Source organism: Vulpes vulpes, chromosome 1 (genome assembly GCF_048418805.1).
Source record: "Vulpes vulpes isolate BD-2025 chromosome 1, VulVul3, whole genome shotgun sequence".
Taxonomy (NCBI): Eukaryota; Metazoa; Chordata; class Mammalia; order Carnivora; family Canidae; genus Vulpes; species Vulpes vulpes.
The window spans coordinates 59457366-59601544 of NC_132780.1; the positions used below are offsets into that span (position 1 = coordinate 59457366).

General features: G+C 37.6%; 1 protein-coding gene across 1 annotated transcript; it reads right to left on the reverse strand.

Annotated features, from left to right (window-relative positions):
• Nucleotides 1-2852: 2852 nt before the first annotated feature.
• CLVS2 (clavesin 2) lies at nucleotides 2853-69135 on the reverse strand. Its single transcript, XM_026013393.2, has 6 exons — nucleotides 68678-69135; nucleotides 66300-67264; nucleotides 55411-55585; nucleotides 16638-16748; nucleotides 10246-10466; nucleotides 2853-3653 (listed from the first exon to the last, which is right to left on the reverse strand). The coding sequence occupies exons 2-6, from the start codon at nucleotides 66686-66688 to the stop codon at nucleotides 3566-3568; spliced, it is 984 nt and encodes a 327-aa protein (XP_025869178.1). The 5' UTR covers nucleotides 66689-67264; nucleotides 68678-69135; the 3' UTR covers nucleotides 2853-3565.
• Nucleotides 69136-144179: the final 75044 nt, after the last annotated feature.

Genomic DNA, 144179 nt, shown 5'->3' on the forward strand with positions numbered 1-144179 from the left:
ATTTTCTTGATGCATTAGAGGGACCTCTGCTCCCTCAGGAATATTCCAGAAACTTCAAATGTTTAATTTAACAATGTGACCTAGTTAACAATATGAAAGAGAACCTAGCTGCTTGGCTTTCCTGCTTATGAATGTATGAATTTTTCAGGCCTGTAAAGTAGACCAGCATTTTCTGTGAAAAGACTTAAGGAATATCTGCCTACACTATGCAAACTATCCTCGAAATAAAAGAAATCATGCATGCCCACTTTAAACACTTCCTTGTAAAGACTCATGTATTGTTTTAGCCTAATGCCAGATTTGTAAATAACGTGCTCCAGTTACGGTATTGAACTGACACAATAAAGACTTAATACTGTAGGAGAATGTTCCAGGCAAGGCCTCAACGATCCTTCTTCGAATGGTACTCATTTTTCACCCTTTTGATTTAGATGCATTGATTTACTTTCCAGAAGAGACTACCAATAGAATCCACATTCTGGTATCACTGCTTTATCTCATTTTTAAAGAGGCACTTCTTCACATTTCTTAGAGTGTATTTTCACGACAATCTCTTCCTTTGAAGATATCAGGCAAATATCACTGACAATAAGAGTAAAGGTATTTATTTTTACGCCAGCTTTGGAAGCAGCTGCCCCTGAAACAATGGAAGTAAGAAAGGATGTAAGAAGGAGCTGGCAAAACAGGCAGGGTGAGAGAAGCAGTGACTACTAGCTTGTTCCAAATCAAATGTGGTAATTCTTTGATGTCTACATATTTTCAGTGACAAGACAGCTACAAATGGAAAATGTAGATCTCAAAATAGGCATGTTCGTTATGGCCAACAGCTGTGTGTGTGCGCATGCGTGCGCACGAGAGAGAGAGAGAGAGAGAGAGGGGGGACTCCATCACAATTAAACTGACATACAGGAGTGCTTATTTACTAAGTTATGTAACAATAGACATAACTACAGAACACAGGAAATTAAATTAGGGGGGGAAATCCCTAAATGGTGCTAATTAGCTGAGACGGAAGGGAAAATCTATAAAGTTGACCAAATATCCCTTGACTAAGCAGCTCCAAAAACATTTCTGGCCAATGAGTTTACTCACAGATTGAACTCGATAAAGCAATTTCAAAAGGCATCATCGTCATAATTTGTTCATTCGTTTAAAAATATTTTACACAATGCAGCCAACTCTCAACTGCTCGTTTGAAGAGGAGCAGACGCACAGCCACAGGATGCAAAGTCTCCAAATGTTGGGTAAGGGAGATAGTGGGAATCATATTTATAATTGAATAGTTATTCATACAATATGCCTTTCTGGTTATTTTTAGATATGACACTAGCCTTACGAGAGAGAAAAGAAGCTGGCTCTGCTGCTTGACATCTGAAACTGGTCTAAAAATTGGCAATAAACAGTGTGTATCAAGAGAAACATGGGAGAATGAAAAGTTGACCATCATCCTGCACCTTGTTTCTAGTTTATACTAATGCATTGTTTTGCTGAACACTTTCTTCCATTGTATATAAAGTCCAAGACTATAAAATGTATATCAGCTGGGCAAAAATATAAGAATCCTGTGGTTAGGGTCCTTACAGAGATAAGAGTTGCCGGGCCTTTTTATCCCCAATTCACTCCAATCTCAATAATATTTATGGGTAGAGCAGAGGACCTGACAGTTGTTATTCTTCCAGACTTAACTTGAGGTTGGCATTTTCAAGGTATATTTCAATCATATTATTTATGCATATTTATGCATTTTTACAAACACCAAACAGTCCATTTGCGATACTTATGCAGATTGGTGTACTGATCTTGATTTTAAGATTTTGGTATAGAATTATAACTGGAATTTTTGAAGCTTTTGGCTAAAAAGCATATAAAGGCTGTTACATTTATTTCTATCGGTTTCCAAGAGCTCCTTGAGATATTTTTCTTTCAAAAGAATATTTTAGTGGTAAATTTTCAATCTCAAAAATTACCACTCTGAAAAGGTGGCAAAAATCTTGCCTTTTCACACTGGAATTTGAAATTTAAAGTAATATTTTTAAAATGTGCTATAATTGCAGGATTTTTATGAAATAAAAACTAAATAACATAAGGATTCCACATCTAGATTTAAGCTATAATATGCTGTCTCAGATGCCCTCAGATGCTTTCATTATGTCTTATGAATACAATATGTTCTTTCAATCTTTTCTGGAAAGAAAATCTGTACTTATAGGTTCATTAGGATAATTAACTTGAATTTGAGAGAAATTATATTATTCTTGGTCACCTGATACTACCTACATTATGTTGAGACCTGTTGTTTTCTGAAGGAAAAATGTATTCACTAAAATGGCACAAATTCAAGATTTCATTACAAATTAAATTAGAATTCCCTTAAAATAGGTTCACTGAAAGTCTATTTCACTATACTTCATTTTCATTAACTTTAGTGGAAATAGTTTTCCAGAGTTAGCATCTCATGTAATTATTTAAACATCTGTAAGATCATTGAATATGTATTATTTATTTTATAAGCCTGTCACATCAAGGATTTATTAGAGCTCAATAAAAATATATATATGTGCATGTGAATATATATACATATATATATTCACATATATATATGTATATATATGTGTGTGTGTATATATATATACATATATGTATGTATATATATTTCCAACCAGAGCACAAGAATTAGAAATTAGCCCCTTATACATGGCAACTTTTATGTCCAAAATTAGTTGTCAGAACACTATTCACGTATGAGTTCTCTTTCTCTTGGTCAAAGGATTTTAGGGGGGAAATGTTCTTAAAGTACATCAGACAAGGATACAATGGGGTCTCAAATAAAAGACACACTGTGAAGACAGTAGTTTAAAAAAAAATCCACTCTCTTTCAGAATTCCACATCTTAATCTGGGGAACATATCTCTTCACAAAACTCCAGGAATTAAACAACATAGAAGAGTTCAAGTGTTTAGTTTTCCAGCTCCTCTGCCATTCCTTTTCTCCAAAATTCAAGGCCAGTGATAACTGGACACATTTTCTGTGAAATGAAAATCACTAGACAGGATTTACATTTATCATCCTAATTTCCTAGAATCATCTAGTCACCTGTGTCCATTAAAAGTACATTGGAATATGACAGTTTCAGAGAAAAACATTGAAACGATCACTATGATAGCTGAAATATGGCTTCATAGGAAACAGGGCTACATTTAATTAGCTTCCATTGAGTACGTGTCTTTTCTGTTTTTTGTTATAGTTCATACCACTGGCATGGACTCATGAGCCAATCTTTTCCAATTTCAGTTACTACCAAAGTTTACAAACTTGATGTGAAGATTACATTATATTTACAAAGAACTTGGCACTTACAGAATAAATTATTGACTTTTTTTTTCTTTAACTCCAGACCAGGACACCCATGGTTCAAGCGAATGGGAAAGCCCAATGTCTTATTTTATATTATGCTACATTAACATGAATAAATAAGTTTCCAGCTGGTCATTCCTCCACAGTGCTGTCCCTGTTGCTGAAAACAAGTACCTTCCATTTCTAATCCATGGGGAGTGCAGAGAAGTTATCAGTCCAGAGAGAGCAAAGGTTGCATGTTTTCTTCTTCATTTTTATCCATGCGTTTTAATACTGTAGGATCCACTACCGATTGGGATCTGGAAATGATAAGGCCTATGTCAGTGAGTAATTATCAAATAATCACATTCCCTTCCCTGTCTTTTCTCCATTATTACCTGTCTCAGAGATGTGGATTATCTTCCCTACATCAAGGAATTTATGAACTGAGAATGCTGAAAAATTAGAGTGGGGCATACTTACGTTGGGTTTTGCATCAGAGGAAGAAAAAAAAATCCCCTCTGAATTCTAAATAGAATAATGAACAGCAAAGGCTTCTGAATGTACCATAATAGGCTTACATTCTCCTCTTCACAGAGAATTTATAGAATAGGACAGATCTGTGATAATAGAACATTTCCAAGTAGGAAATTATTACAGTGAAACTACTGTTATGAGAAATGAAAGAGAAACAATAAGAACCTTGATTCCTCTCCTAAAGAGCATTATGAGGGGTGCCTGCGTGACTCAGTTAAGCCAAGACTCTCCTTGATTTCATGTCAGGTCATGATCTCAGGGTGGTGAGATTGAGCTCTGCATTGGGGTCCAATCTGGGGGTGGAGCCTGCTTGAGATTCTCTCTCCCCCCCTCTCCCTCCACCCCTCCCCCAGTTCTCTTGCAACCTCTATCTCTCTCAAATAAATAAGTCTTTAAAGAAAAGGAGGTCTGTGAAACAAATTCAACATGAATGTGCATTTTTTGACCATCATTTTTTATTTCTAATGACCCCATTAGAAAAAAAGAATCAAAATTTGAATGTGAGACTGTCAGATTCCCCACTAGAACATCCAAATAAAATCAGTCTTACTCTGGAAAGTTTTGTGAACCGACTTAAGATTTTTTAAAAAAGCAAAGCAAAACAAAACAAAAAAAAAAAGAAAAAACAAAACCTCTTTTGTCTAGGCAGGGGCACTTTCTGATTAGGAGAGCAAGTATCTGAACTCCTTACACATGCTTTTGATAGTAGGTGGGAATTATATCTCAATTCATCATTAGGAAACAACATGAAACTGAGAAGGAGGAAAGTCAATGAAACATGCTACTGTTATGGCAGGAAACTGCATTCTTAATAGCTATGGCATTAAAGAAGCAGCTGCCCTTTTAAAATTCTCCTCGGTAATGAATTTTCCCCCTGCTGCTGCATTCCAGCCAATTGGCTATTGCTGTGGCAATATGCCTCTTAGCAAACCTCATTAACTCTCAAGAAGAAAGACTATAAGCTAAAATACAACTGCACATGCTAATGAAAAAGAACAGCAATGGAACTAATTATCAAAGCAAAAATAATTATAGGATTAACTGATTAATTGACGCATTCATTTAAATAAACTTAAATTCATTTCTAAAGAGGGAACAAAAAGAAAGGCGAGGACATTAAAACAAGAATGTTTTATTTCCTAAGTCATTTTCACTGTTTTATCTCAATAATACATTATAGGTCAATATATGTCTGTATCAGACAGGAGATCAACTAAAGTTGAATTAGCAGATGAGAAAGAGAGAGAGAGATAAGGAGAGGGAGAAGGAAAAGAAGAGGAAGCAGAAGAAGGGATTTTGCATCACTTTTAAGTCCAATAATAATTTATCTTAGGAAAAATGTTTTATCTCAAGAATAAAATACATTCTAACACAGTGGACAACGGCACAAAACACTTAGGAATTAGACCTTTAATATTGTTTTACTTAGACTAAAATTTAAAAAAAATTTCCCAAGAAAAATCCATGCTAAAATACAAAAAAAAAAAATGTTCATTTAATGTCCTATACTGAAGTATTAACTTGACAACTGGTCCCCACTAAACCACAAGTTCCATGAGCAGAGATTTCATCAGTTTCTTTCCTTATGGTGAACACAACGTGTATCATAGAGGCTATTACACAACACTGTCTCCATATCTTCAATTCTATCCAAGAAATAGTTTGCAGACTGAAAGAACTTTGGGATTAAGCATTTAAAACAAAGAGTAATAAAGATAAAGCAATTCACCTATTAAAAAAAAAGAAATTCTTAACAGAAAATATGTTTCAAAATTCTCACAAAGTTAGATTTAGTCTATAAATGTTGATGCCTATCTTAATGACATCAATTAATCCACACCAAAGCTCTTCAGACAGCACAAAGTACACAATTTAAGCATTTGCTGTGAGGTTCTATTAAAACACATATCATGTACACACATGGGCACGCACACCCACATACAATCTTTTAAATCCTTATGTTCCTTGACTATTTAAAAAAATGATTAGAGGATATGGTGACTTTAATGAAATATTTTAAATTACAGTGCACTATCAACCTGGAATTAAATTTCTAGTTTGCTTTCATCATGCACAACTGGTATCAGGATTGTTGGATGATGAATGCTGGCTCCATATATAGAACAATTCCTCAATAAAACAAGTCAGGCAGAAATGATTTCTGATTAAGAATTTTTTTTTTTTGGTATTTAATTGTCCCAAATGTACCATTATTCTAGTCCAGATTTTTCTCTGTCTTATCCAAAACAACAGGGCTGTTTGCGCAGGACCACAACCTATTAGTGCATCAGTCTGTTTCTGCTGCAATAGAAGGTGTTGTTTATCATTAACTCATAGCATATCTCAGTGGACTCCAGATAGCCTCTGCTGTCTTTGCAATAAATAACTTTTCTTTTTTTCACAAAACCCAAGAATTTAATTATTCAGGTATCATGTATCCATTTGCCATGAGCCCACAATATTGTGCTATACCTTAATGTAGGAGGATAGATTTTGGACAGAAAGGGATTCTGATTCTAGTTCTGCTAATTTACTAGCTCTTAGGACCAGGAGGAAACTATTTAAACTTCCTAGATTTTGTTCTTTTAACTAGAAGATGGAGAAAAATAACACCTACATCATATAGATGTACTAAGGATCAAGTTCAATGATGTGTACGTAAACCACAGCACAAATTCTGGCAAAAAAGCAAATGGTAGCAGTTAGGGAGATGACTTTTGGAGTTGCATAGCCTGTTTTTCAATATTAGCAGTGCTACTTTGTGGCTATGTGACATGTGGAAGTTACTTACCTTCTCTGTATCTGGGTCTCCTCACCAAAGAAAGGGAAATAGCACTATCTAATTAACTGTTTACAGAAGCAAAGGAGTCAATATATACAAAGCATTATTAGATGGAGTCTGACAAGTAGTAACAGTAGATGTTGAATATTATTCAATAAAATCAGAGCTCGTATCACAATGGCAATAGTTCACTGCACTGTTACGTGCCTATCCTAGGCACTATCCTAAGTACTAGAGATATAAGGTGAAAGACTTTCCCCTAGTATAAGGCCCCCACAATCCACCGAACTTTGTATTTTTCATGTGACTATCTATGTTATCCCTCCACAAACTAACACAGGGGCACAAAGTCATCTTCCTACACATCTAGCTAAATTCCCCTGATGGGGGAAATATCTACAAGTCTTTGGTGAAGAAATGATTCTTTTTCCCTCTCAATCTAATGATATTCCAAAACTGGGGAAAAAATGGAGGAGGGGAGACCAGGGGGAAACCTAGGAACAATTCTCTCCCATCCTTGATGGGGAACTGGCACTCCCTGACACACAGAAGGTGAGAATCAAATACAGTAATTTTCTTAAGCTCATTCTTCATAAGATTTCAGATAAAACCCTAAAAGCTTCGTATTATATAAAACCTACACCAAACAAAGCATGTCTGAAATTCTAATCAATCCACGTCAGAAGCAAGAAACTCAGGGTTGGGGAGGTCAACGTGCTATGAGCCAAGTCTGCAAGAGGACAGAATGGCCTAATTAATTGGAAAGGAAAATCAGGATCCAAAAAGACTTCAAAAGGTAGACAGACTGAGCCAAATCTAACAAGATGGTGTTAATCAATTAAAATGATCTGCTTGGAAAAAAAAAAAAAGCTAAACACAGAAAGAGAGAATTATGAAGACATGGATCTATAAGTGAAGAGCCTCTTCTAGTGCTAGGGAGTTCAATATGAGTCAGCAATGTGCTCTGGCTGCCTGAACTGCAGCAACAGTCAACAACAGACACCAAAGGAAGCCAATGAGGGCAAATGCTAGGCAAAGCATTCTGGTACTGAAGCACAAGTAGTAATAGCATCAGAAGTCTCCTATTCAGACAAAGCCACTGAAGTCTTCATGAAGCCTAATTTGGGGATGGGGCATAACACTAAATAAAATGAGTCAACTGACAGGCAGAAAATAAATGAGGTGACTGACAGGGAGAGACCAGCATGAGGAGAAAATAGAGTTGATTAAGACCTAGGGCCTGATAAAGACCTAATGGCTCTTTTAGCGAGATGACTTTGGATTGGGAGATGCAGGAAAAGAGCATCCCATGCAGCCACGACAAGTGGCCATTAGAGAGTATTGAGCCAGAGAAGGAGGCTACAGGAGCAGAAAGAAGGATATTGGGGCTGAAAGATGGGGAAGAGAGAGAAGGTGGGAGACACATAGAGGAGTGAGGGGGGCAGGATCAGATCACATAGCACTTTGTAGGCCATGCTACAGAATTTATTTTATTCACTGTATCATCAGCAGCCACTAAAAAGAAATTAGAGAAATAAAATCTGACTTATATTTAAAAAGATCTTTTAGATTGCCACATGGATGATAAATGGGAGCCAGGGGAGCAGGATCAGGTGAGAGGCAAAGACACCAGGTAGGAAGTCTGGGAGGAATGCAGGCACGCAGACTGTAGGTGATAGGATACACACAGATTGTATAGGATATGGAGAGAGATGTGCTCAGAGGAGGGGACCATGTTGGTGAACAAGTCACAGAAGAAGTGGGTAAAGGAAATGAGCATTATTAGCTGGTAAGGAGAAAAACCAAGGATCACAGATGACAGCTGTTTCCAAATCCTTATATAGCTCAGTTCCAGAGTTGAGAGCACTACGTCATACTATCTGGAAGGATAGACGAGGAAGATTTACATCAACAACATGGAAGGCTCTATACCTCATGGATTAGAATCCCAGTCCACTACATGCAGACTGTGTGATTTTGAGGAAACAGTATCTGTTTAACAGGGTGGCTGTGAGGATTATATAAATTAATGTTACAAAAAAGACATCTCAAAAGAGCCCGACTCATGATAAGTACATAGTAAATGGCAGATTGTAACAACAATTAGGATCATTATTTTTATCAGAAGGAAGTTATTCTTAGGAAACTGGGTTTTAAATTTTTGTTTTAGAAAAACTGTTTTGAGAATTTGATGAAATATATGCCATTTCCTCTAGAAAAACACACAAATATATATATATATATATATATGGCTGGAAATACCTACACATGCAATTTTAAATATAATGTTTAGCACTTAACAGATGCCTCTAAGAGCCCGTCCATGGATCAGCTTGATAGGAGAGCATAGAACTCACAGTAAGAAGCCCTGTTTTAAGAGAAAGGAGTTGAGAAGCCCAGACTTGGCTTATACATAAGGTTGTTTATTGGTGAAGAAATGAAAGCTGGAGATGTCTCCAGTCATTCCTTTCTCTCCAACACATCGCTGAGCAGCCTGGGGAGAGGAAGACACCACACACACAACAGTAGCAACAACAGCAGCAGCTGTACAAAAAGGGCCACCTCTGGGAACAAAGGTGCCTCTGCGTGAGCAGAACTATGACCAAGGGACCATAGGTTTTTATCAAAGAGGCAAGTGTGAGGGGTGACAGGGGCAATGCCTTGGTCTTCCCTGAGCTAGGTGAAGAGAGACTTGCAGAAGCTGTGGTTCTTAAATTTCTGTAGTGGGAAATAAGCTGAGAAATAATACTCGTTACTATCGTCCAGGTGAACTCTGGGGTGCTGCGGCCTGGGGGAAGCTGAAAATTAGGTATCTTCTGGTTTGCTACAGAACGCAAGCTCAGAGGTAGTTATGCATTTGGGTATGTTCAGCAACTCCCCCACCCTCCATCACCGCTAGGCCATGGATGTGTGTGTGTATCCACCATGAATCCAAAACACCAAGGGAGGTGCGTATTATAGAGCATGGGTTCAACAAATCTGTCCTGATGGAAAGAAAACAGGCATAAAAGTACCTTGAGAATCAAAGCAGGGAATCAGCATCTCACTCAAGAATGAACTTTATAAAGAGTAAAGCTATAGGAAAATAGAATGTTTTGCCCCAGGAACGGCTAGAGTTTTAAATCAGAAACATGGCTGAGATACTAAAGGGAGCATATAAGGTTTTAAATATATTGTTTGAAATGTGTGCGCATGTGTGTTTGCCATGGATCTCTTTCTTCCAATGAAATCTTATACTAGAGTCTAGTAAATTGCCTGGATAGAGGAGAGTTGTTCTCACTGTGGTCACGGGCACTGTCCCCACCCCACCTGCTTGGCCTAAGACACTCCCCCCAGAACTTTAAGAGTACAGTTTGAAAACCACTAGATTTAGTGACCCCTAACAGCCTTATTAGATTGTCTGTGAATATAAAACAAAACTGAGTTGACATAGCCTTGAAGGACTTTGTCTTTGACTCAAAATTCCTAGATGTCTAATCATGGGGATGAAAAAGGATTTAAGATCCCACAAAATACATATTCCCCCAAATTATAAACCCTGGAATTAAACCCTATCCTGGCTGCTGCCCACTTCCCAGCCACCTCCAGCATACCTCTTCATGGACTTGGGGGAGAGTTCCTTTTCCACCTCCTTCACAGGCATGCTGTAGGAGTCTACATTGTATTCACTGTCATCATCATATTCGTGGTCTAGCAGTGTTCTCGCCCACGTTCCCATGTCATAAGGGGGCAGCATTCCTCCAAACTCAGAAGGCAGGATCTCGGGATGAATTAGTTGGTGTAGACTGTTCAGGTTGTTACCATGCAAAAATATCTACAAATGCAAGAAGAAGGGTGAGGAGAAGAAACACGCATGGGAGGATTCATACCATCCAAATGCTAGGAGGAAGGAGTGAGGATAGGAAAGCAAAAACAAGAGTTTTCCATGTCTGTTAAAATATTTAAGTCCTTTATTCACTCTGTGACACAAACAGGGCTGGTACTATTATCCTACTATTTCCTATAAAAATTCCAAGGCGTTGGAATTGTAAGCAGTTTCTCGAAAGTCAGACAGTGGTTAGGTTAAAGAGCTGGAACCTGATACTTGGTTTCCTACTTTATAGTTGAGGACATGAGCAGAATCCAACGTGCATGCTGATCTGTACATCATCTTGATGTTAGTTGTGCAAAGCTAATGATGTGCATAATGCATGCTGTTAAAATAGAGCCTTCTCATGAGGGACTCATCAACTATAGAGCCCATCCAAGTTATTAAGCCCAAAAGCTGTTACCAGTATGGCTTTCTTTTTTATCATCAATAAAAATAAGAACACTGTAACCACTAAATTACAGCTTTGTAATGCAAAGTGTGTGATGTAAATAAAAGTGGATTAGCATCATCATAATAAAAGGTTGAGTGAAGGTTCACATCCCAAAGGACTTGTGTTCTATAATGTTGCCAGCATCTTCTCTACAAGAGGTTTCCACCACGCTTATTATTCAAATAAAAATGGAATAATGGAGTGAAAATGTAAAGCTGTATATATACATCAATTATTGGTATGATTGTCTCCTAGAGCTTTTAAAAAAAAAACTGAAAAATTATCGAGGCACCTGGTGGTTCACTCAGCTGAGCTTCCAACTCTTGGTTTAGGCTCAGGTCATGCCCTCGGGTGGTGGGATCAAGCCCTGCATCAAACTCCATGTTCAGTGTGGAGTCTGCTTGAGATTCTCTCTCTCTCTCCATCTCCCTCTGTCCCTGCCCTGCTCTCTCTCTCATAAATAAATAAACCATTACACGGAAAAATTATTCAAGGTACATACTCAGGATTCGTTTTCCCATAAGTTGCTATCTCTTTTCTCTTCCTTCATTTCCATCTCAAAACTATAGATCAGCTTTCTCTGAAAAAGCATTCGTGTCCTCTCATATAATTTATGTCATATTTTTTAATGATTATAGCTTGTAAGTAACTTAGAAATCGTCACTTATGGCATATAAGGGACTTGTACTTCAGGTTCATGATGAATAGACTAACATAATTATCTTTGCTTTCCGTAATTTTTGAGTTGACTAACGTCAACGTATAGAAAAACAAGGAAAAACCAGTCTACAACATACAGCAAAATGATAGGGATGGGAATTATCAACTAACAAGTAATTTCAACAGATTTCAGACCAGGAAAAGCAGATGAGAGCAGGTCACTGGCCAAAATAGGCAGAGCAAATGGCTGCCTGAAATACTTGACGTGGAGCCTACAGAGGTGGAAGATGCCATCTGCTCCAATGTACATTAGGTTAATTGCAAAGTTTATACCTTCCCACTCCTCTTTGCAGAGCACAATAGCACCCCCTACACACACATACATACACACACACACACAGGGTTAGATTCTTCTCATAAAAAATCAAAATAATTTGGGGGGATAGTTAAGTTCTAACACTTGAAACTCTTGTTTTATTAATTATGCAACCTTATTTCATTAGATGCGTTTCTTCACGTAAGAAACATCTTTCAAGTTATGCGCGAGTTCTCATAATAAATCCTTAGAGAAGTAAATGAAATCCTAGCACACTACTTCCTCTCTCTTTGCTAACATCCTGCTACCTCCTCCCTCAATATCACTTTCAGCTTTGGCCTTGTTTTCTCTTTCACTGAAAAAATAGGGCAACCAGATGCGACCCACCCACCAGCATCTGTTTCCATATGCTGCGCCTCCGCTCCTAGTACAATGGAAAGATAAACTCTACAAAGGCCACCCTCTCCACCTGTGCACTAGAAGCCATCCCCTCTCCTCTACTCAGTTAGATTGCTCAAGCAATTCTCTTCTGTCTCTCTCAACATCATCAAATTTCCTCCGTCTGCTGGATCTTTTCCATCAGAGGACAAACTTGCCAACTCTTCTCTTCCCATTTCCCCCTCAGACACACAAAACCTCTCTTGGCCAGACTTCTACTTCCAGTTATTATCTTATTTCTCTCCTTCTCTTTATTACAAAACTCATCAAAGGAGTTGTTTATTTTCACCTTCCAAATACACTAGTCCCATTTTTCCTGAATCCAGTCCAGACAGGCCTTGCCTCCCACTCTACAGCATGAAGACAGCTCTTGTCGGGCTTTTTCTCATTGCTAAATCAGTGTCCAATTCTCAGCCCTTATTTTTCTTGAACTCTCAGCAGCATTGGACATAAATGACTCTCGTCATTGAAACATTTATTCCCAGCATCTCTTGATTTCCTCCTACTTTGACAGATGCTTCTTTTCAGTCTCTTTTACCAATTATTCCTCATCAGCCCAACATCTTAGTGTCACAGAGCTCCAGACTTCACTTCTTAGATTTATCCTTTTCTCTAAGTATACTTACTACTCCCTGGTGATCTCATTCAGTCTACTGGCCCTAAATATTGTTCACACGGTGAACATTTATATATCGAATCCAGACCATTCCTTTGAACTTCAGATTGCTCTTTCCACTCTCTACTTGACATTTCCACTTAAAAGGTCAATGGGCACACACACAAAAAAAGGTCAGTGGGCACCTCCAACTTAATATGTCCAAAACTGAACTTACAACTTTTTTCCTGAAATCAGTTCCTCTCTCTTTTCAACATCAGTTACTGGTATGACTGCTTCTAGTTTCTCAGGCTAAGACCTTCAACTCATCCTTATTTGCTTTCTAAGTTGTCAGTAAGTCTTTTTGGTTCTTCATTCAAAATATATCATGATTCTGAACATCTGACCAATTCCGCCCCTACAACCTTTAATCAAACTACAATCATCCTTCAAATTATATTACTGTGCTAACCTTCTAACTGTTCTCCCCACTTCCACTCTGACCACCTACGCTTTATTCTCAACACAGCAGCCAGAATGACCATATCACAAGGTTAGTTAGATAATGTGTCCCTGCTCACAATTCTCCATCGGCTTTTCCTTTCCCTTAGAGTAAATCTTCTAAGGCTCTCTATAAACTCTTTCACTGAACACATCTCATACCTCCTCCCTGCTGAAACACACGATGCACACATTTGTCTCAAGACTGAAGAGTCTTGCCTTTAGATATCTCCATGGCTTCTCCTCTCATATCCTGCAAGCCTTTCATTTATTCAAGTTTTCCTGTTATTTTTCTCCTTACATTTTTTCTCTTCCACCATTTCATGCAAGAATGTCTTGTTCTTGTGGGCTCCCTTGCCTCTGATTACCTTACTATTCTAAGAATTAGCCTAGATAATACTTTTATTTTACTTCCCTATACTGTGTCATTAAGATTATGGTAGGTGACCTGAGTGGAAGGGAGGGAAGTAAAATGTGTTTGGGAATCAGCAAAGAATAGAAGAGAGAGTCCATCATATTGAGGAACAGGTAGAAAGTTGCACCAATCAGTGGGGAGGCCTGTTATCCTGTCAGCTCTTGCAGAGTGGCGAGACCATAACCCTAGAATAGCTGAAGAGTGCCTGGGGTTGAAGACTAGCCATTTGGGTTCTAGCTTTAGTGGAGATGCTATTTTTTTTCACAGACAACTTGGGGGCAAAAGGAGATCTTAATTCAAGGAAATAATACTGGCTTGAAGAGTAAGGATGTCCAAAGAGGCCATATTGGATGGGAAATTTGGTTCCATGTAAAAGATTCCCGATATTAATGAGATTTTGAGAAGAAAGGATTCTATACCACCTAGGGTTGATATTCCCATCAGTCCAGTATGTTGGTGACTCAAAGTCAGATTTCATTTAATCAGAAAAAAAGAAAGAAAGAACCATTTGTCTTTGGTGACAAAAGATTCACAACTATTCCTTAGTTTTCTTTTACCAGTTTTTCAGAGCACAGATTTATAGCATCTGCAGTATAAAGCGTTTGAGTAATATTATGATGCTGGATCACTTGGAATACCAGTAAATATAATAGCTTTGTGCTTTATATTGATTCTATAGGTAGAAACCAAAAAGTGTTTTAACCTATAACTATTTTCTCATATGAAGATTTACAAGTCATATAGTTTTAATCAAAATGGTAAGGTTCAGATACCTCCCTTCCATCTAGAATAATTCTAGTAGCAGTGAATTTTTCTAAGCATTGTCAAAATTACTCAATTCAATCAAATAGCCCCAGCCCTGGAGGTTTCCTCATTTTCTTAGACTTGATCCTCTTTAGTCGTTTTCCACAGAGCAGAACACCCTGCTTGATCCTCTTTAGTCTTTTTCCACAGAACACCCTTCAGAACAAGTCACCCTGTCCTAAAGTCTTTCAAACTTTTTCCCCATCATTCTGACTGAAAGCCCAGACCCTTCAGGTGAATACAAGCCCCCACATGATTTGGCACACCGTATTCCCTTCTATCCCATCGTGTATCACCCTCCTCAGTAGCTCATTCTGCTCTAGCTTTCTGAGTCTTCTTGCTGTTTGCCTAGTATATCAGGCAAGTTTCTACCTCAGGGCCTTTGTCTTTCTGGAACGATCTTCTTAATAAATCCACATGGTCAGCTCCACTATCTCCCAGGTGTGATTTAGAGCAATTTGCTTAGCCTTCTGTGCCTCATTTTCTCATCCCTAGAAGGAGAAAAACAACAGTGCTTCCCCTAGAGCTGTCCTTGTAAGGATTAACGGAATTAACATATGTAAAGTCCTTAGAACAGCATGTGGCATAGAGTGAATACTACAGAAGCATTCACTAGTGCAATATGTACTAAAAGCCCCAGCAGGTGTTTTGGATCCTGATCATCTCTTCATAAAACAAAGTTTGGAAGCGTTATTTGTGAAGCACATCAATACACTTTTCTGAACTCTAACATGTAAATTAATTTCATTCTCACTGGTAGAAACAATTCCTGATATAAATTACAATTTTTTACAGAGTCTTCCCCCTTTACTGCCGGAACATTTTCAACAAATTCATATACAGAAGACCTTCTGTTCAATAACGGTTAATACAAACACATATTTAGCAATTATTTCCCCTTTATGCTCAGAATGAGGCCTCTATAACATGGCTCAGAGATACCTGAAGTGCCTTCTCATTCACTGAGAAACATGGAAAATTACTTTCAATACACATTTAGAAGTGAAGTATATTTTACTTTGGAACTAATCATTTGAAAATTGGTCACAGCACGGAGGCAAAAATAGCTCTAAATCTGGAATATTTGGATTCATATATTAGCTCTACAACTCTACAGCTGTGTAAATGAGTAAGCAAGTTACTTAACCATCTTAAGACTTACTTTTCTCAGCTGTGAAATAGGAGATAAGGCTTACTAAATTTATGCTTCAGAGGCTTTTGGAGGATAAAATGAAATAATGGACATTAAAATGCATTTTGCAATCTATATTATTAATAATAACGATAAATGTGTTCAGCCCTTACCATGTACCGTGCACTGTGCCAAATGCTTTATACAAACTATCTTATTTGCAGAAAACAACGATTATTATGTTGTAGATGCTTTGAATGATCCACATTGTTAGATGAAACCGAGTCTTTGAACGCAAGTAACTTGTCATTTAAAGAAATACTAATATCTCTACACATCAGCATTCTTTCTGAAAAGCATGATTGAACATGACAATCACTACAAAATTATGTTAGACACTACAAAACTCTCTATATTCAATGTGATACATATTATGAAATGACTAATATTCATATGTCAGCTTATAAAATTATAACTTTGATCTAGATTTTACTTGAAATTAAGTGTACTAATAAAAATCTAGTAACATGGCATAATTATTTATTTTTTTTACTTTTAAACTGAGGCTTTATATAATGATGTACTGCGATGTTCTCCCAATTTGTGGGAAGGCCAATGAGCAGGCTTTTAAATATTTCTTTCATACACACACTGATCAGAATTAATCATAGGGTCTTGAAGAATTTTTAAATGTCTTAAAAGTATACTTATATGCACTACAGGGGTAGATTTTACCACAGCCAGTACTACATACACATTTTGCAGCGTAATTTGTTGAACATGGGAAGAAAAAGAATACAAAAACAAAGAAACAAGCAAATACCCTTTTCCGAGTCTTCTCCTTGAGGAAAGGCCGGATCACGGTGTACAGGGCATGGATATACCATGGCTGATTGACAAAGTGAATTCCTCCAAACCTCGCTGGGAAGCTATCCTAGAGGAACACAGAGTGGGGAGAAAAACCAACACGTGCTTTAATATACTGAGACGGCTTGAGGAAGGTCATATGGTGTATAAATTTGTTATTCCGCACACTTAGCTGAGATTATTTGTAGAGTTAAGATGACTAAGAAAGAAGGAAGAAACTTACCACACTAAATATTGCAACTTTCAGACCTAAACTGAAGCAATACGTAATAAAGCAAATCCTTCTCAAGAACAGTTTGTTGATAAGAGCTTCAGCATTTTTAGGAACGCTGTATTTTAAGCCTACAAACTGTTAACAGTCACTATTGGCCAAGAAACAGAAATAAAAGACACGAGGGATTTGTCAAATACTGAATCTATGTTAGATAAGCATTTTATTTAAATTGTTTAAAGTATATCTAAATTAAAGTATTTTCTTAAATTTCACTATACTTATCTACAACGTGAGCACTACCATGTATCAAAACTCACTTTATTCTATGTTGTCAACTTCATTATAAACATTCTCCTTCCCTTATTTCAGCTGTAAAAAACAGGGGGCAAACAGGCTTAAGCAAAATAAAAACTTTGTGTTGTAGTGTGGGAAATTTGGGGATGCATTATTGCAAGGTGAAGTCAAAACCCTCTGAACTCACCCCTTTTCAGGAAGAAAACAGGCCTATCCTAAAGCCAGTCTCCTCTTCAGCAGGAACTCACTTGTGTAAGGCTTGAATCTGAAGTGATGTAAAGATGTCTTTTCTTCCTATCTGTGACTAAACAGGTGCGTCCCACTTCACTCCATAATATGAAGGAAATCCTTCAGCTGAATAGATTGCAACATCTGACCTCACTTGAGTGTGCTATGGATTCCACATAAATGAATGGATCCTTGCTACTAGTTCGAAATCCCACACTCAACTATGAAAGTCTTGTTAAGAAAAAAAGCAACAAAAACTATACCACTAAAAGTGTCTCTCGGGAAGTATCATAATAACTGACATTCTTCTGGATTCTTTTTAGAGCATGAATGGGAACAAAGAAAAACTAAAGGAACTGAAATAATCATAGGTGCATTTAAAAAAAATTTTTTAAACAAGATTGTCTAGTCAAAAACCCTATTATGTTATGCTGTGCATGTTTTACCTTTGGGGAGACACTTAGGAGCATTAATAATTAATTCATGGTTTTCTATGTTGATTTTCAGAGCCAATAGCACTTTTTTTTTTTTTTTTTTGCAAAGCCATTTCTATCTCTGGCAGCAATGCACTATAAAAAAACAATACTTAAAAAATAAATAAATTGGAATAACTAAAAGTAAAATACATCTCCTTTTATGTAAGCACCTTACTTCTTTTATAAACATGTAGTTTTCATTCCTCAAGAATTTATTATGATAATAGAAATGAATTACATAGAAATGTAGACATCGTATGTTTTTAAGTTATGATATTTTTATACATAAAAAGAAAATAATCTATGTACAATAAAGAGAATGCTAAGATAAACATCCATGTGCCCTCCACTCAGCTTAAGAAATAGAACGTGGTTGGTAACCTTAGAGTTGACTTTATTCATATTCTCTGTTCCTCTACCACATTTTAAAATTTTGTATTATAAATGTTTTTCTTATATTTTATAAGCGTTATAAATATATAAATATCTTACTCCTTATTTATTTTATAATTTTGTATATTTTATTTATTTCTATATTTTATATTTCTTGCTATGGATATACCTACAACCCCTAAAAGATACTGTTAGGTTTTCTAAGTACTTAAACTTTCTAAATATATGAATGTATTCTTCTAGCATCATATTATATTGTTTTTGAAGTTCCTCGTATTTGAGTTTTACACATGTGCAACTGTAGTTGTCACTATTGTATGGTATACTATTGTATGGTAGGTCATAATTTATTTTCTCTTGTCAATGCACATTGTTTTCCAAATATTTTGTCTGGTGTGCATCACCAGGCATCACCAGCACCTCTGCTCTGTAGACTTCGTTTATGGACATGCGTCTTGGGCATGTTCAAGTGTATATGTGGGGTATATATCTGAAGTCTTAAGTCATAGAGTGTACATACTTTACACAATTGGTAACAGCAACTACATCAATTTATACCTCTCCATCCCCCAGCAATCAGGAACGTTGCAGCTCTTCCACATACAGCACTTGGTATCGTCAATCTGTTTAATTTTTGCCAATTTATAGGTTATGAGATAGATTTTCATGTAACTTTAATTCCCTAGTCACTTGGACTTTGTTTATTTTAATTCTGTCATTAATAACATTACTTAATAACATAATCACTTAATACATAGGTATTTTGTGTCTTAGTCCTTGGGACCCTGAATTTGGTTACTCTCTCTGCTGATCTTATTTATGGTGAACTTATATTTGGTTAATATTAATCATTGGGAATCCCGAAAGAGCTAGTTTGAGGATGCCTTTCTCCGGATAAGGTCTGTATCAGTTCCTACTAGGTGCTATCAACATGATTTGGCTTTAATTTAATTTCCTTTTGGGGGGGATTTCTCTGATTATACAATGTGCATTCAAATCTCAGACTCAGGGCAGCCCTGGTGGCTCAGCGGTTTAGCGCCACCTTCAGCCCAGGGTGTGATCCTGGAGACCTGGGATCGAGTCCCACATCGGGTTCCCTGCGTGGAGCCTGCTTCTCCCTCTGCCTGTGTCTCTGCCTCTATCTCTCTCTCTGTGTGTCTCTCATGAATAAATAAATAAAATCTTAAAAAAAAAATCTCAGATTCAGAGGAGACAATTATGGTCTCAGATTATCAGAGAAGACATTATCATTATTATTAATACCAATATTATTATCGTTACTATTATTTTTCCACCTGCTTATGAGAGAGGCAGAGAGGTTTTCTTAAAGATTTCCTAGCCAGCAGAGATTCTCCTTGCACAAACCTTCCCTAAGGATATAGCACCTGGACGAATGCAGTCTCACAGCTAGTCCCCCTTTGCCCACATTGTATGCAAACCCAGTCTTTGCTTCTATCCAGCCCATACCCTAGGCATTCATTACCCTCTAAAGCTGTAGGTTCCTGCAGTCAACATTTGCCTCCAGAACCACCTAGGCTTCACTTATTCTCCTGTTTTTTGTTTTGTTTCGTTTTTCCAGTAGACTTTGTGCTCTTGCTTTAGGGTTCAAGGGGCAGTTGAGGGGTGATGACTTCTTTCCTGCTCTCTAGAGTTCTGCAAAGAATATGAAGATATTTTTTTGTGATTTATCTAACACTCTGTGTTTCATGGCGGGAAGATCTTCAGGAATTTTTAACCTGCTGCACTACCTGAAGCAGAACTACTTAGAATGCTTTTAAAATCCACTCCTGAAAAGGCATTTAATCTCTAAAACAAAAGTGAATAAACATCAGCTATCAAGTTGTTAAACCAAATGTCTTGGCTCAGTGATTTTTTTAAACTACAATCCCGTGGAGGTCATGCTTCTTCTATTGAAAAATAAATATGCACACGTATACACAAAACATACACATGAGTTCATGGGTTTTCTTGGATGTATCTTTACATAAAGAAGGACTTGATCAGTGCCAAATCACAGTTGAGACAGGGTGCACAGGAAGGGAAAGCAATGACTTTGCAATCAAATTAATCTAGGTTAAAATTCTGATTCAGTGCCACCTCTCAGGCATCAAAGTCCAACACAATGACAACATAATCCTTGATTCCTCTCTTCTCCTCACTGTGATGCCTTGTTTCCTTTCTTTCTCTTCTCCTTGTGGTATTACAATTACACATATGTTATACCTTCTGTATCTGGCTTCCAGTTCTTGGTTACTCTGTTCCTTTTTTGTTCCAACGTTCTTTCTCTTTGCTTTCCATTTTGGAGGTTTCTATTGACATAGTCTCCAAGCTCAGAGACTGTTTCTTTAGCCATGTCCAGTCCACTAATAAGTCCATTCTTCATTGGCATTCTTCATTTCTGTTAGGGTGTTTTTTATCTCCAGATATCTTTTTTTTTTCTTTCATACACTTTCCATTTCTCTGCTTATACAGTCCATCTGCTTTTGCATATTGTCTACTTTATCCATTAGAGCACTTAGTATATAAATCAAAATTGTTTAAAATGCCCAGTCTGATAATTCTGACTTCCTTGACCTGTCTGGTTCTGATGCTTGCTCTGTCTCTTCAAGTTGTGTTTTTTTTTTTTATTTTTTTTTAGTACCCCTTTTAATTTCTTTTCCTGATAGCCAGACATGATGTACCAGATAAAAGAAGGGCTGTAAATCAGCCAACTGTAATGCAGTGGTAGGTGTGGTAGGAGGGAAGTGTTCTACAGTTTTATGATTAGGTCTTGGTCTTCTAATGAGTCTGTCTCTGGACTGTGAACTCCCAAGTGTTTCTCAGTCTTTTTCTCTTCCCTGAGGTGGGACAGGTAGCCTAGAGTTGGGTATTTCCCTTCCCCATGTGGATGCCTAGAGTTGGGTATCTTTCTACCCCCCAGGCCAGTTAGGTTCTAAAAATACCCCAGCAGAAAGAGAAAAACAGTAACAACAACAACAACAACAACAACAATAACAACAACAACAGAGTGCTCTGGCATATTTCAAAATGGTTTCTTCTCCTTTTCCTCTGACAGAAACACAAGGGGATTTTCCTCTAATATTTACTAAAAACCTGATCCAACCCATGAAGTAAATCTCACAAAAGTGTGGGGAGCCCTTAGGATGGGGCCCCTTGGAATTTTTAACTCTTAGCCTCATTCCCAGTGAGCTTCCAGCAATTTGTCACTTAAAGTTCATGATATCCTGCCCCAACATTGGTTCCCACCATGGCTTGTTTCCCCTTCTGGATCTCTGCTCCAGTAAGCCAAGACTCCCTGTGTTCACCTGCCTGTCCCTCCAGTCTTGGCGACAATGGTTTTCCCTGTTACCTCACCTCATTTTCCAGTCTGGTTGTTTATTTGTTGTCAGGACAAGGTGGAGTCTTCCAACCTTCTTCCAAGCAGAACTAGAAACCAGAAGTATAAGCCACTTGCTTCCAATCATGCCCCCAAGCCCTCCAATATTTATAGCCTCAGCTGTGTGTAGCTTCATATTTTCGTATTCACTCTCATGGCCATAGTAAAACCCAAAATCCACTGTGTCCACTCCCAGTTTGGCACGACATCACTTCCCTGCATCATCTTCATGTCTGTTGCAGTCCACTTGCAGTTTTAAAGCTTGTTGACTTTGTTCTCTCCCATGTGCCTGGCATAGCCTCCCCTCCCTTTTTGCATTGTCCTCTCATGTTGAACTTTTAAGGCCTAGCTCAGGCAACATCATCTCCAGGAAGTTCTTTTTGATCCTTTCTCTCACTTTTCCATGCCCTGTTCTCTCTTAAAAGCCCAGTCTCTGCCATCAGGAGCACAGTGCCTAAGTCTCTCATTGCACTTGCCTGTATAACCTTGAAATTGTCTCTTCATTTGTCTGCTTCCACTATTAAAATGTGAGCTCTTTGAGGCTTGATTTTGTGTTTTATATGGTCTGTTGGAGATGGGCCTGCATCCATTTCCACTCACTTGGTGCCCCACCCAATAGGGCAGGGGATAGAAGGCTAAGACATAATTATAATCCTACAGCTGGGATTATAAATAAGAGTTCTGTCAGTGAGAGACACTTGAACAAGATTTAAAGGACCAACCGGAGGCCACAGTCACATTTTTGTTGCAGTTGCAGCTGCTAGGAAAACTCTAGGGGAGCAACTGTTTATGGCAGTGTCTGGATACTACCTTCCACTTTCTAGGTATCACTAGGTGAGAGGCTGCTGGGATGGCAGTAGTGAGAGGGTGAAGACAGCAGTTTCTTGATCTCTGGATCACATCTGCAGGGTTGGGACCTCAAAACCAAGAAAGCAGACATAGCTCCCTAATGACATTGTAATTCCTCCCATTTTTCCAATGAAATTTTAAAGCTCCCTGTATTTTAATTCATCTGTCCTTGAACCATCCAGAGAGATTTCTATTTTGCACATTAACTCAGATCCAGACTGTGTATGATTTCATCTTTACATTCCCAATATTTTAAAAGAGAGAGAGAGTGTGTGTGTGTCCTAGAGCAGAGCTAGATGAATGTTTCTTGAATAGAATAGATTCTGGTACTTACTACATATGTAAACTGAGCCTCAATCTCCTTATCTGCAAAATTGAAACATTTAATAGGACTGTTAATGGCCAACCATAGCCATTAAGCACACCTCCTAAGTCCTGGACTACCATATTAAATATCAATTTTTACTTCATACATATGGAAATTACCATGAAGGAATTTTATAATGTGGTTTAATGGGAAGTTGTTTGGTCCTAAAACACTACATAGTATAACATAATATTTAAAATAACAGCATACAGGGATAACTGGGTGTCTCAGTCAGTTAAATGTCTGCCTTCAGCTCAGGTCATGATCTCAGGATCCTGGGATCAAGCCTCACTTTGGCTTGATCACTTTGCTCAGCAAGGAGTCTGCTTCTCCCTCTCCCTCTGCCTCTCTCCTCTATTCATGCTCTCTCTCTTTCTTTCTCTCCTATAAATAAATAAAATCTAAAGTAAAATAAAATAAAATAAATAAAATAAAATAAAATAAAATAAATAAAATAAAATAAAATAAAATAATAAAATAAAATAAAATAGCAACATACAATATGCTGACCGTTGACTCTGCTGGCCACAATGCTCTTCACTGAAGATGATGAAATAAGAGGTACCTTGCAGTCAGTGAAAGTACAATCAAGATTGGTTGAAGAAAGTTAACAGAATTTCTGCCTTCTAAAAACTTCTGGCAATTTACCTGCTCCCATTCATTTTATTCTTGAGTGGTACACTTTGTGCTGGATGTACAAAGTGTGCTGGATTATTATCTTGACTGAGCACTTGAGTTAATGGAAACTTGTCTGCCAAAGCTCTAGTGGAATTCAACATCTCTCCAAGCCTCTGTTGACTATATACTCAAGTAAATATCTTTCTTTGGGAGAAGATGACTTTGGAAATATTCACCTCATGCAATATATGAGTTTCCCTATAAGTTGATTGCTATTGCCAACAATTACAAAATAATATCAATCAAAGCAAAGCCTCTACCTTTTCCTCATTGGCATATAAGCGATATAGACACTATAAATATTGGCACTATGGGTATTCTGGAGAGAGGTAAATATATGTACTTACTTATGTATGAAATATACATAAGTAAGTTATGCGCACATTTCTAGCAAAAATTTGTTTGCCTCAGATGTTTGGCCATTCAAAAAGAAAACTTGGAAAATGAACAATTAATATATTATTCAGTTCTTTAATTGATATTGGTGAAATAAAAAAATTATGTGTTAGGATAATACTATCACAAGGAGTCAGTCTTGAGAACAACATAAATCAATGTAATTTCTGGTACAATCAAGGTACAGTTTTGTTCATAAACATGAACAAAATAGACTCTTTTATGAGAATTAAATCTACAACTTTGGTCCTGTTTCACAAGACTCTCTAGGATTCGAAAAATGATCAAGTGTGTTAAGAAGTGACCTCATGTAAACATAGGCAAAAACTGTATGTAAAACTCACTCATTCAAAACTAAATTCATTAGCTTTTTTAAAAAAGATTTATTATTAATTAATTAATTTATTTATTTATTTATTTATATTTATTTTAGAGGGAGAGAGAGAGCATGTGGAGTGGGGAAGAGGGGCAAAGGGAGAGAGAGAGGGAGATTGAGTCCCAAGCAGACTCCACACTGAGCACAGAGTCCAATGCAGGCCTCAATCTCACAACCTTGAGATCACAATCTGAGCTGAAACCAAGACACACTTAAGTGACTGTGCTACTCTGGCACCCCCATTAGTCTTTTTTTAACGTTTGTTTTTCTTTTCTACCTTTACTGCACTTTTGAAGCACATAATTTCAACTGTTATATGCACTATGGCAAAGTGCATATGATAAGTCATAGTATGCAACACCTAGAAGTTATAATTTTAATTCAAAACTCTATCCCTAGAATTATATTAAGATTAAAAATATTGTACTATTATGATGATTTCAGTAAAATTATTGAGCATGATTATTGTAGAAATTCTAAACATCAAATAAAGCACAATAAAAAAAGTGCTCATCACCTTATCAACCAGAGACAAAAGGAATACTTTAAGCATCTTAGGGGATGCCTCTAATTCTTTTCAGTTAAGTTTTATACAGATGACATAAAATTATATGTAAAAGTCTAGAATTATGAGAATAATTTTTACAAAGCCTTAATATGTATACAACATATATAATAATATCACCCTCTCTCTTAAAGTCTGCCTAGGTATAGAAAGTAGAAGGTAACTATTACAGCAGTTAGTACTACTAGTTCCTTAGACTGCATCAATATTAATTTCCTTCAGATATGTTTAAATTTAAGATTTGGCTGCTTTACAAAGATGTCTTAGGAAGAAGGTAGGATGGGGAAGGCATCCCCCAGAAGGACAGATCTAAAATGCAGCCCAGAATATTGAAGATAATGGAGTGGAAATGCAAAAGTGCCTGTGAAAGGTGCCAATGTGGAAAATACATAACTAACATTCTGAATGGTTGTAGGAAGGCCTCAATTAGGAGTTCTGTTAATAGAGAATTCAGAGAATTTTATTAATCTGTTCTCTTAGCCGATCTAATAAAGAAAATCAGGACATGGGGCAGGGGGGAACTGATGTGCCTGGATATACTAACCACACCATATTTTCCTAAATATGTCTTTTGGAGATATTCTTTCTAGCTGGTGTAGTAGCATTTGTATACTCATACCTATCTTTTAGAATGTTGAATAAGCTATTTGTATGCAGACCCTACACATCTTCTAAAAGATTAAGATTCCAAAAAAAAAAAAAAAAGATTAATATTCCTGAAAGAAATCAGGTTTGTCCTAGTTCCAAAGCCCTGCTTCCATTCCCACCTCTAGTATTCTGTGCAGTGTCTGGAACTAAAGAGAATGGAGCTACAGCTGGGATATATAATCCCATATATGTAGTCTCATTAATACCAGACAGGCACATCTAGGTAAGTCATTCCATTGCTTTCATGAGGGAAACAAGGATTTTTACCAAAATATTCTAACTCGTGTGTTTTGCCAAATTGAGAGAAAACAGCCAGGAAACTATTTAATGACCAGCTAATTGAAATGTCTTTTTCTATGCCTGCCTCATAACTGGTAATGAGCCATGTGTAAATGGATGCAAATAACAGATTGAAAACAAAGGCTCTTGACCTGGTGCAGAGATAAGCATTTAAGCTGGGGTTGTACAAATGCAGGAGGATGCTTCACCTCCAACCTCTTAACTTCTAACTGCCCATTAAACCCTCATGCTATCCAGGTAAGCAGACAATAAAGGAACTGGGTTACACGGAAAGAACCGCGTAGAAACAAACTTCACCAAAACAGGTAATTGCTCTGACATGTATGGAAACAATAATTACTAACATTTTCTAAAGTTTACTTAACACTTTGGAATTTGAGAAAAGAGAAAAAATAATTAAATGGTTAAAAATGAATAGTCAATTCTTGTTAGAGGAAACAAGTCAGCCTTCAAAGATACATCACATTTTATTTCAAAATAAGCACTTAGCAAGGTTTTCTATTTGATGAGCAATCTCTGAAACAAAATGCACATAAATTACAGACTTGAATTTTAATGATTCCTCAGAAAACAATGTCATAATTTTAATAAGTGTTTTAAGAAACATTGATTAACCATAATGGATCATTTAAAAGAGTAATTAATAGTATACATTAATTTCCCATTAATATATGGCATCGTAGGTAAACATTTTTTTAGAATTAAAAAGTTTTAAGATTTTAAGATATGAATATATTTTGAAATAATTTTGCCCTCCCAAGTGCTAAAATCCTAATCTACATATGCACTAAAATACAGATAATTTTTTAGATTTTTTAATTTAAAAATTAATGTACCTAGATTTGCATTTACATATTTTACAATATCTATTTGTTCTAAGACCTTTGGCAAAATGTCAGCTATTGTTTAAACTATCATGAATACAAGTGTGTCAACATGTATTTCTCTTAAGGGTGGTCAACAGAATGTGCTCTACCCAAAGGCAAATACATGTCATTTCTGACATTTCTATTTAAAAAGTAGCCATTCCTCCCCCCATTCTATATACATCAATATTTAGCTAATGAATACTTCATGACACTGTGACTCTTAATAATTCTCTTTTGCTCTGTCGCTCTCCTTTTATGAAATTCAGTTCTCATTATAGATATGGACTAGATTTTTGTTCTTTTTCAGTTTCATCCGAGGGTGTCCTCTGGTTTAATTTTTAAGTTAATTAGAAATGATGCCCATGTACAATGATGTTGCCTGAAGTTCTCCTTTATAGGGTGCATAAAAGAAAGCATAGAAGGATTTTCTGAAGGGCTGTATGTTCTCAAGGCAAATTACTAGGAAACCTGCCACAGGGATTCTAAGGTGTAGAATAATCATCACCTTTAATTGTGAATGGACATATGCTGTAGGCAGCTCAGGTCTCACACCAACATGTTGAATGCAGAGGGATTTTATTGCATGGCTTTCGTGATTCTACAATCAGAATTTATTATTTGGACTAAGAGAGTCTTTTAACTTCCACTCAAGAACACTGAGAGGAATCTTCTCAGGTCACTCCGAGCACAGTGGTGGTCAAGGGCTTCTCCAGTTTATAAAGCTACAGGCCCAGAGAAAAGCAAGGAATTGTGCTTTCCTCATCCAAGATAACACATGATTATCATCTGCTCAAGTAAAAATGAGTGTTTTGTGGTGCTCTTAACACTGCTACAATCTTAACATAGACCATCAGTTCTAAATTTTTAATTTTGTTTTAAAAATCTTAAATAACAGCATAGCTGACTTGTTTAAATCTACAAGGAATAACCCCAGTTCCTTTTTTGCCGGTAAATTATCATTTGTAAATAACAAGTACACATAACAAGCACTTGTAAATACCATGTCAATAAATATATTAAAATAACGATATAATAACTTGCTATATACTGATTCAACAGAAAAAAATGCAATGTTATTCCATTTTTTTTCTTTTCCTACTCGTTTTGAACACGTGTATTGAAATCACCCATACATTCTTGGCTTCTAGGTTCCAGTGATAAATCTACTTACCCATGAGACAAATGTGTCTCTGTCAGCAAAAGTATCCCTGCCACATATACAGAATTACTAAATAGAACAGAGGACTATTGTGGAATGTCTCCTAGAGTACACTATGACTGTATGATCAGGGCCTCTGAAATTTGTGGGCTAGAACCGCCTAATCTATCTCAAAATCTCAAGGATACTCTAATTCTAGACAAATCATTATTTTGTCATTTTTTTCCTGTGCCCACCATTAATCAGTTGGTGCTGGCTCACCTGGCTTCAAACACAGCCCTCCTCACCCAGCAAGGGTCCCTGGAACACAAATGCTGGTTTATTAGTTTAGAGAAATCCCTCCACTTGGATAAAACTCTCAAATTACACTGGTGACTCAGTAGCATCAACTTTGCATGGAGAGGGGAATGTCTGAGTCTTGAGGCAACTTAGTGGGATATTACATAAAATATTCCTCCTCGAAAGAGCTCTTCTGAGCTAAAACTATTTCTTAATGCAAAACCAACATGGAAAACTCCTTAGAATATGTTTGGTCATCCTATAACTGAATGGGCAGGAAGATCTTTCTTTTGTGAGCAACCTACGTGTTGCTCCCAGCTACTTTTTTTTCTGTCAGAGATGGTGATAACAGATGGAAGCAAATCACAGCCACAGAGCCTTAACATGAAGACACAAGGCTGGTGTGTGCCTGGTACATGCAGGAGGCAAGGCAGCCTGGAGAACGTGACACAAAGCCATTCTCACACCTCTTCACAATTCATGAAATATCAATTCCAATCAAGTATAACAGCAGGAGAGAACCCACAGTAAAAACCACCAACTTATGAAATTGTTACATCATCATGTTCCAAGTCAGGCTCTTCTATTAAAAGTGAATGCATAGCAAGGGTAACAAATAGTTGTGTCATTTCTCATCAAAATAGAATACGTAGTAATTTTCCGTGACCTGTGTCTTGAGGCCTGTAGCTCCAATCTAGAAGTCAAATGCAGTAGACCTTACTACTACCCCAGCCAGTATATCAATAATGATTAGGTCCTCACTAAACTTTTAAACTACTTTAGTAACACACATTCAGAAGTGCTGACATTCTCATATTCAAAATTGCCAAAGGGGAGTTAAGCTGAAGAACTTCAGCTAGAGAATTGAGAAGAGCAAATTATAAAAAGAATTAGGCAGAAGTCCTTAAGTGGATATTTCAGGACACTCCTGCCTACATCAGGCATGCAAAACTAGACCAGATTGTTTTTTATGATGAAACTCAATGCTGCAAGGGTTTGGCAAGACAGGAGCCGTCAGATTCTGTTGAGGGAATATAAACTGGTAAAACATTCCTGAGAGAAACCTCAAAATATACTCCTTTTGTACCCTAATATCAGTTCTAGAAACCAATTATAAAGAAATCATTGTTAGAGTAAGATTTTATGTACAAAAGTGTTTTATACATATTTTGTAACGAGGAAAACATTGGGATCAATTTAAAGTTACTTTAACAAAACAGTGAATAAAAGAATAATATATTTGCTCATGTTCAAGAGCAATTAAAATGGCATTTCCAAAGAATTTTTAATGACAGAAAATAATCAAATATTATAATAGGTTAAGAAATTAGGAAAAACATTAATTTACTTTAAAAAGGAATATAAAATATTTAGAAACATACATCAAAATGTTAGCTGAGTTAATTCTGTGTAACTGGATAATAGATGGCTTTTCTTTTTATGCTTTGCATATTTTATATTTTTCAAATGTTTTTATATGACCATGTACTACACACAAACACACACACACACTTGTAAATATATATAGTGGTAAAAACGTCAAATACTTTAAAAATATCAACATAAAGACAGCTATATGCCTGTCTATGCATCTATTAAATTTAGCAAATATTTACTGAACCCTACTCAAGCCTGGGAAATGTAAGGGGAATGTGAATGAAGCAGAGGCCTTACCTTGAAGGAAATTATAGACTACTGCTAAAGGGAATAACAGAGAATAACATAAATCAAGAAAAAATAATTTCTACAAGGTGTGTTTAAGTTTGAAGGAAAGGAACGATGCCAGATTGAAGAGAAATTTAGAATAATGATGAAAGTACTCCCAAAAGAGGTAGTCCATGGCACAGACCTTGGGGTGTCCATGAGAATCTGGTAGTTGTGGATGAGGCAATGGAGAGAGTGGAAGGGTGTCCTGGGGTGAAGGAGCAGTAGGACCAAAGATGTGAAGACTGAGCCACCTTTAAGATAATGGTTGCTCAAAGTATTTATCAGGAATTGAGGGTATGTGAGAAAATGTTGGCAGCATGGCTGAGAAGATCATTATGGAGTCTATGTGGACCATCCTGGTTGTCTTGCCCGAGGGGGCTTGTACTGGGCATTCTTGAGAACAGAGCAGTATGTTACAGTCATGTTGTAGGAACATTAGCCCAGCAGGGGTGTGTAGTTTGTTCCGGAAATCTGACATTGTAATATTTATGTTTTAGTGCAACCACTTTGATATGGAGACATTCTATCTCAGGTTAAAAATTTTAAAAACAGCTAGAGTTTTAGTCTAATTATTTTTTTAAATGATCAAGTAATGTGTGACCCACCATCTACCAGGCTCTTTATCATGACCACCCATCATGGAGCAGCAGGGATGAGGTGATGAGGGTTAGAGATGGGATAGGGATGGAATAGGGCTGTAGTTAGAACTGTTAGAGATAAGGATAGAATAAGGGTTATGGGTGCATTTTTTTAATTTTATTTTATTTGTATTCAATTTGCCAGAATACAGGATAACACCCAGTGCTCATCACATCATGTGTCCTTCTTAATGCCTGTCATCCAGTTACCCCACCCACCCACCCCTTCTGTAACCCTTTATTTGTTTCCCAGAGTTTGGGGGCTTTCATGGTTTGTCTTTCTCTATTTTTTCCCCACTCAATTTCCCCCCGTCCCTTATAGTCCCTTTCACTATTTCTTATATTCTGCAAATGAGTGAAAGCATATGATAATAGTCTTCTTCTGACTAACTTATTTCACTCAGCATAATATCATCCTGGGTGCACATTTCTTGAAATAGAAAATGGTGATTTGATCCTTTGACTTGCCCAATTTGTTCAATGAATGCCTACAAAATACCCTACTTTACTTGATTTCAAGAAGATGGAGACATGCATTCAAATCTATTAGCACGATACAGGCACTAGAGCCCGAATTTGAGTCCTATTAAGGCCTAAAAGCATAAAAGGAAAGCAAGTTACACATGTTAAAAATATGGAGAATATACAGCTTAACAAATGACCGGATGCACAGGGGACCTACCACAGAATGGCTGAAAGTAGGCTGCTGTTTTTTAACCTGGGTTTATTCACCACTCATTGTACCAGAAACTGACATAAGGAAAAGATCAGATTAAGAGGAGGCCTGATATGTTGAGATTTCAGTGCTGTAGGCCATACAAGTGAAGATATCCCTAAGCTTGGAGAGCTCACACAGAATTAGAAAGCAGAAATGGAGCAAAAAAAAAAATTAAGATTTGTGAATATACCAAAAAGCTACGGTAATCTGTGTACTATTAACATAATCATAATATACAGTTTTTATCCCTCATTTAAGTTCTTGACCAATGTCAAGGACTGGCTTGAGTGAGGAGTTGGAGAGAAGAGGTCACTGAAGCTAGAATGATGTTTTCCAACCATTTGCCAGAACACTTTTAGCTTTACCACCGCCTTCCAAGACTGTGTGATGTCCATATGGGTTGTGAGGCAGTGGATTATAGAGACAGCTTGAGAGAGTCTAAAGATGCTTCAGGCACGTGTCCTTCAAAGAAGCACGCATGAAAAACAGCACGACTAGGGCTCACGGTGTAGGCAGTCCCCCTCTGCCTGCCTGCTAGTGAGGAATTCCCATTCAGTCTCTGAACACCTCCCTGCAAGGCTGGGGGTAAGCAAGATGATGCCTCAGGTTAGCTAATCTAGGAATATATGCTTTCTCTTATTTGCTGGTTTTACGACAGGAAGGAAGCGAGGGTCCAAATTCGGATCATCATCCCCTCCCCAAAATTCAAAGATAGTTAATGAGTGTACCTCTAACTTCAAAAAGAACTTTTAAGTCAGTGCTTCAAAGATTTCACTGTGCTTTTCTTGTGTGTATCCCAAAATTTTACAGATACTTATCAATTTTGGTTAATTTGAGAATATTCTGATTAACCACCAGGAAATCTATGTGGCCTCAGTTTCTTTTGCCTTTTGCTTGACCCTCTGTTACTTCATTGACAAGTAATCATCATCCAGAGCTATTCCTTAGACATCTTCCATCCCACTGCTGCAAAGCCCTCCTCCAAATAAAATTCTTTAGGAAGGAATACTCAACAAGTTTTTGACCCATGGTGCACTTCACTGGAATGGCAAAGTCAACAATTAGCCTTAACCATCTCCCCGTAGCAGTATTATACACTTAAGGTCTCCATTTATTCTGGAATCTTGCAATGCAATTTGAGAGTTCATGTTAGTCTTTGGTCTGCCAATTTGTATAAACAAGATACACAAGCATCTCCATCTGATCAATCATTCACATCAGGACAACCACACACATTTGCAATTTTTCTTTCCATAATCTCAGTAATGGCATGTAAATAAAAACACAAAATTTCCATTCCAGCCCCATTAAGTTACACAAGCTCTCAAGGACACACAGATTCTCCTGAATAAAGAAATGTTTCCAACTGTGGCTGTGTGTGTGGATGTATGCTTGTGTTGTTAAGAGAGCTGCCTGGCTTTGACCTCTTCCTTGCAATTCGCGAGTATAAGCAAGAGATTATATTCCTTGCCTTCACTCATCCTTGAAACCTAAGTGCACACAACGATTCTGAATTAGTGACAAAACTGGTAAAGATCTGTTTTATGTAACATGTGAATCTGGCTAGGCCAATGCATGTCATTTTAGACATTGAAGTATGTGACATATTTAGGCTGCTATTTTGATTTATAGATTTTTTAAAAATTCACTCTACTTTTTAAAATAGACCATGGTTCAACTGTGAGTTACAGTTTAGGTGGACTCTAGAAATTCTGTAGATAAAACACAGTTACATCTTTTCTCCAACATCTATATCTTCAATAGTCACCCAACCCCATCCATATAGTTTGCCGTTAGATCAGATCTTGATGATAATCCCTTTCTCTTACCATCTGCTTCCCATTCCTTCAATATGGGTCTTATCTGTATTCATGCTCGTGTGTGTGTGTGTGTGTGTGTGTGTGTGTGTGTGTGTAGCCAAAGGAAAGTTCTTTTTGAAGGTTTATGTATTAACTCTGAAAAAACAATCCCCACATTTAGGTAAAGTCATCAAAACATTCCTTTACATAAAATGTTAACAAAGAGGATTTTACTTTGAAGACTTCTGCTTTTATCTCTAATATTCTTCCTATCATATAATGGAAACCAAAATGAAACACTAAAAACAAAATCCAACTTCTTTTAATGATTCAAAATAAAAATACTTTTTAAAATACTATCCTATGGTGTTCTTCAAAAGAGATAACAGACATCATCTCTTCATTCTCATTCAACAGTTATTTACTATTTCTACTATATATTGCCACAATGCTGGCGGTAGGATCTAGACTTTGTGATATCTCACTTTTTTCACCACTCAGAAGGTATCCGTATCTATCTATTGAGTAACTGTTTTTAAATTTTGAAATATTTATAGACCCCCAGGAAATTATAAAATGAATAGGGAGATCCCATCCCCCGCCTCCAGATCCCAGTGGGATACTTCACTAGAATAAACCATCAAAACCAGGAATTTGATATTGGTACAATCCACAGAGCCTATTTAGATGTGAGTGCATATGTGTGTACTTCTATGCAATTTTATCACCTGTATGGCTGTGTGTAACCATTACCACATTTAATATTATTGCTGTTATATAGATTTAACACACACACACAAAGGGACAATCTATTTCTTTTAAGGATGTAAATTTAAAATATTTTCTAAATATAACACTATGTTGTTCTCTGAATGTTAAATAAAAGTGGATTTTTAAGAAAACCGTGCCTTACCCAGAAAAGCTAAAATTAGCTTGTCACTTTGAATCTTTTAATTTCATAAGCCAAATAATATTAGTTTGAAATGTTTCCCTCTGAACAAAACAAGCGGGGAACCTGGATGGCTCCATCAGTTAAGCATCCAACTCTTGATATCAGCTTAGGTCATGATCCTAGGGACCTAGGATCCAGCCCTGCATTGGGGCTCCATGCTCAGTGGGCAGTCTGCTTGAGGATTCTCTTCCTCTCCCCCCCTTTGCCTCTCCCTCAATTCATGTGCACATGCTCTCTCTCTCTCTCAAATAAAAATAAATCTTAAAAAAAAATTTTAAAGATTAATATGCCAACATGAAAAAGATAAATCACAATCTTGAGTCAAAGTTATACATCTGAAGACTGAGAAAATTTACTAGGAAAAAACACAAATCTAAGGAATAGTTTTTAAAAATCTCACATAGATAAAACAACAGAGAACAACTAAACTTTCAGTGTTCATGATTTACAGAACGCCCATAATCTCTTGGACCAGCCTGTTATTGTGCCATCTTAATTTTATAAATGAGAAAAACGAGGCACAGAAAGCTTAAAAATTCAAAAGAGTAAACCTCTAATCAAGCTGTTATTACTCAAGGAAAGCATGGACTTAACCATAGTTTCAAATTTTCTTTTTAGTTCATTGGCTCTAAGTTTGTATTCATTAAAGAGATGAAAATTTGCATATTAAATAAGCACTATCATCCTAAGAAAATATGGCACATACTCCCACAGCAGTGACACTGCTTTGATCACTCTATAACCAACATATACTATCATTTTCTTAGTTTAGGAAAAGAAGAAAACCAAATTTTATTGATTATATATATATATATATATATACACACCACACACACACACACACACACACACACACACAGATATATGAGATATTTAATGAACATGTGTTAAGCCCCATTTTTTGCCATCCCCTTAGTGATAGTAAGACACCATCCCTGCCACCTATGGATTTTGCCCCTCAGTTGAAATAAAGTTTTACTCTCTGTTTCATCCTGGAGGATTTCAGTGGCTTACAATGATACATAAAATTATTTAAAAGTAGATGAGCATTGGAGCACCCAGCTGACTAAGTCAGAGCATGTGATTTTGATCTTGGGATTGTTGATTTAAGCCCCATGCCATGTTGGGTGCAGAGTTTGCATAAAAATAAAATCTTTCTGGATTCCTGGGTGGCTCAGCAGTTTAGTGTCTCAGGGAATGATCCTGGGGTCTGGGACTGAGTCCCACATTGGGCTTCTTGCAGGGACCCTGCTTCTCCATCAGTCTATGTCTCTGCCTCTCTGTGTGTCTCCCATGAAAAAATAAACAAAAAATAAATTAAAAATAAAATCTTTAAAAAATGGTAGATGAGTATTTTCTGATTTAAAACAACTGAGCACATGTATTTATCTCCCTTACTCTTGAGACTTCATTTAAAGTGATGGAAGATGAATATTTTTTAAAGGAAATGAAAACCGTTAATAGTGAGAGAAGTGGAGAAAAATAATCATTGCATAAATTATTTCAAAGCACTTTTAAAATAGGAGAAGGAGATAAAAGTCTAATGAATAAAACAAAAGCAATACAGGTGTGAAAAGCAGGGGTGGCAGGATAAAGATATTCAACTAGAAATGACAGATTTAAACCAGGAGTCCAGTGAAAAATGATCCAGAGTGATAGCCATCCAGCAAAACTAGAAAGCAATTAGACAAATCAGAAGAGAAAGTCACTAGCCTAAAAGAAGAAGGATTTTTGAAAGAATAGAAGAAATTTCATGAGTAAATACTATGAAAAGCTAACCATAAAGTTTTGGCAGTGAATAGTGGGAAAAGGCCTTTTCCTTTTCATTGTAAACTCCTCTCTTTAATTTTTTTATAAAGAAGTAAATATCTTACCTGATACAGTTGTTTCATGGGGCTCGAACTCACAACCCTGAGATCAAGACCTGAACTGAAATCAAGAGCCAGACACTTAACCAACTGAGCCACCCAGACGCCCCACCAATATAATATTTTTAAATGGAGTTAAGTATAAAAGAAGGCAGAATCAGGAGACTAATGCAAGAAAAAATGTGCAAACATATCCCTGAGTGTTTTAGCAGCAGAATCGGGAGGTGTACTCCCTGACAATATTCTGAAAATGGTCACTTAAAAGTTCATCAGATTCTTTAGCAGGTATATGAGCTGGACTTAGAACTGGCATTTGCTTGAGAACACAGATGTCACCTAATAGCGACGATGCCTACTGACAGAAATATATCCTTCCTCTGCTCTGTCATGTACTAAATGATAACCTTTCAGACAGGATTAAGATGCTCCTTACAAAATTATTTCCACCTCATCCCAGCACATATCCAATAAAGCAGCATGGAAGGCCCTGGGATTTACTCCAGGGGGTTTGGCAAAAGTAGTCGGAGTCTCAGATACTAATGGGAAGGAGGAAGTATGCACTGTCGTGTGGATCTGCACTGCTTGGTTCCCCTCCAATATTACCTGGACAGCAAAGTCCAGTTGGGAGCTATGGAGAGAGACAAAGGGAAGCACCTCTGGGGAAAAACATGTTGCTGAAGGTAGGGATGACCTTTATGCTTAGCCAGCAGGAAATGAACAATCCCCAAGCATTCTCATATGAGTCTGAACAACACAGAGGTTCAGGTGACATATAGTGTGTCTTCAAAGTGACTCATTCCTATTTCTTACTGCTAGGGCTTTGAGAACGTTAACATGGAATATGAGATAAGATTCTCAGATAACTGGGACTCCACTGAAGATTAAACATTACACAATGGATTCAAGAAGCCTGTCTCTTGCTCGTCTCTTATAATAGCTCCAGAGGCCCAGAGATGAGATCAAAGATCATGCACAGATAGAATTGGACAAGAAAAGAACTAAATTTACACACTTTTATTAACAGCCTATTTAAAAACCTGTTTCAAAGAAATAAGAAAAAAGTCATATGAAAGGAGACTTTGGGATGTTCTAAGACAACACTGTGATGGTGATAGATGTAACTTCCTGCCTCTTTTGACAGTCGGCACTAGCCGTGCTTTGACAGAGCTTTGCTCTCTCGGAGTGGCTTCTGGATGTCCAGTGTGCAGAGGTTCTGAGCGTTTCACTAAGTGAGGGTGATGCATCTTCAGGTCGAACAGCATTCTCCACGTAAGATGATTCATGAGAACTATCCTCACAGGGCTTTTGACAAAAACTGCCTCATCAATCTGTGTTTTAATACACTGCTTCCTTGCTGCCTAGGAATTCATCATCAGTAAGTATTTGTTAGAAGAATGGTTGATGGCTTGCTTAACGTGAGCCAACAGCGTGTTGTCACTGTTACAATGCTTCCTTCCGCGGAACCCATCCTTTATCACAGGACCACTAGACTGATCTCTTAAAATATTCTTATCCTGTCAAGTTGAAACTTGACTGATCACCTACAGAAGAAACTCAAAAACTTAAAAGTGGCAATCACGACCTTTTATGGTTAGGTATTAACTAACCTTTCCAACCCTGTTCCCTATTTTACTTCTTCATGAATGTTAAGATACGACTAAATTCACCTACTTGCTAATAATATCCAAGTGCATTATGTACACATTCATCTCTGTTCTCCCCCCGCCCCCATCTTTTCTCAGCCAATAAGATTTTTTTTTTTAGCCAATAAGATTTTTAACAATGCATTATCCTCCTTTCAAAATCCTTCTAGGGCCATCTATGGATATCTCTTTTCCTAAACCTTTCCCTAAGTAAGCTATAATTGCCCTGTCCTTGTTGCATTTTTATAGATCATTGGCTATTTAGTAATATACTAAGTAAAGTAAATAACATATTAAAATGATATGATATAATAATGTATAAGTAATATATATTAAAATATAAAATACAATATTTTCTGCAAGTGGAAAATATTTGCCAAATGGATCAAAATACATGTAGAATAATTATACTTTCACTTGGAGAAAAAACTGATAAAATGTTTTGAGTTCAGAAGTCAACCAGAATGATACACCATTTAGAAACTATGTCAAGAGAGAAAGGATGGAAGTACAGGCAATACGTATTTGGAGAAGGAAATTATAAAACAAAAGATCCGATCACTTCTAATGTTCAAAGGAACACACACTGTATGTTTTTGAAATATTTTTATATAAAAGAGTGTATTAGGTGGAGTGGCATTAATCCTGTGTTCCAGAGTTGGTATAAGAGGTGGTATAAAATGCAAGATTCTGAGGCGGGTTTTAGCTGAATTTAAGAAAAGCTTTGATGCCAAACTCTTAAAGATGAAAAGGTCTGCCTTGTTAGAAGCCGCACTAGCAGGCTCCGAATGTGTATAAACAGAAGTTGCATAATCATCTTTTAAGACTACCACACAGAAGTAATTCTTATGTAAGACGGCCTGTGTGATGTTTAAGTTTCTTTCAAATGCTAAGATTCTAAGATTCTAGACATGTCTACGCTAAGCTTTTCATTATAGCACTTGACATAGTATTTGCTCCTGTGTTGTGCACCTACTAAAACTGACTTAGATCTGTACAGAATGGCCAACAGCCCAATAAAGAATCATATAAAATGCCAAGAAACAGCATCCCTATTAGATAAGAAAGATCACATTAGGAAGCTCTCTGATGTTTTAAGACTCAGTTTTCTATTCACCTGCGCTTAGTTATTAGTCTAGAGAGTGTATAGGGAGAAAAAATCCAATCATGTACCTGTAACCGTTAAATACTTAAAGCATACAAATAATACATCAGGTTGTATAAGATCATGTTTTAGGAAAAAAGTTGTTGTCACCATGTCAAGGAGAGGCAAGTTGGATTCAGGGCCACTCATCTGTCTTTTGAAATAACCAAGGTGAGAGACAAGATTTAAATAAGGACACGAAGAAAAGGTGGATAGGAAAAGACAGACAAAAAAATAAAGGAAAAGACAGACAAAAAGGATCCTCCCTTTCTTTTTCATTATTACTTGGCCTGCACTACTGTGGACTTCCAGCAAATCCATGCTGGGTTGCTACAAAAGCTTTCTAGATTCCCACTTTCCCAAATCCTTTCCTTAAAATTATCCCACATGATACATATTTGTACGATGCAATCATGAACAAATGAGTGATGTCTCATTAATTTTTGTATTGGCCATTTTTCATGATTTGTTTTCCTCAAAGTACTCATTGATTCTCCATTCTTTATAAAATATAGTTTAAATTCAAAGTCCCTAATATTTTGGCCCCAACCTATCAGATTCGTTCAGCTTATTTTTCTTGCCTATCTTGCATCAACCCTTTACATCAGGCTGCCTAGACTTACTACATATTCAAAATCCAATATAAGCTTGTTCACCTCTAAACCTTAGCTCTGCTGTTTCCTTCCTTATGTCTCTCTTTACCCATATTATCTCATTCTTGACTATCTAGTTCAATTTTCAATTCTTCTGTAAAACCTTTCTAACGTTTTTAGTCATATAGCATAATCCTTTCCTCTGAACCATTAAATAATTTCTGTCTATAAAATTTATTTTGCCATTTACTTAACTGATTGAATTAATTTTAATCACATAAAGATAAAATTGGCAGTCAGAAATAGTAGGCATTCTTTAAAAAAGCATGATTGTCTTTATGAGGTGTAATTTATGTCCACTTTTTTGTCTTTTAATTCATTTGCATAAAAGTGTTTTTGAAATAAGGCTTATTGATGGCTGTTTAAATTCAATTTCCTTTCTTCTTCAGACCAAAAACTAGTTAATACATGCCAAGTATATTAGTATAATATTTCAGATTATATTCCAGCCTGGTAATTTCATTAAATATGTTTTTATAAGCATGTCTGATCTTTTACTCCAAACCATATTTACATTTCCACTGACTCTGCTGCAGATTTTTTTTGTGGCCCCTAAATGTGACCCTTCACAGCTCTATATGTTAGCATTGTATAATTTTCTTAAGATAAGCAGCTACAGCTGCCTGATTCTATTAGCTTACTTATCAACCTATGTTAATATTATTTAAAAATAGAAGATAACCTTTTTAACATGGCATATTATATTTTTCTTGTTAAATAATTTGCTTTATTTTCTACTGTATATCATGGCTATTTGAAATAAATATTTCGTAATTAAAATACTATGTCCCCAATGGTAAAATGTGCGAAATGCAGAAATTAGAAAAAAAATTCACATAGTCCTATCAGTTCCATGTAATAATTGTTTACATTTCAATACATTTTCTGCTCTTTTTTTAACACATTATTAACATAAATATGATGTTTTACATTCACTTATATGCTTTTTACTTAAGGTTATACATAACCATTGCCCATATTATTACAAACTCTTTGCAAAATTACTCCTAAGAGTTGAAAGATCACCCATAGTAGAAAAAAACATGGTGTTGCAGGGTCCTTCTTTATGGGGATTCCCATATTCTCCTTCTGGTCATGGATTCTGAGGCTGAGACCGGCTCAGGTCAGAAAACTAAGCATAGTATCTTTACCTTACATTGAGAAAGTTGTCTTCATTCCATTTCATTTGTTTTGGCTGAATATTTTAAGCAACACTTATAGTTTTCCCATCTACCTTTCCCATAGGAATACCATAACCCCCAGAGGCCAAGCCCTTATGACTGCCACTCCAGCTGTGCCACTCATTATATTTGCTCTCCACATATTTCTGATGTTTAAATGCCATTACCTAGCCAGTACTATTTCTGAATCCTGCCACTCCTACTGGTCACAAAGTCCTTTTAATGACTTTCTCTAATGTATCAGCTCTCTTTTTCCCATACTTCTTTTGATTACCACTTCTGAATCTCTCAAATGCCTAAGATATTACACCTTCCAATGTATGCTCTCCCAAAAGTATCCCATCCTACTTCACCACAGGTGAAAGTTTTAAGAACTTCAGTTCTACATTACACCTTTAGTCCACCCAGAACCAGTATTATGATCCTTCTTGCCAGCCAACTTGTGAGTTATCTGGCTGAACTCAATGTCATTCTTGCCATTGAGGAGCTCACTGTACGGCTGAGAACAGTGAGGAGAGGTATGTATATTAATCACATCTGTACAAGTTTCTTCATGTGGTTTCAACAGAAAATATTTGTGATGTTCCCTAGAGTGAAAATCTCAGGAGTCATTAATCCTAGAAATAAACTAATGAGTTCCATGTACCATAAAACACCAATACTTACTATGATCATATTTAACTATTATTTGCACCCAGAAAGGACAAAGGCAGGGGCTGTAAACTTCTATGAGAAACTATTAAAAGGTGTGTAATTTGCAAGAAATTGTGTGCATGTTGGGGGAGGGGAGGTTCTTCCCACATAACTTCAGTTGGTTAGTTTTATATGATCTGCCAAGTGAGGCTGATTAGTTAGATTATGTAAAAATCATACTTTAAAGGAATAACCTTTTTAGTAAATAAGTTTGCTTACATTCTCTTCTGGAGCACAGGGCAAAAAGGAAGTTCATGGACAGAACTGATTTAACCAAGAGCCTCCTCTGACTAGGTATCATCCCTGTATCTCTCATATAGGATATCTTGTTTAATCCTCATCATAATACCAGATGGAAGGTATTAATCCCATTTTTAAAGATGTGATACCAAAGCCTTGTATCAGTTAAGCAGTCTATCTAAAATTGAAATCTGGATGTGGCAGAGGCAAGATTTAGCCCAGGAACACCTGATTCTAAAGTCTGACCTATTCCAGCAATTGTCAAGAGGAGATGATTTTGCTTTTAACCATATGCTCTGAAACTCTTCTCCAAACAACTCCTTATGAAGAAAGAAGATAATTGAACATGACTTTCCAAGCAGTTTGTTTGGGTGAAACAAAATGATCTCTTTCTTCCTTACCTGGTATCATGATGAAAAACAACTCACAGTGTCACTTCTTCTACCCTAAATCCAACTTAAGAATGGCTCACATTCTAAAAATTAGGTTATAAACAACAGGTGGGATGCCTCTAAGAGGAAAGAAAAGGGAAGGCAATCCCAATATGTGAACTTTCAGTAAACAATTCCAAAAACAGGAGCTAGATAATAAAACAAATGTCTTTAAATATATATATATATAAAATTTATTTATTCATGAGGGACACAGAGAGAGAGGCAGAGACATAAGCAGAGAGAGAAGCAGGCTCCCCACAGGGAACCTGATACGGGACTCGGGACTCGATCCCAAGACCCCAAGATCACAACCTGAGCTGAAGGCAGATGCTCAACCACTGAGCCACCCAGGTGTCCCAAGAAAATGTCTTAAAAGGAGAACATGGAATCACACAAAAAATGTAGTCTTAACTCAAACACATAAACTATGAGACTCAGGATAATGAAAAAAAAGCCCTCTACTTCTGCAGGGATTGTGACCTTTTCTAAAGGATGAGGAGTTTTACTTTAGAGGCAATAATGATGAGAGAAAATCAAAACTAGAAAGCAGAAAATGGCAAACAACGCGGAATTTTAGGAGCTCTCCATGGTGCTGCTCAATTCCACCTAAGCCTCCTTTGATGGTTTCTATGCAGCTCTTTTTTTGGATTAAGGTCTTTTCCAGATATAAATATTTATAAAACTAGAAAACAGCTTCTTATGATTTATGGTAGAGTGAGCTGACTCTTCTTTCACTAACTTAATTATATCTCTAAGTTTAGCACCTAGCAGTAACCTACTATGATGCTATCTACCTGGGTTGAGACAGCAGGCCTCAGTTGCCACTAAATATAGTTTGTTTACCAGCTACATAGCAACCATTATTGTCCTGTGTGGAGTAGAATGTGCTTTCCTTAGCCACATTAGCAGAGATAATGGGATAATCAGAGGCAACTCTTAGAGATCTACTGAAACCAGGTGATTAAGTTGTCTATCTGCCTGAATCACTACCTAGTTGCAAATAAATCTGGTTTTCTGAACTTCAGAGTCTTACTTAGGTTAGGTGGGCCTATACTTATTTGCAAAAAATCGTGTGTACATCCCTTCGAATTTTGATTTTGGAAATAAATTTATTCTGTATTTCACCCTAGAAAAATATCTCTGAGAATTTAGATAAAAAAAACAATAATAACAAAACTATTACCACGTGAGAGAATAATGATTTCTCTCTACACCCATATATAAAGGTTAAAAAATGATGCCTCAGGAACTTCTTTTCTATCATCCTCTCATCATAAACTGGATAATGACTGGCTTTAAGGCAGTAAGGAGCTTTCACATCAATACAGCAGACTGAATAAACTCAATGTCCTCACCTCCCTTTATAAATTTAAATGATAGTAAACAGTACAAACAATAATAAATTTATAGTAAATTTACAAAAGCACCATGAAAGAGGCAAAGTAATATTAATAAATCAGAGATTGGATAAATTTTTTTTAGATTTTATTTATTTATTCATGAGAGACAGCGAGAGAGAGAGAGAGAGAGTCGGAGGCAGTGACACAGGCAGAGGGAGAAGCAGCAGGCTCCATGCAGGGAACCTGACATGGGACACCATCCCGGGTCTCCAGGATCATGCCCTGGGCCAAAGGTGGCCCTAAACCGCTGAGCCACCCAGGCTGCCCTGGATAAAATTTTAAAAGATGAAAAAATACATGGCGTTCTGACTTCTACCCCCAAGACAATGGAATAATCACACTTTTCCTTATTCTTCCCATTAAGCATATCTTAAAAACTGGGAGTTATACATAAAACAAACATAAGAAGACTAGGAAAAGTGAAAGTAGATCAGCCAAAAACCTTAGGATCCAAAGAATGACCTAGGTAAATTTCCTAGATTTGATTTTGCCTTATATATCTCAGGTTTCAAGCTTGAGAAACTGGGCAACTGGAAATTCCAATGAGCACAGACCAAAAAATAAAAATAAAAAAAGTAAGAGCCCTAACAAAATCTTGCTCTCACTGGGTAAAGGATCAAGAAAGTTGCACATTCACAACGTACAAAACATTTAAGCAATAAGTACTCTACTCCAGCCATATATCACAGGGAAAAGGAAAAAGAAAAGGGAAAGAAAAGAAAGGAAAGGAAAGAAAAAAAGAAAAAGAAAGAAAGAAAAGAAAAGAAAAGAAAAGAAAAGAAAGAAAAGAAAAGAAAAGAAAAGAAAAGAAAGAAAAGAAAAGAAAAGAAAAGAAAAGAAAAGAAAAGAAAAGAAAAGAAAAGAAAAGAGAAGAAAAGAAAACCATGTGACCTCATTACCACCCACATCCCAACAAAAGGTGAGAGGGAAGTCTAGAATGGCATTTTTCCCAGGCTGTTATGAGGCACCCCACCCCCCTACCAGAGTGGTATCGGAGAAGGGTGACCAATCAGTCAGGACTTTCATTCCCTACAATATCATCATTAACATCCTAATTGTGAGATTGTACAGTATTTTTATAAGACTTTACCAATGAGGGAAATATGAGATTTCTCTGTACTACTTACAACTGCACATGAATCTACAAAGATATCAAAATAAAATTTAAAAATTTAATAAATAAATACATTTATTTATATGTAATAAATACATATCATGAAACATGATATACAAAGGATTAAGGTCACAGATACAAAGCCCATGCTATAGGAATATGAGAAAAGGGATAAGAGAAAAATTCAGTGGAAAGAATAATACAAATGTTTCTTTTTCCAACTGAAAGAATAATAAAAATGTTTCATATGGTCTAGTAGACACATAAAAGACATGCTCCCCAGTGCACACTTGCAAATGCCAAAGATAAAGATACTAAAATCTTTTACAAAGTGTAAAAACCTACAAAGTAACAAGGATTTATCTAAAGCCAGACTTCTTAGAAAAAATAATGGATGTTTAACAACTATGAAATAATTATTTCACAGTACTGAGGGAAAATTATTTTGAGTTTGTATTTCTATATCTAGCAAAACTATCAATCAATGTGGAAATTAACCATTTAAGAAAATTCAAATACTCTGCCATTTTACCTCTTACCTCATACTCTTTCAGGTAAAAACGAACGACAACAAAAACAAGAAAGAATGCAAAGACTTGAGGAAATGAAATCCAGGAAACAGTTAATATAGCACAAGTGAAATTTTAAAATTTTCTAAGGTGGCAGCTTGAGATAGGTAAAAATTGTAACATGGAATAAAGAGCTCCAAGAATATCTTCAGGAGGAAAGTGACTTCCTGATAGTACACAATATGATTGAAAAACTAGGTACTAATGATGTAACTTTTGCTTTACTAATTCCTTTTTTTTTTTTTAAGATTTTTACTTATTTATTCATGAGACACACAGAGAGAGCAAGAGAGGCAGAGGCAGCGGGAGAAGCAGGCTCCATGCAGGGAGCCCAATGTGGGACTTGATCCTGGGACTCCAGGATCACGACCTGGGCTGAAGGCAGGCGCTCAACCGCTGAGCCACCCAGGTTTCCTGACTTTACTAATTTCTGTACTGATTAAAATTATACTGATTCTGCATGTTTTCTCTATATGACTAAATAATCAGTAAAACTCCACCTGATTTTTAAAGCATTTGATAAATGTTGAGCGTTCGTGGACTCTCCAACCTAGTCTGACAGAGATTGTATTCTCTAAGTCCTTACAAGACTCTATAGTGAGAATCCTTTTAGTGTGTTAGCAGCTAATAATCTTTTCTGGGAGTTTCTCAAGTTAGGTCACCTCATTAAAAAATATATTCTCTTTCTCATCTTTTTTTAAAAAAGGCATAGTCTCATTTTATAAAAATTAAGTCCCAAATTCAGAGGATTTCTAACTTCAAGCTAAAGCAACCGCATCACGATCATTGTTATCTTGGACACTGTCTTAAGTTTACAGAGGAATTATTTAGCTTTTCCTCCTTTTAAATTCAGCATATTTGGGAATACTCCTTAGGAAAGTCGAACTGATTGAATCGCAGTCATGTTACCTTTGTAGAGATATAGTTGTAGTGACCAGGTATACAGAAATTGCCAGACCCTTATCTAAGCAAAACTAGTCAGGTACAGAGACTGCAGTCAGTACACAGAATGAATTATAGAAAAGATGTATTTATTCCATTGTGCTTGAATGTAGCAATTAAACTTCCTTGAAACACTGTTTAATTATCACCTCTTCCTTTCAGAGAACATAAGCAAACATTAAAAAAAAAAAGAGTTATTTCAGGGAATCAGTTTTGTGAAAGAGAATACAAGATGTACACCATTCCTCTTCTTCCTAGGATCACAACCAGACTACATTTCTTCACCTTCGTAGTTATGGATATCTACTTGACTGAATTTTCTAGCCAATAAAATGTGAAAGAAAGCAATATGCACTGTTTTCAGGGCTGGGCCATAGAAACATATCATGGGTGATCCTCCATACTTTTTTACGTTATTGGGAAATGGAATGGAATTGAGCAAAGTGACCTGAAAAACTGTACCTAGAAAGTGGCAGGACAACAAGATGGAAGGAACATGAGTCATTGACTCACTAGGAGAAGCTTCTTATTGGACTTCATGGCAAGATGGCTGAGTCAGTGTACATATTTGGTTTGTTATAGGAGCTATTACCACTTTATCTAACTACCTCGCACTCACCCACATCTTAAAATTCCAATTAATTGGGACCTTGCAAAATGCATTTGACTTTAAGTTACGGAAACACACTGTTGGGGCATTTGGGTGGCTCAATAGGTTAAGCATTTGCCTTTGGCTCAGGGTCCTGGGTTTGAGCCCCACATAGGGATCAATGATGAGCCCCTATGTGGGATCTCAGGGATGAGCTCCCTGCTGAACAGAGAGCTTGCTTGTCTCTGTCTCATTCTTTCTGCCCCTGCCCACCCTCACTCCCTCTCCTGCTCCTTCTCCCACTCTCTCTTTCTCAAATAAATAAATAAATAAAATCTTTAAACACACACACTTACTAAATGTGCATCAAATAGTAGTCTAAGAAGTATTCCTTTTATGAGTTTTTTGTAGTTTCTCCAATTGCAGATGTGAAGAAGACTAAGCCCATTAAAAACAGATCTTCAAAATAGTTATGATGAAGGATCAATCTTAAGAAAATATAACAAGAGGGAACCCTGGGTGGCGCAGCGGTTTAGTGCCTTCCTTTGGCCTGGGGCGCGATCCTGGAGACCCGGGATCGAATCCCACGTCAGGCTCCCGGTGCATGGAGCCTGCTTCTCCCTCTGCCTATGTCTCTGCCTCTCTCTCTCTGTGTGTGACTATCATAAATAAATAAAAATTAAAAAAAAAAGAAAATATAACAAGAGTGCTACCCATGGATGAGACAGAAAAATCACTCATCTCCAGGATTCTGGAAATCTGGTACCAGAATTTTAAAATTAATGAAAACAAAAATGACACCTTAGTTTGAGATTTCAAATTTTTCAGTTTAGATGTACCTAAGGTTATATTTATGAAGATGAAATGACTAAACATTTGAAAAATAGGCATGTCAATTTTATCAACCTCTGTAGAAAAATCTGATGACATAAGGGTCCTAATCTTTTCCCAGCATTATTAAGATATGACTGACAAATAAAAATTGTATATATTTAAGACACACAGCATGTTTTGTTATATGCACACACTGTCAAATCATTGCCACAATCAAGCTAATTAACACATTGGTCACCTCACATAATGACTGTTGGTGGAAAGGGATGCGTGTGGGTGTTTGTGGTAAAAACATTTGAGATCGGGCACCTGGGTGGCTCAGTGGCTGAGCATCTGCCTTTGGCTCAGGGTGTGATCCCGGGGTCCTGGGATTGAATCCTGCATCAGGCTCCCCATAGGGAGCCTACTTCTCCCTCTGCTTATGTCTCTGCCTCTCTCTGTGTGTCTCTCATGAATAAATAAATAAAATCTTTTTTTAAAAATTGAGATCTATTTTCTTTGCAAATTGCATCAATATAGTACATTGTTACTATCTATAGTCGCCATGCTATATGACATTAGGTCTCGAACTTCTGCATCTTATGGCTGAGAGCTTATAGACCGGCATCTCCCATTTCCCTCACCTCCCAGCCCCTGATAAGTACCCTTCTACTCCTATTACTATGAATTTGATTTTTTAAAAGATTCCACATGTAAGTAAGATCATGCAGTCATTTGTCTTTCTGTGCCTGGTTTATTTCCCTTAGCATAATATCTTCCAGGCTTATGCGTACTGTTGCAAAAGGCAGACTTTCCTTCTTTTATAAGGTTGAGTAGTATTCCACTGTGTCAAAACCAAGTTATTTTTTTTTTTAAGATTTTATTTATTTATTCATGAGAGACATAGAAAGAGAGGCAGAGACACAGGCCGAGGGAGGAGAAACAGGTTCCAGGCAGGGAGCCCGATGCAGGACTTGATCCCAGGACTCCAGGGTCACGCCCTGGGCCAAAGGCAGACGCTCAATCACTGAGCCACCCAGACATCCTAAAAACCAAGTTTTTGAAAGGATAAGTGGATGTTCACATTTTTGCTGTTTAGAATTGCAGAGAGTGAAAAAATAAAGTCCGATTGGGGGAGAAGGATATATCAAGATGCATTTGCATTGCTACTAAAAAGAATAAAAGGGAACTTGCACTTACTCATCTTTTTTGTTCTCTAGTTAAGGACATGTCTAAACATAGCCAATAAAATGAAATGCAGAGCAGCTCATATGGTTCGTTCAGTTTTTCATTATAGATAATTACTTTCTGTCCATTTATCATTATCTCACTGACTCAGACCAAAAGATTGCCACTTGCTTCTTTCCCTTTTGTCACTGCAATTATTTGGCTACGTGAAGTGAATATAATCACCTTCCGTCGTGTAGAGGTATTAAATTAAAAGTGTGGAGGAAAAAAAGTGTAGAGGTATTACATTTTATTGACAACTACTACTCTAAGTCAGTACGTGTTAAGTAACTCTAGAGCACCCATCTCTTCATTTTTCTGTCAAGGTTGACACCTCCTTCCTACAACTAGACCTTTTAAATAGATTTAGCCAGTAATCGGAAAATAAAATAGCAATTGTAATGCAAGGAAAAAATAGTAATATATATATATATACATATATATATATGTATATATATATATATACATTCCTATGGATCTATGTATATATAGGCATCCACAGAATTTTCCTAGCCCATCATCAAAGGTTATATAATCCTTAGCTGCTTGCTGAACTGAATATTATATATAGCTTTTACATGCCTATTGTCAGCTTTTAAAAAGACTGCCAACGTCCTACTTCTGGGAACTGAACCTCTCAGCCGAGCCACCACATTCTCACACCATGAAATAAAGCAACGTTAAGGGTTTCACTCATTTGTTTTAGGTTAAGTAAGGACCGAGAGGAAACACACTTAGCTCAGGCAGCGACGCATGTGACGAACAAAATGTCACTTCTTTTACACGCTGCCCTTGTCACTGTTTCCCGGGATGGTTCTGCTTGTGCATACGAAATGTGGAAATAAACGCTCCCACCTTCAGGCTGTCTGAATGAATACGGCTCATGAATCTGTGTTCATTTTGAAAAAGATAGGCATTGTTTCAGCCCTCTGCCACCAAGGGACCATAATGCCGCCTTAAGTGTGCAAGGCAGCTCCAATGCAAGAAGTTTCTGCTGCTGTCCAAGGCATGTGAAGCCTGAAAGCTATTGGCAGGCTAACAACCCTTGCAGAGAACATCGTTGCAAAGCATGGAGTCCTTTTGTTTTGTTACAAAGTCCAAGTTTACTCAATATCTCACTGAGTTCTCTTTTGATATTGTCTCTTAACCACCCTACACGCGTGCACACACACACACACACACACACACACACACACACACAGAATTTGGAAGCTGCCAGAAATTGCAGATCGGATTTAGAGGACTGCACAAACTACTGCTGGACCGAGTTAATGGGGCTCCTCACCCGCTAGGCTTGGACAGTGATGCTCCAAGTCATTAGCATGTCTTCTGTTTTTGGCAAGCTCGCCCTGGTAGGACTGGGCTTCCAAACAGTCAGAGCCAGAATTTGTAGCAGCAGCACTTTCTGCCTTCCACATGAATGACCAGAGCTCCCAAAGCTGGCAGATTGGTGGCTGCTCCTAACACTAGACCCTTTAGATAGAAGAAAGGGCTGGCATTAAGTACTGTGAATTGATTACATATTCTTTATTCTTTCACAAGTCCTATTTATTAAGGGCTCTTAAAATATCTGGCACTGATTTTGGCATTTTGTGACGGCCCTTACATCTGAGTTTTATGTAGCAACTCAAAGAGCTATTCAGTTTCTTGTTAGAGCCAAACCCCCTGACAGCAAGCCGGGCCTTGACTACATTATGTACTGTTCAGCAGATGGAGTTTGGGGATTCCTGTGAAATTGTGAAACAAAAGCACCGAGACACAACAGGACAGAACTAAGAAGGAAAAACAGATAAATATATCCAAGGAACAATGAACAACACAGGTAGCGTTAGTGTTAAGTTAAAAAAAAAAAAAAGATGACAAGTAAGAGATTCTGGATTCATAAGAGAGTTGGAGTTTTTCATTGCTAAAGAGTTTTAAGAATGATAGTATTTTATGAGAAAAAAATTAAAATGGAACAACAAGGACAAAAAAATATTAAAAAGAACATCGCTTGACTGTAAATTCAGTCCAAGCTGTTCCAGGTATTTCCAAACATTTCATGTTTTAATTGGCTTCCCAGGGCTACAAGTCACATCCACTTAATCTTGTATTGATTTTCTAAGATGCTTCCTGTTACCATGACTACCCCAATCAATTAACTTCTTATAAGGAGCAAGATAATTTTCTTTCTTGTGTCTTTCCAATGAGGACTGAATAATTTATTTCCACAAAAATATCTGATGTTGCCTCTTATCTATCAAGGAACTACATTATGTTGGTAAAAATGTTGGAGGCCTTCCGCTTAAAAAAACGTTTACAGATCCCATACAGAGAAAGCATATGGAATTGCCCTGGACCATATATCACGAGTGGCTTATCAATCTGTGCTTGTGTTGATAAAAGTTCTCTTTGGCTATGGAAAATTGCCTTTCACGTGGCCTTTATCATATTGAACTGAGAGGCTGGCAATCACTCAAGGAGGATGTTCATGGGGAAGAAGAAAATGGTTCTGCCACAGGCTAGCCATTTGTGACTTCTTAAACACAGCTCTGGAAACAATAGAAACAAGATCCAGGAAAGATATTGGTCTTTTGAGTCAGACGACTTGGACTCAAGCCCTTAGGTCATTTGAGAAAATTTGGGTAAGTCTCTTAAACTCCCTGAAGTTTCATTTCCCATCCTACAAAATGAGATCAATCTAGTTAGCTCCATGGTGGTATAGGGCTCTCTAAATCTAACGTCTCTATCCTTCTATCCAAGTCCTTTCTTCTACTCAAAATATCTTTCCAAAGCAAAGGAGTGACCAGGCCCACTTGCCTGTCCCAACCCTCCCAATTTGTGTGGAGAATACAGGCCAAACCACATAGGATGCCATCCTCCATCCCAGCCAGCCTTTCTTGGCTCATCTCTGGTCATTTGCCTCAATTCACTTCTCAGACTAGCCACCTCAAACAGATTTATCATATAGCTTCAACGTCTTACAGCTTTATGTTTGTTCAAAGCAATTCCCCAAGGTTTTCCTGACCCAAATGTTCTTCCTATCCTTGTCCATTTAGCAAATTCTTGCTCATCCTTCCAGGCCACGGATATCCCAACTGCCACCTTTCCAGCTGTGCCTGGAGTTTCTCCCCACAAAAAAACAAAAGATTAATTTTCATCAGGTGAAACAATCTCATTTTTCATTTGGCTTCCAACATGAAAAAATATTTTACCCACCACCTAACATAAAAACATCTAGATGCTACTTAACCACACAGCGAAGTGATTTTTTTAAAAAAAAATGCAGTCTGTGTATTGATAACCTAAGCATTAAAGCAAAAGATGGTGTTATTCAGATTCCTAATCAGCTTTAAATCTAAATAGTTTAATTAGTCACTGAATTGTGAGAAAACCAGCACATATGCAGAAAAATATGCCACCTGACAAATGAGCTTATCCACATCAATTACTTTGAGCATTGCTATCACCTGTTAGGTACAAGATGTATCATTTCGAATGTAATACTTTAAAATTGGTATAAATGAACAGACTGAGATTCAAACAAAATAATGTAATTTGCCCAAGTATTTAGTATGTAACAGGCTTGTCATCCAAACCCAGGCCTATCTGCCTCTAAAGCCCATTCTACTTTCACCTTTCCAGCCTGCACTTTGATCACAGGTAGGTCTTAAAAGCAATGGTTTTAGGATATTATCAGATGCTACCTCTAGCCAAGTCATTCAAAATACTCATGCCTGAGAAAAAAGAGGTTGGTGTGTGTATGTAGACAGGTTATACAACCACCTAAAGAAGAAAAAAGATGGAGCCTCTTGAAAGCACAGTTACATTATCTTATTAATAATATATATCATTAAAGTGAGTTTTCTTCCTGGCACTAGACCCATTGGTGGCCTTTCTTATTTTGAGTTCAATTCCTTAGAATATTTTTTGTTTGTCAAAATAAAAGTATCATACTATAGCATGATGATAGCATGATATAAATTATCACTGAGTTATTAGAAATATCCTCATCTCTTAATTTTCCTGACTGGCTTCATTGGAAGGGGTTTACTATTGTGGTAGTACTGGTAGTCTTGGTGATGGCACAACCTAAAGTTTCGTATATATCTTACTTCAAACATTTCTTGGTGTTACATTAATCTCAAAAAAAGTTTATTGATGCTTCACATGAAAATATCAACATGCAACAATGCTTTTCACAGAGCATATGCGAAGTAAAACAGAGTAGTGATTAGAAAAGTCATAAAATGTTACCCCAGTAGCAGACAAACTAGGAAATCACGCCCGTCTCAATAAATGGAACATTGTTAGCACATTTTCTATTGTTATTTGGAATAACTATTATTTTTTTATCTAGATCTAGACGTAGATATAGACACAAGATAGACACATTGGTTCAGAGCATTTAAAAAATCAGTTCAAACTGGAGAAAAACTGGATTTAAAAGGTTAGTAACTGGGCAGCCCAGGTAACTCAGTGGTTTAGCACTGCCTTCAGCCCAAGGTGTGATCCTGGAGACCCAGGATCAAGTCCCGTGTTGGACTCCCTGCATGGAGCCTGTTTCTCCCTCTGCCTGTGTCTCTGCCTCTCCCTCTCTGTCTCTCATGAATAAATAGATAAAATCTTTAAAAAAATTAAAAAAAAATAAAAGGTTAGTAACAGGGTGGCTCAGTTGGTTAAGTGTCTGCCTTTGGCTCAGGTCCATGATGTTAGGGTCCTGGGATGGAGCATGGAGTCGACCTCTCCCTCTCACTCTGCCCCACCCCCGTTCATGCTCTGTCAAGTCTATCAAATAAATAAATTAAATATTTAAAAAATAAAATAAAGGTTAGTAATATGTCAAATTTATTTCCCAGAAAGAGTTCCTTTCTTTTAAGTAGCTTCCCAGTTGGCCACCAGGGGAACTCAACCTCGCTTGCTCAGTCTGGGTCTTGGGAGAATGGAAAGGGACTGAAGCATTCCAGGCCCTGCCCTGCTGAGGAGGGGATCTCTCCCTCTCCAACATAAACACAGAGACTTACACTGACTACAGATCCTGTCATGCTGACACTTAGTACTTAAAGAAATTCTGATAGTGGCCACGGCTAATGGGGAAGCTTCTAAACGTGTCCCAGTTGTCAGTATCCCTCCCCTGGAATGACTGACAATGCTACTATTACAGGACTTCACACAGCATGTAAGTTGGCAAATAGCAAGATACCAAGTCTATTCTTGAGGCTTTTTTTTCTCCAATCTCTTACAAATAATATGAGGCCTCCAGTTCTTCATGTAGCTGAAGGTTTGGCCTATCCTTTGTGCAAAAAGAGGATGGCAGATTAAATTTTAAAAAAAAATTATAAAAGGCTAGATTACTATTCTGTGCTAAGTAACACGGTTGTGGTAACCAATTCTCTTTACAAAGCAAAGGATGCTTTGCACACTGCTAGCAAGGGAGCAGATTAGGACTGATTCTACGTGATGTACACATTTCCAAACATGCTTATCCTGTGTCCTCTCCCAACCCCCATTAACTGCCTCTATGGAGTTTTTAAAAAGATGTTGTTTAAGAGAAGACAGGAGCAAGGCTGACTCACCCAGAGCAAGTCAGGAAACCTGCACCAGGGAAAAGCTATGTAGAGAAAAGGATCAGTGTGCCTTATTCACTTCAGAGGCATAATCCAAACTGTGAATTGAATTTGGTTAAGATGTCCTGCTGCCTGGAGAAGTGGCCCATTTTTAGTGAGTCATCAGCCATCAATTTAGGTGCCTACAGACACAGTCAGAAATTACTATGGAACAGAGATCTGGATAATTTTGGCTATTCAACATAAAAAAAATAAAGTCTAGCATTCTGGCTTAATGAATGACAGAGATATAATTAGCCATTTTAAAACAAGTGATATTTTCAGCAGTAAAAGTTATAAAAATTAACTGTTGATTTGCAAACTTCTAAAATGCATGTTAAATATATGGAGAACAAATAGCAATTAATATCACTGGAGGGTTCATTTGCAAAGTTTTGAAAGAATTGAAAATTCATTCCATAGATATTGTATGTGAAATATGATAAACTACAGAGAGAGCAGAAGAGGGATATCCTAAAATTTAAAAAGAAATAGTCAGTAGTAGGTTTATGACATGTCACTAATTAATAACCATTAATTTTTCATTTTATAGTTCCTAACCAGGTGCCATTCACTGGAAGATGCACCATTCTTATGTAAATTCCATATGACAGCCCTTCCACCAAAACAACAACAAAAACCCTAAGTAAGTTTAGAGAAATAGTTCAAAACAGTGATTCCAAATCATAGATATCAAAAGACATATTGATTGCCTTTTTCTTCTTATTATTATTATTCACTCATGAGAGACAGAGAGAGGCAGAGACACAGCCAGAGAGATAAGCAGGCTCCCCACAGGGAGCCCAAAGTGGGACTCAATCCTGGGACTCCAAGATCATGCCGTAGGCCTAAGACAGATGCTCAACCACTGAGCCACCCAAGCGTCCCTTGATTGCCTAACAGTTTTCTGTGCAACATGAAACATATTCCCAATCTACCAGGTTAAATGGAATAGTAAAGCAAATTTTGAGCTAATAATTAATATACCCCGAAAAAAGAAAGAGAAATAGAACAAAAAAAAAAGCCTAAATAGCTAATAATTAAAATTCAAAATGTGCTCTTTGTTCTGATTATCAAGATAAAAAAATCTCAGGTCATCATCAGTATTTATGCTTAGTCATAGTGAGGTTTGCCCCCAGTATTACCAACTCTGTCTATTAAAAGGTCCACATCTTTCAACTTTTCTTCTATCATCCTTCGCCCAGTTAGTGTTGTAATATTGGGGCTTAAAAATTATTTTAAAAAATATTTTTGTTATTCTTTTTTTAGTAAGCTATTTTGTCATTCTAACATATTAGCTAAGAGAAGTCAAATGCAAAAGGCTGAGAAACTGGGTAATTTGTAAATATTTACCTGAAGGCCTTCAATAGCCAATCGCAGCATGCTTGGTGTAAGTTTGGAAGCTTGCTTGAAGGTGAAGTTACTCCAGTCTATGATCAAAACAAATCCATTGACTTGAAGCTCAGGATCTTCAATCATGGCTTCTAAAGAAAGTAAGATGGCACGCAAAATATCCACCAGTGTGTACCTATCAGCAACAGAAATATACTGCATTAAATCTAACAACCACTTTCCTCAAAACTATAGAAATTGTTTAGCACACTGAAAATTCCCTTTAAAATACCTCAGGAGTCTGAAGATAATTTTGTTTAGAAATCTCCTAAGAAGAAATTTACTTGCCGCACTTCAGGGACATATTAGAATTTAACGTGTATCCTACCAAAACAAACAAAAATGCTCTTGAAAATATTTTGTTTCGTATTTTACAATCATTTCCTTTACCTCCAGGCCTTCCTAGGATTTTCTAAAATCTCACCTTAACTATCCTGAAAATTAGGCATCGTGCTTTCTGAAGCAGCTCAAGAATGGCCTCAGTAATACTGACATTTCACACCTTGACATTTGGAAAATTTGAGAATGAGATGTGAAGGAGTTTCACCAATAAACACGAATACTAAGGTTAAACAGCTATGGTTAAAAGTGTCAGTATATTTTAATTACTCATATGGAGTTTATATCATAAAGATACAATTAAAGATAGAAGGGTATGTGATTGAGTCTATATCTTTCTCAACCTCGCACCCTAGTGCAGTGCCTGGCATGTTGTAGGAACCCAACGAATGCTCTTTGCATTCCTGTAAAATGGGAGTAGACGAGAGTGCAAAGACACTAATTATAACGTAAGATACTGCCTCAGCAAAGGCAGAAGGAAGAACAAAGGAAAAAGCCAAATGTGAGAAATATTTTAGAGGGAAACTTGTTAAAATTCGATACTTAGACACAGAAACTAAGATTGAAGGAAGAGTAAAGGAAGACACAAAGATTCTCTAGCTTCCGTGCTAAGTAAATGGTAAAATCTTTCATCAAAATCAATAATGCAAGACAAGGAGACAGTTTGGGAGATGGTGGGAAATGTAGAGTTTGAAATAAAACCCACTGCATCTAGAAGTATGTAGAACATCCAGAAAGATATATTAAGGAAACATCAGAAAAAGTAGACCATAAACTGAGGTGAAAGCTGGAGGGAGAAAATTCCAGAGTCAAAAACATACAGAGCCTAAGTTCAAGTAAGTGAAGGAGGTCATGGAGTCACAGCTGAGAAGCAAATCAGAGTGTTATTTAAGAAAGGAATCCCAGCATTTCAAGAGGAATAAGCAAATTTATAAAAACGCTAACATTTCAGGGTTTTCCCCTCAGATATTCGGGTATAGACATCTAGGAAACACCAGACAAAGAAATCTTGAAAGAAATCAGGTGGGATTGGCGGGGGGGGGGGGGGGGGGGGGTGGATTAGGAGTAGAAATCCCTAGCACGGAGTGGAAGTGATGGGCTCACCAGGAAAACAGTATGAGGTAGTGAGTACATATGAGGGAGGAGTTCCATTTTTTTTACTTCTAAAAACATTTGGAGGCGAATGGAGAAAGCACAGTAGTCCAGAAAGGAACTTCAGGCAACTTTTCAGTTGCTCTGGGTCTCATTTCCTCATCTGTAAAATCAGTAGTTTGGAATACAATCCCCTTGGGATCCCAGCATTACTCAGGCATAGGGCATGGTGTCAGAAGACTTCAAGATGGAATCTCTTCCCTGTCCCTCATTAGCTGTGTGGTCCTGGACATGTCATTGATCTATACTTCTGAGTATATGAAGAAATGGAAGTGCCCTCATATGAAAAAATGGGAGCACCTGTAATTATCTTATTCTATCTCATTGGCAGTAGGGAGGTGAGGTGGGGATGGGGAGGAAAGTCAAAGACATGATTCACGTAAAAGCACTTCCACAGTGCTAGGTATACAGCAAGTGTTCAGGTAATGTTGGTTGGAATACAACAGAACATACTTTTTTTTGTAAGGGTAACACACAGACACAGAGTACTAAGAAGGATATAGTCGGAACTGAAGGCTATTTGTACATTATACTTAAAAATTGATGATCTTTAGACAGCTTATTACTCTTATAAAAGGCAAGGACTGAGAGATAATTTTTAAATCTTTGGAAGGTATACAGCATATTTTAAGGATATAGCATCCTTAGGCCTATAAAATACTTCCTGAATACATAAGATAATAAAATTTTGTGTAGAGCTCTATTATCTATTTGTCTTTAAACCTGTAAAATATATATAGCTGGATACCTTTATTTGTCACTCCATGGCTGGCTTATCTCCTTTATAAATATGATGGCCTAACCCAGTGTTATGACAAAAAGCCTATAAATCTACACAGACTGGAAAGATGGCAGAAGAAGGCTACATTTCTGATTTAAATTGAGCCACCTCTTTAAAAAATATATATTCATTTTAGTTCCTGATATCCACAATAATAGTATGGTAATAAAAAAAATTTTAATTAGAAAAGCCCAATTTAGCATTTCTCCCCAGTAAGATCACTCTTACGTTACCTATAGGAACACCAAAGAGCATTAACAGCAAATAGCATGAAATAAATTTGAATCTGAAATCAGCTTTGGAAGGATGATGTATTATATTCAGTGAGAACAAACCATAGCACCAGTAAAAGCAGAAGTCAAGATGCAAGGTATCTTAAATAACACACCTCACGCATGGTTTTCCAAAACTGAGGCCAAATCAAGAGAAAAATTTATAGACGTTATCAGCATTCCCAAGGAAATATAATAAGGCAAATCCCCTGATCAGCAAAGGAGAAAATCAGGTTTGCAAAGTTTTCAAGTGTAAACCTCACCAAGTTTTAAAATGTAATAGCTTTCTTCAAAAAGAGAATCCTCTGATCTTTATATAAATCATTTTGATGTCCAAATTGAAGCAAAGAAACATTAAAACATCTCAGCTGACTGCATCCAAAGGGCAGGTCAAAGCCACTCTTGACATTCTAGTCCCCTGTTGTCAAACATGTCACATCTCTACCATTAGCAGCTCAGCAGGCTACTCATAAGCAGAGCATTAGGACATGAGATCTTGCCAAAGTCTGTAAAATATCTTCCAAAGAAATGGAGGATTTTATGAATTTTATATCTTCAGGAATCCTACTGTCATTCTTCTTCTGTTGGAAATTATCTTTACCTGTTATAATCTACAAACCTGAGGCCACCGCAATGAGTCCCTTGGTGTTTGAGGCCTCCTTCCCAACTGTAGGAGCTCCACCATTGCTATTCTTCCCTTGTATGTTGGAAGAAAGCCATAAATAACAAACTAGCACATTAATGCAGCTCTTGACTCTTGACGTTGCTTCCCAAAACATCATCAAGTAAAGCCTGAATCTGAAATCAACTTGGAGAGGATGATGCATAGCCTGGAGTAAGAGGATATACCAACACCGGTAAGGGATTTTACAACTGGGACACCAGACTACCCAGACCATTGCTCTTGAGACAGCGGAGCTGCGAAGCTAGGTAAATACCGTCTGGAGGAGGCTGACACCTGTATCTGTGGTTCACTAGCCATCCAGTCAAGAAGAACAGGGTAGCTTGCTCGCTGCCTCCGGCCCTGCAAGGACAGGGGAAGCTCAGCGGCCTGTGCTCCCCTGGGCCTTACAGAGAGGCGTCCCCTACCATTTACAATCCATGCAAAGAGCAACCTAAATCACAAACAGGTCATTTCCTTCCTGTTCCCCAGCCTTTTCCTTCAGCCTGACAAGGAAAAACTGGCACCTGGGCAACACACTGAACAGCACCACACCAGGAAATTTCCCTTTGTCACTAAATCAATCAGCCAAGTTCTTCATTAAGGCTGCCCCACCCCTCAGTTTTCATTAAGCCACGTTTCTCTCATCTGAAGCACTTCCTATTAGAAGGGTGCTGAGGGGAAGACAAAAGGCCCCAAATCGCCTCTCTGATGCCTCATGGTATCATCAGCACTAGGGCTGACGGACATATCTAGGTGTTGTATCTTACTGAGTGCTAATAATAATAAAAATACCTTCATCTGTGTCATCATTGAAGATTTCCAAGGCGATTACAAGTGCATGATCTTAAACTCAAACAAGCCCAAAGTCCCTCTGCTGGCTCTGCTCCTATTATTTCGGAGATAAGGGCACAGGGTCTCCAAGAATGTGAATGGTTTGCCCAGAATCGGCCGGGGAGCCTACAGGAGAAGCCAGGTCTTTGGTTTCTCTTGCACTTCCCAGGGTACCTGGGTTCTCTTGCACTCCCCAGGGTACCTCACCCCTAGAACACCCATGAATCGCTGTCCTGCTGTTTCAGGTCTCCATGGCCCACATGTCCAAAGGCAGGGTAAGCCCATCCCCAGTGTGGCACCGTGCCAGGTTCCAGGGCATGCTTCAGCCTGGCCCCAGCAGCAGGCTTTGGTGAAGGAGAGCCAAGGAGACATTCATGAATCTCAATGCGAAGAGGAGAGGTCTACAAAGCCTACAAAGAATATGATCTATGAACCACTCCTCTGTCTGGCTTTTATCACGGAGCTCAGATGATTAGCTGTCTGAGCCTTGCGTTAGTTTTACTGCTGTGGGGATGTAGGTGAGTGAGAACAAGTGAATCACCCAAACGGAAGCATCTACAGGAATAATGTCTTTCATCGGGGCGGGGGGGCGGGGGGGGGAGGGTGTAAAACAACATGCACCTACTGCCATCAGAATAAGATAAAATAAAATGAAATAGAACTGTGCTGGAAAAAAAATGCAAGAGTCAAAAAGGCAGCTCTCCTTTTCAGGGTAGAAAGTAAACGTCTGCTGAGTGCAGTCCTTGTCTTTGGAAGATTTATTCTAGGAACTGAACTTTCTAATGATCTATGCTGACATTCATTCAACATTTTCTAAATGATAGATGCAGTTCTTTCCCCTTGGTTTGTTTTTCCCTAGACTCGTGCTGGTAACTGTGTGTACACACACAACACGTTTAACCAACTCACTTACTGGTTGTATGGTCATGGGCGAGGGTCTTAACTGGCCAGCGCCTCACCTTCCTCGTCCGCACAGTAAGGCCCACCTTAGAGGAATGTGATAGGATTTAAGAGATTAATTCTGTAAAGGGCTTAGAGGAGTGCCTGGCACACCACGCACGTTATAAAAGTATTTTAAACGAATGAATAAATGAAATAATTAATTAATTAATTAATTAAAGTGAAACAATAAATAGTTGAATTCAAGTTACCAGAGAAGGCAATGCTCTTGAGGCACAACGCCGAAGAGGCCATGGTTGGCCCTTAGCCCTGAACTTCGATCAAGGGCAAACAGTACCCTCATTAAGCACTTAGAGTCTCTCTGGTAGTGATTTGACGCCTCATGTTTATTCTTCCCAAAGGTCATGTGTCCCTCGATGGTATAAAGAACATCTTATGCATCTTTATTTGCCCCTTGGCACCTACTATAAAGTTCTATGTATGTAGCAAATGCTCAACTCAGGCATACTTTTTTTTCAAAAATGATTTGAATTGAGTACTATTTGCTCAGTTTGTTATTTGATGTTATAAAGACCTGACATACAAGGACATCCTTTCCCTCCTGTCAGTAGTGCTGTCTATTATGTTAGTAAAGTATATGTACCTGCACTCAGTGAGGGAAAAGAGCTCAATCTTTCTCAGAATGGAGGAAATGTATTCATTTCCTAAGGACAACATTAATTTATTAACTGTTGGTCTCTGTTTTAAAATATCTTTCAACATTCCTTTGAGGCATCCTTTCAGTGCAGTGTAGTAACCTCAGATCCTTCGCTTCTCTTCAATTTTGTTTAAAGTTGCATATCTAAAATGTGAAAATAGCCTGGTTCAAGCCAGACCCCATCAACATCCTACTTTAAGGTTGGCGCTCTTGGTCTTTGTGGTTATTTCAAGATTATTTCACTAATTACTGTATAATTGCCCCAGTTTCTAGGGACCGTCCTATTTTTTCCAGAAATTTGTTCCAATATTCCACTAACATTTGTCAGGACAATGTTTTTTTTTCTTTCCCATTTTCCATGGTATGAACCAAAGCATGGTTTGGAATGAGCTGCAGTTTTCAGAATATTTGTGAAAAGAGCCTCCTTATAGGAAGCAACACAGAAGCTCTGAGGGGACAGAAGTCCCATGGAATCCACACTTGCAAAAAAAAAAAAAAAAAAAAAAAAGGAATCCACACTTGCCATTTCCAGTTTTGACTGAATCTCAAAATCCACCCATAACACAGCACAACAATGCTTCCAGGATTTGAAGGGTGAGGATTCCTGAGCTTGACATGATATATAACACTATAAAACAAAAAGTTGAAACATATATAAAGAAAATAAATATAAACTTTAATAAACAGGGACACAAAGTCTTCAAAAATGAGGCCTCAAAAGTAAGCCTGTGTTCTTCTGCTGTTTTGGTTTTTGCTCTTAAGACTCCTGAGTATGAGTGTTTCTCCCTAATTATCTAGTTGATTACCCTTGATTATTCTTAGTAATTTTTACTTTATTTTGTTTTATTTGATTTTAGTGCACTTCCAGAGAAGAGTAAGACTTTGTGGCGGGGATTAAAACATATCTGTATAGTCTATGGCTATTTTAAAATTTTAATTTATTGTCAGCATGACCTTCTTTCAATTTGGAGACTGACCACATTATTTTACTACATGGGCGCATAATCATAATTCAATCTGAACTTGCAGATGTCATTATTTCTTTTTTTTTTTTTTTTTTGTGAAAAAGCCACACAGTAGGAACAAACAAGCTGACAATAATATGTTTTGTAGGAAAATTCCAGGATACTTTAGAGAATCACAGCATGATGTTTGACCCGTGGCTCTTGCACCCCTCCTAGAGCTTCAGTATTATAAATGATAATCGATGTGTATCACGACAAGCCAAACATAATGCAGGATGGTCAGCGCTTCTGAATTGCCTCTCTATTAGGAATCATTTTGGTTTAACTGTACTTAATTGTCTTCCAATGGTTATTAACCAGATTCCAGATAAATGCTTGTTTGATGTGCAAATATTTAGAGAGCTGCTTTATTCGTCTAGTGAGGTAAAATACTACTTATGACCCACAGGCCGACTATCAGAATGCATGTCATCATTATGTTTCAGGTGACCCAATTTACTCATGAATAGTCACAAGATTTATTTTCCAGTGAATTCAACCTCTCAGATATCTGCTCTTATGCTCTAGAGTCTAGACTGTGATCTACTTTCATTCCAAACTTCCTTCTCTTGAGACAGTATGATCTCTTCTTGCTTCACGTTACATGATCCTCATACGCTACCGTTGCAATCAGGGTGACAACTGAAGGTACCTGCTGAGTCCCAAGCCGGGCACTATTGTTCAGGAAGGAAATACAGCATGTAATGTGTGGAAAACTACTCCACCCTTAGTGAGCTGGCGTACTAAACAATTAATTGTTTTTAATTTTGTGGAATTCGCTCTTGTTTTCAGAAATTTATGTTAAACAATCTGAGAGAAATGAGATAAAACTGTATGAATCTTTACCAAGGTCCTCAACAAATGTACCATGAATCTCAACACGTGTAATAAATCATCTGGCCCTGGTCTATCCTTTTTAGAACACCCACAGACCACATCGGAGGGCATTCTGACATTTCAGTATTTCAATTATTTTTTAGATATGTTGAAAGGCAGGTACACTGTAAACATTACTATTTTACCTTAGTCTTCCTGAAGATTCCATGTCTCCTATAAAAGATTTGGAAATGGTCCAATTCTTTGCCATAACCTGAAACTAACCTGCACCACACTGCAGTAGAAAGAGACACTATTTTATTTATAGTCACTATCTCACACACATTTACTGTTGCTAGTCTCCTGAGGAGCACAGAACACTGTCCTACAAATTTAACATAGGATAAAGTATATATCGGGTAACTTCCTACTTAGAATATTTTTTGATGCATAACTCACTGCAACAAATATCAATTAGCATTAACTCTGGTTCACATGCTATTATAAATATGGTAAGACCAAGATTTTGTCTTTTCTGTTATACAGATCAGTTATTTCAGAGGTCTTTACAAAATTTTTCAAAATTTCTTTAAAAAAAATCTTGCTTTTCCCTTTGGGAAGTTGGAAATAGCCTGTTTTCCAAATAAAAGGGACACTTTCATTTCTGGAATTTCCCTGTGTAATCCTGGACATTCCCATCTATTGTTTCTTTAAAACAATGCTATTTTATTTTCTTAAAACAACGCTACTTAAAAGAAAAAAAAAATGTTGAAAGCCAGGCAATTCACTGAACAACTTAAGGAAGGTGGTCAGAATTATGATCACATGTGCAGTCAGTCTTCTCAAGAGACCCAAGCTGTGTGGTCTGACAGGATGAGAGTGGGATAGGACTCACAGGACAGGAGAGGCATGGGGACCAAGAGAATTCGGCATGTGGCATGTCCACCTAACAGAACAGTAGTAAGGTAAACATCGAGGGAAGGAGGCACAGATTTCTGTAAAAGTAAGTGAGATAAGAAGGGGGCCTGCAGAGAGTAGAAAGGAAAGAGATTCAGACCCAAGGTAGGAAAAGGGATGGTGCTACCCTGATACTGGAAGGAAGGTACTGCCAGAAACCGTCCTGCAGGCTTCAGGGCAGTTCTTATGCACATGTCCCAATGATAAAAGTCTAGAGAGTATGTCAAGAGGATAGAACTGTTGATCCACTAGTCCTTGTCACTGGATATATGCGGATCTGAGATGGGGGGCAGGTAGGAAGAAGGAAGGAATGATTTAGGAGGAATTTTAGACCAGCTCTAAATAACTCATATACCTTCTGATCTTGACAAACTATAACTTTTTGATTATACATGTTTATTTCCAACTGCAGAAACAGAATCCACAATTTTTAGTCTGTAAGTCCCGATAGAGTATTTGTACAGGGCATAGCTTCTCATTGTTAACCTCACATATATGAAATTCTAATGTCTAGGATTTTGTGTAGATTTAATAAAAAATGTTTTTACATACCAAATAATAAATCATCTCCCATTACAGATTTCCAAGGAGCTAGATCTTCATGACCATACCCTTTATATGAAAGAATAAGACAGACAACTAAAACACAGTTCCTTTAGTAAATCTGGAGTCATCAACTGCCCATATACATGAGAACTGTAAGTGACTTTCATCTTAATTAGTGAATATCAGTTCACTTATAAAGATAAGTGAAAAAGTTCTGATCTATATGCACGTCTCTCTGAATGCAATCTGCCCCTCTATGGGTATCTTTGACAGACTCTGAGATATATTTAAATGTAAAATCTCCACAGCTCCCATTTCACTGTAGCTCAATCAACAGAATACCAATCTCACTGACATATGGATTAGGTTCTTTCTTGAATAGTTTTTTTTTAAATTTTGATATATACAATAAGTGGTTTATATGACCCTACAATGTACATCTCAGATGGATGGGAACTTCTTAAAGAGAAACTGTGGTCAGAAGGTAGCATTTCACAATCCTCTAAACTTTGCCACCCAGTAAAAAGTAGAGTGAGTAATCAAAATAAGGAATGGAACTCCATTCCCCCTCAGTAGCTAACTCTGTAAGTTCCTTAGCTTTATGATTCCTCAGGTAGTAATTTTCTTTGTATTTACCTAAAAGAAGTTAGAGTAGTTCTCAAGTTAGACTCACAGGGAACAGGTGAATAACTAAAGAGTAAAACCCATTCATTTACAAAACAGTCTGAGAGGCCTTTCTAGAAAGCCATAAGATCAATAAGCTTTCTCAGTAACTATAAAAGTCTTTTACAATTGTTCCAGAGATGTTTTCAACTAACCAGATGCATCAAAAGTCACCATTCACAGAACTAAAAATACACCAATGTTAAAACAACCAGTTCCTCATGATTCATAGTTCTGGTAACATTTTCAAATCCCATGAAATATATTTAGCTTTGAACTTAATTGAAACTACCTTACACAAGACCCTTTCATAATTTATGTCTTTCAGTCTGAGAAAATAATTTTGATTGAGGCAGTGAAATAGTCCCCCTCTGCATTTGTCTGTTATGATACAGATGAAATAAGAATATAATTTCTTCTCCATTAAAAAGCAAGAGAGCTCAAAAAAGTCTACCAACTACCATGTCTGAACATTTTCCACTTCCTTATGAAAGATGAAAAATCACATCAGACAGGAAACACATTCCTTAGATTAGTGACAGGTGTAGAACGAGCACACCAGTCAGTCTTTATTTTCAGTGTCAGTAGGCATGCTCAGCGACAGAGGGTACAACTCTTCCTTCTCATTGAAGTGACACACATCATATTATTCCTTCATCTACACATCGCCAAGCAGAAAAGTTCCCAAGCAACAAAACTACTTGATCTTGGTTGAATGCCAGGCTATTATTAAAAAAATAAAACCTCAGTACTAAGGAGAGAAATGATGATGACGATGATGATGATGGTGATGGTGATGATGGTGATGGTGATGATGATGATGAATCTAGCTTAAGAATTTCATTAGGAGGAAGGAGGAAAAGTTGTCTCCATCCTCATCCTCATTTCTCCACAGAACAGTAAACTTATTCAAGAGGTGAAAAATTTAGCGGCTTTATTTAGAAGTTGAATGCTTTTAGACTGCAGCACAGTAATATGGTTCAGGAAGCACTTAAAGCTGCAGTAGAGACTAAGTGCTCACGAAGTGAGAGTTTCAAAGGTAAAAATAAAAGCCTTACTCCCACCCCTAGATCACCCTCCCAGAACCCCAGTTTGTGGTTCCAATTTCTCTTTATCCCCAGCCAAATGAGCACAAACATCAAAGCTGTAAAACTATGACACTCAGGGTAAATTCTGGAAAATGGGAGAGTAAAAGAACCCCTAGTACAAGTCTGAATTTAGGATTTACCTGCTCTGATCCCAGTTGGCTGCAAAAAGGACTAGAATCTTCCTGCCATAGTGGTCCAGGTTGGCCAGGCCCCCAGGGAAGCCATCCTTCAGAGCCTGCTTGATGCCAGGGTCCGTGGCCTTGAAGCTTTTGAACATGTCCAGGTTCTGCTGCCGGTACTCAAAGTACTGGGCCAGGAGGCGGAAGGCCTCAAAGTGATGAAACTTCCTGGCCCGCAAGAAGCGTAAGATGAAGGCATCATCTGTGCGCAGAAAGCCGATGTCCGGCCTGGTGATGACCATGTCCCTCACCTCCTGGATGTCCTGGTGCAGCGTGTCTGGATTCTCGTTGAGCTCCAAGCGAGCTTTCTCCAGGGTCTCGGGAGAGAGACCAGCTTGTAAATGAGTCATTGTTCCGCTTGCTCCTGAACCTTCCCTTCCTCTTGACTGTCCCGCAACAACACACCTGGCCTTTGCCACCACCACGCTGCGTGCGGCCTCCGGGCCTCTCTGCAGCCTGCTTCCTCTTCTGCACAGGAAATTTTTTTTTTGTCTCGGTGTCCAGACTAGTACCCTGTTGCTCCTGCTTTCCCGCAGCTTTTTTTTTTTTTTCTTCCCCTTCTGGGGGGGTATAAACTTCTTTTTCCCACCTCTTAAAAAAAAAAAAAAAAAAAGACGCCTCACTTTGGTTTCCTCTCCCCTCTCCCTTACAGGGATGCGGACCTGCGGAGGGCCCAGCACCCCCTGTCCTTCCTCAATCCTAACAGAATGCCCCGAAGCCCACCCTGCACGCTTGGCACTGATCCGGGGAGCGTCCTCTTCTCTTCCGAGATGTAACCACCACCGCCCCCGCGCACATCTCAGCCGCAGCTCCGCGCCGCTTCCCTGGTCCCCCCTGAAGGATGCGCCTGCCAGGGCCCGCGGTGGCAATTCCGATTAATAATAAGGTGGCTCTCGGCGCTGAGCTCCGGGGCGGGGAGGGAGCGTCTTCGGCAGAGAGAAAAAGAGAGAAAGGGAAAGAAGGGGGGGGGGGGGGGAGGGCGGAGAAAGGAGCTTATTTTTCCTTCTGCTTTATTCCAAGAGGTTATTAAAAAAAAAAAAAAAAAAGACGTTTGTAAGATTTTGTTTAAAGCGATTAGGTTCCAATTAGGCGGAGACGCTGCAGATCGCGCACCTTCCCTCCTCCCCTCCGAGGCAGACACAGGGTGATCTCAGAAGGCACCAGAAGGGTCTGCCCCCCCCCCCCCCGCCCCAGCCCCAGCCCCAGCCCCACCCGCAACTTCGGCCTGCCTCCAGCCCTTATTCCCACGGGGTTGTCCCGGGGGTGGGGGTGCGCAGGGAGGGCAGGGATCGCTCCCACCCCGGAGCTTCCAGAATGTGAGGGTGGGGTGGGGTGGAGGAGGTGGAGCAGGGGAGCGGGGACCCAAATGGGAAGGTGCCTAGCTGCCCCAAGCCTCCTACCGGCAGCCCCGGGGGCGGGGGCGGGGGCGGGGGCGGGGGCTCTCCCCGGCGTCCAGCGGCGCGCGAGGCGGCGGCACCCACTCGGCTCCGCGGGCTGCAGCGCGGCGGCGGCGGCGGGCGGCGGGGCCCCGGGCCCGCATCGCCCCCTCCCGGCCGGCGGGGTGGGGGTGGGGGTGGGGGTGGGGCCGGGGCGCGCCGACCTAGGGCCCCCCGCGCCCCAGGTCGTCGCCCCGCGAGGCCATTCGCGCCCCCGGGAGGCGGCGGGAGGAGGCCGGGGGGGAGGAGGCCGGGAGGGCGGCCGCCGCCTTTGTGCGCCGGGCTGCGGGGGGCGGCGGGGCTGCTGCGGGGGGCGCGCCCCTCCGGGCGGCTGCTGCTGCTGCTCCGGCTGCGGCTGCGGCTGCGGCTGCGGCTCGGGCTGCGCGGCTCCGAGGACTCGGCTCTAACCACCCCAGCTCCGCTCGAGCTGCGACGTAAGCGCCCCCTCGGCTCGCGCGCGCACCCCGCTCCCGGAGCCCCGGCCCGGCCGCCACCCTCCGCCGCGTCCAAACAGCCCCGGCCCCGACCGCAGCCTCCTCCCGCCGCCGCTCCCCCGCAGGGCCCCGGGAGGGCGACACCTGGCCGGGCGGGGCCGCGATGCCCGGCCGCCTCCCCCACCCCGCACCCCCCGAGCTCCCCCCTGCGCCCCCCGGCGGTCCCCGTGCCCCCTGCAGCAGCCCCGTGCCCGCCTGCGGTCCTCCCGCGCCCCCTTTCCTCCCCCCGAGGCCCCCCCGCGGTCCCCCGTGGCCCCCCCGTGCCCCCCCGCGCCCTCCCCGCAGCCCCCCGTGCCCCCCTTCTCCCTCCGCGCCCCTCCGCAGCGCCCCCTCCCCAGGCCGCCCCCCCACCCCGCGCCCCCCGCCCTATGGGAACAAGACCCCGAGCGGTCGGTTCGCGCCAACTCACCGAGCGGGCGACCGCGCCGCGGTGCAAAGTGTCCGGAAATCCTCGGGACTTCGGGCACTGCCTGTCGCCAGAAATGTTTGCTCTCGACCAGAAGAGCAGAGGGGTTCCAGAGCGCCGCGTGGATGACGAAACCTCCGGAGGAACTTCTACGAATAGTGTCCCAGCGTAAGGCCGGCTGCTGGAGCGCCGTGGACCACCTGGGCCCGCAAAAGGAAAGGGAAAAGAGTCCCAGAGCAAGGACACCCCTCGACTCATTTCTCATCTCATAATAAAGCAAACGTTTCTGCAGACACGTGCGCTCGTTCCCCGGACTTGTATCCGTCTGCAGACTGGAATCAGCATAAATGGATGTCTTGGGGCTTAAGGTGACTTCCAAGGGTTGGAGGGCAAGGAATGTTTTCTCCTTTCAACGCACAGCATGTATTCCCCAGGTGTCACGGAGAGCAACTTGGGCTTACAGACTAGATAGAACGAGTCCTAAATTCCAGTCTGCACAATGCAACCAGTAATCCTGAGCTCCACTGCGGGGTGGGCATTGTCCTGGGTTCTAAGCGTAGAATAGGTGGTCTCCAAGCTGGGAGACCCTGTCCTCCCCGATGAGCGTCAGAACACTCAGGGTACAGGTGCACACTTTTTGTTGTTCTTCAGCAATGGTGTTCACAAAGAGAAAAAAAAAAAAAAAAGGAGGACAGGCCTCTAGCATTTTATTAATTAAATTAGTGCAAAGTTTTGAAAGAAACAGAATAAGAGAATACATTACACACGCGCACAGTCATTATTCCCAAGGAATTTACACTTTAAGTAAGAAACTAACACACACACATACTCGCTCACTCATTCATACACACCCATATATAATATCCTTCTAGGACTTTATATAATTATGACTCTTCAAAAGCATTTTGAGTATAATGTGAACTATTAAAGTAATTCGGTTCACAGTTTAAAAACCTTTGAAAAATCTATTTTTGGCCAATATTCTAGAACTTGAAGAAAATGTGTGTTGGTATGAACTGCAGCAAGAGGGTTTATAAAGAGATTTCCCTGATACAGAGAGACAGCGCTCCATAGACCTCTTGTATTTCTGAATGCCTCAGGCGCAGAGCATGAACTGTTTTTTTCCAGACTCTTCTCAAGGCTGTGTGTACAGTGTGTATAGTGCACAACTTTAGAAGGGAATTGGAAGCTAGGGATAGTAGTACTTCCATCCGAGTGTAAGGTTTGCTTCCCTGATCTCAAAGCTACCGTCCTGTATGTAATGCCACCCACTATGTGTACCAATATCTGACCCTCTTCTCTTAGGCTTGTAGGAATCCGGGCTCAGGAAACAAGCATAAAATATGCTGGTGCTTAGACTGCTTCTGTGCCTGAGTGATAAAGTTGTTTCTCTCTAACCCAAGGGTTTCGCAACTTCTTCTATGGCAGACATAAAACTCTGGCCAGCTAAAGCTGTTAGCTTGCAAGTGGGGTTACATCTTAGAACCGACAGGTGCTTAAAAACCAATTACTTAATTTTGTTCTCTGACACCCTTCTCAGCAGTAGAGCATATTTTTAGAAAGGAATAAAATTAAATTTGTTAGTCCAAGGTATGGTGTGGCTTATAGTTAATGATGATATTTTTATTATTTATCAATAATCATTGATTCAAATAAGATTCATTTTATTCTATCAATATGTCATGGAAATCACATCTATCATGCAGTACGTGTTTGGAATAGGTCAGGTAGTTATATACAAGAATTTTTTTTTATTATATTCACAAACTGTTAAGTCCTTACTCCAGTAATTTTACTACTAGTCTCTCTCTACTTTAACAATTGAAATCAGTTCTGAAACCAAAATAAATATACAGAGTAATCTAAGGGTTAAACAAGGTGTTTATCCAGATGACTTCAGAGCATTCGATTCCCATTAAACATTAATTTACTTGCCCAAATTAACGCAAAGTTATGTAGGAACTAGAATAGGAGAATACATTGACTAAACAAAAGGATTCATTAAAGTATTGTTGGAAAAATAGTTACATTAAGGACTTCCAGTGTTTTCAAGGAACCCGAAAGCAGTTTGGTTTATTGCCATATTTAAAGTGGACAGAGTAAGTAATTTACATTTTAAACCATTTCATCCCATCTATTGTTAAATAAAATATACATTCCAAAAGGGGCACGAAACAAGATGTATAATTCTGTGGGATATTACAAAGCAATCATTTGTATAGATAGCCACCCAGTTGAAGGAAGAGAACATTGTTAGTACCCACAAAGCACCTCTCTCCTCCTCTCCTAACTACTTGCCTTGCCTTCCAACAAAGGAAGCCACACCATCTTCATTGGAAAATAATCACTTCCTTGTTTTTCTTTAAAATTTTACAAACTAAGTGACTCTGCACCATAATTTCGTTTTTCCTGGGTTTTTTTCTTAAACTTGAATGTACTCACTCATTGTAATTTCGTGATTGGCTGCTCTTATTCAATATTATGTTTGTGAAATAGGACTCCTTCTCCCAAGTTGTTGCGTGTAGTTAGTTCATCCATATTCAGTGATGACACATGGAATTCCATTTTATAAACAATATACTTATCTGTTCTACTGCTGATGGAGATTTGAGTTGTTTCTCTATTTAGGGCTTTTATGAATCACCACGTATAAACATTCTGATCTACATCTCTTGGTGCACATGGACATACGTTGGAATGGAAGTGCTGGGTCATATGGAATGAGCATCTTCAAATTTACTAGATGACGCCAAACTATTTTTCAAACGGTTGTGCTATTTCACCCTCTCTGCAAAAGTATATAGGATTTCTCACTGTGCCACGCTCTCACATACCTTACTATTACCCATCGGTTTAACTTTATCCCTTCTGATTTTCAATAGGTATATTGCATGGTGATTTGGGTATGATCTCCATGATCGCTAACGAGGTTGGACAAGTTTTCGTATTCTTTTGGCCATTTGTAGAAAACTTTTGTGTGAAGTGCCATTGCTCTCTTATTTAATCTTTTGATTAACATCATTTTAAATTTTGATATAGTTCAGTTTTTCTTCAATGAATAGTGTTTTCTGGGTCCTCTTTAAGAATATCTCAAGGTCACTCAGATATTCTCTGATACTTCCTTCTAGAAGTTTTATTGTTTTTGTCCTTCACTGAAGCCTACAGTCCACCTGAGACTGAGTTTAGTGTATGGTGTGAGAAAGGGAGAGAGTATTTTTTATATGAATATAAGATGACTGAGTACCATTTATTGAGACTATTTATTGAAAAGATGATCTTTTCCCTATTGAACAGAAAAGCTACCACTGTCACAAAATAATTGTCCACATATGCATAGATTTGATTCAATATAAATTTTAAATCTCACAAGACAAGTCACTGTTTTAGAAATAGTATTATTCCTCAGTGGTTCTCAAAGTATAAGCTTCAGACCAGTAGAATTAGCATCACCTGGGAACGTGTTAGAAATGTAAATCCCCACCTCTGACATCCTGAATCACAATCCTGGTATGGGATCTCACAGTATTGTCTGTCCAGCCTTTCACATGACTCTAATTTACATTAATGTTCAAGAATCATTGCTCTGGATTTACATACACATTTATCCTTTTCATTGTTCTTTATTCCTCCATGTATCTCTGAGTTTCCACAAATAGTTATTTTTCTTTTACTTGAAGCACACCCCTTAATATATCCTTTAACACAGATCTGAGGGCTAAAAATGTCTTGTTTGCCTGAAAGCCACTTTCTCTTGATTTCCCCCTTGAAGAATAATCTTGCTGGGTATGAGAGTGGATTTGCAGCTATGTTCTTTCAGCACTTCAAATATTATAATCCAACTCTTTCTGTCTTGTAGTATTTCTGTTGTAAAGTTAGCTCTCACCTTTTCATTATTCTTTTGAAAGTAATCTCTATTTGTCTCTAGCTGATTTTATTTTTTCTTCCTTTCATTTTTAGCAGTTTCCTTTTATGATTTTGCTCATTTATCACTGTTTCATTCTTGTATTCCTTTATACAATTTAAAAAATCCTTCTTGAGAGTTAGAGGGCTTCCTGATGCTATCTTGAGGGCTCTCATGTGTGCCTTTGGAACGATCTAAGTCATAGTATCTTCATATGTTGTTTCTGTTCCATTTTCTTTCTACTCTGCTTCTGGAATTTCAGTTACATGGGTATTGTATCTCCTCACCATTTCCTCTGGGTCTCCCTATGTATCCTCTGCATTTTCCACCCATTTTTGCCTCATATTTCCTTTTGGATATTTTCTGTCTGAATTGCTTTCACTTTATTAAATCATTCATCAACTCTTGCTGGTCTACTGCTGTTTTAACTGTCTGTCATTCAGTTCTTAATTTTGTATTTTCTAGTTCTAGGATTGCCACATATTACACAGACAGATACACACATATATGTCAATTATGCTGGAATTATCATCTGTTTTTATCTCTACAAATGTAATAGATAGTGATTTTAAATTCGTTAATAACTCCAATACCTGGGTTCGTTAATAACTCCATACCAAGATCTGGTGGATCTGCTCTATTATTAATTATTGTTTCTGTTGTTTCTCTGGTTTTTGTTTTTAATTATATTATTTCCTTGAGTTTCTGCCTATTTAAAAAAATTGCATTCTGTCATTGAACTAACAAAGGTATTTATATCAATAAATTAAGATCTAGAATGACTTTATCTTACTCCAGAGAGTTTTTGCTATAGCTTTTATCCATCACCTTGTGTCCATACATATGAACAATTGGGCACTAGAACTACAGATCAACTTTATCTTATTCCAGGGAGTGAAATTATTTGCAACTGAGCTGCACTCTGTATAAGGACAAGTACACTTCTGGTATACTTCCCTATGGTGGGCCCTGGAGTCTAACACCTATTCCCTAGACTTTTGAAGCTATCAAAAGTACTGATCAGCCTCTTAAACTCTCAGCTTCTTTTTCGTCAATCATAAAATGACCCTCAGGAAAAAGTGGCCCCCAATACTGGGCATCCCTGTTCTTCCCTCTGATTCTCTGTTATTGTCTCTCTGATAGCTTTAGGTAGGGTTTCCTTTTGTTGATTGTCACTTCTAGATGTCTTCAGGACTCCTATCAATCTCCAAAATACCCAAACTGAGTTCTTTTTTCTTAAGAGACTGTAGGATAGTTTAAACCAGTTTCCAAATTCTCTTAGTACTGGTAGACATTTTTTAATGTTGGAGACCATAATTATATATCTACATCTAGAATGTATAATTAAGAGGTATATAAAACCATTTTACCTGTAGGAACAATGCCTGCATTCTTAAATCACTCTGAGAAGCTCACATGTTCATGAGAAGAATAAAAATTTATTTTAACTTTAACATTAGAACACATTTCTAAATTTTTCCTTCAGTAGTTATTTCTCAAATGCTTATTTATTTTATCTGTAAGTTCCACTTGCAGACAAGTGACAGTTGATCCTTAGAATATAAGAAAATCTTTATATGTTTAAAATTTAATTAAATTAAAACCATAAGTTGAGGATTTTAATTGAATTTTTATTTTGAGACCACTTTATATTGACATGCAGTTTTATGAAATAATACAGAGATCTCATGTACCCTTAGCTCAGTTTCTCCCAATGGTAACACAACACAATCAGGATATTGAAACTGATACAGTCAAGAGACAGATATTTCAATCACCATAAGGATCCCTCCTGTTACTCTTTTATAGCCATATCCACTTCTTTTAGCTCTGCTTAACTCTCAGGCCCCCAAAACCATGCCCCTAATATATCTAAATGCACTGAGATTTTAGAATTTTCTTCCTTCCACTAGAGGATTCATAACCAGTAGTTTCCCTAGCATAACAGAACATTAAGAGAACTTTGAAATAATATCTTGACCATTTCCATCGTCACAATCATAGTACACAATCTCCATTGTGGTAGCTAATAGGCAATTTTTTTTCCTCCAGAGGTTTGACTAGGTGTTGCAGATGTAGTTGACAAATTCTCATTTCATCTTAGTGTTGTGTTACCAATGATATCACACCTTCACAGAAACCAGTAATAGGAAATTGATCCAGCTATTCCCCTGGTGATACAAATGCTTCCCAGAAACTGTATTAGATGCAATGGAGGTGATTGTATTGCTCTTCTTTCCTTCAGAGAAGTAGATGTAATTAAGGAGATGATTATATTAAATCTTAATCTGGTGAGTTTTATTTAAAATTATAATAAATTATATATATGACTATTTTAATATCATTTCATATCACAGATCTATATTAAATTAATCTTTTGGTTATTTTATTTTATTTTGCAAAGTTTCTCTCTACTTTTAATAAAGACTTCTAAATGGATATACTTTGCCCAGGTCACTTAATTCCATCTGTCAATAGTTCCAATAGAGTTGCACAGGTGAAACTAGATTAAAATAATCATTAAGGAAAAACACTCTATAAAAGATTGAGAGGTGTGTATTTGTGTGTGTGTGTGTGTGTGTGCGTGTGTGTGTATGTAGGTAGGTAGGTAAAAAGAACAACAAAGGTCTGGATGGATGGATATAAGCCTCAGCTATTTTAATCATAATAAACTGACATGTTCTTTCTCCCTGGGCAATAGTTTGGGATCAACGATACTAACTCCCCTGAAATGAGTTTCCCAATTTACGACACTAAAGAGTCTGTCAGCGTGAAGATACTGCAATAGATAAACATGTGGAAAACTACAGTTTGGCTGGATTTCTCAAAATTGTCATTTCTTAAATGAATGCAGTTGTATCCAGACTTATCGATGTAGTGAACATGCCAGTGACTAAATGTCACCCTGTTGGTGATATCTCGTCAGTAGATAAGAACAAATTCAGTTCTGCCTCATTGCTCTTGTTTTGAGGCATATAATTTCAGTTGTAACATATTTTTATACCAACTGCTCAAACTTAAATCTCTTCCATTTTCTCAGGAATAATTTTGTTCTTGAAAATATTGACAATCTGGGGCAACTGGGTGGCTCAGTCAGTTAAGTGGGGACTCTTGGTTTTACCTCAGGTCATGATCTCGGGGTCCTGAGATGAAGCCCCACATTGGGATCCATGCTCAGCACTGGGACTGCTTAAGAGTCCTTCTCTCCCTCTGTCCCTCCCCTCAACTCCCACAGGCACCTGTACACCTACGTGTGATATCTCTCTCTCTCTCCCGTAAACAAATAAATAAGTCTTTAAAAAAATATTAACAATTCTGTTACTGTGTCATATCTACTAATAATCATCTAATAGGGCCTAAGTTTGTTTTAATAGAATATGATTACCTAAATTTCATGAGTATTAGAAATTTTCTACAACCAGCACATAGAAACTATATGTATGTTTGCCCTTGCTGTGCGGCCCCAATGCTCAGCATGCATTAAAACTCAAAAAGCCATCAGTGAAAACAAGTGGAAGAAAAATAAAACTTGTAAAATTAAAAAAATAAAACCATATGTGTTTCATCTGAAGATCATTTTTTAAAACATGGAAATAGTCCTCAAAATATACAAGTAACATATTTTAGATTCATGAAAGTAGTTCTCTGACATTTGACTCAATGTATTATAAATTGGTTTTCTATGATTTTTTTTTTGCAGTTCATTTAAATCATCCTTTGAAAATGTTTCCCTTAGATTTTCAATGGTTTACTTCCTCTCAAGCTGCAGTTACAGACACCCATGTGTCTTTCCCAAACTGTTTATCTTCTTGCTTACTAAAGAAGATTATACTGTAGAAGAAAGCCTTGAAACTGTCTAGGCGGCTACGTGTTGATGGATTATTAAGATGACATTCTTAGTGATACAAAGAATGCTTTAAAAAATCATTCCAGGAAGTCATGGATTGATCCTCCCGGGAAGTTTGAAAAAAACGTTGTTTAAAGATGCAAATGGAGTTTCAGTCCTTTACTAATTCATTTGTTCTTTCACCAAGTATTTATTGAGAACCAATTATGATGTGCGCCCTGTGCTAGGCAACTCTGCTTCATTTTCAGCTCGGTGGGATACATTACACACAAATTATCTGAACTATTGGAGCCTTATTTTACCAACGCCTCATTTTCAGGGTTATATTGCTCAGGTCACGTTTTCCAGTTTAAGGTAGGCATAGTTCTATAAATTTAAACAGAATCTTTCAAGATAACGACCACTACCAGTGATAGTCTGTCTGGCCTTTCAAATTGATGTTATAACCCAAAAGTTCCCCTTTTAGCATCCCTTTAAAAACAGTTCCATTTTTCTGAGCCACTCCACACAGGTTTTCCTGGCCTGTGTCAGATATCATCGCATGAACTCATAGATAAGATAAGACCTCCAGGTTTTGTGCAATCCCTGGAAAGCTTGCCTTATCCAGGATTCCTCCTCTCAAAGAAAGTATATCCGAAAGGAAGACAGAGTTATAAAAACCCAACCCGGAATCCTCCTCTCAGTTGTAGGGTGAAGATGAACAATTTCCAAATGTCAGTACTTTAGGTCTTAGTGGTCACAATGTGATGTGATGCACCTCACACCTGATCTTTACAAAAGGTGTCTGTTGGCTCTCCGTAATTAAGAGTGCTGGTCTTGGCCTCATCCCTTGATGTGAAATTTATTTAGTGTCTGTGTCTGAATGACTTAAGTGTCTTTTTTTGATAACAACTACTTGTTGATGACAGTGTTTAGTTATGTCAGCTGCCTCCTTCATTTCTCTGCCTCTGGTTGACCCAGCTCCTCAAGGCTGAATCCCAACAGGGTGCTTCTGAATATCCTGGCCCTTTTCAGCTTTCCAAATCAATCAAAAGTAAGATCAATGGAAGTTACAAATTCAAATGCCATGAGGGACCCAGCCATGGGCTATCTTAAAATGTGAAGCAGCCCGGGTAAGGCCACGCATGGAGCATGTTGGTAACTGGCTGACTTGAGAGGACACCGATGTCTTGTCACACCATGCAGGCCACCGAAACATCAGCATGTGCGGCCCGTTTGCAGCCCTTGACATTAGCTACTGTTTCCTGCCTAAGCTATTCCTCTCTCGTGCTTCAAACCTGGGATTTTGTGGCCCAACGCACCTCCTGCATCCTCACGTTGTGCTGCTCCACTGTCCTCATCCCACCACCCCCATCACTTTAGTTACTCAACTCCCTGGGTCATGTTGTGCCAGAAGCTGGCCTTAGCCAGCATCGGTATAGTCCCCAGATCACAGACCTTCAGAACTGCCTTGTATTTGACCCACAAGTGGACCCAGCCCACAGGAATGAGTGATGAAGCATGTCCCAGACTTTTGCGTATTGATTGGCTCTCTGTTGTTCTGGCTTTGTTTATTCTGTTGCTCTCCTTGTGGTTGGAATATTGCCTTTTATCTGATACCAGGTGCCAGCCATTAATAGGCAATTTCTCCAGAAGGTGACCATGACCTCTCTGACTTCTGAATGTTCCCTTACCAGTCCAAGGACTGCCGGCTACACTTTGACTACCTGAACATGAGGCCAGGCCCCAGAACCCACCGCTTCTGGGATCAAGGTCAAAAGCACATCTCTCCTCCAACACTGCATGGGAAAGATTTAGACACCTCCAGAAAAGTACCAGAGGCTCAGCGACATCTCAGAGAGTAGGCACTTTTGGCTCCATCTTCCTTCCTTTGTCTAACCAACATTGTTCTTGAATCTCCCAAAATTGCAATATACCTTGAGTAGCCCAGAATAGGCCTGACCGTGGCAGTTGGCTCAAAGTGTTAGCTGCCCATTTTCACGTTACCTGCTTACAAAGGTTAAGAGACTTATTTATGATAAATGTTTCCCAAACCTCAGCAGCTTTGCAGTATGTGCCTATCAAGTTACTATGGATAAAGATTTGAACAACTTTCACAATGAAGCAAAACATAATCAAAATAGTATCATAATAAGAAAAAAACTGTTAGGGGCTCCTGAGTAGCTCAGTTGGTTAAGCATCTGCCTTCAGCTCGGGTCATGATCCTGGAGTCCTAGAATCCAGCCCTGCTGCGGGTTCCTTGCTCAGTGGAGAGGTTGCTTCTCCCTCACCCTCTGCCCTCCTCCCTGCTTGTGCTCTCAATCTCTCTCTCTCTCTCTCTCTCTCTCTCTCAAATAAGTAAATAAAATATTTTTTAAAAAAACCCTATTAGTAGCAATTTTATCCAGCTAGAGTTTTCAAATTGTTTATTGCCAGAACACTAACCACTGAAAGTAATACCCCCTTCTATCTTTGATCCTGTAATCCTCTAGAAGCTACAAAACAGGACTCCAAAGAGAATTGCAAGTTTTATGGGATCCATGTTACTAGGGAATGTCAGAAGAGTTTGATGTATATCCACTATGGAGCAGAAGAAATAAAATATCGATGTCATGATTTCAAAATTTATCAAAGAATAAGTAAATTTATAAGGTTATAAGAATTCTTAAAATACAAAACAACTGAGGAAAAAGAAGCCGCTCAACTCTTCAAAATAACCCTAACTTCTTACATATGGGTTTACTCATTCCCTCTAGAAGTATTAGATACCTTCCTCTGGGGCTGGCTACCCATTACTCCCTGCTCGCAGCTTCAGAGCAGAACTCGAGCCACATGTGGCCTGGCTTCCCAGCAGAGGGAGCTGCAAACTTGCTAGAGCTTGACTAACATCCAGGAGCCCAAAGCTTCATGGTCACCTACCTGGGGTCTGGACTACCTTGTGTCAGTTGAAAGAAGGGTTGCCTATTTTAGAGGAAGAAAAAAAAAAAAAAAAAGAGAGAGATGCTCAGATAAATTTAAATTTCAGATAAACAAAATATAAAACTTTCTTTTAGCACAAACGTGTCCCATGAAATACTTGAGGCATACTTCTACAAATGTTTTTAGATTAAATTCAAATCTAACTGAATTTCCTATATTTCATCTGGCAGGCCTAGATGAAAAATCTGTTCCTACAGAGGGGATGAAAGAAACTAAGAGTAAAAAACAGGGCCTATTTTACTGACACAAGAAATGGAAATGGAAACAGGGAAGAAATAGGGGAAGAAGCTGGTGAGCAAGAGCAGCCTCATGATGAAGGCCCTGCACCCAGTGGTCAGGTTAGCAAATGCCTACAGGACCGAGGGAGTGATGGGAAGTACGAGCAGTGGATTCGAGAGGGACTTTCTATAGGAAGTCAATAAAGTGTCTGCAGCTTGGGAAGCTGCTTATTTGATTTGTCTGGTTTATCTTACGTGACTGCCTTGGCTCTTGGAGGGAGGGCAGACTCCAAGACATGCCTCCATCTCCTGTGAAAGAAACTGAGAGCTGGAGAGTTTGAAGTTCAAAGAAACTCAATGAATAAGTTAAACGTGTCTTTGTGTGTGATCTCAGCCTTTGAAATGTGCTGTGATTTGAAGGACCTGGAATCAGCAGGCACAAGGAGATCCTTGGGCCTCTTGAAAAAAAAAAAAAAGAACCAAATCTTCCTGATATGGACTTCCCAACACCTGATGCGAGCCAGTCTCAAAGGAGCTGCTGTGGGTGTTTATGTTGATTTCATGTTTTGTGATTATGAAACTAAAAGTTATTTCTCTCCAAAGAAAATAAATGGGTCTTTCAGAGCATCAAAGACTATATATTTGTTTAAAAAATGATCAGTAAATCCAAATATAATTGAGACTTCTAAAAGGGGGAGACAAGTAATCTGGTAAAATTAATTGCATCTCCTTTTTTTTTTAAAGATTTTATTTATTTATTCATGATAGACACACACACACAGAGAGAGAGAGAGAGAGAGAGAGAGAGGCAGAGACAGAGGCAGAGGCAGAGGGAGAAGCAGGCTCCATGCGGGGAGCCTGACGTGGGACTCAATCCCAGGTCTCCAGGATCACACCCTGGGTCAAAGGCAGGCCCTGAACCGCTGAGCCACCCAAGGATCCCCACATCTCTTTATTAACATAAAGTTGAACTATTTCACTTTGAACACTAAAAACTATTGAAGCTGTCTCTGAACAAGACAAAAAAACACTCCTGCTCTATAGGAAATACTTAGCTGTACTCTGGTATCATGTGACCAAGATTTAGGTTTTTTTTTAAGATTTTATTTATTTATTCATGAGAGACATACAGAGAGAAGCAGAGACATAGGCAGAGGGAAAAACAGGCTCCCTGCAGGGAACCTAATGTGGAACTCAATCCCAGGACCCCAGGATCATGCTCAGAGCCAAAGGGAAACGCTCAACCACTGAGCCACCCAGGCACCCCATGACCAAGATTTACATTATGGGATGGATGAGGAGTATCATGTAGAGGAGCAATGAGCTTGATTAATTTCTGGCGATGAGCCTCTGGAATAATGTCCCATCTTATCTGCCCTCACATCACACGACTAGCCAGGTACCTTGACTGCTGCGAGACTCACTTTTAGAAACAGCACATCCTTTCCACCAAATGAACTGCATAATGCCCAAGGAAGACTGGTGCTTCAGCCTAAGAGGCTTAACCTGGAAAAAAATCATTTTAAGCATAAAATATTATATTAGACACTACGAGAATAAGGAAATGGAATGCAATTAGGTGCATCAGTGAGAGCAGAAGCTTTAGCTTATCTTCTAAGTTTTATCTTTTGCTATATTGCCCAGGCTGGTTTACATAAAAATTAACTGAGCTGGTGTGGCTTCAACCCCCCTCCCTATAAAAATATATTTTAAGCCATTTCAAAATGGAGCATTACTTATAATGTCAAGTAATAGATTGATATTTCACTAATGCCTATCAGCTGTCATCGTATTTCCATGAAAATGACAAAATGAAAATTTATTCTTAGAAAAAAATTTTGCCTTCTGCAGAGAAGTCACCAAATTCATAATACTGGTAACTGTTTGGATGGAGGCAGAGAGATAAGATCACAGAGGGATACCATAGCTTTAATTTGTCACTACTCTATTTTTTAGTTTGTTAGTGGGTAGAAGGATTTCCTCATGATATTCTTTCTACTTCCATGTCTTAAATGTTTCATAATAAGCTTTTAAGAAAGAGGAAAACATTGGAGTTGCTTTTATCATACACATATTTTGGTGATTTTTATATACAGGTCAAGGCATGTGATACACATTTATTTAGTATTTAATATTTGGGGTTTTTTCTGTATTTAATATTTTGTGTAGTACTTTATTTCATATTTTGTCTTTTGTCTTTTCACCCATCCTCTGTGATGTTTCATCTAATTACATTATCTATTATGTAATAGATAATAGATAATACTCTATTATGCATTCATCTAATTACAAATCAAAGAAAAACATTTTGATGAGCTATCAAAATGGCCTTGGATCTTAACAAATGGTCAAATGTATCACTTCTAGGGTTCTTCAACTTCACAAACCCCTCTAACCACCACACTATCTTTTTCCTCTCCGCTCCTTTACAAGTTTTGAAAAAGCTGCTTAAGCCCCCATTTCATCCTTGTCCTCTTCCAGTTGCCCTTGACTTTACCCTCTGACTTACTCCATTAAAATGTCTTTGCCAGGCGTTAGTGGATGTCACTGACAATATCACTTAATCTCTGTAGCATTTGCACTGTTAATACCCCCATCTTTCTTGTCATATTATCAAGTGGTCTTTAGGCTTCTGAGATCTGATATGCATTCAGTTTCTCTGAGTCCTGTTTCCACCATTTATCAGCCATTTTCCCTTGACAGTTTTATCCTAAGTCTATTTTTATCTATACGTCTAATTTTCCTCACTGGAAAGATTGCTCACTGTAGCATTAAGTGGATTGTTTACTGTATCCATGCAATAAAGTACCAAGCAGCTATTTTAAAACCTTAATCAATCAATTGCAATCATCTGGTAAAATTAAGTTGCACAAAAGTATCATAATCCTGAAAAGAATTATCAATAGCAATATAAATATGCAAAGTGTAGAAAAAGTTAGAGGGACGTGCACTAAACTTGACCAAAAGTTTTTAATGGAATGGAATGTAGAGTTACCTTCTAAATTATGTATTTACATCATTGTGAAATTTGTGAAAGCATACATTATCTTGATAGCTTCAAAATATGAAAGAGAACGTAAGAAATAGGGATATAATGACATCATTGTCAGATTGATTAAATGATATAATATAGCACTTGGCACCATGGAATATGGAAAGCCCACAACAAACAATTATTGTCACCTCACTGTACCTTTGTGGTTTCATAATTCTTCTTCCAACCCTAAAATGTTTATTTTATATTTATATTCCTTAAGGTTGCTTTCTCAGCCCCTTCCTCTTACACTGTGCACATACGCTGCCATTCCCATGCCAAAGACTCACACCTCTCTAGCCAAATGACCCTAAGAAGTTCCAGACTCCCCTACCAAAGTCTCAAGCATATTTCTGCATGTAGATCCTTCAGGCCTGAAACTGCAACATGCATAAAACTGAAAGTCTTCATCTTCACCTTCCATAAGTACTCTGCCTCTGGGTCCCCAGCTTCATTGACTGGTACCATCAAGCCATTGCACGAGCCAGAAGCCTGAAGATCAACCATTATTGTGCCATCATCCTTCTCAACTGATCTCTAGTCCAGTCAGATTTTCCTTTTTATCTCCTTCACAGCTCTAGAGTTCATCCACTTCCAACCAATGCCATTGCCATTCCCTTGGTCAGGCCTTCCATCCTATCTGTAACCACCTTGTATTGGTCTCATTAGCACAGCTTTATACCAATTCATCTATTCAACAAGCATTTACAGAGCCAAGTTTATAGCCAGCGGGGAGAAAAATAAGTAAATTTGTAGTTACAACTTCTGTTTCCAGCAATGCCAGTCTTATTATTCCTATTCCATATAATATTACTTAGGAATTATTCACATTTAATTTTTTTTTAAAACACAAGGATCTTAGTGCAATCGTGTTATAGGATGACAATGTATGGCAGTGATAACATACTTGGTCTTGAAGATACAGAGTAGATAAAAACCAGCTTAGAGTAGTACTGGGAGATTTCAGGGAAGGCTTCCTGGAGGAAGTGACACTTCCCTTGAAGCCTAAAGCATGAGTAGGTGCTGTCCGGACAAAGAGGAAGGGGAGACATGTCCCAGGTAAGAAGCACCATTTTCAATATCTCAGAAGCCAGTCTTCTTAGCATGAAACATTCTGTTGCAGTATGGCTGAAATTTGACATTAGGGTGAAAGAAACAGAGGCAGATCCCTGTATATTTTGTAAGGATATTCGTTAGACTCCATTCTATGAAGGTTGGGAGCTATTGCATGATTGAAAGTAGGAACGTCACGTACTAAGGTGATCACCCTGGCCACAAGGGTGCCAGCCCCTGCCCTTCGATTAGAGTGAACTTTATATCTCCTCTTTAAGACCCTTCAATAGTTCTCTCTTTCTCTCAGCTTAAAGTTCAGGTATTATCTGATCCTGGCTTATTTCTCTACTCATTTCTCTTGTCATTCACTTGGCTTCAGCAAAATCAATCTCCTAGCACATTCTTGAAAGCAAGAGTATTGCACAGTCTTGCTTCTGAGTCTTTGCACACTCTGATCCACAGTCTGCTCCCCAATTCTGGAACATACTTCTTGCACCCTTCTTCGCTGTCATGGTAACAACTACTGATCATTCAGGACTCAGCTTGAAATCAATCTCCTTATAAGACCTACCCACCCCTATCCAAGATTGATCTGTGCTTCTATTCTGTGCTCATAACACTGTATGATAAACTCTTATCACACATCATCATGCTCTAGTGCAATCGCCCACTTTCTCCTTTTTTATCTTGTTCTCTAGTATGCATAATTTCTGTAAAGCAAGGGCTTTGTCTTGTAGGGGTATGATAAATACATGTTGAATTAATGAATAACATCATTTGGTTTTCTGATTTAGGAAATATACCAGGTTTCTCAGAGAATACAAAAGCTCAAATAAACATGTCAAATGAAATATAATAGCAGTGATTTAAAACAGATAAGAAATAGCTTTATAAATTATATGGTAGAAATGGCATTCGTTAAGAGTCGAGAGACTAGATATTAGTTATGTCTCTCTTATTTTCTGTGCTATTAGGCTAGGTTATTTAAGATCACTTAACTACTTTTTCTTCACTTGTGAAATAAGAGGTTCAGTTAAGTGACTTCTAACATTTCTTTCAAACTTAAAATCCTTTTCTCAGGTAATAGCATTAAATGTAAGTAGAATATATGTAAAGTACAAATGCTTACCAGACTGCCTAACTAACAACATGTTTTATTTACTTCTGTTCAGTTGTGTAAAATGGGAGTAATGGAAAAAATATTTATCTTTATAAGCCATGGTGGTTTGACTAAATATCTTTCATGCTCTCCTTATAAATTGCTTTGTTTCTTAGGCTTTTGCTACTGAATGGAAAATCTAATTTTTAAATAAAATTGAAGTGGAACACAGTTTGTCTCTACTATAAATGGTGACTTGAAACCTACTTTTAAATCTACTCTTAGTAATTCAATTCTAATCACTACAATTCAACTTTAGATAGAAATTCACTTATCAATTCAATGATCCTGTGCTCTGGCTGTGTGTATTATTAGTACTTTTTCATGCATTACCTTCTTTGATTAGATCAACACAGAAGCTGGCATGAAGAATTCAAAACGTAAGTATTATACTTCTTCAAATGAGTAGGATTTAATGTCAGAGCATTGCCATATGGCTTAGAGATGTAGAATTTCCAGTTTTAGATGAGCAAGGTAATATCACCTTTGAGAATCTATCCACAAACTGTCAGAGCAAAATTAAAAGCAATTCATCAAAAGAGCATACTGACTGTCTTAGTAGAATGGACATTGATTATGTACCAATTAAAGCAAACATGACTCACACTGAATGGAAATCAATTAACTCTCCCTGTATAATAAGCTTGATCCTCCCCCCTCACTGTCTAGACGAATGGAGCTATGAAGATGGCTGGGGGAAGGAGATGTGCTCTGTATGTCGCGCAGCACTGTATTGAAGTCCAGGAAAGCTGAAGATAGTCCCAAAGAATGTGTGAGCAAGTTAAAAAGAGACACAGGCCAGCAGACTTGCTCCACTCCACTTAGTGACCAGCTGGTCTGAAGGGGGAATTGTAGAGGGTCCTCGGTGCAAGTGTTGGTGGCCAGGGAGAGATCCCAGGCTTCTCCATGGAAGAAGACTGCACTAAGGAGAGTCTTCGGGTCAGGGAGAAGAGGCCCCTTCTCCCATTTTAACCAGGTGGTGTGCATTTGTCAGGGCAAAAGCATAAAAGTGCACACTCTCTAAAGTGTTGGGTATCGACATATCCCTCATAGCAACAAGAATTACACAATGCCTCCTCCAAATGCTGCTATCATACACTCAAAGGTTCCCCAGATGCATTTTTTAAATGGAAAAATAAAATAAAATTCTCAGGTTCTCCATAGTTTGTTACGTAGCTCTAGAATGGTGAGAACAAAAGCTTTAAATATCATCAATTCCATTTATTAGATGTTCTAAACCTTTCGTGGTTTATATAGACAATTGGATATTGCAGCGTGAGAAAATGGGAGCAACCTCTGTGGTGCCCGAGAAAGCTCTTTGGGTAGTGTGAACTCAGTAAGCCTTACACAAAATCATCAGAGCAGCTGTCTTGACTAAAAAGCTTACTGTAATTCTATGCCATTTTTTCCCCACAGAAACTGTTTAATTACACGATGTTATATAGGATGTTTAGAAGAACTGCTGATTATAATCCTCTTTCCTCTTATTTTTATTTAAAAAAAAATTTCCATTATCAACCACAAATACTCTATTATCAACCTTCCTTTGAGCTTGTGGATAAAAAGAAGAAAAGACAGATCTATGTATATTTCTTCAGACCACACACTTGTTTCGTGCAATTTTTTTAATGTCCTTTCCGGGCAAGAACATACATTACCTTATATTTTATTTTTTCAGGCTCTGGATACAAATTGCAACCCACTAGCTCAACATTCTGTTTTCTTTCCCACTCTTCTTTTCCTCTGGATTTAATTGCTCCTTACTTTGTCCTAACTTATTTTTACCTCCTTAAAGTGCATGTTTTATTCTGTCTAGCAGCTGACCTTTTTTTTTTTTCATGTTTTTCTCTGTGACAGGACTGCAAGCTCTGAAAGGGCAGTGCCCGTGGCGTTTTCATCCCTTACAACCACAAAAAAAAAAAAAAAAAAAAAAAAAGGTACTCTCCAAAAAGAAAAAAAGAAAAAAAAACCTCAACATTTTTGTGTCTAATTGAACTGACTTTAACCAATCCAAAATAATCTTACTTTTTTAAAAAACATTTAGGGAAAAACATAATTTCTCAAACAGTCAATCACTGTATTCACCACAAACACCCAGTGATCTCTAAAAGCCCATGAGAAAGGATTCATTTAGTCACCGTATTAGGCAGCAATACACCCAAAACACACAAGTTGTAAACGAAATGCAAAGATCTGATGTTTTAATGCAAGCAGCAATGCATAAAACATAGCATCTTTTCTTGCTATTACTACATTATAACAAGCATCTAAATGAAAATGTTTGTCGATTATATGGTGTTTTATTGATGAAAGAGAAAAAATGTCAAATGGTCTAAAGGTATATTTTATATACACCGTATATTCAATTGCTATTTCTAAATAGCTACCTGCTTGATGTCAGTTGAAGTGACTCACTTTATACTTTTCATACAACCTTGTACATTAATTCATTTTTACATATTCATTCTTCCATTTAACACATATTTATTTGGTGCTTACATGATCAAGCCTTGATAAATCGTCCTTGTTATATGAGGTTTACAAAGCCAATTTGCATTCTTTAGATGTTACATTCTTAAAACAACCTAGTATTTGTCTCTGAGGTAAAAGACATTTTAAAATTCTCCCCTTAGAAATAAGAACTGAGGACTCAGAGGTTAAGGTGCATGATTGAACCCCATTGTTAATATGTGCCTGAGTTAGGACTGGTAACTCAAGGGAACCAAAAGCTTGCAAAGTCTCCTTTTCACTCCCTAGGACATGAGCATATCTAGAGGAATAGGTGTGATTGTCATATTCATTTGAATATTTCCTTGTGTAATCCTGACTCTTTAACAAGAGCTCTATGCAGATGAAATTATTGACAGATGACATGACATGATGTCTGGGATTTACTTTGAACGATTTTGGGAAAAAATTTGAGAGTGGTGGAAAGTTTAAAAGCAATGGGGAAAAAAGGCTGTAGTTATTGAAGCTGGGTTATGGATATTTGGGACCTCGTTATGTTCTTCTCTCTAATGTTTACATGTTTGAAAAATGCCCATAACAAAAAGTTAAAGAAAATAAAGAGGATTTTGAAACAAACACTTGAGAGCATAGATGGTAAATTATTCAAGTAGAAGGTTCCTTCTGATGCTGACAGGAGAGGTAGTTTGGAGAAAGTCCAAGATTACAACTCTTAGAATTTTAGATCTGGACATTCTGCTGAAATTCATTTCCTTTAAGAACAAAACAAAACAAAACTTTCACTTTCCAAAATTTTCACTAAGTAGTCAAATTATCCCATGATCTAACTAAACAAACAGTCCAAGGTAAAATTAGGCATAAGAAAAAAAAAACCCAAATTAAAATTCCTTCTCAGAATAATGGGCAAGAACCATACAGAAAGGGGAAATGATAAGAAAATAGCATTTGAATATGTCATTTTCAAATTCTATATACTATGGCTTGGCATACTTTAAATTTAAGAATTTTAAACAGAACTAAGAGAGTGTCATTTTAAATAATTTACAAATAAAACCAAGAATATGCACAAATTTAATACATATTCAGAAGAAAAATGAAAAATTTGCCCTTGAAAATCATGACATTGGACAACTATTTTGAGACCCTTACATGGCAACACAGGGAAAGGATGATACAGGAAAATAATTAAAGATTTTTTTTTATGGTTGCCCAGCAATGTAGTGGGACAGCCCTCAGCACACCATCTGTAAAGCAAGAATTCAGAAGTAAAAAGGAGGGATCCCTGGGTGGCGCAGTGGTTTGGCGCCTGCCTTTGGCCCAGGGCGCGATTCTCGAGACCGGGAATCAAATCCCACATTGGGCTCCCGGTGCATGGAGCCTGCTTCTCCCTCTGCCTATGTCTCTGCCTCTCTCTCTCTCTGTATGACTATCATAAGTAAATAAAATTTTAAAAAAAAGAAGTAAAAATGGAGATGTATAACATAGGGCTTGACCCCACCCATAGTGACCCAAGAGTAACACTTGGAACAAGAGATTTAACATCCCCTGGGAAAAAGACAATTTTTCCTATTTCTTCTAAAGACCCACAGACCTGAACTTTCTGTGGAGGTCAACTACCTTCAATGATTTATGGCCTTCTCTTTGAGCATCTAATTGTAGTTCATGTGTATGAAAGAAGGCAGAAGTTAAGAGAGAAAAATGGAAATATTAATAGTTTCCAATGGTTTCTGCATTAACTATGGCCAATAGAATTCCATTTTTGTCAGGAAGTCAGGAGCATACTGCACTTGAACACTGAAGAAAAGAATCTGAGTTAGAGCCACACCAGTTAGAGAACAAGTACAATCATCAGGAATGCTCCCCATTCTCCCCTTTACCTTCAAGGGATCACACAAGATGCTGTGAATCAATGTTAATATTTCTGTTCCTTTTGAGCTATCATTGTGATTTTGTCAATCATTTAAGGCAGGCTAACTCTAATGTAGATTTTCTCCAAATAGAGTCCCCTTTAGTTTTCTCTCACGTGTTTCAAGGGAGTGGACTTTGCAGTTATGCTGCTCAGGCTTGAAGTCTTCCACACCTTACTTAGTTGGAGCAAGTTGCTTAAACTCTCTGCTCTTCCTATTTGTACAGGTAAAATAGACATAGTTTATCTACTTCTATAGGAGTTTTGGGAGGGTTAAGTTAGGTGACACAAGTAAAGAGCTTACCGAAGAATTTGACACAAGTAGGTACTTAGTAAGTGGTAGTTAGTAATATTCTTCTCAGCAGACCATACATTTCTTTTTCCTAAATTAATTTTTCTTTCTATATTAAATGAAAACTGGTTGGTCCCAGACCAACACCTCCCACTACTAATGCTGACCTACAGTCTTGATTCTCCAGGAATCAAAGATCCTATTTAATAGAGTATAACCAACATCATTATTTACTTACCCATAATCTATCCTAAGTCCCTTCTTTCTTCCTAAGAGGACTCAGTTGTTTTTTGTTTTTAGAGTGGAAAAAAAAAAACCATATACATGAAATCTACTTTCTTAAATTTTTGGGTGTACAGTACAATTTTGTTAGCTACACATACGTTGTCGTACAACAAATAGCTACAACTTTTTTACCTGGTATGACTAAAACTATTCCCACTGAGATGCAACTCCCCATTTCTTGTCCCTCCAACCACAGGCAACCACCATTCTACCTTCTGCTTCTATAAGTTTGCCTACTTTCAATAGTTCATATAAGGGAGATAACACAGTATTTTTCCTCTGTGACTCATTATTTCATACAATGTCTATTTGTAGCCCAAGACAGAATTTTCTCCTTTTTATAAGGATCAGTAATATTCCATTGTATGTATATACCACTTTTTAAAATCCTTTCATCTACTGATGGAAATTTAGGTTGTTTCTACATCTTGGCCATTGTGAATGATGCTGCAGTGAAAATGGGAAGACAAATATTTCTTTTAGATTCTGTTTACAACTTTTTTGAGTATATATCCGAAAATGGTATTGTTGGATCATATGGTAATATTTTTAATTGTTTGAGGAATCTTCATTCTGTTTTCCATAGTGGCTACAGTCATTTTATATTCCTACCAACAGTGCACAAAAGTTCCAATTTCTTCCCATACTGGCTTGTTATGTTGTTTTTATTTATAATGGTCATCCTAATAGGTGGGAGGTGTTTTTGATTTTCATTTCCCTGATGATTAGTGTTGCCGAGCATTTTTTAATATATATTTTGTTCATTGGTATGTCCTCTTTGGAGAAATGTCAATCCATGTCCTTAGCCCATTTTTTAATTGGCTTTTTTGTTTTTGTACTATTGAATTGTAGGAATTTCTTATTATTATTATTATTATTTTGGATATTAACCTCTTATCAGATACATAGTTTGCAAATATTTTCTCCCACTTCATAGGCTGCATTTTCACTCTGTTGATTGCTTCCTTTGCTGTGCAAAACTATTTTAAATATCCTACTTGGGTTTTGGGGGGATTTTTGTTTGTTTTTTTAGCTTTTGCTACATGTATTTTTGGTGTAATGTCCAAGAAATCATTGCCAAGACTAATGCTATGAAGCATTGCCCATATGTTTTCTTCTACGTGTTTTATAGTTTCAGGCCCAGTTTCTAAGTCTTTAATTCATTTTGAGTTGATTTTAACATATGATATAAAGATCCGATTTGATTCTTCTACCTGTGGATATCGTGCAAAAGATAAGATATGTGGAAATCCAGCTTTCCCATCACCATTTGTTGAAGAGATTACCTTTTCCCAATTGTGTAATTTTGGCACTCTTGTGTAGACAGTTTAACAATACTAATTCTTCCAACCCATGAAAACAGATGTCTTTCCATTTATTTGTATAATGTCTTGAAGTATTTCACCTTCTTGATTAAGTTCATTATTAATTACTTTATTCTTTTAGATGCTATTGTAAATGGGATCGTTTTCTTAATTTTCTTAATTTCTTTTTGGGGATTATTCATTTTATCATATAGAAGCACAAATGATTCTTAGTACTGATTTTGTATCTTGAAATTTTCCCAAATTTATTTATTAGTTTTAGCAGGGGTTTTTAAAATTAGTCTTTAGGGTTTTCTATATATAAGATAATGTCATCTGTGAACAGAAATGATTTTACTTCTTACTTTCCAATTTTGGTAACTTTTATTTCTTTTTCTTACTTAAGTGTTCTAACTAGAATTTTTATTTACTATGCTGAGTGGAAGTTCTAACAGTGAGCATCACTGTCTTATTCCTGATGTTAAAAGTTTTCAGGTTTTGCCATCAAAATGATGTTAGCTATGGGCTCTTCATATATAGCCTTTATTATATTGACATAAATTCTTCCATTCTTAGATTGTTGGGTGTTTTTATCATGAAAGCATGTTGAATTTTATCAAATACTTTTCCTGCATTATTGATTATGTGATTTTTATCCTCTGTCCTGTTAATGTAGTATATCACACTGATTCATTTTCATTGGTTTAGCTATATTTTACTTCCCTGGGATAAATCCCAAAAGGTCATGGTTTATGATCCTTTTAATATGCGATTGAATTTGATTTGCTTGTACTTTGCTGAGGATTTTTGCAGCAATATTCATTGGGGTTATTGTCTTTAGTTTTATTTTCTTGAATTTTTTTTGGGGGGGGGGGTTGGCTTTGGTACCAGGGTAATGATGGTTTTGTAGAATGACTAAAGGGTACATGTTCAATATTTCATGTAAAATGACTCCAAATTTGCACTAAATACCAATGAAGTGTTATTTTGCTTTAGTTGTGTTGCAGTCTTTTCTGATCAACAAACTAGGGGGGAAATTCTGTAAAAAGAAAAGACTTTTTTTTAAATGAATGATTGCTATGTTAAATGTTTTTTTTTTTTAACTTAAACATATACTTCTCTTGGCAAAGATAACAAATTAACCTCTGTTCATAAATTTGTATATTAACTAGTTTTTTGTTTACTTTTTTAATTTTTCAAGTGCAATTGTTTCTTACGCATTACAATTAAATTATCATTTTAGCCATTTATCAGCAAATTATAGTATGTATTGTCTCTTCTTGTGACATTTAGTTTAATTGCTTATTTTAAAGCAGAAACATTAGTTACAAGTGTCTTGCGATATTTTTACCAATAATAAAATTAAGTAGAGACAACAATGAAAAATATCTTAGTGTGATTTTAATATTATTTTGAGATTTTCGGTTGTATAAAGTTTTAATGTAAAATGTCCATTATTGAAGGAAAGTGATCTTTCAATAAAAAATACCTATAAGATCTTCAAAAAAAAAAAAAGCGGTTGTCACCGCTTTCATTTTTTTAGAAGAGCTTGAGAAGAATTGGTGTTAACTTTTCTTTAAAATTTTGGCAAAATTTGTCAATGAAGCCATCTGCTCTTGGGCTTGTCTTTATTTAAAGTTTCTTTTTTCTTTCTTTCTTCCTTTTTTCTTTCTTTCTTCCTTTCTTTTTGTTGTTGAAAGTTTCTGATTACTAATTCAATCTTTTTAGTAGCTAAAGATCTGTTAACTTTTCTATTTCTTCATAATTCAGCATTGGTAGGTCATATTTATTCATTTCTTCTAGGTTATCCAATGTGATGGTTTATAATTATTCATTGAGGTATGTATAATGCTTTTTATTTCTGTGGCATTTACTGTAATGTCTCCATTTTAACTTCTGATTTCATTTATTTGAGGTTTTTTCTCTCTCTCTTTTTCTTTAGCTAAGTTTGCTAGATTTGTTGCTCTTTTCAAAATATAACTCAGTTTCATTGATTTTTTCAATTGTTTCTCTATTCTTTTTTCATTTATTTATTTCATGTATGTTATGATCTTTATTTTTTTTAAAATTTTTTTTTTATTTGCAGAGGGAGAAGCAAGCTCCATGCACCAGGAGCCCGACATGGGATTCGAACCCTGGTCTCCAGGATTGCACCCTGGGCCAAAGGCAGGTGCTAAACCGCTGCGCCACCCAGGGATCCCTGTTATGATCTTTAATATGTCCTCTGTTCTGCTAACTCTGGGGTTAGATTGTTGGTTTTTTTTTTTTTTTTTCAAATTTCTTGCCATATAATTTAGGTTGTTTATTTGAAATCTTTCTTCTTAGTGAACATAGGCATATGCTACTATATGCTTTCCTCTTGGTACTGTTTTTGCTACATCCCAGAAGTTTTGATATATTATGTTTTCATTTTCATTTGTCTCAATATATTTTTTAATTTCCTTTTAGATTTATCTCATCCTTTTGTTGTTCAAGGGTGTATTATCTAAATTCCATACATTTATATGCCTTCCATTTTTCCTCCAGCTATTTGATTTCTGGTTTAATTCCAGTGTAGTCAGAAAGATATTTGGTATAAGTTTCCATCTTCATAAATTTATCAAGATTTGTTTTGTGAATGAATATGCGATCTCCCCTGGAGAATATCTGTGTGTACTTGAGAAAAATGTATATTCTTCTGCTGTTAGGAGGAACATTTTGTATATATCTATCAGATTCATTTAGTCTCTCATATTTTTCGAGTCCTTTGTTTCCTTTTTGTTTTGTCTGGATGTCATATCCGTTACTGAAAGTAGGATACTAAAATCTTATGTTGCTATCTATCTCTCTGGCAATAATTGCTTTATATTTTGGGTGCTCTAGTGTTGGGTGCATATATATTTATCACTGTTCTATTTTCCTGTTGACCCATTTATCGTCACATAATATTTTTCTTTGTCTCAGGACTCCTGGGTGGCTCAGTGGTTGAGCATCTGCCTTCAGCTCAAGGTGTGGTCCCAGAGTCCTGGGATCAAGTCCTGCATCAAGTTCCCCACGAAGGGTCAGCTTCTCCCTCTGCCTATGTCTCTGCCTCTCTTTGTGTGTCTCTCATGAATAAATAAATAAAATCTTTAAAATATATTTTTTTCTTTGTCTCTTGTGATAGTTTTGACCTAATTTTTTTTTGTCTGATACAAATATGGCGATCCTTACTCTTTTTTGGTGATTATTTGCTTGGAAAATGTTTTCCATCCCCTCACTTTCAGCTCCTTAAATCTAAAGTGAGTGTCTTCTAGACAATATATAATTAGATCTTTTTTTTTAATCCATTCAGCCACTCCATGTCTTTTGATTGAAGAGTTTAATCTGTTTGTGTTTAAAATAATTACAAATAGGAAAGGATTTACTACTGCCATTTTATTAATTGACTTTCTATCCTGTAGATTTGCTGTCCCTTTTTTCCCTTATCTAGTTCTTTCAGTGTTTGTGATATTTTGTAGTAATATGCTTTGAATTCTTTCACATTTTCTTTTGTTCATCTCCTATAGTCTCCCCCCCGCCCTTTTTTGTTTTTGGCATTTTCATGGAGTCGTGGTTTGTTTGTTTTTTTAAAGATTTTATTTATATCTTCATGAGAGACAGAGAGAGAGAGAGGCAGAGACACAGGCTGAGAGAGAGAGAAGCAGGTTCCATGCAAGGAGCCCAACATGGGACTTGATCCTGGGACTCCAGGATCACACCCTGGGCTGAAGGCAGGCACTAAACTGCTGAGCCACCCAGGCGTCCCTTTCATGGAGTTTACATCAAAACATCTTATAGTTATAATCATCCATTGTAAGCTGATAATAACTTGAATCACATACAGAAACTCTACTCTTTTACTTCTCAACCCTGTACACACATTTTGTGATACTGACATCACAAATTTCATTTTTTATATTTTGTATCCATTAACATTTTTAGAGTTATAGCTATTTTTTATACTTTTTTATTTCAAATTTCATATCCTGTGCTTAACTCAGTGAAATAGCACTGTGCTCAATGTATCTTACTTTGTCTTTCAAGTAGCAGCTTAGATATATGTCTTGTAAGAAGTGTTCAAGAGTTCTGTATTAGCATTAGAGAATGGACATGTATTCAGTCCTATGCTTATACAGAACTCTTGAAGAACACTTCTTATAAGATGAATTAAGTGAAATGTGTCTCAAAAGATGCATGACATAATTTATGTGCCACCAGTATAATATTACAGTATTCTAGTATTTGTCTACATATTTGTCTTTATCAGCAAGCTTTATACCTCCCTATGTTTTTGTATTGCTGTATTGCTAAAATCTTTTCCTTTCAACTTGAAGGACTCTCCTTAGCATTTCTGATAAAGTAGGTCTAGCGCTAATGAACTCCATCTACTTTTGTGTATCTGGGAAAGCCTTTATTTCTCCATTTTTTGAAGGATAGTTTCAGTGGATATAATATTCTTAGTTGGCAGCTTTTTTCTTTCAGCATTTTCAATATATCATTCCATCCTTCTGAATAGCAAGGTTTCTTTCGACAAATCTGACAGTCTTGCAGGGTTTACTTGCACTTGGCATATCCCTTTTATCTTGCTGCCCTTAAAATTAGATCTTTGTCTTTGACTTTTGACAAGTTGATCATAATGTGCCTCAGTGCAGGCATCGTTAAATCATACTAGTTAAAGTCTGTTCAGCTAACTTAATCTAGATATCCATTTCTTTCTGCAGATTTGGGGATTTTCAACATTATTTTCTAAAGTAAGCTTTCTGCCCTTTCTCTTTCTCTCCTCTCCTTCTGGGATGCCTGTAAAGCACATATTAGTTCACTGGATGATATATTTCATAAGTCCCATAGACTGTCTTCACTCTTTTTCTTTTTTCCTTCTTTTTTTTTTTTTTTGCTTCTCTAATTTAATAGGTTTTTTTTTTATTTTTTTAAAGATTTTATTTATTCATGAGAGACACAGAGAAAGAGAGACACAGAGAGAGAGAGAGAGAGAGAGGCAGAGACACAGGCAGAGGGAGAAGCAGGCTCCATCAGGGAACCTGATGTGGGGTCTCAATCCTGGGACTCAAGGATCACACCTTGGGCTGAAGGCAGGCACTAAACCGCTGAACCACTCAGGGATCCCCTAACTTGATAGTTTTAAATGGATCCTCTAGTGAATTTTTTAATGAAGTTATTGTATTCTCCAGCTCCAAAATATCTGCTTTGTTCTTTTTTTAATGTTTTCTTTCTCTTTGTTGATATTCTCATTTGCTGTGGGCATGATTATTTTGAGCTCATTTAGCAACTTAATGACAGTTACTTTGAATTCTCTATTCTCTATCAGGTAATTCATATGTCTCTATGCCTTGAGGGTCAGTTTTCAAAGATTTTTTTCCCTTTGTGTTGGGATTTATACATTTGAAAAAACAGTCAGATCTCCTAGTCTTTACAAACTGGCTTCATACAGAAAAAGACTTTCACCAGTCAGCCCAACTACAGATTCTGGGGGCTTCTCAAACCTTTCCTGTTGATACATCATCTCTGGATTTGGGTATGTAAATTCTCAGTTATGGGCATTTTCCATTTACTTTTTTCAGCAGCTTATAATCTCTTGTTCCTTCTTTTGTCTGTCTGTAGTACTGTAGGTTCTCTACAAAGAGAGAACACCCTCTTATGTTCTCAGTGGCCTCAAGGTTTCTAAGAGTGTGCCAGACCCTGTCAGCACTCTCACTCAAGCAAGATGGAAACTATTCCCCCTGAACAGCCCCTGGGAAGCTGGAAATTTGGATGCATGCTCCACTCTTATCTTCTTCTTCCTCCATCTAAAAGGAGAGTTCACCAAGCTATATCAGCCTCTGTCTTCTGCAGCAGCAACAAGCCATACAAATCTCTTTTATTCTCAGCAGTCCTCAGGCATTGAGTATGCTGGTCCTGTTAGCATTCCAAGACAAGCAAGACAGAAATACGTCCCTTGAGTAGCGTCCTGAAAAGTTGGAACATTGTATGCATGCTCTAACTCTTTTCCTCTCCAAGAAAAAGCAAAGAGTTGGAGATTTTTCTCCTGCCTATTCACACTGGCCTGGGAATAGGGACTCGGAGAAGTGACTGTGTTCTAGTCCAAACTGTCATGTATATTCTCAGAGGCCTCCAACCCGATGCCCTTTGTTCTCAGTGCTTAGATTCAGGGAAAACAGAAGCCAGTCCCTTGGACAGGCCCCTGAAAAACCTGAGTGTTGGAAGTATCTCAGTACTATCTTCTTCTCCCTAGGGAGAAGCTGAAGCTTGTAGTTTTCTCCCAATCATGCTGCACTTTCCCCAGGGAGGGGGGAAGGGGGGGACCATGATGAACCACTTCCCTGGGGCACACGAGCTTCTTAACTAGTTTCTAGATTTCTCACAGAAGGAACTGGTCTGTGTATTGTCATTCAGTGTCTCTGTAGGACAAGGAGGCATTGGGACCTCCTATTCTACTATCTAGCTCTAACAGAACTCAGTTTTATTTCTTTATCAATTCTGCCCATTCAGGCCCTAATTCTCAATGCACTGACTCTACCCACCAGCTTTAGGGGTGGATCTAACTCCTCTAAGGGTCATCTCATCCCTTTTGCTAGTGATAAGATTAGTTGGGTTTAGGCCAATGAAATTCAAAGAAAAGGCTGCTGTTGTTGGAAGGTTTGAGGAAAGTCAGCCTTCTTCTGTGAGAGCCTCTGGAGATGATGTTCTCTCTCGCTCTTCCTACATATGAATGAGGAAACACAAAGCTTAGTTGCTACTGGCAGGCACCTTAGGACCATGGAAGTACTGGCCTTAGGTTGAAACCCAAACTGTATATCACTGCATAGACAGACCAAGGGACCAGAGTCCTTGATAACATATTTGCTTAATTGTATCCATCAACACTAAAGCTCACCCTTAGCTTTGGATTTCATGCAAGGTATATCCTTACTATGTAAGTTTGAATCATATATTCTGATAGTTGCAGAATAAAGCATATGGGATGAATCGGAGAATGTCATTATCTCTAAAGCTTAGTTACCTGATCTGTAAGGTCCTTGTCATGATTAAATGTGATGTTTGTAAAGATGCTATCAGTGTCACATATCCAGTTCTCAGTATTAGTACCCTTTTTTTTCTTGTATAATGAAACTCAGTACTACTTTCTCCACATACCTTTAGACTTATCAAGGAAAGAACTTTCCGTTTCTTGTTTGCTAAGATAAAAACAAATCTCACTTGGTTCCCAGAAGGAAAGAATACAATTTCTCTGCCAGAAAAAAAAAAAAAATGTGTTTTTTTTTTCTCCTCTTTGTTCCCAGGAACAAGATTAGTACAAATCCCTTGTCATTTCCCACCCCTATGCCTCAGCCCCATTTTTTTAAATGAAATTTTAAGTTTGCATGCCTGAGAGAACTGTTGTTCATTATATTATAAAAATTGGGGTATAGGAACATAGGCTCTAAAGCTGACAGTTCGTGTTCCAAATCTACGAGGAGAAAGAATGTTCTCCCAGCAAACTCGACATGTTCTATTTAGGCAGCAATTTTTACATAAAAGCAAAAAGAAAATGTACTAACATGGCAGGCAATGGCCTAGACCCTGGGTTTTAGTCAGCCAAACATACATAATATATAACAATGCCAAAATGCAAAAGTCATGAGAGATATGAGGCCCTGCAGACTACCACTTGTAGTTTGAGGAATCAATTGGTTCAGTAACTTCCACCCTGACATAAACTCCCACCCTTTTCATAGAGGTCCTAAAGTGTCCATCAGATGGACACTAATGCCAAATAATAAGGGAGAACAGATTCAAGCTGATACAATAAAAGTTGAATATTTCATGCCCCCTTGTGAAAGATTTGTGCACTCATGAACTATATCGTTTATATGGTTTGTGGAGTCATTGGATAAATGACACTGATACAAATGGTGCCCGTTGTGTAACATAGAGAAGATTCTTAATTTTGTGTGTTGTCAGGCAGTGTTTATGATTCTTTAAAACTTCCACACAGCTAGTGACAGATTGTAATTGAAGAGACAGCTAGCTCTACTATAACTCTACTATAGATTTTTGCTCTCAGAACACATTATCAAAGATATTTTTTCCAACTTAATGCACATCACTGCCCTTCACTTATGGATTTAGCTTCCTACAAAATTGTTTTTATTTCTTCTACCTACATTTTCTTTTTAAACAAATGCTACACTACTTTAAGCAGCTTCAATGTAGCACGGAGTTTAGGGCTGCATGGTTTTAAATATTGGTCATATTACCTTTTAATCCATCAATGTCCATAGCTTTGAAAATGGACCAAAACCTCTGTGGAAAAGAAGCATACAAATCTAACACAGAAAGCTCCGCTATGGCATATGGAACTGGATACTCCCTATGTATAACTGTTGCTAATAAGGCATTTTAGGAAGTCCATTAACTCCAAGACTCCTTAATCACAATTCACAAAGGAGCTTGTACTTACCCTGCACGCAAATAGCTCTTTATACCTGTCTTCTGATATAAGCCTCCAATTAGGAGCAAAAGGTTATAACAGGTCAGTAGGGTAAGAATTAAGATAGCTTAAACAATTTTATGTCAACTCAAGTATCTATTAAATACTTTAGCACCAAGTTAAATTGGGAAAGGAGTAATAAAGAAATTATAAGGCACAGTTCCTACTTCAGAATTTAGTTGAGTTGCCTATTATGTAATATACATTTATTATCTATGATAATATAATTATATGATAAAGAACCAAAATCTAGGTGTTTTATTCATTCACTCAACAAACATCTGTGGAGTAGAACAGACGTTCACAAGTTTTTTTTCTGTAGAGGGCCAAATAGTACACAGGTTAAGCTTTGAAGAGGCCATACACTCTTCTACTGTTTAGTCCTACAAAATGCAAATGTATGGGTGTGGCTGTGTTCCAATAAAAATTTCTCTTGTAACCAGTAAGGCTCTATGACCTAGTCTTTTTTGCTCACTGTCAATACTGAATCCTTGCCTGCTCACAGACACAAGGATTCCTTGTTTGTCGCTACCACCACAAGGCTGAGGACTTGTTTCTACCCAGAATTCTGGGTAGAGTCCCCAGATATCTCTATGACTTGTTTCCTCACCTCCTTGAAATCTCTGCTCACATACTACCTTCCGAATCAGGTCTTTCTTGCCATGTCATTTATTACCATGGTATGTGATATTGAGACCTCCCTACAACCTTGTCCAAAACCCTGTATTTTGTCCAAGGCACTGATTTAGCTCAGTGATTAGGAAGAGCATAGATGGACTCTGGAGCAAAAAAATGTCTGGGTTGAATTCTGGTTCTTTTACTATTTATTACATGACTGTAGGTTAATTATTGAATTAATCTCTTTAGAACTCACTTTTGTTATCCATAAAATGACCATACCAAAAGTACATAACTTATGGAGCTGTTTGAAATAATTAGTAATTAGTTAGTAATATATAGTTAGGGGCAGCCGGGGTTGCCCAGTGGTTTAGTGCCACCTTCAGCCCAGGGCCTGATCTTGGAGACCCGGGATAGAGTCCCACGTCGGGCTCCCTGCTTGGAGCCTGCTTCTCCCTCTGCCTGTGTCTCTGCCTCTCTCTGTGTGTGTGTCTCTTATGAATGAATAAATAAAATCTTCAAAAAAAATATCATTAGTATAATATGTATAAAATGCCAAATTAATATTGAAATTTCTAAAATAATAGGGGAATAGAAAGAAATAATGAACAGAAAGCAGGGAAGCAGGAAGAAAGGAAAATATGAAAAGCAGAAAACACAAAATAAGTTGCAAAAATAAATCCATATAATTAATCATTGATTATAATCATTAGCTCTTTTAAGAGATTTTTCCTTAATTTATGTTTTGTCTAAAATTAACATGCTACTTTGGCTTTCCTTTGGTTAGTTTTTGCAAAATATATTTTCTTCTGTTATTTTATGTTCCATCTGTGTCATACATGTATGTATATGTATGTGTATGTATGTGTGTGAGTGTTCTGGATGTTTCTTTTGTCAGTAACATAGAAGTGGATCTCTTTCAAAAACCTAACCCAACAACCTGTTTTTTTTTTTTCCCAACAGATGGATTGAAGCCATTTATATGTTTTGGAGCTAATGATGAACAGACTCATAAAAATAAAAGTACAGGGGATCCCTGGGTGGCGCAGTGGTTTAGCTCCTGCCTTTGGCCCAGGCCACGATCCTGGAGACCCGGGATCGACTCCCACATCAGTCTCCCGGTGCATGGAGCCTGCTTCTCCCTCTGCCTATGTCTCTGTCTCTCTCTCTCTCTCTCTGTGTGACTATCATAAATAAATAAAAATTTTAAAAAAAGTACAACTCCATCAAAAGATGTAACAATGATGAACTTGTATGTACCTCTCTAAGTGTGGTCAAGCTGCTATAACAAAATGCCACAGACTGGATGGCTTATAAATGACTAGCATTTATTTTTCACAGTCTTGAGGCTAAAGTCTGAAATCAAGGTTCCAACATGGCTGGATAAAGACCCTCTTCCAGGCTGCAGGTTTCTTGGTATTTTCAGATGGCAGATGGAGCTAGGAAGCTTCGTAGGATATTTTTTATAAGGATCCTAATCCATCCTATCCATGAGGATCCACCTTCATGACTAAGCACCAGTCAGAGGTGCACACCTCCAAGCACAGAGGGTGTGTTGGATTTCAAGAATTAAGGGAGGGAAGGGCATCAACATTCAGACCACAGTAGCACCTAAGGCATATGTGCAAGAATTTTCATTGTAACACTATTTATAAAGTTGTTATTCCTGGAAGGTAGACTCCAAGTAATGTTAATTTTTAATTTTTTAAAAATATTTTATTTATTTATTTAAGAGAAAGGTTGAGGGAAGAGCAGAGGGAGAGGGACAAGCCATCTTCACACTGAGCACAGAGCCCCACACGGGGGCCTGATCTCAAGACCCTGAGATAACAACCTGAGCCAAAATCAAGAGTTCCTGTCTTAATCAACTGAGCCACCCAGGCATCCCTAACTTTTTTTCCCCTGGGGCACCTGGGTGGCTCAGTTAGTTAAGCGTCTACCTTTGGCACAGGTCAAGATCCCAGAGTCCTGGGATCAAGTCCCACATCAGGATCCTCACTCAGCAAGAGGCCTGCTTCTCCCACTCCCCCTGCTGGCCACTCTCGGGGCTGCTTGTGCTCTCTCTCTCTCTGTCTCTCTCTCTCTCTCTCTCTCTCTCTCTGTCTCTCTCTCTCTCAGTGTCAAATAAATAAATAAAATCTTAAACTTTTTTTTTCCTAACTGTATATAATGGACATTATTACATATAATTTTTAAAACCAGGAAAATAAATAACTTTAATTCAAACATTTATCATTAAGCACAAAAATTCAAATATGTATGCATCATGACATCAACACTAATTTTTATTTTCTGGAAGGAATGCTCATTAGATGCTTGTAAAATAGCTATTGCCAACTGAATATCATTCACATTCAAACATTTTTATTTCTTGTTGCCTCTAACTTTAGTTCAGTGCAGCAATTTTAGCCATATACCCATAGTAGAAATTCTTCACATATTTATCGAGAACATAAATATTTATTAGCTTGTCTTATTTCCCTCCAGGGTAACCTCAATCTATATCACCACCCACCAACTTCAGGCTCTCATTTTCCACACCTCAATTTTGCAGGCATGAGGGTGTATTATTTATGTTTGCACATATACATTCTAAACATTTGGGATGCTATGAAAACCTTCTGCTCTCATTATCACTCATTTAAATCATTTTGCACAACGCCACAGGAGAAATGGTTTGAGAAGGATAAAACAGATTTCAGTTGTTACATTTTAATGATCTAAGCAGAAATGTCTGGATAACTTTTTTTTTTTTTCCAAACTGTGTTATAAATGCCATTCTATTGTCATACTAAAGGGAAATTTTCTGCATCCATTGGTGGCTCTTTCTTAAATAGTCACCTCATCTCAGGTATTTGCCTACGGGTGCTCTCTCTAATCTCTCTCTCTCTTTCTCATCCTCTATCTCATCCCTCTTCTTAAGCTTTGGGATAGGCTTGAAATAAGGAAAAGAGATCAGCATTAAATTGTAGGTAAAATTAGAATTTTGACTTACATTTGGTTTTTTTTTTAATATCTGAAAATGACTGAAAAGCTATAAAATCCTTTCCAAATTCTGAGAAGAGGTAAGAAAGATAAATCCTGGAGAGAGTGTTTGAGTGGATGTGTTAGGAAAGAACCTCTGCTTTCTGGTAGTAAGTTCCCTCCATGAGTTCCCTCCATGTACAGAACCAATTAAAGTTCATTTCTGAGGTCGAGATTATTCATGTCATCCCACTCCAGACTGTGTTCACTGGACCCCATGCAGGGCTTTGTTTCACAAGTGCTTCCAAGTTGACAAGATCTTCAAAGGTCTTTCTTGCAGTTTTAAAATATCTAATCTTTACTTTGTCATCACCCAATGAGTTGCACTGCTATCTTCAAAATGCCAAAGTTCCATAGGAAATTGATGTTCCATAGAGAAGAATTCACTCTTACTTTACTTCCTTACTAAGTCAATTCTTTCATGCATTGTTTACTCTTCTTAGGATGAATTACAACTTGTAAAAATGTCTATTTTGTGCTCAAGTGGGAATTCCCACCATATCAGTCAAAATCAGTACCTCATAAAGTTATGTAAACTGTTATTGTTGTTGTTGTTGTTGTTTAGCAAAGGAGTTATCAGAAAATAGTTCAATGCCCACTATAGCTAAAATTATAATTGGAAATAATTAAGCATTTTAAAATATGTGCACATGTGACATTGTGAGTATCCTGTACCACTAGATTATCTACCACACGTAACTATGATTTTTAGGTTTATATCTTTCTGGGAGTCATGTCAAGACAATCCTTTCAAAGAATGAAATGTTACTGTTTGCCACGATGTGGATGGAGGTAAAGTGTTATGCTAAGCGAAGTAAGTCAGTCAGATAAAACAAATGCCATATGATTTCACTTCTTTGTGGAATTTAAGAAACAAAACAGATGAACATTGGGGTGGGGGGTACAAGCCAAGAAACAGACTCTTAACTATAGAGAAAAAACTGATGGTTACCAGAAGACTGAGGTGGGCAGAGGGATGGGTTAAATGGGGGATGGGATAAAGGAACGCCCTCGTCTTGATGAGTACTGGGTGTTGTATGGAATTGTTGAGTCACCATCTCAAACACCTGAAACTAATATCACACTGTATGTTAACTAACTGGAATTTAAATAAAAATTTGGAGAAAGAAAAAGAAAGGCAACTCTTTCAAAAAACATCAATAGCACTAATACTCTTTCCATAACAACAATGACAAAATTCTCTATCGTTTACTGACACTTCCTCATTATTGCCACTAGCAACCAACAGATTTCCTCGTTTTAAAATCTCCCACTCTATAGTTGTATGACAGGCACCAAAAAGGCCATTCTAGGCAATCGGTTGTCCCAGGTGATGCAGCGATAGACAGAGGCATGACATTAGCATATAAACTACAAATGGGTTAGGTAGGCAAATGGATAGCGTGTATGGTTAAAAATAATTCCAAACTGAAAACCTAGATCTATCTTTTTAAAGTATATACCTGGTGATGTTTGCATTGTAACAGAAAAGCTTGATTCCTTGGTTAATATTCAGCTTTTGACACTTGATTTCACTGGGCATCATTGATCCTCACATTTTAAAGAAACTTTTCTTTTCCAATCATTCTACCTATTTTGTTATCATTGTTTATGGTCATCAAATCCCTCCAATAAATCTAAGAGCATACATCTATATCAGAATGTGCCTAATTGGGTATATTTATGTATACAAGTCTAACAGTGTAACAGCAACACCAGAAAAGACTGGTTTCCGAGTATAACCTGTGAGGGATAAAGAGAAGGAGAAAATTAGGCATTTTAAGAATCTACTATCTAATGAGACTGAAGTACCATCAATTAATTATTTCATTTAATTGCCATAAGATTACTGGTATGTCCTCTTCTTGCTAATGAGGAAACTGACATTCAGAGAGGTAAGTAGCTTGCTAAAATGTACATACTATTAATTACAAAAATGATATTCAAGCCTAAGTCCAATTACAAAGTTCTTATCCTTTAAATTATATAATAATTCCTCCCTTTTGTGCTTATATTCAAATACAGTTGGGGATGTGTGCATTTGCCTGAATACATTTTTCTTTGAAACACACCGTAAATGGCAGAAGTCTGCACTTACACAGACTGTATAATCACAGGACCTGAGAACATCAGATACACTACTCCAAAACATCAGTCTAATCCAGCAATCAGTCTTCACTGACACTTAGCAAAAGATCAGTCTAATCCAGCAATCAGTCTTCACTGACAATTAGCAAAAGATAGGACATCTGAAGTCCCATGTCCAGCATCAATATAGCAGAGGCTTCCAACTGTCAGATACAGATTCCTAAGTCCATTTCCCACACTTGCAAGTGTGAGTTTCCATGATAATGAGTAAACTGAGGGCAAGTTCAGCTGAAGGAAACCATTTAGTTTCGGAGTTCTGTGCACTTATGTGTCATGGTACTCACCTAGCTCTGCTCTGGCTATGTAACTTTTATTCTTCAGTGCAGCTATGGCCCATATATTGCAATTTGTCTACAATAAACAGATAGAACCAGGTACATGCTTCTAAATGCACTCCTAGGTCAGTAATGTTAGATGGTTTATTAGTTTTGTGGGTTTTAAAAAGATTTATTTATTTTTAGAGAGAGAGAGAGTGCAGGGGAGAGGGGCAGGGCCGGGAGAGAGAATCCCAAGCAGACTCTGCACTGAGCTCGGAGCCCAACACAGAACTCATCTCTGACCCTGAGACCAGGACCCAAGCTGAAAACAAGAGTTAGATGCTCAACCAACTGCACCTCCCGGGTGCCCCAATGCTAGAGGCTTTTGAGAAGGAAAGACATCAGGTATAATGACTTCTTGTTAACTTTATCTCTCTGCAGACTTTATTGTATAGAGATTAGCTATAATTGCATCTGGATCTTGAAAAACTTGAAAAGATGGGGTGCCTGGGTGGCTGTCGGTTAAGCATCTGCCTTCAGCTCAGGTCAGGATCTCAGGGTCCTGAGATTGAGCCCCGTATCAGACTTCCTGCTCAGCACGAAGTCTGCTTGTCTGCCCCTCCCTGCTGCTCATGCTCTCTCTGTCTCTCTCCCAAATAAATAAATGAAATCTTAAAGAAAAGAAAAACATAAAAAGACAAATATACTCTTCTGACTTAAAACCAAAGGATGGTGTTAACTGTCTATATAATGTATATACAGATTTATAGCAACTGGATGCATTTACAAACCACTTGTGGTAATATAAAGTTCTTTTGGAATTAAGACATTAAGTTGCCAAATACTGTTTTAATATATCTGAGACAGAGCTTGTGAGATTTTGCCTAGAGAAAAGAAGAGGTCCTGGAAAGGCTCTCAAAAATATTCTTCTTTCTCAGTTATGTCAATTAAGGATTATTAAGTTTTCAAGACCTCTCTTTGGACCATCAATCATTCATATCTATGCATGAATTAATCAGCTAATTTTGATATGTTTCTTGCTAAAGATTGGCAGATTTAATAAAAGAAGAATAGAATATGTAAACTAGGTGAACTTTGGGGATAGAAAGGCCTGAGTTGGGTCTCAGAGTAAGCCAATTGAGAGCAGTAACCAATTTGAGGAGAAAATCAGGGAAATGTCATACTGAATAGGAAAGGGAAAGAAAACCAGAACATTTAACACAAATTCAGCATCCTAGCAATTTTGATAATGGCAAATCTTGATGATGTCCCCAAGACCACACCATTAAAATCAGCATTGTGAGTGTGCATCAAATATTCTTGATCCTTCTATACAACATACTCCATTCTGCTTGAATCAGTCTATTTCTATACAGAAATAGACTTTCAATCCTTTTGTCAACTCAGAAATATAGGAGACACACTACCTATTAGTAAATAATGAGAGAAGTTAACTTTAGTGTAAATGCAGTTTAGGCTGGAGGAGATATTGTGTCTATAACTAAAACAAAATGTACAAAGAGAAAGGAAAAAATGAGAGGGTAAATTAAAAAAAGATCATAAAACTTAAGAATATGATGACTGAAATAAAAATTCAACTAGGAATTTGATAATAAAATAGAGAGTATCTCCCAGAAGTCAGAACAATCAAAAATAGGTGAAATGTGAGAGAAAAGATAAAAAATGAGAAAGACCAATTCATAACATCAAACATGTAATTACTAGAAATTGTAGGAAGAAAAACTAAAGAAAAAGAAAAAGAAAAAAGGGAAGGCAGCTATTATTTAAGCCGTAAAAAAACAAATACCCTTGCGTGGAAGTAGGATAAAAGACCCTAGATTTGAGGATGGACGGCCCTGAAAGAAAAAAGAAAACATAACACCTCATTATGAAGTTGCAGCACACCAAGAATGATGAGTATTTCCTGAAAGCTTCCCAAGGATTAAATTGATCACTTGCAAAGTCCTGTGTGAAAGTTCTCATCACTGGAACATGGTAGACATAGAGCAATCCCTTCAAAGTTCTGAGGAAACATGTTTTCATTCTAGGAGTCCAAAATCAGATAATTATCAATCCTTTTGGAGATAAAATTGAGACATTTTAACACACGCAGAAATCCAAAAAACTTAAATCCATACACTTTTCTTTAGGACATTATTTAAAGCAATGTGATGCAATCAACAAAGATCTCAGCCAAGAAAAAGTGCAGCAGACACATTTCAAAAGCCAAACTTTCTATTATTCCTGCTTTTGGTGGGAGGTGAGGGGTGGCAGGGCAGTTGTCTCTCTTCCAAATGATCTTGGAATGGTGATCCTAGCTTCAACCTTGTGGGTAAATTTTGATTATTTAAACCATCGTACCAGTTCCATTTTCCTTGCCAATAATTGGCTTGGGAGTGAGATGAGAGCAGGACTCTGGACCATGACTTCTAGAGAATGTTTTGTTAATCCTGAAATAGAGAAAAAAAAGAAACTCTGGATATGTCTGTGGCCTACCTGTGATGCTTAGAATTGTGGCAACCGTGCTGTGACACTGACAGCAACCAGGGAACTGGACAGAGATGATGAGCTGAGGATGGCAGAGCACGAAGATGAAAAGTCAATTGCAATCTTGTTTTCATTTAGTCGCTGAAGTGGACAACTCTAAAATTACCAAATCTCAGGCCTTCTGTGTGAGATAATGATTTCTGTGATCACTTAAGTCATCTGGGTGTGGCTTCCTGTTACTTGTTCAAATTATTCTACTGATAAAAGATAAGGGTAGGGGATTCAGGCAATTGTGGAATAAAGAGCAAAAAATAAGGAAAATCTCAAAATAATAGTTATGCAATAGTTGTAGGTAGCAAACAAGGACAATAAGCATTCAAAAGAGAGCCTCTAGGGAAAAAAGGGAAGTTCACAGAATTCTTAATTGGTAGGGAGATCAAAAAATAAAAAGACTAGAAACAGACTCTTAACTATAGAGAACAAACTGATCACCAGAGGCGAGGTGGGGGGGAATGCTAAATAGGTGAAGGGTATAAGGAGGGCACTTGTAATGAGCTGTGGGTATTGTATGTAAATAATGAATCACTCTATTGTACACCTGAAACTAATATTATACTGTATGTTAACTAACTAGAATTTAAATAATTTTTTTTAAATAGAAGAAAAAAACACTTGGTAATGAAATTTTAAAAAATGGGTGGCACAGTCAATTAAGCATCCAAATCTTGGTTTTGGCTCAGGTCATGATCTCAGGGTCCCAGGATTGAGTCCCATGTTGAGCTCCATGCTCAGTATGGAGTCTGCTTGAGATTCTCATTCTCCTTCTCCCTCTGCCCCTCCTGTTCATGCTCTCTCTCTCTCTCAAATAATTAAAATATTTTTTAAAGAAAAAGAAATAAAAAGTAAAATAAAATAAAAATATGAAAAACCACACAGTAAGAGGGGAAAAAAAATGCAAGAGAAACTGCTGGAAAGCAAAAAACTGTACACCCAAGATAGCAAAGCTCATAGGAAACACCTGGTTCTGTAAAGAACCAGACTTTACTATTTAATTAAGCACTACTTGTCTTTTGAATTCTTAGAATTAACTATTGGGAGAACTGAACAACTTAATTTTTATCACAGAGCATAATATAGGTATTATTAACATTAACAGTTTAAAAGTTTAAATGACAAACCCTAAAATGAAAAAGAAGGAAAAGAAATTTGAAAATATTGAAATTCTTGTCTTAGATATTGAGAAATGAGTTTATGCTGTCTGATATAAATGGTACAAAAACAACTGTTTAAGGCATAGAAATATACTAACATTTATGGAATAGGTCATTATTATATTGATAGAAAATTCCCACTCTAGGGTCTTTCCTTTGCTATCGCTACACTCTGGAACGTGTCACCCAGACTTGTATAAAGGGAACCCCTCTATGCTCCGGTTCTCACTGAAGACCTTTTCCAAGAGAGCCTTCCCTGACATGCCTCTATAAAGCTGTATTAGTCACTTTTTTCCTTAACATGACCATGCTTTGTTCTCTTCATTTCACCCACTAACATCCAAATTTTCTCATTAATTCATTTACATGCTCATCTCTCTCGTCACAGGACTATACGCTCTTTGAGAATAGAGACCTATGTGTCTCATTAATTGCTGTGTCCCTACGATCTGGCTCATAGTATGCCTCAGTGAATATTTCCTGAATGAATAAATGAAGGAGGGGGATAAGATGGTGTAAATAAGTCAGCGATCCAAGAAATCAGAATATGAGACGTAAGAGTGATAACATACAACGTAACAATATGAGGGTATTCCTTAGACATATAAGAACAATCATAGAGGAAACAGTTAAAAGGCTTAAAAGTCATTAAGCCACCTTTTAACAAGGCATTTTGAGAGACATTATGAATAGTCAAATATGGATATTTTTATACGTAGCGCATGAGACTGTATTTACAATTTTCTGTGTTTTCTTTAAGATAACATTTACTACGTTCCATCCACTTCTTTAACTGCTAAAACTTGACTTCTTAATCTTCCCATGATGATATTAAAGATCATAAAGTGAAGAAGACAGTGCAACAACTTCATTTCTTACATAATAAATACAATATCAGGATGAATCCTTATCCTGCAGCCAGTGCCCTTACTGGTATTTTTGTGCCTTGAAAACTTTTTCCAAGGGCTTAAGAACACAAATCTGAAACAGATTCATCTACTGGAATTTGACCCTTTCACAGCCAACCATGAGCGTGATCTTGACTTTAAATTTATTACAGAAAACAGGAAACTGAAAGAAAAAGACATGTATTTATAAGTATGACAGTGTCCCTTACCTACCCATAAAGAGGTGGGTTTTTTTTATAGATTTCATAATAAAAAGATGTTTTCATTTGAGTTTAATATTTCTGGGAGGAGTAACAAGGATTTGCTTCGTGTTTAAAGATATGGCCTGAAGGAAAAATATACTTTTAATTTTTTTAAAAAAAGTAATTTTTGAAGGATACTGAAACCAAATTGAAGTGCCCTGGGGTTCTAATGTAATCATCGACCTAAAAGAAGGAATTTCCTTTTCATTCCATAACCTAAGCTGACTCAAGACGTTTCTCAGTATGCCAGTATGTCATTTGACTGTCTCATTACTCCCTATGTCTTTTATGTTGCAACTTCTGCTGTTGTAAGGTCAATAGAGTTTCCCGTCGAATAATCTATGCCCTAACACTGAAGCGTTAGGCATAAATTCTCTAATTTGATTCTGATAAAGTAAATGACTTTGGAACAAAAATCCTTGATGAACTGTGTATACTCAGATTTTGACATGCCTAATAATACCCTTTACTTCCACCGTGAGTATGAATCAACTTTTTCAGTAAAAGCCGAAAGTAGCTTGGATGGAGAGCAGTGAAGAACATGACAATCAATGAAGGAGAAACAAATGAGATCATTTCAAGCTCTTAAAAATAACAGCAAAATCTACACAGAGTAGTTCATTCCTTTTAGAACTTTGTTTTAGGAACCTTCGAGCAAAAGGATTTAATAAGCACCTATTTCACCCTTCATGTAAGTAACATCTTCTCAAATGTATCAATGCGGGATCCCTGGGTGGCGCAGTGGTTTGGCGCCTGCCTTTGGCCCAGGGCGCGATCCTGGAGACCCGGGATCGAATCCCACATCAGGCTCCCGGTGCATGGAGCCTGCTTCTCCCTCTGCCTGTGTCTCTGCCTCTCTCTCTGTGACTATCATAAATAAATTTAAAAAAAAAATTAAAAAAATTAAAAAAAAAAACACAAATGTATCAATGCATTGGTGTAATTGACATATGTCAATGGATATATGAATTGGAATAATTTGTACATTGATTTCCTTTTCTTCACGAAGACTAGAGAACAAGAAACAAAACTCAGGGCATATCAAGGATGGAGTGCCATAGAATTGGAACAATAAAAGTCTCCCTCCTTTGGTCTATCGCGTTGGTCCTCTGTTTCTTGATTGATCTGTCTGGATGTTCTGCCGATTAATGGAAGTTGGGTGTTGAAATCTTCTACTATGGTTGTGTTGCCGTCTATTTCTGCCTTCAGCTATGTCAATGTTTGCTTCATATATTTGGGTGCTTTGATGTTGTGTGCATATGTATTGATAATGCTATGTCTTCTGGTGCATTGATCCCTTATCATTACATCATGACCTTCTCTAACCCCTTTGACAGTTTTGAGTCATTTTGTCTGATACACATACATATTATGTAGCCATACGCGTCCATATGCCCTTATATTTCAGGTTGTATGCGTCCTTAACTCTAAAGTGAGTCTCTCACAGAGAACATTTAGTTGGATCTTTTTTTTTTTTTTCTTTTCTCTCTCTCTCTTTTTAATAGAGTCAGCCACTCTATGGCCATTATTAGGAGTTTAATCTATTCTCTTTTGACATGATTAAAGACTTACTATTGCCAATTTTTTTTTCATTTTTTTAGTTTGTTGTGTGATTCTTTTGTGGTTCTTTACCTCTCTTGCTATCTTCCTTTGTGACTCTTTTTTTTTTTTAAAGTAATGTCCTGCGATGTCTTTCTCTTTTTCTGTGTGTGTGTGTGTGTGTGTGTCTTTTATAGGTACTCTTTGGTCATTATCATGAAGTTTGCATGATATACCTTGTAGTCATAACAATCTATTTTAAGCTGAAGCAATTTAACTTCTATTGCACACAATAACTAAACTTTTAATTCTCTCACCCAATACTTTGTTATTGATGTTACCATTTACATCTTTTTATACTGTATAATTATTAACAAGTTTGTGTAGTTATAGTTATTCTTAATACTTCTATCTTTTAACCTTTTTACTAGATTAAAAGTAATTTACATACCACCTTTACATTTTTCCGGCGTTCTCGTACTCTGTATTTGTCTCTATATTTACCTTTATCAGTGAGTTTTATATTTTCGTATGCATTTGTGTTGCTGTTAAGCATCCACTGTTTCAACTTAAAGAGCTCCCTCTGGCATTTCTTGTATGATGGTGTGGAAATAAGGAACTCGTTTAGCTTTTGTTTGTCTCAGTAAAACTTATCTTTCCTTTATTTTTGAAAGACAGTTTTTCCAAAGATAGTATTCTTGTTTGCCAGTACTTTTTTTTTTTTTTTTTTTTTTTTGTATAGCACTTTGAATATAGCATTCCACTGTTTTCTAGCCTGCAAGGTTTCTTCTGAGAATTTATTGAGTCTTACGGGGACTCTTTTATGTAATAAATCACTTTTGTTTTGCTGCTTTCAAAATTCTTTGTCTTTGTCAGTTTGATTATAATGTGTATCCAGATATATTTATTTAAAATGATCCTATTCAGTGTTCTTTTGGAGCTTTGCAAATCTGGATGCCCATTTACCTTCCAAGATTTGGGAAGTTTTCTGCCATTATTTCTTCAAGTAAACTTTCTGCCCCTTTACTCTCTCTCTTTTGTTTCAGACTTCTATAATGCATATATTGGTTCTTCGGATGGCATCTAGTGTCCTATATGCTTTTTTTTTTTTACTATTTTTTTTTATTTAATTTTATTTTTATTTTTATTTTATTTATTTATTTATTTTTTGCTTCTCTAACTGGATAATTTCAAATGACTTTTGGGTTTACTAATTCTTTCTTCTAATGGTCTAGTTTAATATTGAAGCCCTCTAGTTTATTTTTAAGTTCAATTGTTATGTTTTTCAACCCCAGAATTTCTGTATGGTTCCTTTTTTATAGTTTCAATATTTGTTGATACTCTTCTTTTATTCATGTATCATTTTCCTGATTGCATTTAGTTGCCTTCTTGTTTTCTATTATAACTCACTAAGCTTCTTTAAGACAGTCATTTTTAACTCTTTGTCAAGCAATGAATAGATCTCCATTTTTTTCAGGGACATTTACTGAGGATATATCCTGTTCTTTTGACTGTGTTATGTTTTTCTGATTTTTTTCTATTCCCTAGAGCTTGGCATTGTGTCTGAATTTGGAACAACAGTCACCTTTCCCAGTTTTTATGAACTAGTTTCCACGGAAAATTACTTTCAGCAATCAGCCTATCCTATCTGGGATCCTCCTATACTTTCTGTAGATAACGTCTACTCTGCACTTGTGTATGTAGATTCCTAATTAAAGGAGATTTACTGGATTCCTTTTTTTTTTTTTTTCCTCCCCAGAAGCCCATAATCTCTTGCTCCCTCTAGTGTCTGACCACTGTGCTAGGCTGGGACATTGGAGGCACACTCATTCCCTCCTCTCCTTTCTCTCCTGTGAAGAGAAGCCTCAAATTCTGTGCCTTCTCCCAATTTCACAGAGCCCTGCTGGTCCTTTCCTTTTGTTCTTAGCTGTGCCCACCAAACTATGCAGGTTCTGTCCAGCTCTGGGTGGGGCGAGACAGGAACCAGCCCCTCAGACAAAGCACTGAAGGGTTAGGATTAGTTAGTGGAGGTGTGCTCCAGACCCTCCCTCAGGGAAAAAAGCCCCAGGTCCCCTGTCTTCTCTTAATCTCACAGATCTGTGCCAGCCACAATAAGCTACTTACCCTTTTTCTTTGTTCTTAACTGAACAGAAGCATCTAAACTACATTAATTCCAGTATTTCTCCAAGTGAAATGAGGCAGAAACTGGACCCTAGGGTGGTACACGAAAAGACTTGGCTTTTGGAGGCATGCTCCATTCTCTCTTACCCAAGTACTGAGCTGTGCTGTCATGGGGAGAGGCTGACACAGTAAAAGTGAGATTGTTCTTACTCATGTTACTGTAATGGTTCTCAGTTTTGTATTTATCGGGACTATGGCAATTCCTTAAACTGGATTCTGGGCTTCTCATAAAGTTATTTGGTCCATATATCATACTTAAATTGTGTTTCTGTGGACGATGAAGCCTGGAACTTTGTATTCTGCAGTTTCTATGGGACCCTTTATTTCATGAACTCCTGTAAGGGTATGTTTTATAATTGTTTTAAGATCTCTAGCTAACTTTTTCAACTATAAAGACAAACAGAATTATTTTAATATGTTGTTAAAAGCCTAAAAAATAGTCAAATGCCCTATGATATTTAGGGTAACCCCCCTTTAGCTTCATTTAACTTAAATTTTGAGGCAAATTTTTAAATATGAATATTGCTTAAATGACAGTTTTAATGTTATGATAAAAGCTATTTAAAATTGAGAAGGTACAATACTAAATTTTTGTTACTTAAATGCCTACCTTTGTTCAGGTTTATCTAACATGGTTACTATTATAGTATTTATTCTATGAGTTGTAATAATAAAATAGGAAGATTTACTGCTTTGAAGCTTAACTTACTGAACAGTCAACATCCAACGAGTGCCATCATCAAAACAATTCACTCTGAAAGGCTAAATACATATGCCAGTTATGCTGCAATCATTTTTGGAAATCCTCCTTGAACTGTCCTTCCAGGAAACTTAGAAAACCATATTCACTGTCCTATAGTTTCATGTTTTATTTGTAGATGAAAATTCTACATTGTACTGACTATAAAATAGATGCAGAAAGCTATTGTCAGTGTCCTAAAGTGTAAAACGAACAGAGAGCACAGATGACATGGATAATGTACAACTGACAGATGGAGAGCAATAGGTGGTCACTGTACCTGGAACAGTTCAAGGAACAGATGGTATTTGTCTATGTTTCTGAACAAGAATGAAAGGACTCTTATTTATTTTATTTAAAATGATGATCAAGAAAAATATGAAAGGACAGAAGACCACCTTAAAAATAACATGGTGAGCAAACAATGAGGATAAGTAAATTCTATGTGCTACAAAAAGAGTACATTTTCTTTCTATTAAAAACTCTACAATCTAAAGAAGGTTGACCCAAAGCCCGAGCCAAAATATTGAAAAAAAGTATTTTGAGACATTATAGATCCTAATCTTTTTACTACCCAGTTATACAAATGTACATTGATGTCAAAATTATGGTAAGATCTATTATATTTCAGAATGCCTTTTGCTTAGTCTTCAGAAGTTCTTTGTCCTCTCCTTCTCCTTGGGTTGACTAAATAATGGAAAAAATATGATAAACTAATTGGCCTAAGTTGGTAATGATGAATAGTAGAGTTAAGTTATTTCTTCTTAAAATCCTTCCTGGAGTAATGGTAAAAAAATAATAATAATAAAATACCTTTTTGAGGGCGCCTGAGTGGCTCAGTTGATTAAGCATCACACTCAATTTTGGCTTGTGATCTCGTGAGATTGAGCCCCGCCTTGGGCACCATGCTGGGTTTGGGACCCGCTTAAGATTCTCTCTCTCCCCTCTCTCTGCCCCTCCCCTTCCCACTCTCTCGGTCTCTCTAAAATTATAATAATAATAATAATACCTTTTGAAACCAAAGAACTTGCACATATAATTGAAAGTTATCCTTCCAAGAAAACTTCACCTTGGAAAACCATAATATAAAAATAAATAAATAAATAAATAAATAAATAAATAAATAAATAAATTCCAGGGAGTCTGTCAGTAGTTGAAATATTTTTGAAACTTCTTTTGCAATTGCCTGGATACAAAATGTGAGACAAAAAAAGAATCATAACTTTACATTTACATTGGATTATCAGACATACCAATCTAATAAAATAATCTAATAAAATGTCTTTCTTGTCACTTTTGGAATCAAATACGTTTTTGAAACCTACATTGAATCTCATTTTCCATCAGGCAGAAAAGCTGGAAATCCACCATTGAAGATTTCCATACAAATTTGATGTAGATTATAAGGATTCAGGCCTGAATTTGAATCCTGCCTCTCTATTTTATAACCATGAGAACTTGAGTAAATATTACTTAAATTCTCCAAGTCTAACTTTCCCATCCATGAAATGATAGTGATAATATTGCTAATGTTTGAGCCAAAAATTGTGATGCCAATAGGTGGAGGATAAGAATTAAATTTTATGCATTCAGTTTACCCAGAGTCTAACATAGCACACAATACATGGTATGCATTCAGTAGATGTTTACTGACCATATAAATGATAGTTTTATTTTTAAGCTATGGTTATGTGGATAGAAGAGTTTTATTAGAAAGTATATTTTATTAAGATTATCAGAAGGTTTAGGAAAAACAATTTGAGACTACATGGGAGGTACAATTTTAAATAGGGAGTCAAGAAAGAATCTCACTGGAGAGATGGAATGTGAGCAAAGACCCAAAAGAGCTGAGGAGATGGATCATAAGACTACTTTAGGGACAAGTATTCCAGTAACAAAGCCCTAAGGTGGGAGCTCTTAGGGCCTGTTCATGGAACAGCAGAGAAGCCAACATGGCAGTGCAAAATGAAAAAAAAAAAAAAGAGACAGTAAGAAATTAAGTCAAAGAAACAGCAGGGTAGCATGTTGAATAGAGCCTCCTGGACCATTATAAAGACTTTGGCATTTACCCGGCATGAGATAGGAACTATTGGAATGTTTTCAAATGAGGAGTGGTTTGAGATTCTTTCTAATGAGATCCTCTGGCTCTATTGTGTTATATAAAGAAGGGATGGGAAGAATGAAGCCAACTAGGACTTAATTCCATCAATCCGGAGGCAAGATGATGGTGGTTTGTTACAGGGTTGTAGAAGCAGAAATGATGAGAAATGGGTAGGTGCTTAGTATATTTTGTTGATGGATTGGGTATGAATCCTATAGACTAAATGTTTGTGTCCCTTCTCCACCAGATTTATGTTGTGCCCAAGACTGCAAATCCAAGAAACCACCAAGGAGCCAACACTGATGCAAGTGCACGAGGGTTTATTAGCAAGCTCGAGCTTGGGTCCAAGTATACCCGACACAGCGGAGCAGGGACTTGGACCCCGAAGTGGGTTACAGCTGGTTTTTTAATAGGCTGGCCTAGGGGATTTTCAGAAGGGATGGAGGAATTTCTCAAGTTCTGTTTACATTCTGATATGGGGCATTGAGGGCATTGCCCTGTTCAAGGGCATTGAGCTCTGTTCTCATTCTAATATGGGACTTTCTACCATGGGCGTGGGCTCTGTTGTCTTTCTGATATGGGATTACCTGCCGAGGACATTGAGGACATTCTGCAGTTTTTCCCATAAAGTTCAGCTCTTATTCACAGGGGCCTAAGATAGCTGCACTTGTGCTAATGCTAAACTCTGTATCTCTCATGAATAAATAAATATAATCTTTAAAAAAATAAAAAACAAAAAGAAGAAGAAGAAGAAGAAGGAGAAGAAGCAGGTTTACTGCTCACACTAAGACATCTAAGCATTCACTATCCTAACAACATCTAGATCTGGGATATATCACATGGAACTGTGTGTCTTGATGCAGTCACATGTGAATTGTGTCTAAAGCAGTTTTCTGAGTCTAAAACCAGAGTGTAAGGCAACCATACAATACAATGGAAAGAGCTGAGCTGAGGACTTTAATAATGTCGAAATATGCAGTGTAGGGGCTTAGGTATCAGTATCACAGTCTACACCCTGGGTTAAGAGTATAAATTATTTCTCTAGATCAGTGCTGGAGAGAAGGAACAAGTGAGGCTAATCTAAGCTTAGTGCCTTTTTTTGTTTCTTTCTTTTTTTTTTAGTGCCTTTTTTCAAAGCTTTGGTTCAGAAGTGGGAAGACAAATCGGAAGGACGTGGTTGTCAACATGACTTATTGAATGCTCCATTCTTTTCCCACTGAAGCAAAATGCGATTTTTTTTTTAAATTTTAAAATTTTATTTATATTCAATTTGCCAACATATAGGTATAACACCCAGTGCTTATCTCATCATGTGCCCTTCTTAATGCCTATCACCCAGTCACCCTATCCCTCCACCCACCTCCCCTTCCGCACCCCTTTGTTTGTTTTCCAGAGTTAGGAGTCTCTCAAGGTTTGCCTTCTTCTCTGATTTTTCTCCACTCAGTTGCCCCTCCTTCCTTATGGTCCTTTTCACCATTTCTTACATTACACATATGAGTGAAACCACATGATAATTGTCTTTCTCTAACTGACTTATTTCACTCAACATAAAGCCTTCCAGTTCCATCCATGTTTATATAAATGGTAGGTATTCATCCTTTCTAATGGCTCAGTAATATTCTATTATATATATATGATATACATATATATGTATCATCTTCTTTACCCATTCATCTGTTAAAGGACATCATGGCTTCTTCCACGATGGCTGTTGTGGACATTGCTGCTGTGAACATTGGGTGCAGGTGTTCAGTCATTTCACAACACCTGTATCTTAGGGGTAAATACCCAGCAGTGCAATTGCTGGGTTGTAGGGTAGCTCTATTTTTAACTTTTGAGGAACCTCCACACTGTTTTCCAGAGTGGCTGCACCAGTTTGCATTTCCACCAACCGTGCAGGAGGGTTTGCCTTTCTCCACATCTTCACCAACATTTGTTGCTTCCTGTCTTGTTAATTTTCACCATTCTCACCAGTGTAAAGTGGTATTTCATTGTGATTTTGATTTCTGTTTCCCTGATGAGAAGCATTTTTTCATGTGCTTGTTGGCCATGTGTAGGTCTTCTTTGGAGAAACGTCTGTTCAAGCTTCTTCACAGCATAAGAAACAGTCAACAAAAGTAAAAGGCACCCTAGAGAATGAAAGAAGATATTTGCAAATGACATATCAGATCAAGGGCTAGTATCCAAGATCTATAAGGAACTTATCAAACTCAACACCCAAAAACGAAACAATCCAGTCAAGAAATAGGCAGAAGACATGAACAGACATTTCTCCAGTGAAATGTGATTGTAATCACATACTGACAGATCCCATATTTAGATCTGTGTGTCGATTTTAGTTTGTTCCAGTGATTTATCTGCCTGGTCCTCTGCCTCTACCTCACTGGTTTAACTACCCTTTGTTACTCATTTAAACATGTTTATTTTTTATTAATAAATGTTTATATAACACCATGTGCAGAAGTTACTTTTAGTGATTTATAGTTATTGAATCATTTCATCTTCAAATAATCCTATGAAATGGGTTCCATTCTTGAATCCATTTTATAGACAGAGGAGTGACATAAATTCCACATCCTTCAACCCATAGTCAATGGAGATGTCAGCAACCACCGCAAGATTTCTAGGAATTCCAAAGTATTGAAATTCTGATGGTAATTTTTTGGTCCAATTTTATGTCTCTTGCAAACTCTTAATTTCAATAGTATTTCCTTTCACGGACCTGTGCCTACTAGGCTAAGAAAAAACAACTATTATTTTTTCCTGATGTCCCTAAAATATTCCTATTCCCACAATGCTTTTCATGTAATAGTCAAGTTGATGGAAAGTTTTGCAAACTGAAATGTCCTTCAGTTCACTCTTGGGGATATGTGATTGTCTATTTTTTTGTTCTGTATTATATACCCTCCTCAAAGTCATAGCCTCAGAAGGTTAGTTTTGACATCTGAAGTGTCCTATTAAGGTAGCTGCCAAAATAGTAAAAGGTTCATCATGTCCTCTGAACTGAAATTATGCCAGCTCACTTAGGGACAGAAACATCTGTAGTAAATTGTAGCCTTTAGTAGTAATTGACCACCTTTTCCTCCTCATCATTAAAACATTGCTTGTTATATTACATTTTTGTTTACTAAAACATAAACTCATAAATTTTACAACAGGAAGAGACTTTGGATATCACATAGTCTGAGTTCTCTTTCATAGGCCTGTAGTTCCCAACTGGGTTGCACATTGGAATCACCTGGGAATTTTAACAATTACCAATGCCTGGGCATACCCCCAGATATTTAGATTAAATAATTTTGGGTGGTGTTTGGCCATTAGAATTCTTTTAAGTTCCCAGTTGCTTCTAGTGTGCAACCAAGTTGAATATCACTATTATAGGTCCAGAAAAAGAAATCTACACAAAGGCCAAATTATTAGCTAGGGACAGAGCTGGATTTAAATTCAACTTGATAGTTAAGACCAAGTTCTGTCATTCACTGTGTTATCTTGTGTAACTTTCCTAATGATTCTCTGATTCACTATGCACACCACTTGTATTCTGGGCTTAGAGTTCAAAGTGGTGGGTGCCAGCATGGTAGAAACCAAGAAGATATGTACATGTACCAAAAAGTCCTATGGCTTCTTTTTTTTTTTTTTTTTAAGTGCTCACTCCTGGCATTCCTTACAACAAATTTTCTGAAAAATTTATTTACTTTCAATTAATATGATAAAAGCGAGATTCTCTAAGCCAGGTGCATAAAGGGAAAAGAAGAGTGATGGAATGATTAAAATAGCACAGTTTTCAATATATAGAAAACCCCATTATATTAGTTTTCTTTTGCTGTGTAATGAATTGCTAAAATCAGTGGCTTAAAACAGCAGCCACTTATTAGCTCACAGTTTTGTAGGTCAGAATTCTGGTAGGACATGGCTGGATTCTCTGCTCAGGGTATTATAACACTGAGACCAAGATGTTGACTACACAGAGTTCTCATCTGAAGAATCTGGGGGAAAAAATCTTCCAAGGCAATTCTTAGCCATCTGTAAAATCCAGTTCCTTATAGCTGTTAAGACTGAGGTTGTCACTTCCATGCCGGCTATCCAAGCTCCTAAATGTCACCTATGTTCTTTTCCACATGGTCCATTTGATCTTCAAACCAATGGTGGTATGATGGTCAATTCTTTTTTGCGCTTTGAATTTTTGACTTCTTTCTTTGCCACTTGTCAAAGAAAATGCTTTGTTTTTAAAGGGCTCTTGTGATTTGATAAGGCCCATTTGATAATCTCCTTAAGGTTGGCTGACTTGGGATCTTAATTACATCAGCAAAATCCTTTCACATCAATACCTAGATTAATGTTTGATTGAAAAATTGGAAAAAGTGTGTGTCTATCAGGGCCTGGGGACCTCAGGGCCATCTTAAAATTCTGACTACAGCATCCTATTTAAGATTCATACTTGGTTTGACAGCTTTTTATACCATATTCCATCCTCAATTTTGAGAGCAGCATTGCGGTTTTCGACAGACTTTCATAACATAGCGAATAAAGAGCAAATGTGTTGAATAAAATAAAGGAACCAAACAGCCAATCAATTTAATTCTTCAAATATAAGAAGTAATTGACCTTCATCCCCGACAAATGTTAAGGTAAGGAATTGTTTTCTCTTTATCAAGAATTTCTCATGGATAGGGACAGGAAGCGCATTCTGGGGACAGAGAAAACAATGCACAAGAAGGCATAGAAGGTGAAACCAAGTGGTGCTTTCCAGGAACTTGAGGTAAAGCTATTAAGTGATAGAGGGACTTGAGCAGATTTATATTTTAAAAAATATCAGCCTGAGGCCAGGGGATGGGCTGGTTTGAGGGGAAAGGTTTGGAGGCTGGAAGGTTTGTCTGGAGGTCTCCAAACGGAAATGATGAGGGCTGTGGTGGAGGAGGGAATAATATTTAGGATGAGAAATGAACAGGATTTACTGATAGATCAAAAGTGTAAGAGAAAGAGGGAAAGATTAGAATTCCCATCTTGTGTCAGGTTTCATTTGGCTGACTCCAGAAGGGTTGGAAAGGGCAGCAGGAAGTCTTTCTTGGTTGCTGCGTTTTGGGGTTGGGCTATTACAAGGAAAATAGGAAAAGAAAAATGGACTACAGTAACCACTTTGAGGGAAGAACACTTGCTCACTTTTCTAGAATACTGGAGAGAGCTCTTAGCTGCCTCAGTACAGCACAATAGAAAGATGGCTTGCTTTGGCACCAGGCTTGGTTTGGAAGGCTTCATTTACTTTCAAACGCCAACATTTTCTCCTTTTTTTTCTGCCTTCACTCATCTGCACACGTCAGCCTCCTCCTATCTTGTCTTGCCAAAAGAAACAACACCTAACGCAAATTGGTTACTTACATTAAGAACATTAACCATTGCCAAGTCCTTATCCAAGCCCTGATTTATTTGATCCTCATCACACCATTGTGAAGTTGGCAGGGTAATAAAGCCATAAGGGAGTAATTATTATTATTACCCTAATTTTATACAAGGAAACTGAGGCACACCTAGCAAAATAGAGCATAAGGATTTGAGAGTCGAGTAATGGCTTGTCTGAAACATGGTAGGGATAGTAAGGAGCCCGTTCAAGATCCTACAGCCAGTTTGTGGCAGAAGACGAAGTGAGGTAATCTGATTCCTGAATTTGTTCTTTAAACTATTACATACTAGCTCTCAATATTTTTTTTTAGGTGCCATAAATGGAGGGTTTACATGCTAATTAGTGGAGTTTACTTAACGACCCCTTAAAACTCTGTGGAATCCCAAAATAATCAAGCTGCTTTCCACATTTTAATGGTATGTGATTTAATAAATTTCTAACTTTCTCAACATACACACACACACACACATACACACATAGCATACCCTGTAGCCTATTCCTTATTTTATTTATAGTCCAGGAGACAGATAATCTCTAGGATATTTCTTTACGAGAAAAATATAAATGTCATATTTAGGGGGGGAAAAGCACATGTTTTTATGTTAAGGACGTTATATCTCGTGACTTGTCTCTGCCTCTTGGGAATTTAATTAAAATAATAAAGCAGAGAGCATTACCATAGTTTGTCACATAAGTTTGCTAGCAGAATAGAAGAGTATAAAGTTAATCCCTTCTTTCCATAATGCTGCCTAATGTGCATTTGCAACCAGAAACTAATGATGCCAGCTGTATCAATAAGGGGCAATAAGCTCACTGCAGAATCTGCAGGATTGGCTGATTGTACAGCAGTGTTTCAAGTCTCAGCTGTAAAGATCTAGAAAATACACAACAGCACAGGAAGTTGCCTTCACTGTGGCCGGCGGTTACCATGGTTTCTGGGTCTGAAGGTAGGGCACTGTAGCCTTAGAGGCTTCTGAGTCCAAACCAGTTTCTACTAGGGCAAAATACTAAATTGGAGTAATAATGTAGATAATTTTCACAAGATGAAACCAAGGTTCACCCCCCTCCAAGCCCCCAGGAATTATCTTTCTGGATAATAATTTTTAATCATTTGTGAATTGGCTTTTAATCATTTAATCACTGTCCGAGTAACATGCTGCTTGCCCCTCTTGGAACATGTGAATTAGCAAGAGGTAGACAGTGCTGTGCTTTTATTTAAAAAGGAACCCTTGCAGAAATGTCTGAGAATTTTGTTCTTCTAATGATATTTATAGGATTGTCCATATTCTTTACTATATACTAATTTTATATTATTATATATTTCATAATATATGTATGTATATTAGGTATTTAGACAGCTGGAACATAAGGACAAAAATGAAACATGGTAGTCTCCTACTCATAAATATATTACTTTCCTAAAGCTTATGTGTAAATTAGTTGTTTAGGAACCAGTAGAGCATTTTTCTATAGAAAATAACTGTCTGGCTGATATTCTTTTTTATTTTTACTGCAGAAACCAGGAAAAATAGCATGTAGTACTAAATATGTTCTCATAGAGTAAGAGTGGTTTTTGTTGTTATTCTAAGAGGAGGGAATAGAAGAAACTAGAAACATTGGAGCTGGGTCTATGGAAATTCCAAGTTTCCTTGTACTTCCTTCTGCCTCTTTCTCATTCAGCTGGGCCCTTGGGTTTCTCTGCTCTGGGCACTGAGCTGTCCTGGATCTCCCTCCAGGATACCACATTCACATGAGCCCTAAGCTTTCACAAATATTGTTCCCTAAGTGACCTATGGATTATTCTCTAAATTCTCTACTTTCAATCAAAAGCAAGCTGAAGACTGCAGAGTTGAGCATCCATTTCTGGATTCTCTATTCTGTTCCATTGATCTATGTATCTATTTCTGTGCTAGTACCATGCTGTCTTGAGGATCACAGCTTTGTAATATAGCTTGAAGTCAGGCATTGTGATGCCCCCAGCTTTGGTTTTCTTTTTTCAACATTCCTCTGGGTCTTTTCCAGTTTCATAAAAATTTTAGGATTATTTGTTCCAGCTCTGTGATAAATGTCAATGGTATTTTGATATGGATTGCAGTGTAGATTGCTCTGGGTAGCATAGACATTTTCACAATATTTATTCTTCCAATTCATGAGCATGGAATGTTTTTCCATCCTTTGTGTTTTCCTCAATTTCTTTCATAAGTGTTTTGTAACTAATTTTTGACAAAGCAGGAAAGAATATCCAATAGAAAAAAAAAACAGTCTCTTCAATAAATGGTGCTGGGAAAATTGAACAGCCACATGCAGAAGAATGAAACTAGACCATTCTCTTACACCATACACAAAGATAGACTCAAAATGGATGAAAGACCCTAAAGTGAGACAAGAATCCATCAAAATCCTAGAGGAGAATACAGGCAGCAACCTGCTTGATCTCAGCCACAGTAACTTCTTGCAAGACATGTCTCTGAGGGGAAGGAAAACAAAACAAAAATGAACTATTGAGACTCATAAAGATAAAAAGCTTCTGCACAACAAAGGAAACAGTCAGCAAAATGAAAAGACAACCTACAGAATGGGAGAAGGTATTTGCTAATGACATCAGATAGAGGGTTAATATCTAAGAACTATAAAGAACTTATCAAACTCAACACCCTCAAAACAAAATAATCCAGTCAAGAAATGGACAGAAGACACGAACAGACATTTCTCCAAAGAAAACTTACAGATGGTCAGCACACACATGAAGAAATGCTCAACATCACTTGTCATCAGGGAAGTATAAATAAAAACCACAATGAGATATCACTTTATACCAGCTAGAATGACTAAAATTAACCAGACAGGATATAGCAGATGTTGATGAGGATGTGGAGAAAAGGGAATGCTCTTACATTGATGGGAATGCAAGCTGGTATAGCCACTCTGGAAAATAGAATGGTTCCTCAAGATGTTAAAAATAGAGCTACCCTACAACCCAGCAATTGCACTATTGAATATTAATTCAAGATAGAGTTGAGGTGAAACAAAGGAGCACATGAACCCCAATGTTCATAGCAGCAATGTCCACAATAGCCAAATTGCGGAAAAAGCTGAGATGTCCTTTGACAGATGAATGGATAAAGAAGATGTGATATATATATATATCATGGAATATTACTCAGCATAAGAAAGGATGAATACTTACCATTTACGTTGAGATGGATGGAACTGAAGGGTACTATGCTAACTGAAATAAATCAGAGAAAGACCATTATCATATGATTTCACTCATATGTGGAATAGAAGAAATAGTGCAGAAGACCATATGGGAAGGGAGGGAAAACTCAATGGGAAAAATTCAGAGAGAAAGACAAACCATAAGAGATGCTTAACTCTGGGAAGCAAACTGAGGGTTGCTGAAGGGGAGGTGGGTAAGGGGGTGGGGTAATAGGGTGATGGGCACGTGATGTGATGAGCACTGTTATATGCAACTGATGAATTATTGAAAACTATATCTGAAACTAATGATATACTGTATGTTGGCTAATTGAATTTAAATAAAGATAAAGAAAAATTATATAAGAAAAAAAACAAGCAAAAGCAAGCTGATGAATATAATTAACAAGCACAAATTCAGATTTCTCACACATAAAGGAGTACACAGATTTTTTAAGTAGGTTTTCCCCATGTTGACTTTATAATTATTATCACAATATTATTTTTAAAATCTATAAACATATTACCCAATATAAATTTTTAATGCTTATTGGTTTTAATACAAGTATAAATTATAGTCATAAAGCATTTATAAATCAAATACAAACAAAGCCAGAAAATTCAAATAACATTAATATTATATAATGAATGATCTTTGGTTGAAATTAAATAATTGATGTTGGATTTAGTAGTAGAAAAATGTTATTGATATATTTTTTTATTTTACTTGTTATTAGCTCGATTCTTCAGATTTTTGGAGATGGGATCATTAATTGTGTCAATTATATTTTTATTAATTTTCCTTTTCAAAAGAAACTAATTTTTTTACTGTCAATTGTTATTTTGAAGAGCCAATTAAGTTAACAGTGTATCTCAAAAGAAAACTTTGAAAAATATTATGTTTTAATACTAATCAGTTGTTCTTAGTTAACATATTAATTGGCAATTAGATGATAGTACTTATAACAACAGAATCTCCAAGGCATATCCACTCTTACTGGGAAGGAGAAGGGGCTACTGTGAATAAGGTTCTTTTGAATTTGGCAATTCTATCTCACTATGAGACATGCAATGACTCAGTTCTCTCATTGACTTTTTGCTGCTTGACCAGTAGGGAAAGTCTGTTCAAATCTTTGATAGGGATTCCCATATCACCAGTTCAGAGAAACTGTCAAGTATTTACAAGTATCTATGAAGCCATTCATGATTTGCTCACTTTCTTCCATGTGTTATATTTCTGACCCTAAATCCCAATTTTCTTTGAAGGCCTCTATTTTTTCTTTTTTCACTGTAGAATTTTACTGTCAGTCTTAGGCTATATTATAAACTGCACATGTAGATACTCAATGACTATTTGTCAAACTAATAAAGGTAATGGACAAAATTTATTAACACAGCTAGTGTTACCCCATTGCTAAAGATAATTTTTTAAAAAAAATATTTTATTTATTTATTCTTGAGACACACACAGAGAGAGACAGAGACATAGGCAGAGGGAGATGCAGGCTTCTCATAGGGGGCTGGATCTGGGACTCGATCCCTGGACTGGGATCATGCCCTGAGCCAAAGGCAGACGCTCAATCACTGAGGCACCCAGGTGTCCCACTAAAGATAATTTTTATTCACTCAGCAGTTTACCTTCCCTCAGATTGAAGAATTTTTTTTCCCTGGTGTTATGTTTGAGATCTTGTGATTCAGGATTAGGCATATGGGCAGAAAGAGGGCTAGAGAAGCAAAAGAAGGTGGGAGCACAGACAAAAACCACTTGGTACCCGAATGTGGCAGAGCTTCCTGACAGCAGCGGGTAGAAAGGTTTTGGAGACTTGAAGGTGTTCAAGAAAGGACAGACAGGCAAAGATTGTTTTAAGAAATGTTGCCATGAATTAAGATATGAATTTTCTTTAAATTACTTTCAATGACTTGAGCTAGTAGGGGGATTTCTTTGAATTGTTAACTCTATCAAGATCCTTGCAGTGCCCCACCTCATAATCAGAGCGTGTACACATTTATCCTTTTCTTAGACTAAATGGATTATGGATATGAATTTGTAAAACTTCATTGTATTTGGTTATGAATGATTGAGTAAAAAGGTGAGTATTTGAATGGCTATTCTAATTTTTAAAAATTATCAAGGAACTAAGGAAAAATTAGAAAAAAATGTTAAAACACAGAACTCCAAGAATATAATAATTCCTGAAAATGATAGGTGCCCTCTAATTTTACCAGGGAGATTTTTCAGAGAATGCAGGGTACTGTCTGGGATGCCTCACCAGCTCAGAGAAAGCTCTCTGCATTCCTTAAGGGTGATTAGGGAAATCACCCCATTCTCCAGACCTAACACCAACTTTTCTCTATTCTTAAAATAGGCTTTTTCAATGGAGTTTAGCTTCTAGAAACTTTGGACTATTAATGCCTCCTGCAAAGATCTAATTCTATGCTTCATACCAGACCCAGATGGAGCATGTTATATCCGGGAAAGTGAGTAATTCACATCTCTGAGTATTGTACATGGTTTAGAAAGTTCCGATATCTTAATGGACTTAGGTTGAATTCAGGCATATTACCTAGAATAGGGTTTCAAGTAAAATAGGTAGAATTAGGTCTATTATGATGAAGTGATAAAACCTCAAGAATTAGCCTTCATGTAGGTTAATGACATGACTTTCTGGGTGACAAGCATTAATGGTGGCATCACTGGCAAGATCCCTCGCCATTACGGAAATTGTTGTTAACCTCACTGCCTCTTTTGCCCATCTGTTCTTTTGGCTTCTTTGATCTCCAGTTCCCTAGTTGCATTTGTCTTATTTCTGCTCATTTTTCAACTTGCTATACATCATGTTTTCTTAGGGGCACACTTGCCAACACCTAAGAATCACATGTATATTATTCGGGTCCCTGGTAGTACATGTTTCATCTCAAGATAATTGGTAATTTAAAAATCTTAGCACACTTTAGTAGGCATACATACGTCATGATCCTTTTCACTAATGCAACTCTACTTTTTCATAGGCATCCTCACAGAAAATCTCGCACTGAGTAAAAACAACAGTTTTTTCCTGCTTCTTATCATTACTTTTATGTTGAACATATACTTTTATTTCATACTTGTATTTACTTTTACACAAAATAAGAACCATTATCAACCTAAAAGGGGTATTATCAATATGAAATAAGTTTTAGGTATAGGCAAAAATACATTTTAATAAGATACCATGACTTGGAATAATAGAATTTAGAGATGAAAAAATCCTGAAGAATTATTTGACCCAATCATTTACTTAATGATAGAATTTCCCCTACTTACAATACTTCTCCTGATGGACGACAGCCTCACATCTATAAGACTATCTCTAATGAATTATTTTCTTGTAAGACATCTTATTCCACCTCTAAAGAGCACTGCTTGAAAGTCTTTTCTAACATTAACCTAGGTCTATTTCATCATAATTTCTAGTGATTAACTCCTGCAAAATCTCCTAAAGCTACTTCTAATAATTTGAATTTCTCAATAATGTGATCACCCTTCAAATATTTGAAGACAGTTCACATTTCTAGATAAAGCAAAGGAAATATCAGAAAATTAATGGGTGGAAGGAAACAAAGGCACAAGTTGACTGAACCAAAGAAAGGAAAGGAATGAGACTCAGAGCAAGATGAAAGGCAAAGAGATAACCTGATGCACTGGACCCAAAGAATACGTGGCAGTTTTTAAATTCACGGAATGACAATTGACCTTCAGGAGGTGAAGCTGAGTGAAGCTCTGCAGTGCTAATTGGGATGTCTAAGGGAAAGCAGAATCAATCAGGTGGTTGGTGACTAGAGTAGAATGACCATAGGAAAGGTGAGCTGATGCCTTGGCAACACAAGGTAGATTAGTCCAACAAAAAGAGATGTTCTGTGATGGTAATGGCTCCCCACAAGTTGAGGCAAGTGTGTGATCACCTAGTGAGACCATCAGGAAGTGTTTCTTCCTCTTAAAGCAGGCATGTGGGATGAGAAAGTGTCCTTATATAAATAAAGACAATGCATTTGTATTAGGACTACAATGTCCTATACTGATACTCATGGTTATTAATAACACACACATACACACACATATGCCAGCTGCCAGCAGATTGAATAGAGTTTTCTTCTATTTTTTTTTAAAGATTTTATTTATTTATTCATGAGAGACACAGAGAGAGGCAGAGACCTAGGCAGAGAGGGAAGCAGCTTCCTACGGGGAGCCCAATGTGGGACTCAATCCTGGAACTCCAGGATCATGCTCTGAGCCACCCAGGCCTCCCGAGTTGTCTTCTTTACCAAGAACATGAGGGCAAGCATATTTGGGTGATGTACACTCTGAGTCATAACTAAGCTAGGCAAGCAGTGACATAGATCACACTACTCTGTACGTCTATATGTGTGACTATTTTCTCATTAAGGTCTTTTCTCAAGAACACCTTCTGTTTCCTTGAATTTGACAGCCAGCAGCTTAATACCACTTTAGTCTTTCTAATCCCCAGAAGTAGGTTGAGGACTAGAGGACACTGAAGACGTCTAATACAAAAAAGATCAGAAATCCCTGGAGGACTTGGGATTATTTAATTTAGGTTATACTTGGTAGTAGGTGGTCTAGGTGTTTATGATAGAGTGAACACTGGCCCCTGAGAAATATCCACATCCTAATCCTTGGAACCTGTAAATGTTACTTTAGATAGCAAAAAGGACTTTGTGAATATGATTGAGAATTTTTAGACTGGGAGAGAGTTCCGGATTATCCTGCTGTACTCTAAACGTAATTCTTCCTTATGAGAGGAATGCAAAGGATCAGAGCCAGTACTAGGAAATGTAAGGAAGGAAACAAAAGATTTGAGTGGTGTGGTCAAGACAAGAAATGCAGGCAGCCTCTCAAAGTTGGAAGAGTCAAGAAACAGATTCTCCTCTGGAAACTCCAAAAGAAACAAGCTCTTGCAACACCTCGATTTTAGCCTTGTAAGACTTATTTGGGATTTCTGACCTCCAGAACTATGAGAAAATAAATTAAAATTGTTTTAAGTCCCTAAGTTAATGGCAGTTTGTTACAGCAGCACTAGGAATAAATACCAACACAATATTCTGTATGTTTTCTATTGACTTAACTTCTTATGATTCTAGTATAAGAGCATTTGTTTCTACATCAGATATTCTCAGGGTGCTGTGAGAGGAAGTAGTTTGGAGGACCATGCATTGAATCATACAATGGTACATGAAACTAAATTGTATCAGTCAAAGTCCATTAGTCGCAAGGATCACAAAGCAACTCTGACAGATTTAAGCAGAAAATGAATTTACTGAGAGGATATTGGGAACACTATTGACTGTGGGATTTGAAAAATAAAAAGAACAAGGAAGCCAGACATCAGCTAAGACCTAAAATTTTAGTATTTCTGATATGGAAAGTTTCCATTAGGCTTTTATTTTGTTCACTTTATTTCTAAGCCCCATCTTACACACTTGGTTTTGAGATACTGTTTATGTAAAATTTTAGTTCAGTTAATGAGACAATTACAATGATAGAGTGAAATTAAATTACACTTGCACATTTTGGTGGGGGGTGCTTCAAAGTCGTTAGTGAATTCCATGGCTCTCATTTAATGAATTAAATTACCACTGAAAACTATCGTACCTAAGAATATTTATACTAGGGTAGGGTACAGCTCATTCTTTGCCTTTTCTCCTTTCTCCTATATTCTTTATAAAAAAAAAAAAAACAAAACAAAAAACAGAAAAACAGGTTAGGCTGGTTTTATTTCTTCAACTACCTATAACTTTCCAACACATCTTTGAAAATTCCCCAGACCTTGAGGACTCAAACCTGTGTGTGTGTGTACTGGGGGGAGGGCTTGAGATTTCGTTTTCATTTTTTAAAACTTGTAATTGGAAAATGCAACATACATAAACAATAGCATTGTAAAATGGCTCTACCGTTTTAGGGAGACCTAATCATTTTCCAAAATCCCCACCTTCAAGTACCATCACATTGGGGGTTAGGATTTTAACATATAAATTGTGGAGGCATAGACACAGGCAGAGGGAGAAGCAGAAGAGAAGCAGGCTCCATGCAGGAAGCCCGACACAGGACTCGATCCCAGGACACCAGGATCACACCCTGGGCTGAAGGCAGGCACTAAACAGCTGAGCCACCCAGGAATCCTTCTTGTTTTTAAAGATTTGTTCATGAGAGACACAGAGAGAGAAGCAGAGGCACAGGCAAAGAGAGAAGTAGGCTCCCTGAGGGGAGCCTGATATGGGGCTTGATCCCAGGACCCCGAGATCACAACCTGAGCCAAAGGCAGATGCTCAACCACTGAGCCACCCAGGTGCCCCAAAAAACATTCTTCTTACACAGCCTTGCTTTTTCTAGCAGAGAGCAGATTAAGCTGGTAATTGAGCAATTTAAACTGGCCACACATTCCTGGAACTGCAGACATTCTGTTAAAGCAGGGTTGGTGGTCCCCTGAGAATACCTGCCTCGTACCAAGAGGCACATATGTGTTTCTCAGCTGGACACTTGGTCATGTGGAAGGGGACAGATGACAGAAAGGAAGTCCAGTTGGCATGTTGGAACGTCTATCAGTAATTCTTGAGGCTGCTGCATGGCATTTAGAAAATGGCCACATGTATTCATTGCCAAAGATGACATTGTTATAGCCCTCTTTGGTCATAACTGGAGCCAAAAGGAAAGAATGATTGTGTCACTTTCAAAATACTATCCTCGTATCCTTTCCTGTAATGATGAGATAAAGGAAAAGCATGGCAATTTCCAATAGCTCTGGAAAACATCTTGCCTAGTATGTGGCGGGCTCATATTATAAAAAATAAAATTACTATAACTTGTTTTAGGAACAAAGCTTGTGATTCTTTGTGGAGGGTATTTTTCAATCTATGTACTGAGATTAAATATCTAAATTATATTATTTAATAATCTTCCAGAAATTCCAGAAATTTTCCTATCCCAATATTCTCCTATCCTCACCTGGGTAATTCTGCATTGAAAGTCATTATAAACTCAGTTAAACGTACCTTTGTCTCAGTGATGTGTTTGCAGTTTCCTGCTGCTGTCCCTCTCCTTCTTGGTGTGCCCTGTGGGCTCCCCTGGAAATGCCACCTGCTCTTAGACAAGCTTCTTAACAAACACTCACAGATGAAACATAGTCTCTAATGCTATATGACCCCCTCTCAATATTTTCTTCCTTTTCCTTGGTTCACAGATTAACCCAGCTAATAAATATTTAGATGCCAACAGTTTATGCAAAAGTTTGTTCTTTCTCAGTGCAGTGGATTGAATGTTTATGTGCCCTCCCCTAAATTTATATCTTGAAGCCCAATCCCTATTGTGTTTGTAAGTGAGGCCTTTGGGGAATATGTAGATTATGAGGCTGGAGCCCTTGTGAATGTGAGTTGTGTACTTGTAAGAAAAAAAAGGAGAAAGAGTATCTCTTCCATGGCCGTGTGAGCAGATGGCAAGAAGGTGGTTGTATACAAGGCAGGAAGTGAGACCTCCCCAGACACCAGATCCACTGGCACGTTGGTTGATCTTGCAAGCCAGAACTGTGAGAAGTAACTGTATGTTCTTTAAGCCACCCAGTGGTACTTTTGTGACAGCAGCCTGAGCTAAGATACTAGTTAACTTGAATGGGTATCAAGGGACTGAAAGTGATTTTCTGAATGTTAAAGTCATTCTTGTTAATCTTGTGGTGCATCAACAGGCATGCTTGCCGTTGGGCCTCTGAGGTGGCCGAGCAGCATAGTGAGAGCAATAACAAGAATTGCAACCCCACCAGGGAATTCCAGAGTGACCAGTGGTAGTGTGATACTACTCTTTAGCCTTCATCCCTTCTCATCTCAGGGGGATGATCCCCCCTCACTTGCCCTTTCCACCTGAAGTCCCACAGTCCATCCAATACACCAGCCATTCTTCAGTTGCTGTTAAATTTACTCTTGGTTATTCTGCCCATTTCTCTTGCCTCCTTTACCCTTACTCCCACCCAGTTTATGGTGATTTCCCCTTGGTTTATTAAATAGCTGCTTAGAGAACTTTTCTCCACATGGCTTACTTATGTTAATGCTGCAATTTGGCTAATTTCCTAAAGATCCTCACTATCATTTAATATTGAAATTTGGCATTTAAACAATGAAGAGTTGTAAGACAAGAGCTTCCTAAGCACAGATGGTGTGTCTTACCCAGTGCTAAGTTTTGTCAACACAATTAAACATATGTCTACAAAGGCCTATTCCATCCTAGGCACTGCAAAGGACTTAAGCAAGTATATAGCAATAGGTTCTCAAGAATGCGTAACTCCAGAGAAAGGGAAAAAGAAACTAATATTTATTTAGCTTCCAACACATTATCCTCACAATAAACCAATAAAATAGTTATTACTACTCCCATTTTATAAACAAAAAGAAACCAAAAGTTCATAAAGATTAGGAAACTTGCCCAATATCCCAGATGAGAAGAAATAGACTCATGATTAAAAATATTTAAAACCATAACAATCCCCAAATTATACTGGAGGAGTAAGAGAAGTATCCAATTCACCATAACATAAGGGAAAATAGACATAGAACATGTAGCAACAAAATGACTTATATATTTAATGAAGGAGAAATCACATCTGGTAAGGGAAACTGGAAAGGATTCAGAAAGGAATCGTATTTAAGAAAGCCCTTGGGGGGATCCCTGGGTGGCGCAGCGGTTTGGCGCCTGCCTTTGGCCCAGGGTGCGATCCTGGAGACCTGGGATCGAATCCCACGTCGGGCTCCCTGCATGGAGCCTGCTTCTCCCTCTGCCTGTGTCTCTGCCTCTCTCTCTCTCTCTGCCTATCATAAATTAAAAAAAAAAAAAAAAAGAAAGCCCTTGGGAAAAGGTTAAAATTTCAATAGGCACATCTGGAGAAAAGTGAAAAGCTCTGTAATGACATTCTTAAAACAAGTGACTTTAGCATGGTCACAAGTTACAGAATAAACACACAAATATCCATGGCATTTCTACATACTAGCCATGCATGCTTGAAAACTGATCTCAAAAACAATACCATTTACAATAGCTCCCTCCAAAATGAAATAGGTATAAATCTAACAGAACATTTTCCAGATCTATATGCTAAAAACTACAAAATGCTAATGGAATAAATCAAATAAGATCTAAATAAATGGAGAGTCACACCATGTTCAAGAATCTGAAGACTCAAAGTGATAAAGACAGCAATTTCCCCCTAACTTATCTATAGACTTAATGCATTCCAATAAAAATCACAGCAGGGCTTTTTGTGTATAGAGACAAGATCATTCTAAAATTTATATGGAGGACAGAGGAACTAGAATAGCTATAATAGTTTTGAAAAAGAATAATAAATTTGAAAGAATCACTCTACCAATTTTAAGACTTACTATAAAAGTACAGTAACCCGGCAGCCCAGGTGGCTCAGCAGTTTAGGCCCGCCTTCAGTCCAGGGTGTGATCCTGGAGACCTAGGATCGAGTCTCATGTCAGGCTCCCTGCATGGAGCTTGTTTCTCCCTCTGCCTGTGTCTCTGCCTGTCTCTCAATCTGTGTCTCTCATGAGTAAATAAATAAAATATATTTTTTTTAAAGTACAGTAATCAAAATAGTATGGTCCCAGCAGAGAGACAGAGAGATAGGTGGAAAAGATCAGAGAACCAAGAAATGGATCCAAACAGGTGCGGCCATTAGATTTTTTACAAAAACGTCAAAGAAATTCAATGAAGGATATTCTTTTCAATAGTGAGAGAACAATTTGACATCTGTACACTAAAAATAAATAAATAAATAAATAAATAAATAAATAAATATTAAATAAGAACTTGACCTAAAGCTTGTGTCTTATACAGTTAACTCAAAATGTATCATATCTAAATGTAATATATAAAAACATAAAACTCTCAGAAGAATATAGAAAATCTCTATAATTTGGAGTTAGGGAAAGAATTCTCAACATGACACCATAAACAAGATCTACAAAAAGAAAAACTCGATAAGCTGGAGTTCATCAAGATAAAAAACTTATATTCTGCTAAAGATACTGTCAAGAAAATGCAAAAGACAAGCTTCAAACTAGGAGAAGATATTTGCAAATCAAATACTCAATAAAGGACTTGGATTCAGAATATATAAAAACTCTCTAAACTCAGCAGTAGACTAAAAGCAACTCCACTGGAAAATAGACCAAACAATTGAACAGAAACTTCACCCAAAGGGATATACAGAAGATAAAAGACCTGCAATACTATTAGCTGTTAGGGAAATGCGAATTAAAGCCACATTGACAGATACCTAACCAGAGTTACATGACTGACTTGATTTTGGCTTGGGTCATGATCTCGGGGTCCTGAGATCAAGCCCACTGTCAGGCTCTGTACTCAGCAGGGAGTCTGCTTGAGATTCTCTCTCTCCTTCTCCCTCTGCCCCTCCCTCACTCATTTTCTCAAATAAATAAATAAACAAACAAATAAAATCTTTTTAAAAACCACATTGAGATATCACTGAATACTTCTCAGAGTGGTTAAAATTAAAAACACTAACAATATCTCACCTGCTGGTGAGCATACAGAGCAAGAGAAACTCAGATAGTGCTGATGGAAATGCAAAATGATATAGCCACTCAAAAAATAATTTGCTAGTTTCTTATAAAGTCAGACACTTGTAATATGACCCAACAATCTAATTTATGGTTTGTTTTGGACCGAAATTGTCCCCCCAAAATTCATATGTCAAAATTTTAATCCCCAATGTGATAGTATGAGGAGGTGGTACCTTTGGGAAATACTTAGGTCATAAGATGGAGCCCTAATGAATGCAATTAGTACCCTTATTAAGAGAGCCCATGTGAGTGCCTGGGTGGCTCAGTCCATTTAAGTGCCTGACTCTTGACTCTTGATTTTGGCTCAGGTCATGATGTCTGGGTCATGAGATCAAGCCCTGAGTCAGGCTCTGTGCTGAGGATTGAGCCTGCTTGAGATTCTCTCTCTCTCCCTCTTCCTCTACCTTTCCTTATTTCTCTCTCTAAAATATAATAATATCATATTATATCATATAGTATATAAAAGAGCCCACAGAGAGCTTCCCAGTTCTCTTTCTGCCACAGGAGGCTACCGTGAGAAGTCAGAGTCTACGGTACAGAAGAGGGTCTTCCCAGCAACCTAACCTTGAAATAGGTTAAGAAAGAGGGAGATGAGACTAAATAGTCAAAGATATCACTTGTTATATGCTAGAAATGGTATTTGGGGGGAATTTTTGAGAAAGGTGGGGAAGGAGCTCTCTCTCCCTGCTAAGTCCCAAGCAATGTATGTATACATCAGGAACAAAAGGTTCATACACCAAGAGACAGATATGAATCTGGAGCATTTTCCAACAATGTCCTTTAATTTTCTACTCAGGATGACATGAGGTAATAATTGGAGTTACCCAAACTTGTTCTTCAGCCCCCAGGGTGCAGCCTCCTTGACCTGTTTTAAAGGTGGAGCACCCGGGGAAACTCCCACACCTAACCACCACCGCCCACTGTCAAATACTTCTCTGTTTCGCCCTCTAGAGAGAGGATTTGATTTGCTCATATATATCCAAAATAATCAACACAGATGACATTGTTATACTTTTTTCCTTCTCATTTGAGGTACTCAGCGGCAGCCATCCTCTATTTTCTAATAGAGACAGGTTAGCAAACATGACACAGAGCAGAGCAGAATGGAAGAGCTAAAGAATGCCTGCCTCTTTGCCACCCCCCCATAGAAACCTATGGAATAAGCCCCGCCTTTCTGTGCTTGTCTCTCTAAAAACAGTTTCTCAAGCCAATCCATTCTCAAGTGAAGGAAGATTTGTCATGTAAGCAGATTGCTCAAACACACTCCCTGCCTCCCAGCCGGCTTCACAGGGTTGTCTGAAGGCACAAAGCAGAATGGGTGCTTGGTATTTCTGTATCAATCACAATTAGAGCTTCTAAGGGGCTTATATATATATATATATATATATATATATATATATATATATATATAATTTTTTTTTACTGTATTTACTTGTCTTATCTCAGTTAAGCAGTTCTATACTCATTTTAAAGATCGAAAGATAATGTTCAGAATGGCTATGAGCTTAGTCATAGAACTAGTAAATGGTAGTCTGGGTTCAAACATTCTGATTCCTAATTTTTTTTTTTCTGATATGACCAAGGCACTCATTCTCTTTTTATTTATAGAAATTCTTGGTCTTCATTTTATTTGAAATGAGGTGAAGGATCAATACTTTTAACCAGTACCAAGCAACTGGTCCAGATTCACCATCTCATTATTCTCTCTTTAGCCCAGCAAGTGGGCTATTTGTTTCCATGGGTTAAATTAGGATACTCTTACTTTTCATGGGGAAAATACATTGGTGGATTATAAACAAGAAGCACTCTCCACAAAGAGATATCCAGTGCATTCTCTGTGGGATTCAGCTGCAAACTATCAGATCTATTGACCCCCTGGGTTTTTTTGCTTTTTAGCTTGTAGAAATAATTTATAAAATACAATCAATGAGCTTATTTCAGAGAAACTATTCTCTGCCATATTATTAAGGAATAAATTACTTTCTGAGGAAAGCTAATAAAAATTTCTGCAGGTGTTTATTTCCACCAAGAATTTTTAGAATGGAGATTGTAGAGAAGATAGGAGGATCTGATATGCACTCTTAATTGTCACATTGAGAAATTTCAGTGTTGACAAATGAAGAAATGTTATGCCAACATAATATTTTCATGTGTATATTTTGGCTACTTTGTTTTTATATTTGGAATTGTGGAAATGTTTGTATTAGCATTAGAAGTTTAAGGATGTGAATGCATGGATACGTGTCTTCAATGCACACAGATGCATTCATTTGTATAAATCCAATCTAGAGCTGTAGATGCCATTTACTATCCGATGGTTTTATTAATTTTAGGGGCTAGATCCTTCCACCATTTGTCCATCTGGCAGGCCTGGATATCTGGAGTAGCCAATCGTGCATGCTGGCAAGGAGCTGTTACTGGCACTCAAGCACCTGCAAGAGCCAACTCCAGTGCCATCCGCACCTCTCTGCCCAGCTCCCTTCCCCAAATCTGCAGGAACTAACCTCCTTGTGAAGGGATTGCCAAAATGAGGTCACCGACAGCCAGGAGCAGGCTTTGTGGTGCTCCGTTAAAATGTGAAGCATGCTTCCCACCCAAATACTCAATCACCCCACCTGCCCTGGGCTTTTCCATCTCCAGCCAAACAAATGATCATGTAACTTCTGTAGTGAACTGCCACCAGCTGGCTGTAAGATCGTAGGACAGTATCTGGTAAACTCTTCCCCAGAAATGCCAATGGATAGTGCTTGTTATCCGTCCCAGGCCTATATTATGGAATGAAAATATTATATGTATATATCCTATCATGGAATGGAAATATACAATATATACATACATTTGTCATGTTTTGTTCCTCACATGTTATTTCAAATAACAGAAGTAAGCTGGAGCAATAGGTATGATCAGCATCTTTCCAGGGTCATTCCTAAGAACCTTCATATTATAACAAATTTTATAAAAGCAGGAGGAGCCCTTGCTATGTTTTCTTGGGCAGCTGTCCTAACTGGGCATACCACAATAAAAGTAGTATCAGCAGCAAGCGGGAATATTCAAATCCCAGAGGCAATAACTAGAAGAAGGTATGCCCAGGGACAAATAATCATCTTCTTTGGGCAATATAAACAAAAGTTTAAGCATATTTTCTAAATTCAAAGATAACTTTTACACAGGAAAATTTCAACTATAAATAAAGCAGAATTGATTTTCTAAGTTACCCTAATTTATCATACTTGATTTAATAAGCACTTTAATTAAAGTTTAACACACATCAAGGACTCAAATCATAAGTCTATACCATGATGAATTTTCACAAAATATATACACTCATGAAATAAGCACTAAGATCGAGAAATAGAATATTCCCAGCACTTAAAAAAAGACCCCTCATACCTTTTTCGTTTTCTTTTTCTTTTTTAAAGATTGCATTCATTTATTCATGAGAGACACAGAGAGAGAGAGAGAGACATGCAGAGGGAGAAGCAGGCTCCACACAGGGAGCCCGATGCAGGACTCAATCCCGGGACTCTAGGATCATGCCCTGGGCCAAAAGCAGGCACTCAACCACTGAGCCACCCAGGGATCCCCCGCTCATACCTTTTCCAAGGGACTGACTACCTTCCAGGTATAATTGGAGTAACCATGCTATCCTCTAACACCATCAAATAGCTCTGTCAATGCATTTTTAAATAGAAACAACCCTGCCATTTTATATTAGTCATATTGTTACCTATTTGATATTAAGTCAAAAATACAGTAATTAGAGATCTTTGGTTTCCCTAAGGTATTCTCCAGAGTTATCTGTTTGTCTGAGAGTGTATCACCTTGAATTATCAAGATCTGAATGCGCCAACTTTGAAAAGATGACTTTTTGCTACCAGATCCTAAGACAGAAGAGTAATGATACTAAAGGAAGTCACTATATCAAGTGAGCAAGAGCATCATTACTGCAGCATGAAATACAGCATGGCTTCAGCCATAAATTCAGAGTAAACTTCCTTTATGTGTAACACTTTATTATTTTATTATTATCAAGGAGAAATATAACTTTGCCTTCAACCATGTTCAAATCTTCTGAGGGAGAAATATTAAATATATAAACCAGTGAGGAATGAACTTCACCATTGTAATACATTATGAATATATTTGAGGCATAAAATCTATAATAAATGGATGGAACCAGTACTAGTACATTTCATATTTAAAAAGTGGCTGGTAATACTTCATTCTGGCTGAGCAATTTATAGATTGGGTAGTTGTTTTCCTTACTCTTCACTCAAACAGTTCATCAATTTTCGTGTTTTTTAAAAGTTGGATGATGAGTTAATCAGAGTTCCCTATTGCCCATTTTACTTCCTTTCAAGGCAGAAAGAATGTGGGAGAAATAAACTGACTTATAAACTCTCGGTGGTTTCTCCCATGAACCATGGACCCTGATAAGTAGGGGGAAGAGAAATATTATTGCATGTTTATGAAGCAACTGGGTGGATATAATTCTTTATTGGTAGCTGGTCGTGCAATAACATATACCCCTACTTTCTATGAATTTGAAGTTCAAAATTAAGTTATATCAAGCTTTTCTCCCAAGGTAAACTCATAGCCACTCACGTTTACATTTCTGTACGATGGAAGGAAACAGTCACATGGATGGTTCTGAGTGGTGGCTATTACAAAAGCTTTTATCATTGAGCCTGCTTTTAGCAATAAGTCACAGTACCTCTAACAAAGTAATGAAACCAGTCTTGTAAAGGCCTAACTCATCAGGATGGGGAAAGTAACCACCACTTCTACTGGACCCAATCTCAACTTCTCCCTAAATTCTACTTGAAGCTATCATGTCTCTGACTTGTAAAAAAAAAAAAAAAAAAAAAAAAAAAATCATTTTCCTCTCCTTTGAAGCTGTCACTCAATAAGCAAAACAAAACTATATATTTGATATAGTATAGGAAGAGGGTATACAGATACAGGAGTAAAACAAAACGAAAAAAACATTAATTAAAATAGTTGCTAATTCTTAAAAAGAGCTGGATGCCAAAATTTCAATGTATTTCATCTCAGGACAATAAGAAGTCTGTCAGGTTTTGTTGGTGGTGGTTTTTTTAAGTTTATTAGTTTAATTTTTTAGTAATCTCTACACCCAACATGAGGCTCAAACTCACGACTCCCAGGTCAGGAGTCACGTGTTTTTCTGACTGAGCCAGCCAGTCCCCCTGAATTTATTTTTTTTTAATAAATTTCATATCTCAAAGCCCTTGGAAGAGAGGAACAACAGAAAAAGAAAGCTCATAGGATGAAAATGGAGTTTCATAAGAGTGATAGTCCAAGCTGAGATAGAGACAGAATCTGAAACAATTCCTTGAACTTGTAGCTAAGGTAGTTTCTCACTCTGATCTAGGCATGGGTGTCCTGAGGGCTTAAATTTACTACCAAAAGCAGTAGTTCTCAAAATGTGGTCCCCAGATCAGCAGCATTAGCATCACCCAGAAACTTGTAAGAAATGCAAATTCCCAGGCTATATCCTCAAACGTACTGAATTAGAAACTCCAGGGATAGAGCCCAGGGACTTTGGTTTTAAAAACCATCCCTGGGGTTCCAATACAAGCTGAACTTTGAGAACCACTGGCTCAAACCAGGTCAGCAAACTTTTTCTGTAAAAGGCTAGAGAATTTTAGATTTTGCAGTTTGTACCATGCCTGTCACAGCTCTTCAACTCTGTGGGATGGTGAAAAAGGAGCCATAGACAATGTGTAAACTTGTTGGGCATGGTAGCATTCCAATAAAATTTTTTATAAAAACCAGTCATGGGCCAATTCGGCCCAATGGCCATTGCTGATGGCTGTAAAGAAGAACCCTGATGGGAGGAGAGAAAGAAGGCAGGCAAGCTCACCACTTCTCCCTTCCCACCTTTATCCTTTAGTTGTTCCTGACACCTAGTGATGAGTCCAGACAGCACTAAAGTACCTTCTAAAGTGTGCACACATCCCTGCTTCTACTTGAGAATTGTGCACAGGAAGTACTCAAGCCATTTAGTAATTATAGGTAAGGCACAGAAAAGACAGTAGTAGAAAGAAAGTAGACCATGAATCCACCAATTAGTCCGTCAACAGAAGTCCAGAGCTAAGAAAGAAAAGAGTAGCCTTTAGACTGAAATATAAACTCCATAACTGTCACTCAACCACATTTTTGTGTCATTTTCCTAAAGGAAGTGTTTCCTCCTAAGGAAAGAGAGAGGGAGGGGGGAAAAAAAAGAAGCCTGACATCTTCATTCACGTCCCCTCCCCAAATACATGCATGTGGCTGACCACAGTGAGATTGAGAGTGACTTGCCACTTGCATATCTCCACCTGAATGTCTTTCTGGAACACTCAACAGATCTCAGATGAAAATAACTACCTTATCTCAGAGGCTCTCAAACTCGATCAAGCATCACAATCGCTTACAGATCTTATCAAAACATATTGCTGAGCCTTACCCTCAGAGTCCCTGATTTCAATATGTTGGGGTAAAGCATCCGAATTTGTATCTCTAACAAGCTTCCAGGTGATGTGTTGATGCTAATCTGGAAAACACACAATGAGAACCACTAACCATGCTCTTCCTTCGGAGTTCCCAGTTTTAACTGGCAAAATCACCACTTTACATGAATAACCAAATACATGAGTCATTTTTGACTCATCACTGTCTCTTACTCTCACATTAAGCAAGAATCAAGTCATATCAAGTTTGCCCTTCACTATTTTGGAAATCCAGCCCCTCTTTACCGTCCTTATTGTCAATGAATTAGTTTAGGCCTTTGTTCCCATACTTTCCAAAGACTTTACATATAAAAAATAACTATATCCATAGGCTGTAGAGGTAAACAAATCTAATTGTAGTTTATTGGGAACAATAGGTGGGGGATTTCTCCAACCATCCTTGGTGATGAGAGGATCCATCTCTCTGCAGAGCTCTTTCCCCTTCATTCCTTGAGGAAAGCTTATTTGAGTTATTTTTAGTACCATGTCTTGAATACTTTTGTAGCTAACTAGACATTCTACCTAATTCCAGATTTAGCACTTCAAACACTTGTTCTACTACACAAAGCAACTTTTAAAAATTGGAAGTTAACCAAATACTCTAAGACCAAATACTGTACCTTACAAAATGAGTATTGAGTTCAGTCAGCTTTGCACAAGCCGTGTATCAGCCCTAATTCCAACAGGATATAGATGTCATACTTAGATTAAGACCATTCAAGGAGGGTTTATTGACAAAGGTGAGGGTATAGAGCAATAATTTTCAAGCAGCAGCGATTTTACTCCTGGGGGCATTGGGCAATGTCTGGAAACATTATCAAGACTGATGGGTGATTTGGGTGGGCAGAGGCCAGTGGTGCTGCTAAAACATCCTACAGTGTGCAGGATGGCCCTGTGGAGCAAGGAATTAGACAACCCAAAATCTCAGTAACACTAAAGTTGATAAACTATGCCACACAGTAGGTTCTAATTAAATATTTGTCAAGCTGAGCTAAACTTGAACCACAAACACAATTGCCTTGTGCAACTAATTCTATTTGAGTCAACTGAGGAGGAATTATGATAGGTGATCTGTGTAGAATGATGGAACCTCTGTGTTATGATGGGCTCTGGCTTCTAGTTTAAGTTCACCTCATTGAAGAAAACTGCTCTAGTTAGAAGCTTTTATGCGGCTGAGGTGTCCTAAGTTTCTTGAGATAAGCCCAGTGTGTCAATATTTTGCTCCAAAGAAAATCCTAAACATAGTCCAAAGCATCACGTTAATGGAAATAGGGTGTGGAAAAGCCATATTAATGCATTCATGAAATACACGCTGACAGCTTACTGTATCCAAAGACTATTCGAAACAAGCTTGAAAAGGACATATGAGTGGCTCAGTTGGTTAGACATCTGACTCTTGATTTCAGCT

Bases quoted from the DNA above. Each gene is read 5' to 3' on its own strand.
- CLVS2 (XM_026013393.2), bottom strand. From the start codon at position 66,688: ATGACTCATTTACAAGCTGGTCTCTCTCCCGAGACCCTGGAGAAAGCT. The intron at 16,749-55,410 runs GTAAATATTTAC...GTGTTCCTCTAG, and splicing joins TGGCTATTGAAGGCCTTCAG to GATAGCTTCCCAGCGAGGTT. The intron at 3,654-10,245 runs GTATGCTGGAGG...TATCATTTCCAG, and splicing joins TCCCCCAAGTCCATGAAGAG to ATCCCAATCGGTAGTGGATC.